This window comes from Meles meles, chromosome 12 (assembly GCF_922984935.1).
Source record: "Meles meles chromosome 12, mMelMel3.1 paternal haplotype, whole genome shotgun sequence".
Classification (NCBI taxonomy): domain Eukaryota; kingdom Metazoa; phylum Chordata; class Mammalia; order Carnivora; family Mustelidae; genus Meles; species Meles meles.
Genome location: NC_060077.1, coordinates 50,831,907 through 50,976,085, shown reverse-complemented (window position 1 = coordinate 50,976,085; position 144,179 = coordinate 50,831,907). Strand labels below are relative to the sequence as shown.

The following is a 144,179-nucleotide window of genomic DNA, read 5'->3' as shown; positions in this document are numbered from 1 at the left end:
ATGGGACTGAAGAAATAGTGCAAAGTTAAAAAAAAGAAAAAGAAAAAAGAAAAAATGGCATATGAAACAGCTGTCCACATCTGGCAAGAACACGTACAACAAAGAAGAAGGGGGCTTGTGGAGGATGGGGTGTAAGGGGCGGCAAGTGGGTAAAAGTAATCAATCTATTTTTTAAAGATTTATTTATTTTAGAGAGAGAAAATGCAAGTGTGGAGGAGCAGAGGGAGAGGGAGAGAGAGAATCTCGAGCAAACTACCTGCTCAGAGCGGAGCCCGACTAGGAGCTCCATCTCCTGACCCTGAGATCATGACCTGAGCTGAAACCGAGACTCAGCCCCTCAACCACCTGAACCACTCAGGCAACCCCTCAATCAATCTATTAATCCCTCAATCGAGAGAGGACCACGCACAGATCCAGGATGAAGAGCCATGAACTGAGGACCTTAGCGCCAGCGGTCCAACTAGGAAAAGAGGGGGAAGAAAAGAAAAAAAAAGAATTAAGAAAATATTGTTTTCCAAGAAAATTAAAAGCACTGAGGATCTCAGTTCCCACTTTAATGAGCTGGTTCTGTAATATTTTCCCTAGAGTCCAGGTCATATCTTTGGGATTTCCTTTTGTTTCCATCCAACAAAAACACCTCCATTTTGAAATAAGTGTCCGTGTTCCAACCACAGTGAGGTAGGTTACTGTATCACTAACTTTCTAGGTGACCAGGTACGCGACTGGAGGAGGCCGCCCAAAGCGGACATCCTCCAGACATCTCCTGTCGTAGCTTTAAAACCCAAGTTGATCTTTGCATTCTACTCACAGTAGATCCTTGTTTGAACATTAAAATGCTCCAGACTTATGTCTTCAATTATTTTACTCTTCTCTCTCCTCTTCCACCAACAGCCCTCTTCCCAAAACTCCCGAGTAAAACTGCCAGACTAGCAAAGTGTCCACATCATTGCTGTGCTTTCTAGTAGCCCTGACGTAACCCACCTTGACCACATTGCTGAGAGGGGTTGGAAGGAGTTCTGACCTAACTCAGGTCTGACCCCTTGACCCAGCCATTCCATTGGGCCGGGGCTCAGTTTTCTCACCTGTAAAGTGGTGGGATTGGTTTGACCTGGATGGTGTGGGTTAGGAAATTGTTTACAAAGCTTTAATAGTCTGTAAGATTTCCCAGCAGTCCCTAGTATTTCCTGCCCAGGTGGGGAGAATGTAATGATTTATGTCCTATTTCACTGTTCTGTCCTTCTTAAATTGATCCCACGGAATTTATTTGTCATATGGGATCAGATCCAGAGGTTTCCTTGTAGAAAATGCTGGGTTTGTTTTTATACAGGAGCATAAATGAAGATCCCATATAAGGTAAGTTTATCATTAAGAAAAAACAAAAGTAAATGAATCAGTGAGCAAATTGTTAGTGAAAGCTCTTAATTACCTTACAGTGGTGCCATACTTTAATGGTGTAGAACTGCTAAGAGAAAAGGTGTCGGTCCCTATATTTAGGGTAACAAGAGAAGTGTAGTCACCACATTAATGAGTTCAATGGTGTGCTAATAGACATCCTGGTTTCCCTGGGTAGGAGCTGGACTAGCTAAAGACGGTTGTAAAATACTACATTCTAAAAGCTATACTGGCTTTCCAGGATCAGATCCCAGAACCTCCATTCTCACCTCTTCTCCCACATCCTCACAAACCCAGCCATACAGGTGTCCTCCTAGGTCCAAAACAGGCTTGCCTCTCCGAGGGCTCCAAGCAGGGCTCACTCTGAGCCTTCAGACTCAATTCCCCAGCCCTCCCCTCTGTGCCCATCAGACTTCTGTGGTAAGGGTCATCTCGAAGTCCACGCTGCCTCTCTGCACTCCTCCTTCCTTTAGGCGCTCAAAATACATGGTTTCATCCATTCGTTTGCTTTGTAGCATAGCCCTGGATTCTTGTGCCTGTCCCCCCTCCAGAAGAAGAGCTCCTTGAAAGGAGGGATTGGGGTGATTTATATCATAGTCCCTCTGGTGCTTTTGCACCAAGTAGAAAATCAGTAAATATTTGCTCATTCATTCAACAAATATTTATTGAATGCATACCATGTGCTGGATACCAGTCTGGGTGCCGAGAATATAGTAAAAAAAAGTTTCTCTTCTTACGGCATATATAATCTAGCCAGGGGATAGACAATGAGTAAATTCATATGTGTTGAATAAGTACGTATCTGAGTACGTATATGTATGTGTTTTTTGACTGTCAGGTGGTAAGTGGTAAATGACATGAATAAAGCAGGGTAAGTGAAAAGAATGTCACATGGAGTGGGAGTAGGGGGCTGCAGTGCTCTTTCAGATAGGGTCTCAAGGAAAGTCTGTCTCTGAAGGTGACCTTTGAGCATAGGCTTGAATGAAGTGACAGAGTGAGCCTCATAGATAGATACCTGAGAGAATAACAGGCCAGCAGGAACCGTGTGTGCAAAGGCCCTGAGGTGGGGAGGTGCTAAATCATTGTTGAATGAAAGTATAAAATTATGTTATTAATACATTTCATCAGCAGTCTGGTCCTATGAAAATGCCTTTTTTTTTCTGAGAGAGAGAGAGAGAGAGAAAAAGAAAGCAGAAGGCGCGGGGGCGGGGGTGGGGAGGCGGTGGTGGCAGAGGGAATAAGAGAATCTTAAGTTGTCTCCATGCCCAGCAGAGAACCCACATGCAGCTTGATCTCACAACCCTGAGATCATGACCTGAGCTGAAACCAAGAGCCGGACGCTTAACCAACTGAGCCACCCAGGCACCATCGAAAGTGCTTTTTTATTGTTGTTGTTGTTCAGAGCAGGACAAAAATTCCTGCCTGCCTTGTAAATGATACAGTAAAGCCAAAAATCTATAGCCACACAACTCAAAGAGTTTATACCCAAAAAAATCCTAGACCAGAGTTCCTGCTGTATCCTTTATGTCTCAGTGGACACTTCCCATTAGCAGTACAAGAAAAAACTGGGTAAATTTCAATCTCCAGAATGAAACCAAAAAATGTGATTCTGTTATTCCTTTCATGCCCCTCTCAGGGAAAGCCCGGGTCGCACACAGTGTTAAATCCCTCTCTGAGAAGTGCTGAGAGACAAGCAGAAATGACAGGGAGGAAATTCAGATGAGCAGTGACAGGCTGTTCATTTTATTTCACAGTCTGAGTGGTTCGGGCCGAAGAGTTTCTTCCGCAGCTCGGTGCTGTAACGTCTGTGGCTGTTAATTTCAAAAGGAAGTAGTAGAGTGTCACTTCTTGGAAAACAAGATAGGAACAAAAATATTTTAGTTTCAGGCTATTTTTCACACACTAAAAATATCAAGTTGAATAAGAAATTTCACATCCATTGATTTTTCATCATGAGTCAATCCTCAGTGTGCTGAGTCCGAGGAACCAAAAATATGCTGGTTTGCTGGTACGTGTCGCCCTCCGATTGTGTGCAGAGTACTGGCCCAGGCTTTGTGGTTAGCCCAAGACATATTAGACGTGGCCTCTGATCTCGAGATTTATACTCCCATTGGCAGGCCAACACACGACCGTAAAATATTAAACCATGATAGTGGACACCGCGCAATTAAAAATCAAATGGATGAGGACTTCTCCTTCCAGCCAAGAAGGAGGAACAGGGGCCGGATTCCCCCTTCCACCTGAAACAACCACAAAAATCAATGACACTGGTTTTTAAGACACTGGTTCTCGGACGACAGAGAACAATGATCCCAGAGAGATGAGAAACTAACTCCCAGTGAGCCCTGTGATTGTTCCAGCCTGCTGCCTGGAGAGAATCTCTAGACTATATAGCACCATGATAGTGATCTTGAAGACAGCAACAGAATCTACCCAAAATGACACACACAGAAAAAGAATAACTGATTTAAAAGATGCAGAGAGCATCGTGAGATGTATGTGACAACTTCCAGCAGCCTAATCTACCCATAATTAAGGTATCCAAAGAAGAGACAGGCCAGAGGATACAAAAATATTTGGAGAAATAATGCCCCAAAACTTTCCAAACTCGATGAATGCCATGAATCCATAGATCCAATTAGATCAATGAACCCCATACAGAAGAAACATGAACAAAACTAAATCAAGATATATCCTAATCAAGTTGCTCAGAATCAGTTATAAAATCTTAAAAACAGAGGAAAAAAAAGAAATGTTAATTACAGAAGAACAAAGATAAAGATGACATAGATTTCTTGTCAGAGGGTCCAGAAATCGACCCAAATATGTATGTACACTTATAGCTGACAAAAATACAAAGGCAATTCAGTAGGAAAAAGTCTTTTCAACAAATAGGCCTACAAAATTGTATATTCATGGAAGGGAAAAAAAAGAACTGTGACCATACCTCACACTGTATACAAAAAGTAACGTGAAATGGACTATCCACCTCAACTGGAAACCCAAAACTATAAAACTTCTAGAAGACAACAGGAGAAAATCATAGTGACCTTGGATCAGACATAGATTTCTTCAGTACAACACCAAAACCAAGTTCATATAAGAACAAACTGATAAACTGAACTTGAAAAAAATTTTAAAGTCCCAATCTTCAAAATAATAGTTGAGATTTCTAAAACTACCCATAGACTGTAAGATCATATTTGTGAAGCATATATCTACTAAAGGACCTATAGTCAGAAAGTATAAAGAGCTTTCAAAACTCAATATTAGGGGGGAAAACCCATAAAGTGGGAAAAGATCTGAACAAATACTTCACCAAAAAAGATACTTAGATGACCAAATAAGCACATGAAAAGATAATGTCATTCATCATTAGGGAAATGCAAATTAAAACCATAATCAGATACTACTACACACCTACTACAATGATTAAAATTTAAAAGATTGATCACACCACACCCAGTGTTGGCAAGGATGTGGAGGAACTGAAACTCATACAGTGTTGGTAGAAATGTAAAATGGTACAGCCACTTTGGAAAATGGTTTGGCAATTTCTTTTTATTTATTTATTTATTTATTTATTTATTTATTTATTTGACAGAGATCACAAGTAGGCAGAGAGGCAGGCAGAGAGAGAGAGAGGGGAGGAAGCAGGCTCCTTGCTGAGCAGAGAGCCTGATGCAGGGCTCTATCCCAGGACCCCGAGATTAAGACCTGAGCCAAACGCAGAGGCTTTAACCCACCGAGCCACCCAGGCGCCCCTGGTTTGGCAATCTCTTAGAAAGAAAGTTAAGCAAACTTACCAGTAATCTAGCCATTCCATCCCTAGAGAACTACCAAAGAGAAAATAAAGCATACATCCATACAAAGACTTGCACATGAATGTTCATAGCAGCTTTATTGATTAAAACCCCAAACTGAAAATAACCCAATGGCCATCAATATGTGAATGGATGAAAAAATTTTGGTATTTCTATACAATGGAATACTACTGAAAAAAAAATAAATAAACAACTGATAAAACAAATGGATGAATTTCAAAATAATTAAGCTGAGTGAAAGAAGCCAGGCCCAAAAAGGTACATACTGTATGATTCCATTTATATAAATATCTAGAAAATACAAATCAATGTACAGGACAGAAAACAGATCAGTGATTGCCTGGGGTAGGGGTTGGGAGATGAGTATGAAGAGAGAACAGAGGGTGGGAGGAAACTTTCTGAGGTGATGGATATACATTCATTATCTTGAGTGTGGTGATGGTTTCACAAGCATATACATATGGAAAAACTTATTGAATTGTACACTCTAAATATGTACCATTATTGTATATCAATCATACCTCAATAAAGATTTAAAGAAAAAAATCAAGTGAATGGTCCAGATAATGGCTTTTAGAAAGGGTCAGAAAGGGAGAGAATACCGAGGACCAGAGTGAATGGGGAAGGTCTTCTTTGGAGACAAACGCTTACAGTGTAGGTGAGATTTGTATGGTCAGGAAGAGTGAAGGAGTTCCGATGGGGAGCACAGCGCAAGCAAAGATGGCGGAATGGAATTAAAGAGTATTTTTCATTGTCTCTTTAAGGGACTCCAGTGAGGATGTAATATATATCGCCACAGAGAAGATGAAGCCTGACTCTACATTTTGTGGTGATTTATACCCCATATAAATACGATTGTTCTTTCTTCTGTTTTGATTATCTATTGCTGTGTAACAAACCACCCCAAAACCACATCTGTTGGTTATTGCTCATGATTCTGTGTGTTGAGTGGGTGATTTCTTCTGCCCTGTGTTCTGAGCTTTGGGAAGGCTGGAGGGTCCTATGGGCTGGAACATCCAAGATGGTTCCTTCACCTGGCGGGGAGTTCAGCTAGGGCTGGCTACTGCAGCACCTTCATATGGCTTAGGCTTTCCACAGCAAGGCAGCTGAGTTCCAAGGGAGCGTCTCAAAAACAGGAGAGTCAAGAAGGGCAGGTAGAAACAGCAAGGCTTTTTACGATGTAGTTTCAAAAGTCCTGTAGTTCTTTTGGTCAAAGCTAGTCTCAGGCCCAGGCCAGACTCAAGGAGAAGGTAAATAGATCCCTTCTGTCATGGGAAGATTGCTAAGGCACTTGTCACCTCACTCCTACTACACTGTCCCTTTCGTGACACAATTTGCATTTATATTTACTTATACGTAGGGTTACAAAGTAAATGTGGAAAGGTACCCCATATGTCTTACGTTATACCTCCCTCTCTTGGCTTCCCCCCCAAAATTTTTAAATCAAACTTTTTTTAAAATTTAAAGTCAAATTAGGTAACATACAGCATAGTCTTCATTTCAGGAGTAGAATTTAGTGATTCATCACTTACATGTAACAACCAGAGCTCATCCCAACAAGTGCCCTCCTTAATGGCCATCACCCTAAATGAAACACTTTTGAATGAGTTGTTCAATGCTCAGTAGATAAATACTCACCATGTGAGTGTAGTGCAAATATCCCCATTTTGCAGATCACAGACCAAAATCAGCAAGTTGACATACTTTATATATTTTAGGTAGGAAATCTAGCTCACTTTTGGCAATTTCATTTTAGAAGTTTATCATTGGAGACTTTGGAATTAAAAGAACTATCCCAAATGAAATATAGTTGGTTTTATGTTTGTAGAAGTCACATGGTGAAGGCTTCTTCTAGAATTTGAAGGCTGGAGAGGGGGTGGAGAGATGGGGAAACTGGAGGATGGACATTAAGGAGGGCACATGATATAATGAACACTGGGTATTATATAAGACTGATGAATCACTGACTTCTACCTCTGAAACCAATAACACATTATATGATAATTGAGTTTAAATAAAAATTGAGAAAAAAAAAAGAATTTGAAAGCTAGGGGCGCCTGGGTGGCTCAGTGGATTAAGCCGCTGCCTTCAGCTCAGGTCATGATCTCAGGGTCCTGGGATCGAGCCCCGCATCGGGCTCTCTGCTCCGCAGGGAGCCTGCTTCCTCCTCTCTCTCTGCCTGCCTCTCTGCCTGCTTGCGATCTCTCTCTCTGTCAAATAAATAAATAAAATATTAAAAAAAAAAAAGAATTTGAAAGCTATAGTTTCAGCCACTGAAAGAACAGAAAATCCCATTGATTATTAGATTGACAGACACAATGGAGTTGATCCAACAACCCCAGGAGAAAGGCTTCCATACCATTCTGAGAAACAGTCTTAATGGGGGGGGTGGGGAAATCAGTTAATACTTTTTAAAAGTAAATTGTACCCAGAATTTTAAAGAGCAAAGTATTTTACAGCAAGACATCCCTGTTCTATCAACTGTTAGCGAGATACCACTGGTAGGGACAGTGGTTCATCACGCGATAGTATGGCCCCATTAACCTCCTGAGGGCTGAACTTGGTGCTGAAGCAAGAAGGCTTTTGCCTCAACACAGCTGGCTTCATTTGCCCAGCATGGCAGTGTACTGTACCGTAGAGGCGAGAGCTGAATTCATTTTAAAATCTCAGCCCATTAGAGAGAATTAGGCCATGATGCGTTAGTATGAGACACTTGAGATGTTTACTCTTTTCATTAAATTTTTTCTTCTTAAATATTTAATGCTTAGGGATTTTTACTTAAATGTCTCATACAAAAACTCAATGGCTGAAGGGGCAGGACTTCTTCATCACATTATATGAAGTCTTGGTAGTACTTTAAAAATTTATCTTGTGAATCCAGAGAGGTCTCGTGGTCAGGGCACAAGAATTATAACCCCAATTTTGACACCATCTTCTGCAGCCTTGGGCAAGTCACTTATCTCTTGTCTGTATTTCAATATCTATAAAACAAGCATCATAATTTACTGAGCCCCACCAGAATTCAACAAAATATAACTAATTAGTATTTACAATCCAGGTTGATGAAAGGCATTAAATGTTATTGTTGTTGTGTTGCTATGTAAATGGTTGTTAACTTTGACATCAGAAGCATTTGGTTTGTGACAGCAAAGCTTTCTGATGAAATCCGATCTCACAAGAGGGACACAACACACTTCTTACTAATAAAATTTATTCTCCAAAATCATTAAATATACTGTGCTCAGTAGAAGGCCGATGAGCATTACTGTGCACAATAAGATGTAGGACATGATTAATTATATGTTCCGATGTTTGGGGACTGACACATAAAATACAATAAAGGGTAATGAAGGGGCAGTGGGCCAGGGGGCAGCACAGAGGATTGGTAACTGCACCCAAAACCCTTCCGGCGTGTAGGTAGACTGGTTTCATTGCCCAGGCTCCTTCCAGAAGTGCCATGGCGATCAGAAGGGTCACTGGTGCCTCTCTCCAGAACCATTCTGTGACAACTTTATCATTTTGCACTAAGGAGTGGCCGTGAGCCGTGCCCAACTGGCCTATGACAAATGCAGCTCCGAATGAATGGGGCATTATTGAAAGAAGGATTTCATGACCTAACCACAGGTCACAAAATCCTACCTAGTTGCCACTAAGCCCATGGTTAGAATGATTTACTCGGCAATCTCTACTCTCACTTAGAAATGGAAAATTAGTGAGGTGAATAAGGTGAGAAATCAAACAGACAGGATGACTCTTAATCAATCACCTTAAAGAGAGCTGATGGTAAGACATTAAAAGCAAATGAATAGATTTTTTGGCTGTGTACAAGGGTAGTGATGAATGGAATTGAAAATTAAATTGAACAGGGGCACCTGGGTGGCTCAGTGGGTTAAAGCCTCTGCCTTTGGCTCAGGTCATGATCCTAGGGTCCTGGGATCGAGCCCTACATCGGGCTCTCTGCTCAGTGGGGAGCCTGCCTCTCTCTCTGCCTGCTTGTCTGCCTACTTGTGATCTCTGTCTGTCAAATAAATAAATAAAATATTTTTTAAAAAATTAAATTGAACAACTGGGCAACTTTGAGAAATTGAAAATTTCAAAGTGTACTTGCAACTAACATGACTGTCCACTATGGGAGATTACCAATCAAGGAAAATATGGTACTTCCTAGCCTTAAAAGAAAAGAGGCATAAACACAATGGCCTGTATGTGCGAAATGACTGAAATCTGGGGGCAGCCCTACAGAAGGGAGGACGTAGGCATAAGTGAACGTATATTTACAGTTTGGAAGAGACAGAAAAGAGAAAGGATGATATATTGTAAACAAGCCAGGGTTTCTTTACTCATTCCTACAACAGATTTTGCTGGTGTACTTCATATAATGCATTATCCCTGCTTCAACTAGCTAGGCCTTAGGGACAAATGGAGTGGGAGGAAAAAACTCCATAGTGCATGCTATAACAGAGGTGTGAAGCTCATTAAAGAAAGTGGCTAGGTCTGCCCAGATAAGGACAAGAAGCTTTCTCAGTTAATATTATATTTGATCTGGGTTTTGAGAGATAAATTTAGAAAGTCACTAGATTTAAAAAAATAAAAAATAGGCATTTCAAGGAAAAGGAATAGCACACGTAAAAGCACTGTATCTTTGAGCTATTACCACAATGAACATTGCAAACAAGCCTCCCCAAAACATAGTGATTAAAAACAGAACCATTTATTATGTTTTCCTGAGTCTACAAATCAGTGAAGCCATTCTGCTGATATGTGTGTGGTTTGGCTGATCTTGGCTGGGCTGGCTCACAGTTCTGAGGTCAGCTAACACGTGAGCTGAGGGCTGGATGGCACAGTTGGCTTTGGCTGGGATGACTCAGCACCGCTCAGCTTGGTCTCTCATTATACACCAGGCTAGGTCAGACTTGTTCTAATGGCAGAGACAGAGATCCAGGAGGCAGCTATAATACACAAGGAAGCTTTGTAGGCCGAGGCTCAGAACTCTCACATACGTATTTCAGATATATCCCACTGGCCCATACAAGTCACGAGGCTTCCCAGAGTCAAGTACTAGAGGAATAGATTCCATCTCTTGATGGGAAGAACTACAAAGGCACATTGTAGACAAAGAGGGGTAAAACCTTGTTGTCATCAGTCTGGAACAGTTATACTAAGATGTAAAAGAATGTAGTATATCTAGGAAAAAGCCAAGATTTAGGTATGGCTTGAACAGACAGTTCAAGGAGAGCACAAGATGAACAGAAGATAAAGCTGTCAGCTGGAGTTGGATCATGATGGAACTTCATTGAGAAGTAACCCGCATTTAGAAGTTTGGATTTTTTTTTAAGTCAATTAGAAAGTTATTATGCAATCAGTGCAGTTAATTCTAGTATGTTAGAAAAAAATATAATGTACAATAACCTGGAAGAGAGAAAGGAGGTAGAAAAACCAGTTAAGAAGCTAGTATGGTATATAGTTGAGAATTGACTAGATTTTGTACAAGGGAAGGAGGAATGGAGAAAGAAAGTGGGTGTCAAATTTGGAAAACAATTGGAACAGAATTGACAGACTGAATGTGTGGAAGTAACTACTTATTATCACTCCTCATTTCCCATGATAATAAACCCCCTAATTTTTGTAAGCATATGTTGACTCTAAGAATAAAGACCATACTCCCCCGCTTCCCTTGCAGCTAAAGAAGACCACATGAGTACCTCCTGGCCAGGAGATGGAAACAGGTACATCCTGTAGCAGTCTCCCAGAACCTTTGCTAAAAGCCAGCTGAGGCATGCCCTTGGCCTACCAATTGCCTGGAATGCACATATCCATGTTAGGGCCTGGAGGATAAGCACTGTACCCTGGGGATGGCAGAAGAGAGCTGAAAGGAACTTGGACTCCTGAAGCATTCATAGAATGAAGCCACCATATCCACTCTGGCAGCCTGACAACATCCTGTTTTTTTAAATGAAGGAGAAATAAACTACTATCACATTTAGGCCTCTATTATTAAGGGTCTGTGTTACTCACAGCTGAACCTAATCTGAACTGATACAAATGTGGAAAGGAGAATTTAAGATTTGTTTGGATCATGAAGCCAGGAGGAAGAGCAAGTCTCCTAGGAAAGTTCAGGAGCTGATACATTTGTAATGCCTAGGGGAAATAACAGATAAAGATTTTTACCTCTGGGGGAGGACGGGTAGGGGGAAGGTAGGATGAGAGCCTCAGGGAGAATACCAGAAGACTTATACTAAAACATTTTGGTGTCTTTCAAATGTATTTTGTACCATTCGCTTGTTTTACCTAAGCATAAAAAATACCAATATTTCACAAACACTTCACAGAAATAAAAGAGGAGAGAATCCTTCTAATGCATTCAATGAGGCCAGTATTATTCTGATACCAAAACAAGGCAAAGGAATCATAAGAAAAGAAAACTATACCAATATTTCTAATAAATGTAAATGCAAAAATCCTCACCAAAATGCTAGCAAGCCAAATTCAACAACATATAAAAGTAGGATTAAGTGGGATTTATTCCCATGAAATATGCTGGATTTAACATAAGAAAATCAATTGTGTAATATACCATATTAATAGAATAAAAGACAAAATTTGCATGACCACCTCAATCAGCACAGAAAAATCATTTGACAAAATTCAACACTGTTCCATGATGACAACACTAAAAAAAACTTCTTCAACCTGATAAAAAGCATCCATGAAAACCCACAGTTAGCATCATATTTAATGGTGAAACACTGGATGCTTTCTCACTAAAATCACTAACAAAACAAGAAGTGTGGGTCCTCACCACTTTGATTTAATATTATACTGGAAGTTCTAGCAAGGGCAATTAGACAAGAAAAAAAATAATAAAAGCATCCAGACTGGAAAGAAGGAAAACTCTATTCTCGGATGACTTGATTTTTTACATAGAAAATACTAAGTAACCCACCGAAAATTATAAAAGTAAATAAGTTCTGCAAAGTTGCAAGACAATTACAAAAATCAATTGCATGCACTAACAATGAATGATCTGAAAATGAAATTAAGAAAATTTCCATTTACAATAGCCTCAGAAAGAATAAAATACTTAGAGGGCACCCAGCTGCCTCAGTCAGTAGAGCATGCAACTCTTATCATGAGTTTGAGCCCCATGTTGGGGGTAGAGTTTATTAAAAAAAAAAAAAAAAAGATGAAGAAAAGAATAAAATATTTAGGAATAAACTTAACAAAGGAAGTGTAAGACTTGTACATTGAAACACTTCTGCACAAGAAAATAGGAAATTTTTTCCCATTGTTATAACACCTCATGTTTATAGATTGAAAAACATAATTCTGTTAAGATTGAGATTTTTTCCCCTAGTTGATCTGCAGACGCAGTGCAATCTCTACCAAAATCACAGCCGTGTGTGTTGCAGAAATTCACAAGTTCATCCTGAAATTCATGTGAAACTGCAAAGAACCCAGAATAGCGAAAACAGTTTTGGGGAGTGGGAATAAAGTTGGAAGACACACTTCTCCATTTCAAAACTTAATACAAGTCTCCAGTAATCAAGACAGTGTGGTACTGGCATAAGGATAAGGTAAAGATCAATGGAATAGACTTGAGGGTTCATAAATAAACCTTTACGTTTATGGTCAACTGAATTTCAGTGAGTCAAGACAATTCAACAGGAAAGGAATAGTCTTTTCCACAAATGATCCTGGGACAACTAGATATCCACATGCGAAGAATGTGACAAAATTAAATAAAAGGGGCACTTTTGGGTGGCTCAGTAGGCTAAGCAGTTAAATGTCTGCCTTTAGCTCAGGTCATGATCCCAGGGTCCTGGGATCAAGCCTCGCATTTGGCTCCCTGCTCAGCAGGGAGCCTGCTTCTCCCTCTCTGTCATCCCTGTCTTCTATCTCTCTAAAATAAATAAAAAATCTTAAAAAATAAAAAAATAAAAGGTATCCTACCTCATACCATACACAAAATTATACACATACCATGTACAAAAGATCCATATATACTATTTAACCCTGACACCAAAATATAAAAACGAAAACAGTTAAACTCTAAGAAGAAAACATAAAAGTAAATCTTTGTGTTCTTTAATTTGGCAGTGGTTTTTTGATATGACACCAAAAGCACAAGAAACAAAAGAAAAGAGATACATCAGGCTTGATCAAAATGGAAAACTTTTTTGCTTCAAAGTACATCATCAAGAAAGTTAAAAAACAACACACAAAATAGGAAAAAAATATTTATAAATCATGAACTGATAAGGGACTTGTATTCGGAATATATAAAGAACTCTCACAACTCAACGATAAAAAGACAAACCAATCAAAAAATGGGCAAAGAATTTTAATAGACATTTCTTCAAAGAAGATATATAAGTGGCCAATAAGCATGTGGAAAGATGTGCAACGCCATTGGTCATTAGGGAAATGCAAGTGAGAAATACAAAGAGATATGATTTCACACCTAAAAAAACCCCACGGACAATAGCAAGTGTTGACAAGGATGTGAAGAAATTGGAAGCCTCAGACACTGCTGGTAGGAATGTTAAATAATGTAGCTGCTTTGGAAGCAGTTTGACAGTTCCTCAAAACGTTAAACATAGAATTAACGTACAACCTTGTAATTCCACTCCTAGGTGTTTATCCCCCCAAACTGAAAACAAATACACAAAGACTTGTACACAAATGTTCATACCAATATCATTCATATTGCCTAAACACAGTGTAAACAATGCAAATGCCCATCAGCTAGTGCATAGATAAACAAAATGTGGTATATCCATGCAATGGAATATTACTCCACCATAAGAGTAAGTGAAATTCTGATACATGCTGTAATATGGATGAACCTTGTAAACATTACGTTACATGAGAGAAACCAACACAAAAGGCCATATATAGGGTGATTTCCTTATACATATTTTCAGGATAGGCAAATCCACAGAGACAGAAAGCAGATTCTTGGGTGCCTGGAGCTGGGGGATGGAGTAGAGAATTAGGAGTGATGACTAATTGTGTCTTGGAATCAACCTTTTGTCCAGTGAGTCCTAGTTTCTTGCATTTGAGGAGTATGTAGAAGCCAAGATTTCAGTGCTTGGTGTGCTCACTGCTACTGAGATGGTGTCACTCCCAGACCTTCTCAGTAGAAAGAGAATGGGGAGCTTATACATTATATACATATGTTTGCATCTGTATTTATTTTAGTATCTAACTATATTGAAAAATTTGAGGTCATACCAATACCTCCATTCCAATCCCCCCATTAGAGGGTACTTCTCTCCCTTACCATATTCATTAACTCCCTTTTTTGACAGTAAGAATCAGCTCCTATTGTCCTCAGTATATTTACTTATTTGATCAATCCCCTGCTTGTAATCAATGTCCTATCACCACTACCATCTATCCCTGCATGGATGCCCTTCTCTTGGTTTCTAGCACCACAAGGCAGTCCACCCTTGCTTCCACTCTGACAGCCTAAACTGGTCACTGCTTTGCAGGGCTGCCCTCCTGCCCTCACCCCAGGCTCTGGCTTTGATCTCGGGCTTCCTCTCTCTAGTGCCCTCCTAACCTTGCCTAGGTTCCAACAGCCAGCACCAGTCTACCTACCTCACTCAGCCAGGGTGCTACTTCCTCTGCTAGGCAACCCTCCCAGGCATATATCCTCCCTCGGATATATATATATATATCCTCACTGGGACTCCAGTGCGGTGCTCCGGGCCACCATAGCTGTCTCCAGGTGGGCTTATGCCCACTGTACTCTACCCTAATGGCTTTACAACCACATTTTTCAGGAAGGAGGATCACCGCGAAAGAGGAAAGCAAAGAGCCACTTGTGATTTTAAGAGGTATTTCATCAGTAATCCCACCAATATCTCTGTTCTCTGTGAACTAGTTCGTGAGTTTCCTTCTGAGAGTAAGGATGATAGGGATGGAGCTGGAGGCTGGAAGCAAGAAGACTGTTTAAAATAACTATCATGGGGGTACGTGGGTGGCTCGGTTAAGTGTCGGACTCTTGGTTTTGGTTCAGGTCATGATCTCACGGTCCTGAGATAGAGCCCTGTGTCAGGTGTCAGGTGTCAGGCTTGGTACTCAGCACAGAGTCTGCTTGAGAGTCTCTCTCTCCCTCTGTCCCTCCCCCTGCTCATGCTCTCTAAATAAATAAATAGATAGATAGATAGATAGATAAAATAAAATCCTTAAAAAAACATTATGGGGGAAACAGGAATAGTAAAAACAATAGTGATGGCCACTGTCATTCATTAAACCATTATTGTGTGCTGGGCACTTTGATTTAATTTAATCCTCACAACAACCTTGTGAATTAGATATTACTTATTACCTCCATCTTGCAGAAGAAGAACCTGATGTTTAGGACAGTAAAACAACTCTGTCAAGGTCACTCAACTCTTACGGGCAAAGTGGAATCCAAATTTAGATCTGATTTCAAAGCACAAGCTGTTTAATTGACAGACCATGAACCCTCCCAAGATCAGGAGGACACACTCGCAGGATTGAAATACTGCCCCCATACCACTTGCACCGCCGTCCATCCACATCACATTGTGCTTTTTGTTTCCGTTTGTCTCTCATACAAATAGCACTATCATAACACACTGTTTCTAACATTAAAAGCCTAGGATGTTAAAAATAAATTTCAAGATTTTTAAAAAATTTTAAATTTTTTTCCAGGATTTTTTTAAAAAGATTTTATTTATTTATTTGAGACAGAATGAGAGAGAGCAGAGGGAGGAGCAGAGGGAGAGCGAGAAGCAGGCTTTCTGCTGAGCACGGAGTCCAACATGTGGCTGGACACAGGGTTCCATCCTAGGACCCTGAGATCATGGCCTGAGCTGAAATCAAGAGTCAGATGCTTAACCAACTGAGCCACCCAGGCGCCCCTAAGCTTTAGGATTTTTAAGGGAACTTAGTAAGAATCCCTTCTCTTCCCTTGACTTCTAAACGTTGAGTAAGAAATAAGAGTCAGCATATGGATGCTAAAATTTTCTCTTTACTACTAAATAAGCTTCTGTTGGGGAGTGCGGTGTGTAGCCACAGGTAAATGAGCTTCCTGAAGTTGATTTAGGCAAACTGACCCCACCCTGTCACTGGCAGCACTGGACCCCAGCCTTCGCAGCCTGAGGGGAAGGAAGCTACCCCTTGGAAACTAGGGTGTAGACAAGCACAGGGAGCACAGATGCCTGACTTGCAGAACGGGAGCTGTCAATGCCCACTTTCTGCTCAGGATCCACCAAGCTGATAAATGGCCACTTGTTATGCTAATGGATTTTCATGGCCAGGGACTGAGTATTTCCATTATATAAATATAAAGTATTCCATAACTATAAATATTTAAATAGTCCACAGTTTGGGGTTGTTGTTGGGTTTTTTTGTTTTGTTTTGTTTTTTGATATTTTGTCTCCTCCTCCTCTCCTTCCCCTTCTCCCGCCACCTCTTTCCCCCTCCCTTCCTCCCTCGCCTTTAATAAATACATGGGAAACTTCAAAAATAAAAATGCCCAGGGCCTCCTGGCCAAGCTGAAGGCCTTCAGCAGTTTGGGAGACAGGGTGAGCCACAGAACTGTCCTGCTGGTCCAGGGTTGAGTGGGAACCGGGACTCTGGGTGGGACATCAGAAATGGGACATCTGCTGTAGGGGTGAATCAATGCATGACCTTGAAGCCAGAGGGCATGAGACACTGGGAGGTTCCAAAACCAGAATTTGCTGTGAGACCTCAGAAGGAAGTTCGTGGGAGTGGGAACCAGGAAGAGCCAACAGAAGGGGAGAAACTAGCTTTGCTGAGTATCAGCTAGGTGGGGTGTTTCGTGCTCTCAGTCCCAGGTGTGTACCCCACATCGAAATCCTGAAACATAGGTGATGTTATCCCTCTTTCACAGATAAGGCATATGACACTCAGAAATATAGTCATTTGCCTGAGATTATTCAACTAGCCAAGTGGCAGAACCCCTGTTTAAACCCTCAGGTTCCAAAACCTGTGTTTTATTTGCCCATGAGATCAGCTCCAGCCAGGGACATGAGAACACTGGAAAATGGGAAGTTGCAGAGAAAGGCGGATTGTGTGGAAGCCTGCCAAGCTGGAACAGTTTCCAGTCAAGGGTGTAGCCACAGGGTTGGCATGCTGAAACGGTGTGCAGGTGAAGATCTTTGGAGCAGAGAAAGTCGAGAGACTATGATGCTCATGTTGAATGGACCGTCAGTGTAGATAGACACTGAGTTTATCCGAAAGGCTTGTCTGAGTCGAGGCAGAGTAAGCAGGTTAGGTAGAAACCCTGAGTGGAGGTTGGGGACAAAAAGTACTGCAAATGCACAATCCCAAGATAACTGCAGAATTCTGTTTTTATCCTTTTCATGTTTCTCTTTTTTTGGTGGTGGTGGGCTGGGTGGCGACTGCCTACGGGGGTAAAGTTCTTGTTTGAATGTCTAAAGAGAGGAACCCATCTGAAATCTCAACTGTGTCTAAGCATGCCTGTCTGTGGCTGCTCCTGGGGACCGCGGCGGGGGTGGGGAGGGGGTGTCTGAGGCAATCAGAGACAGGCAATGTATCAAGAAGTGCCTTCACAAGAAGGCAAAAAAGGGGCGAGTAATAATCACTGTTCTTTAAGAGCGCATGGTGGTGTGAGAGCAAGTGCCTGTTGGTCTTGTTCCGTGGGGACCAGATTTGGGGAACCTGGGGGAGCATCCAGACTCCCTCTTAATGGCTATGCAAGTTCGCTCAAGTTACTACTGACAAGTCACTGTGTTCATCTCTGCAGAGGAAACGGTACAGTTTAACAGGAGCACAGAGCATCTTCCTATACTTCAGGGCAGAAGAATAAAACCATTTCGAAGGATTATTTCAATTTTTTTCCAGCAAAGGCAAAAAAAAAAGTTTCTAAGTTTTTGTAATATAAGGGACTTTTTAAAAGATGGGTTTTAAGAATGAAGACAATTCTACTTTTCACAGATGGAAACTGAGAGCTTAATCCTATATTGATAGAGTAACAAGGTAACCAGTAGTTATGGTTACTACTATATGTTAGTGGGTGACTTTAGGCACCAGTATTAAAATAATTCATTATCCGGAGATTTTTATTTCATTGCTTTCCATAGGGTTTAAGAGTTACTGGAGAATGTGTACAGCTAGCTGATGACCAGGCATGGAGATTAGGAAGGTGTTTTGCTAGTATCCCTCCTTCTGTGCACCTTCTGATCAGTTTCCTACTTGTTACAGTTTCTGCAGGTGAAGCAAAAGGGACATTCTGTATCTTGGACGGAGTTTCGGATGCTTCTGGGTTCTGCAGTCAGGAGGACCTGGGATTCAATCCTAGTCCAGGGTCTCCTTTTTACTAGCTGGGTGACTTTGGCCAATACGCCTTCTCTTTCATCGTCGGTTACCTTCTCTGAAAGAGGCTAAAATAACCCTTAAAAGATGGGTAAAAGAGGCTGAAAATAATTTAGTTTTTCCAGATATTTTCATTTACATTCTCTGTGAACCACTGATCTTTATATTACCTTCAGGGTGGGTCATCAACAATTAGTTCCCCTGCTCTGTCAAATAAACAGCACTGATTTGATTTTTGTTGTTGTTGTTGTTTATTTATTTGACAGACAGAGATCACAAGTAGGCAGAGAGGCAGGCAGAGAGATAGAGGAAGGGAAGCAGGCTCTCCACTGAGCAGAGAGCCCGATGCGGGGCTCGATCCCAGGATGCTGGGATCATGACCTGAGCCGAAGGCAGGGGCTTTAACCCACTGAGCCACCCAGGTGCCCCAACAGCACTGATTTGGACGGTACCTTCGGGACTGTTGGGCATGGGAATTTTAAAAAATCGTTATTTACACAGCTTTTTAAAAAAATTAGTTCCTGTAAGAGGGACGAAATGATACCTAGCCAAAACTGACTGTACACATGATAAAATGCTATCCTTGGGTGTAACAGATCCAGATTTCTGGTATCAGGAATACCAAAAATGCGTATAGGCAATTTCTACCCATTACGGACTATAAACCATAACCTGAATAAATGAATATCTGCACCTGCATCATGAGACCTTTTAACATCTGCTCTGCAAATAGTTGTGTATTCTTCAGCAGGTACAGTGGTGCTAGGCAAGCAGAAAAGAAGGACTGATTGAGTTTATAGTTTGTAAGTGAAGCCTTGTTAAAACAAAACAACTAGTACATTTGAAGGTATTGCTTGATTGGCTACTTTCCTAAGCCGAGTAATATAAGTCACAATGTCATTTAGGATGCTTGGGCTAAAATAATGAGACTGAAAAATAGTCTAATATATTTCTAATAAATAAGAAAAATGTGCTGTCACTTAAGAAGTACAGCGACTGGGTTGTTCCAGGGCTTGCTAATTCAGCAGGTCAACAGCAAAAGCTTTGCTTCCCTTCATTTCTGCCTTCTCAGACTGGTGTCCCTCATGCTCGTAAGATGGCCACAGATCCACGTATCCCATGTAGAATGACGACATGAAGGGACTGTTTTCTTCACAGGCAAATCTTTATCAGCAGGAGCACATAATGATTTCCCAGTGAACTTCTTATCTCTCACTGGATGGAATGGCCTTGTGTGCCCATCTCTAACCCTAGCTAGGGGAGGGAATCATTCTGTTGAGCTTAAACCAATCAAGATTGATGTTCTAGGGCCTGGGAGGAGCTCAACCCCTTTTCATATACATGGCCACAGATATTTGAATAAAATTGGGACTCTGTTAGCAAGCAAGAAAGAGACTGGCCAGTAGGTAGGCCGTTAGTAATAACTGGCTGCTGGCCCAGGGTCCAAGACTCAAACTCCCCACCTCCAAGTCCCATCTCCTCTGTTGCCATCCTGTCTTCCCCCAGCTCTAATCCCACAGTGACAGGTCTAGTCTGAGCTTTTAATTCTGCTGTAGCCATGCACCCCTTCCCAGGCTGCCCGTCCCCATCTCCCCACACATGGGCCCAGGACTGGGAACCTTGGACCACACACTGCTCTGCCGATTGTGGACTGCTAGAGTGTGTTTCCCTCCCACTTTTCCTGGAAGTCTCGGGGTAGGAGGCCATGTCTCAGGGTTGACTGGGTCTGGGTGGGGGCCGGAGGAGGAATAAGTAATCCAGGCCACATGGATGCCTTCCCTGCTTCAACCAGACTGTTCTGTACTCTGTGTTTTAGAATCTCATGTTAGATTCTCCTGAAAAAAGGAGTTCCACTCCTTGTAGGAAGTCCAAAAACCAACGCGCTGGATGGATGATCTCTCCAGTGGGCTATCAGGAACCTTACAGAACCTCTCTACAGTCCAGTTAAGAAAATGGAACAGCCCCCAGACCCCTGACTTCAGCTCTTTGATGATGGGTTTTGTAAACCTCTGCTATTGTGCTTCTAATGTCAGCTGCCCCCTGGGCCATTTCATCCCTCAGTGCCGCACCCCGCTTGTCTGCAGCTGTCCCCAGGACCAATGTCTCAGCCACTCTTTATTACTTATCCCACACTTATTGATAAGCTTCATCTATGTTCAGAAGTTTTCCACAAGGTACAAATTCTTTTGAGTTCATCTCTATGCCAGAAGTTCTCAAAATGTGGTCAAGGGATTCCAGGTGTTCCTCAAAAAAAATATCCAAGGGGCCTGTGAGTCAAACTGTGTTCACAATCATACTAGACACCATTTGCCTCTTATTCTCCCACACTAGTTGAGAGTGGGGTTCCAGAGACCACCTGACATGGGATATGGCAACAGACCGAACACAGAAGCAGGGCTGAGAACACAGCTGTCTTCTACGAAGCCAGACATGAAAGAGTTTTGCAAAAATGTAAAGTAATACCACATTTCTCACAAAATTTTTGTTTTGAAAAATATAGCTATTATCAAAAAATTACTGTGTATGATAACATGTAACCATTTCGTTGTTTCCTTAAATGAGTTTATAATAAATGTTTAAATGTTTTCTCCATTTACATTTCTTAGATGATCAGCATTGAAGATATAACTCACACAGACAAAAGTTTTGCGGGGTCTTCAATGACTTTTGAGAACATAAAAGCATCCTGATCCCAAAAAGCTTCAGGACTACTATTCTGCACTATGTTGTGTTATTTCCCAGCACAGTGCACTCTGTTCCACAGTGGAATCTGCAGTGTTCCACATAAGAGGTCCACGGTGGCTGCTGACCATTGAGTTGGGCTGCAAAAACCTCCACAGCTTCTGTAAACTCTTTTGGGTCAAAACTGTGCTAGTTTTCTTAACTTAATGTTTTTAAAACATTTTTATTGGATTATAACATTTTTTAAGTTTTAACCACAGTTAAACAAATTTGGTAGATTTAAAAATTATCAGGAATCACATGTCCAACAAGTTTCATTGCTCTTGTTTTGCCAATTTTGTCTTTAAAAAAAAAAGCAATAATCAGATACCTCCCCTAGCATCATTCAATCAAATGTGACACTTTAAATCATAGTTGTAAAATATGCCATTAGTTCTCGGACTCTAATTAAGCTGAATGAAATCCCACTTTTGTCTTCTTGTCACGATCCCTGGATTTTTTCCTAGTTAGAGAATTCTTTGTGGGTGTGCATACCATTTACCAGGCTCCATGAAAGTTAGAACAGAAAAGAAAAAAGAGATGATCGAGTCGAAATTCCTCGTTAGGCAATGAACAGTGGCCCTAGCCTATTGACCGACTCGTTGAAGGTCACTCAATAAATAGCAGAGCACAACTTCTGGCCCTGGTGTGTACTGCAGGGCCCTGGTCAAACATTTCATTCTTTGTACAGGTAAAGAATTCCATTTGGACGGTAAACTTGCCCTTTAAAAAGTTGTCAGTATGAATAGCGATCTTACCCTCACTGAAAATGTGTTTGCTAAAAAGTACCGCTTCCTACAAGCAGGCCGGAAACCAGCATGAGCACGGGGCGAATCTTCCACCGGGGGATGCGCACAGGCACAGTTCACCTTGCTACTCTTCTCCCCAAAGGCCATCCTCCAGCCTGGTATGGGGGGTAGAGTCAGACCAGGGGAAGGAGGGGGGTCACCAAAAGTCAGAAGAGAAGACACTTGGAGAGGTCCTGGTCCTCTGAAACTGCCTGTGTCTTCCACAGCCCCTTTCCCCCACCCCCACACCCCAGCCGAGCCCCTGATGCTCCTCCAAGAAGTCACCTTTCTCTGCGGCCGCCCATGCCTGCAACATCTTCACCCGTGCTTCTCTTTTGCCCCGTCTGGCTAACCCCTGCCACTTCCTCAGCATTCGATGCATATTTTGTCTACCCTGGGAACCCTCCCTCCCCCAGGCTTCCCCCACACGCCCCGCGCCCGTGGCACTCCCAAACCCCCGGTGAGTAAGGGCCTGGCACTTCTTGCCTGCATTCTTACCTTCTCTGTTCTGACACTAAAACTCCTTGAAGCAGGGAGCTGTGCCCTATTTCTCATGGTGTCCCCTGGGCCCAGCACCACGCCCAGCGCATGGTCATCTCTTTGGGAATAATTGCTGAATGGCCAAGTGCGTGAGTCATGAACGCTCTAACCCTGTGCGATACGATAGAATAGAACGCAAGCCGCCTACGCAGGTGTTTATCTTCTAGCGGACCCATGGGGGGGGGGGGGGATTTTTAAGAGAAAAGAAACCGATGAAACTAATGATAATAATACATTTTGTGTAACCCAGTATACCCAAAATATTATTTTTCAGCATGTACTCAATGTAAAACATTATTAATGAGATGTTTCACTTTTTTGGTATGGCTTCAATCCTCAAAATTCAATGTGTGTTTTATACACAGAACACATCTCAGTCTGTGCTAGCTACGTTACAAAGCTAGTGCTACTGTCCTGGGCAACATACACAGATCCACTCTAGGAACTTTCTGTCCGAGGGGTTGTCCAAGCCACCCACGGTGCGCCAGAGGCTCTTGCCAATCCCAGTGCTGCTGAGTGAGAATCTTGGTCTTCCAGGCCAGGAATGACGTCAAGTTTGATGAAACGTTTCTGGGTTGGCACCAAACCTGAGTAGCATGGGCAAACACAGAGAGGCCCCTGTGTGGGAAATTGTCCCTTGACCTTTGGACTGATGTTAATTGAGGATTTAAAACAACAAGCCAAACTCAAAATTGGGGTAAGCTTGGCATTCATTTGGAGGAAAAACTGGGCGCTGTCCTATGCAGCGAGAAACTAGATGCCATTACTGAGCTCTCTTATGCTTCCCCCAGAGTCCTGAGGAGCTGATCTTGCATTTTGATAGACTGAGAAGTCTTTTCTTAAACAACTTCTTTTAAACTGAAGTATAGGAGACATACAATATTATATTAGTTTCAGGTGTAGAGCATACTGATCTGACAATTTTTTTTTAAAGATTTTATTTATTTATTTGACAGAGAGAGAGAGATCACAAGTAGGCAGAGAGGCAGGCAGAGAGAGGAGGAAGCAGGCTCCCCGCGGAGCAGAGAGCCCGATGCGGGGCTTGATCCGAGGACCCTGAGATCATGACCTGAGCCGAAGGCAGCGGCTTAATCCACTGAGCCACCCAGGCGCCCCTGATCTGACAATTTTTTATATTATGCTGTGCTCACGATAAGATGGGTAGTTACCACCTGTCACCATACAAAGCTATTACAATGTTATTTACAATGTTATTGACTATATTCCCTGTGCTATACTTTTCGTCCCCACGACTTATTTATTTTATAACTGCACATTTCTACCACCTAATCCCCTTCACCTGTTTCACTCATTCTCCGCCCCCTCTTCCTTCTGGCAGTCGTTGGTTAGCTCTTTAGGAGTCTGTTTTGGTTTTTTAAGTTTATTTTATTTTGTTTTTTTTAGATATCACATGTAAGTGAAATCGTATGGTATTTGTCTTTCTCTGATTTATTTCATTTAGCATACATAATATGCTCTAGGTCCATCTTGTTATCACAAATGGCAAATTTTCATTTTTTACAGCTAAGTAATATTCCTGTGTGTGTGTGTGTGTGTGTGTGTGTGTGACATCTTCTTTATTCATTCATCTGTTGATAGACACAGGTTGTTTCTGTAACTTGGCTTTTGTAAATAATGCTATGATGAATATAGGGGTGCATATGTATTTTTGTTTTCTTTGGATAAATACCCAGTAGTGGATCATCTGAGATTTCTCTTTTAAATTTTTTGAGGAACCTCCATACTGTTTTCCATCCTGGCTGCACCAACGTACGTTCCCACCAACTATGTATAAGTGTTCCCCTTTCCCCAAATCCTCACGGGTATTTGTTATTTCTTGTTGAAATAGCTTTCTTAAACAGAAAAGGTATTTTTTAATTTCCTAAAACAACTTTTAAGAAAATATCATGTAATCAAAATGATAGTGACCTTGCTGTATCTTTGTTGTGCTAATGACACATACGATGACTGGATCAAGAGGAAAGAGTCTTAGGGTGCCTAGTGGCTCAGTTGGTTAAGCATCTGCTTTCAGCTCTGGTCGTGATCCTGGGGTCCTGGGATCAAGCCCTGTGGCAGGATCCCTGCTCAGCAGGGAGAGTCTGCTTCTCCCTCTCCTTCTGTCCCTCCATGCTCGCTTGCTCTCTCTCTCAAATAAATAAATAAAAGCTTTAAAAAAAAAAAAGTAACCATAGGGAAGGGCCATTTGCATTCCTTTCCTGGGAACTGCCTTTTGATATACTTTGCCCTCTTCTATTTCATTGCTGTTGTTGGTCTTGATTTGCCTGAGCTTATTAAGGAATAGGCCCTTGATTTTTTTTTTTTTTTTTTTTGAGGTTTATCATTAGCCTGTTGACTTTGCTCATGGTGATTTTCAGCAGGCCAAAAAAACATGTTTTTTTTTATTTTTAAAGTTTTTATGTAACCAGATTTATAAATCTTTTCGTTTGTTGTTCCCTAGATGTTGTGTGATAGTCATTCACTTATTTATTCCACAAATATTTACTAAGAGTGTCTCATGGGTTGCAAAGCTCTAGGTGTAACAGTGAAGAACACAGACCAAGGGCTGCACTAATGGAATTTACATCCTTGTGGAATATTTGGAGAAGCTCAATCTATTGCACTCAAATTGCTTTTGTTTGTTTTACTTAACACATTGCAAACATCTTCCTGTCGCAATTACAGAGATTTATCTAATTCTTTTTCATGGCTGTAGTATTCTTTTTTTAGCACATATCATCAATGTTGTAGGGCGCCTGGGTGGCTAAGTTGGTTAAGCAGCCCACTCTTGATTTGGGCTGAGGTCATGATCTCAGGGTCCATGGATGGAGCCCTGTGGCGGATTCACGCTTGGTGGGGAGTTTGCTTATGGACTCGCTTTCTCCCTCTCCCTCTGCCCCTCTCCTCTCTCTCTCTCAAATGGATAGATAAATAAATATCTACCAAATAGATAGATAGATAGATAAATATTTTTAAAGTACTTTATTTAAAAAATAATAGCAATAAAAAGTATATATTGTAGCCAGTTCCTTGCAGAGCCCATACTCCTAATCAACGGTCCGCTGACTCTTTAGGGCCAAATCATAAGTATTTTAGGCTTCGTGAACCATACTGTTGTAACACAAAAGCAGTCATCAATAATACCTAAAAAAGTGAGCACAGCTGTCTTCCAGCAAAACTTTATTTACGGGCACTAAAATTTGGATCTCACATTATTTGCATGTGTCACACGAAATATTGTATTTACTTTTCTTTTTTTAACCAGTCACTTAAAAATGTAAAAAAAAAAAAAAAAGAGGAAAAGAAAAGAAAAAGAAAAAGAAAAAGTAACAGAAGAAACACACAGCCTTATAAAACAGACATAAAAACAGAAACTGGGCTGGATTGGGCATGTGGACCACAGCTTACTGACCTCTGCTCTAAACCATTCTGTTGCATGGCCTCCCAAATGTCCTCTGAGCTATGAATTTCAACGGCCTCTTTTAGAATCAGATTATGAAACAATGGAGAACTCCACCGCCAAGCCTAACAGCGGTAATAACAATAGTCACAGTAATAACAATAATAATAAATCACATCCTCAATTGCAGTAAAGAAAGGCCTGATCCCAGTCTCTGCTTGTCCAGCATTGGGCTTGATGGTGTGTCCTGTCCTTACCATGGCAGAGCTCTGGTTGAATGACTAAGGTGCCAGGTTTATGCCAGAATCACAAAACACTGGTCCCTGAGCCCTGGCACCACTGGGTGTCCCAGATGCCTTTCACTCATCCATCTGTCCACCAGTCCTGTTTCCTTTCTCCACAATCCACTCAGGACACTTGATGTTACATTATATATTCACATGTTTCTTGTCCCTCTCCCCCACCAGAATGAGGGCAGGAACGTTGTCTGCCCTACTCATTGTTTAATTCCCAGAGCCTAGAACGGACTTGGCATAGGGTGAGTGTTCAATACCCCTAAGCATCAATGATGAACTAGTCCAGAAATGGCCAAACCAAAGCCTGAGAACAATAGGTAGGCACCTAAGTGCCTTGCTTTTGACTCTTAAACAAAGAAGCAATTTCTCTGCTTGGGTGCCTGAAGCAAAAGTTTTTTACTTTGACCCAAAGTCAAAAACAAAGCACTTAGGTGCCTACTTATTGTTCTCAGGGTCTGGTTTGGCTATTTCCGGATGTTTCTACATGCTAATGAGGAATGAGAATATGACATTTTCATGGTGGGAAATAACTTCCGGCTTTTGCATGTAATTTACGGAAAACCAACTTTTCCCCCCGACGATATCTCTATGTAATATTTATATTTTAAATAGGACACAACTAAAATTTAAGAAGAAAATTAAGCCTCCTCAAGGAAGCAGTGCAGAAAACCCCAAGTCAACTTTATCTGTATCAGGTGGGAACTCCAGATGGTGGTTATTGAAACCACTACAGTTTTGTTTTCTCTATAGTCATCTGCAAAATAGTCGTCTAATTTGATTAGTTCCTAAGGTCACACACAAAATAAAACAATACCGTTCTCCAGATATGTTGTGATGGCCAAGTGTGTAAGACCGCAGTTTTGGACACTAACTGGGGGGTAAATACGGGTTCAGGGCACCCACAAGAGGAATGTCTGACAAAGTGTTTCCTCGCAGAGCGATTCCAGTCAAGTAGAGATTGTAGGAATCTAGGAAAAAGGCTTTTTGTTCTTACTGTCACACTGTCACACAGAGTGTCATTTACACCCATTGTGAAATTGGGCGGGGAGGGGGGGGAACCGGTGGAGGAGATCATTTTTATTTTTTATTTTTTTTTAAGATTATATTTATTTATTTGACAGACAGAGATCACAAGGAGGCAGAGAGGCAGGCAGAGAGAGAGAGAGGAGGAAGCAGGCTGTCCGCAGAGCAGAGAGCCCGATGCGGGGCTCCATCCCAGAACCCTGAGATCATGACCTGAGCTGAAAGCAGAGGCTTTAACCCACTGAGCCACCCAGGCGCCCCGGTGGAGGAGATTATTAATCACTCAAGTAATTTCTGGGTCTAACACATTTTCTAAATTTAAATAGCACCCTAGCACCTTCAGGCCTTTCAAAGTCTGTTTTGTGATGGCAAGAAAAAGCCCCTCGTTGTAAAAAATAAACTTCCGTTCTACTACAGGTATTGAAAAGACCCATTGAGTGTGTTTAGAGCACCTGCTGTGCTCACTGCTGGGTCCTGAAGATACAGTGCAGTAGGACAAATAAGGAATTTGTCTTCTAGTACATTTACCATGTCTTACGTCTTTGTCTTCCATATGTATTCAGTATCCGGTGGAGTAAAAAAAACAGGTAAGAACAGATCCTGCGGGAGCGATATGGGACATATAAAATAAGCCTGGCTTTGTTGAAAGCACTCTTATTTTCTATGCAATTGGCATGTGGTAATTATATTTGCTTTCTAATTCCTAATGAGCACTTCTTTAGTAATTGGCACCCTGTTCGTGCTCCCTAGTACTGAGAATTACGCTGGATAACCTCCACGGAAGTGGTGTGTGTGTGTGTGTGTAATTTGATGCACTGGGAGAGGAAGGCATCCACTGTAATTGAAATCAGTTTCCCTGTTGCATTTAATATTGGTATCCTAAGAAGGGGAAAAGAAGCCATGTATAATTATGATTAAAAGGGAGTTTCTCAGGCATTTCAAGGGCTCCTTCCTACAATGACCTAGGGACGAACGGGGTAGAGTCATGCTATTCCCATGGCGTGGAGCCCAGAAGTCTGCAATGGAGAACCAACCGTGGAGGTCAGTTCACTTAAATTCACCGAACCTAATCAAATGCCAGCTATAGGACATGCACTTGGCGAGGCACGAATTTTTAAAAGAAGAAAAAAAAATACAGCCTCAGAAACTCTTGGTGATTTTTTCCAAAGAGTTTACTATTTACTTGGGAAGGTAGGACACAAGAACAAATGGTGACAGCCGTCGATGGATACAAGCAATTTCAGTTCCTCGATAATTATGGGAGAGCAAAAATATATCACTATTTGTAGAAGAACTTTGCTATTACTGCGTATGAGGAAGCAAGCAGAGGTGGTGAATAGGAAAAACTGCAGTGAGTTACAGTGAAGGCATGGAAATAACAATCTTGATTGACATGTTCCCAAATCCTTAAAATCCTTCAAACACAATCCAAATCACAGTCACAATTGTACTTCTGGGCTCTCAGAATTAAGAAATGCTAATGCATTTGTTTGAAAGAAATAACCAGTTTCAAAAGAAGCAGGAGAGCCCCAGCCCCAATTCAAGATGACAGGCTAAGTGTGTATCTCTACTACCGCCCCAAACCCCACTGAGATAATAAAAAAGATATCCTAAAAAGAATTGGTTTATAACAACTATAATAACAAGATAGGGGTTACTGACCAACAAGACATCTCATCTGATTTCTGGACACCAAATGCAGAAGCTTTGCAGGGGAGAAGTGGAAACTGCTAAGGCCCAGATGTCAATATCATAAACCCAGAGAGTGACGGTGTAACCGAGACAAGGTTGGGGTACGGGGGGAGGTAAGATGCTAGAGGATCTGCAAAGTGCACAGCAGGCCAAGGTTTTCCGAGAGCGAGACAGAGTTGTAAGGACTTTATACAAGGTTATCAGTGCAACCACTAAAACAACTAAACATAAAGACAGAAAGAAAATCAGGAGCTGAGGGGAGGTGGAAAAAGCACTGAAGTCTTCACCTTTCTTATAGAGTTGACAGATACAATCTCATGTTAAGAAATTAACAAGTAATTTGGAATTGTTGGGATAACCACCCAAAGTAGTAAAACTAGGTGTGATTACAGCTGTTTACCTCTGAGATATGGACTGCCCAAGAGGAGCATCAAACATTTTTATAATGAGTAAATAAGAAGAGGAATGCCAGAACAAATAAACATTCTGGACTTATAAACAAGAATGAGATACTTTATGTATTAGGTGGGGAAAAAAAGAAGACCAGAACAATAAAATATAAGCCTGTTGTGTTTTTCAAAACATTTTTGTTGATGTATTAAGTATATGTTTGTACATGCAAAGAAAAGGCTTTAACAGTGGTTCCGTCTGGAGGAGTGGAGCGGGATTGATGAGGATGAGTTAAAGAAGATTCATGTTTTTCCTCTTTCTGTACTTCTGAATTATATGAAATGGCCACCAGCAGTCTCTATGACTCAAAAGCTTAAAAACAATTTATGAAAACCAATAAATTAAAGAAATCAAGAGGATGGGGAAAATACAGTAAAATGCTAAAACTGTTCTACACACATAGGTATCCATTAACAAACATATTCCTGAATTCCTATGGTGTGGCATGGTATTAATCATAAGGCAATAAACACTAAGGTCTGCCTTCAAGGAATTCACAGGCAAATGGCTCAATGGCCAATTAACACACAGTTCTACTACATGGCGATCAGTGCTCTGATAGATGTGGGCTTGGAGTGCTGGAGAAGGGTAACAAAAAGACTCCTACCCCAAATGAGGCTTGTGGGGGCAGTGTTGGTAAGGCTTCCAGGAAGCAGTGGTGTGCAAGGGAAGGACAGTTAGATGGGTGTATGCGTCTGCAAGCATTCGTAGGTGTATTTGTAGGAAGCAAAAACAAGCAAGCCCCAGTAATAACAAAACGACACCGAACCTTGCTGACAAGCGAGCCTCCATCCTTGGCCCTGTTTCAGGAGCTCCAATAAGGGAAAAATAGGTGTATTAATGAGGCTTTCCGGAGGGTACGGGGAGTAAAGGAAGGCAACGCTCTCCCACTCCGGAGATCCCAGCTGTCTGAGAATTTTGGGACCCACAGGAAGGTGAGAAGGGCATAGCCTAAAAGAGATCCTAATATGTTAATAATGGGTGCACATCTCAGCTTTGAAGATCCTGAAGCCCTTTTGCAAATAAAGACTCTCCTTCTTACAGACGGTGAGCCTGGGGCTAAGACAGCCACTTCCCCAAGTCCTACAGTCAGGGACTTGCAGAAACAAAGCAGACGCACCATTGCTGGCTTTGCCCCTTTGTCCTGATGGGAGGGGCTGGGGTGGAGTAGGGGAGGGTTGGGGGGAGGGGGGCTCCTCGGGGTGGGGTGGAGTGGGAGAGGGTTGGGGGGAGGGGAACTCCTTCCCCACTGAGGCTAAGCCAACGCTAGAGAGGAAATTTACCAAGGGTTCTGTTCAGGGGGTGCGGGGATTCGGGGTTCACAAACTTTGTTCCCGGGCCGGTGCACACACACGCACACACACCCGCCGTGTGCTTCGCGAGTCATCGCATGTGGTTTCCCAGGAAGGCAGGCTTTGGCCCCCCGCCCCTGCTCCGCGTTTTCGAGTCTGCACGTGTCTCCTAGTTTTGCCACGACTTGGCAATGCTTCGCGGGCAGGTTAGTTGTGTCCTGCAGTACTTTCGGTTGGTTTTTATGGTCTTTAAAGCCACCGTGAAAGTCAATGGGCCCGGCCTTCCAACTTCTGAAATTACTGTGACCCTGTTGCTGATATTTTGGTACTCAGGCCTGTTGCTGTTTGCAACAGGAGGCCTCAGCGTTTAAGACAAGATAAAGGTGATAAGACAATGGCAGAGGAAATTGTGGGTTTATGTCTCCAGGTGGGCTAATTTCCAAATCACACTAGAGAAAATTGCTTAGGATAATTTCACAGGTTTCCTCCGTGGTTCACCGAGCAGGATTGTTGCACCTGCAAAATTTAATTACACGTTTATTTTATTTTCTTTCTTTTTTTTTTTTCCACAGCAAAGTTATTATAATTGGGGGTTGCTTGCCTTAGCCAAACTTGTTTCTTGCAGGGCCCAGGAGAAACAGTTTTATCCTGGGAATGAATAAATGATGACGTGAGGCTATCTGACATAATTACCGGGCAGATTTCAGGTTATTTCATTTTATCTGCAATGAAATCACTGGAAGAATAAGCTACATGGAGAGTTTTGATCTTCACTATGACTGACTCACGTGTGTCTCCACGGGTTGTGAGATGACGACAGAGTTGAAGATGAAATACTGTACATTAAAATTCGTGTATCTGGAGGGATTGAAGCTGGGGGGGCTTGATTTATTTGGTATGGGTAGTTACTAGAAATATCTTACACGGACACATTCAGTTCATTTTGACAGATATTTGAGGTCCTGCTGTGCTCAAGACTACAGAGGTGTGTGAGAAACGGAAAACCGAAAGGCCTGCCTTCAAAGCTCTTGCTTTCTTGAGAATTACGAATTTTTTAGTGAAAAGAGCACAGTAAAAGTACATATTAACCTGGGCCCATTTGGAACGGGAGTTAATCTTCCTTAATGATTGCAAGCAACTCAGGACACTGTACTCGCCTCAAGGGACGTGGTGAGGAGTCCCACGGCAGTACCCACCAAGCATCAATTTTTAGAACCAACACTGGACATAAGCCACTTTGTCAGCTTCTCTAAACGTAGAGAGAAAAACGTGTTCAAGATTCTTGGTTATCCCAGGACCCTGAGATCATGACCCGAGCCGAAGGCAGCGGCCCAACCCACTGAGCCACCCAGGCGCCCTCTTAAAAGCCATTTTTTGACTTACTAATTATGATCGATAAAAGACCATTGAACCATGAGCTCCAGAAAGAAGGGAACCATAGTGAAGTGACCTGCGTGACACAGGCCCACGAACAAGGGGCTGGATCTATGGCACCTCAAGTGTGGGCAGCCTTCATCACTGGATCTCAAGAAGGGGACTTCTGGTGCTCAAAAGGACTGTATGGGGGTACTGCTGGTATTTGGTGGGCAGGGCCCAGGGATGGGAGGTGACTCCCAGAGCTAGGAACGGTTGCCAGCAGCAAAGACCTGACCTGGGTTCTTCATGACATTCCAGTACAACCCAATATATAGATGAAAAACTTGCTCCTGTTTATCTAAGAATCCAGCTTACCTTACATAGAAGCACACTGTATCTTTTGCCCAATTTTAAATATGCTGTATTTTCCCACCACGCACCTACCATAGACATTAAGAGAGAACTGTGCCTTGTTTTGTGCAGAACTTCCCAAGCAAGGGTCATTTGCCATTTGGTAGACGTCCTCCCCAGCAACACTGCTCTCAAAACACACATATCAGGCCACATATGATTCGCTCCCATTCATGATGATTCCACAGATAGGTGGCTTCTAACCAGTTCCTTAGGTCTTCTTGCATAATTGCGCCCAGGCATTAACGATTTGTTTAAAAATAAATGACTTTCCCTTTATTTCTCGTATCACATGTAAGCCAATACAGTGATTTTTTTAAAAATCGTGGTAAGATACATGTAACATTTACCATCTTAACCAATTTTAAGTGTGCAGTTTAGTATTTTTTAAAAGATTTTGCTATTTATTTGATGAGAGAGAGCACAAGCAGGGGGAGCAGCAGAAGGAGAAGGAGAAGCAGGCTCCCCGCCAAGCAGGGAGCCCAATGCGGGACTCAAGCCCCGGGTCCTGGGCTCATGACCTGGGCCAAGGGCAGATGCTTAACCCACTGAGCCACCCAGGCGCCCCTGTACAGTTCGGCATTAAGTACACTCCCGTTGTGCAATCATCACCATTGTCTATCCATAGAAATCTTTTCATCTTGCACAACTGAAACTCTGTCCCCATTAAATAGTAACTCCCCATTCCCTCTTCCCCCAGCCTTTGGCAACCACTTTTCTCCGTTGTGTCTATCTGATTATGACTAGTTTATTTTTTTTAAAGATTTTATTTATTTATTTGACAGAGATCACAAGCAGGCAGAGAGGCAGAGAGAAAGAGAGAAGGGGAAGCAGGCTCCCTGCGGAGCAGAGAGCCCGATGCGGTGCTCTATCCCAGGACACTGAGATCATGACCTGAGCCTAAGGCAGAGGCTTTAACCCACTGAGCCACCCAGGTGCCCCTGGTTATGACTAGTTTAGTATTCACAATGTAATGATTCTTGAGAATCTGTGTGGATAGGCTATATTATCTGTAAATTGCATTGCAGGATAGCAAGGAGGAATTTCCTACTTTTACAAAAAGGACTGAGTCCAACAGGGCTACTGGTATCTATGAATTGGCTAAGAGTACGTTTGCATGGTCTGTATCATAGAAAATCAGCCTTTAATTTAGTAACATATTTAAGATAAAATAAACTCATATCCTCCAAACCTAAGCTGTTCTGAGGAGAGCCTTTGTTGACTTGAGTTTCTCTGGTATTATTTCGACTCCTTCACAAGTTTGACCTGATCTAAGGAACATGACAGCCATCTTGAAATTGAATTGACTCTAGTCAACAAAAATGGAAGCTCCTCGCCTAGACTGGGATACACCTTATCCACTGTGACAGGGTTCTCCACCACGCTTGGCAATTCCTGAATAAATAACGGCTGGTCGGTTGTTTGAAAGACATTTTAAAGAGAAGAAAACTGGAGTGTTTGGCAGCCCTACCCCAGGGGGCTTGTCAGGATCCTTCCGTGTGTCCCACTTTACAGTTCCTGCTTCTGGAAGCAGCTGAGCACTTCACCTGGTGTCATGACCCCACATACTGACCAGTTTTAATAGGAGCTCTGTATTGTCACAGTTATCCTGAGTTGACATCCATTAGCCCTTCTCATAACTGTAGCCCCAGTAAAATGCCATCCAAAACCAATAAAAAAAGAACTTGCTATAATCTGACACATGTACTTGTTTGTGACTGTGACTTCACTTTCCTTGAATTACCTGAGGTAATTTTTTCACACCAAGAGAGATCTCATTAGTCATTCGTTAATGGTGCTACAACTAGCAGGAGGTTTCAGCATTTTTAAACGGATACAGAATTAAGTACCATCTACCATTTGGCATTCAGAGTCAACTCACTCAGTGAGTTAATTTGTTCTTCTTGGCTGCCACACCAAACACTTCCTGCCCTCATTTAAAGAGGCGTTATGAAACAGTATATAGGAGGTACATTTTAGCAAACTTTACATTTGCTACCCTGTGATTATTTTTAAGGAAGGTCTGTTTGAAACGGGTCTCACCAGGACTGCCAATTAATATGCACAATCACCATACATGATTCCAGAATACCTATGTATAGCTAATCATGCAGATGTGGGTGTTTTTTAAAAAACTACGATAGGAAGTATTCTTGACTATTTCTCCTTTTTCTGGTTGAGATTATGGCAGTTTCCCCACAGTTTGAAGGCCTGGAACTCTGTCATTCTTGTATTTATTCATTCATTCATTCATTTGTGCAACGTGTATCATATTCACTGGCCAGATGTACGCAAGGAACAACACTGGTTCCTGTTATGCAAAGACGAATGAGACTCAGCCCCTGCCCTCTAACTAGTGAAAGGATTGTGTATATATATATTTTTCATACTCAGTGATTACTTAGAAATTTACTCTTGAGCCCTTATATTCTGTAAAAGAAAGCCGAGGAATTTTAGATGCAATGGCTATTTACCAGTAGAAGTATTTTATGGTTAGTAGCAATGGAAGTAAAGAATTTCAGAATTTCATCTGGCAAAAATATCCTTAGAACCATGAACATGCCTGGAGCACATTCAGGGAGGAGCGATGGAGTTACACCTGGAATGGGAATAGGCGTCTTCACAGGGTGATGGAGTTCTACTCAGGAAGTGGTTGAGATGTCCTCCCAGAGTAGTGGAGCTATCTTCAGACTGGGGTAGCCTCAGAACGGAGTTACACAGTCCCCTGACGAGAAGCCTTTATCTGAATTTCCTCATTTCAGTCAGCTGAAGCACCATTTTCCCCTCTCCCCGGGGACTGATCACTGGACGCAGAATCCTTTCATGTTAGAGAAAGAAGGCAACTCCACCATTTTCAGAAGAAGGAACTAAAGTCCAGAAAGGCTTGGTGATTGGACTCAAGTCGGAGGTCTCGTAATAAATTAGGAAAAGCACTCAAGCTGGAGTCCGGTTCCCAGTGAGGATGTCCTCACTGGATTCCTTCCAATTAATTGTCCATTCTGGAAACTGTTCCTTGCAAAGTTTGTCAGATTTTACTCTTCCTCTTTTCTGGTTCTTCTAAGCATCTTTTTCCTCCAAATTCCTCTACACATCCTTGCAAAATTAATATACTCTGAACACAGCTTTTTCAGTGTCACTCCCCAGTTGGAGATCAGACACTTCCCAAAGGGTAACACAAAGGCTCCCTTCCTCCATGGAGCCCTCCCATGTTGTTCCAAAGTGCATTTAGCTTGCTTCATTTGGAACTTAGTTGTTTCACTACCTAGCATGTGAGGACAGCCTGAGTATATAGCCTGATTAGTATTGTTGGGCAATGATTTTACCAGTATGTCTTCTCTCAATATTGTAGTCAAGGATCTTTGGTTGCCAAGAAGTTAAGTTCTTGCTGCACATGGGGTGTCTGTCCTTATTCATGGGCCCCTGGCTACCCCATAACTTTGGCTTGCACTTGACTTTTTTTGGCCTTGGTGCCAAATCTACATGATCTTTTCGTTAATTCAGTGCTGATATCTAATTAATTCTGTTCCTCGGACAATATATTACTTTTAATTATCTGGAAGTGTATAACTTTATGAGCTATGTGTCTCTCTGCCTAAAACTTAGTTCCAGTCGGTGATTTGAGGTCTGAGCCAGGAGAAGGTTAAGATCAAGTTAGAGAAAGTATTTCATAACTAGAGGTGAGATGGGAATTATCTGTTCTCTGTGAATAATCTGTGCCCCGACTTCCCCCTCAACAATTAATGTAACAGTTTGGTTGTCATTGCCATGAGAATCAAGGCAAGGGGCCGCCCCCCTTCCCTGATTTGAGTCCCAAATGCCTTGCAAGAAAAATCTGACAGCCTGAATAGAAGAGAAGAGTGTTGTCGGGGGCGGGAGAAAGGCGAGAGAGGTAGGAAGTGTTTCTTTTCCGTGACATTTGAGCTGTGAGTTGTCAGGAAAGGAGAGATCTGAGTGGGTTTTTATCAGTTACAGAGTGAAGCTCTGCTCAGAGCGCCAAGCTTATTTCTCAGAGCCCCCTTGGGGTTCTACAACTTTCAGGTGGTAGCTCAGTGTAGTGAAGGAATACAGGCTTTGGGGATCCAAGTACTGGGTTCAGTTCTCGACCCTGCATCTGAAGTCCCAGGTGAGATAATTTGGGAGCAAATTGTTTAAATGCTTGCTGTCTCAATTTTCTTATCTGCCAAGTGGGGAATAATCCTAGCACTTGATCATAGCCATGAAGTTTAGATGAGATGAGACAGACAACCTGCTTTGTAAGCTTTAACTCACCACCCAAAGGTCAAGTGCATAGCATGAAAGATGCCTCAACTTCAGTCCTTGACTGTGCAATGCGGATGGGGTTAATGAGCTAATTGTCTTTCTTTTTCTTTTTTTTTTTTTTAATATTTTATTTATTTGACAGAGAGAAATCACAACTAGGCAGAGAGGCAGGCAGAGAGAGAGGAGGAAGCAGGCTCCCCGCGGAGCAGAGAGCCCAATGTGGGGCTCGATCCCAGGGTCCTGGGATCGAGCCCCACATTGGGTCCACTCAGGCGCCCCGCTAATTGTCTTTCTAAAGTGGGTTAAAGCCTCTGCCTTTGGTTCAGGTCCTGATCCCAGCGTCCAGGGATCCAGCCGGCTTCCTGCTCAGTGGGGCTCTCTGCTCAGTGGGGCTCTCTGCTCAGTGGGGAGCCTGCTTCCCCCACCCCCTCTCTCTCTGCCTGCCTCTCTGCCTACTTATGATCTCTGTCTGTCAAATAAATAAAATCTAAAAAAATTAAATTAAAATAAAGTGTTAAATAGTAAATCCTCTTCCTTCCCCCAACCCAAACCAAATTTTTTACCTTAAAAGAAAAAGTGGGGGGAGGGAGAAGAAGGACGGACATTTCATTTTCCCAAAGAAGATACATTTGGAATGCAACTTTGGGTTTTTCAACAGTACCAACATGAAGGTCAGCTTAGCACCAGAAGGTATCAGGGCTCTGTGCTGAAGTTTCCAGGATCCACCTCCATTCTGTAGCGTTCAGTCTCAAAGTGTATCAACGGCAGCAAATTAGTTACAAATTAAGAGGCAGCAAACAGTGTTGGCCTTGATTAAGCTCTCAATGGATCATGCTAATTACTCTTTTTTTACTTCTATTATTCTATGGTGTAACGGTTTTAGATGCAATGATTATATAAATGACTGCCTTTACACCTTACCTACCTCCTTGTTTTTGTTTCATGTTGAAGAAACGAAATCATTAAAAATGCATGAGCTGCTCCATTTATATTGAACTCCTCCGCTCACTCATTCCCCCTTGATAATTCCACTTACATTACTTTTGCTGTATTTGGGGTTTCACTTAACATCACCTTGTGGACTCTGTTAATCATGTCTTATTTTAAATCAAGAGGAAGCAGGGAATGAATTTTCAAGTGATCACAGAAGAAAATAATCTAAAAAAGTCCTAACTTAAAATCCTACAGATGTTTAAGAAAGTAAGGCTTTGATTGTCTTGGCTTTGATTTCATAAACAGTATTTTTCTGAAAATACATCATTTCTTTGTTGGTTTTCTTCTAATGGGATCACATTCAGAGACAACGGCTTTTTTGACATGGATTAGAGGAAATCACAATCATCATCTTCAAAGTGTGTATTCCATTCCATTCTGCTACGGTGGGTGTTTTAAAAGGAAAAGTACTGGACCGAGTGTCCAGAACAACAGCAGTTCCCTCTCATTCCCACGTCAACCCTGAGATGGGTCTTCCTTTGGAGCAGTAACAATTTACTCTCGAGAAAGCACATCGGGGTTGCAAATAAATTCCAGGATAGTTTCATATAATTTTGATGCAAATAATTTTCTAATATCCACATCTTAGAATTAGTAACATATTTCTGGAAACATTGACAAATGCCTGGAGATTACTTATCCTAACATAGAGATGAGCAGAGGCTCTCCAGTGCCCTGTCGTGGGAGATGTACCAAAAGATAGAGACGTCAGTGTTGTGCAGATATATCTTCTTAAAAAAGTAATTTGTGTTGGGGCGCCTGGGTGGCTCAGTGGGTTGGGTCTCTGCTGCCTTCAGCTCAGGTCGTGGTCTCAGGGTCCTGGGATTGAGCCTCGCATCGGCCCCTCTGCTTTGCAGGGAGCCTGCTTCCTCCTCTCTCTCTCTCTGTCTGCCTCTTTGCCTACTTGTGATCTCTCTCTCTCTGTGTCAAATATATAAGTAAAATCTTTAAAAAAAAAAAAAAAGTAATTTGTGGAATAACAGGCAACTAGAATCACAGGAAGCCGGATGAGGATTTGAGCTCCCCTGGGAGAGAGAGGGCTGCAGGGGACTCTCAGAGTCCTTTCCCTTCTTCCCTAGCTCCCAGAGAGCTTTCTGCAGCAGGGAAGGAAAACTTCCCTTGTTCTCCTGTCTCAGGAAGCAGCCTTTTGTGGCACCAACCTCAAAGCTGAGGCCCGAAGCGGCCCGAGGACATAGGGGCAGAGATTCCTGGGTGCAAAGAAACAGATGGCTTCATGACTGCCCTTCCCTCTCCCCTTCAAGATCTGGCCTTCGAAACAGAGCTTGGGGATTCTTGTCTGAAGTTCTCCAAGCCACCAGGGGAAATGCCAGTTGTGTGGGCTGTGACTTTGGGATGAGACCACAGAGCCTGCAGAGTCAAGCTGAACCGTCAAGTGCCAGCCTCGTGAATTCAGCACGCAGGCTGCTCCAGCAGAATGTTCACGCAGACGGTCCCTGAACAAGCTCGCTCCCCAAACTGCAAATTCAGACTTCCCAAACAGATTCATCAAGTTGGAAATCTCTATATATACCCGCCCTCCCCCTCCGTAGGCAGCAGCAATTTCAGAGCTGTCTTCTCAGTGAATTGTTAAGCACCTCAGAGCCTGGCGGTGCCCCACGCCGGGAGTGGCAAGTTTTTGTTGGTTTGTTTTAGGAGAGCCAGAAGGAGCTCGGTGGAACTGGTCTGGTGCCTCTGCAGTGCAGGTGTGGACCTGGTGGGGTAGGAAGCGCAGCCAGGGAAAACATAGGGCAGGAGGAACCCCGGCGGACTCGGCTGTCCTTCTGGAATCCGGCTTTCTGCTGCCCTGCTCAGACCACAGACACACTGCTCGGATCCTGGGACAGACGCCGAAGCCTGGAAAACCGGATCCTTGAGAAGAAGAGTGGTTAAAATTGCCAAAAAGCCTGCATTGACTTTATTGAAGAAGACACAGTATTTAATTATAGCTCTTTGATCCCATTTCAAAATGGCAAGCCATCAGATTCAATTCCGTTCAACCGGTGGTGGTTGGTCCCTACTATGACCTTGGGTTTGTGTTAGGCATGAGGGAACAGATGGACGGTATCCCATAGGCTTCAGACTCTACAAAGCTAAAAAACTACTTTCAGTGAGAAATCTAAGGAATGCCTATGAAAGAACCATATTTTTCCTAAATAAAACTGAAGATATCATAAATTCAGAGAGAAAATTATTCAGTAAAAAAATACTCTTTGAATGGCAGATTCCCACAATAATAACAAAAACAGCGATGATATGTATACTTAGTACAGATTTATTTTTGCCTTTCCTCTAATGATTTCAAAGAGTTTTAGCAAGCACTGCTGAGTTAATGCTTAGTACCAAACCTGACTCTTCCATCTCCTTTTGGGGAAAAAAGAAATTGGCACTAACACTTCAACATCCCACAGGGAAGAAGTTCTGGAAGCAAGTATGCTCACCCCCACAGAAGCATCAAGCAGCAAATTAGAGACAGTTTAATTTATTCAAAAAAGTGAGTTGGGACTCACAAGAATCGAAACGATGCCCACAAAACGAAAGTCCTCGGATAAAGAAATGTGTGTTTATTTCTTGCAGGTGGGCAGGGCAAACTCTTGTATGCACCTTCTGGTGTTCTTGTTGGGCTTTCTCTCTCAGAGACCTAAGGTGCAGAGTCCATTCTGGGAAGGCTCCCTTCGTTTTCAAAGAGAGAATGGCTTCCTCCCGTTTGGAAAACAGAAAGGAAGATAAAGATTTCATTTCCACCACCTCCTATATAAAGACAACCTGATTCAAATGATGATCTCCAAGCCCTTTGATGTGTCCCCTAAGAGCCATAATCAAATGAAGGGAAAGGTTATGAATGAAAGAATTCAGTTGTTTGCAAAAATAAAGTGAGGCTGTGCCAGAGATGGAGATGATCTGGAACAGACCAGATCCCTAATTACACAGAAATCTGATACTTAATACTCTTGCCTGGCCATCTTCATCTTCAAAGGACCTTACCGGTATTAATGAATTCTTCGCCTCTTTTCCTCTCATTGACTCCCAGAATAGCTACTCTTTAAAGAAAAGTTGGTCTGACTTTTTTGAAGACTGGACCCCAATTATCATATCAATCTAGAATATAGCCATAAGTATTTTTTTCCTTCGAATGTTTCGTGATGTTTCCTCTGGCTTGTTTTATATAGATACTGTATGTTCTACAACCCTGAAAACTGATCTTTATGTGATACGCACACATACAGGTATATCAGAGCCTCTCAGTGGAGATACTATTATAATAAAAGAATACAGAAGTATTAGCATAGGACAAAGAGCGGGGATGGCTTCATGAAAGCCTGGAAGACACGTGAGCTGGGTCCTACCAGTTAAGCAGGAATGGGTCAAATGCATAAGAGGGAAAGACACCTGAGGCAGAGGGAAACTGCATAGACAAAGGCCTGGGGCGTGAATGGTCACTGATGGTTCAGACATAAGGCACGATGCAGTGAACTAGAGTCCATGCTGGGCTAAGGGTCAAGTTCATCAGAATGAGGCTGGAAACGTGGCTGGCTCATGATTGCATAGGTAGGAAGTGGCACAGCCTTGATTTAAAGCAGGATGTCTGGCTCTGAGCCCATGCTCAGTCTAACTTACCACCACTGCCTCTCCCTATACAAAGAATAAGATGGATGCAAGGACGTGGCTGACTAATTGATGATACAGACAAGTAAATTTGAAGTTGTAGCACATGCAACAGACATCTGCTGAGTATCTTCTGTGTACCAGTAACTATGCTGGGCAAAGTGAGTACTAATACTAGTATTAATACTAATACTAATAATCATCATCATCTCCTGTCTTTTAATGAAGTCCAAGGAGTCTGGTTAAGGAGAGACCAGCAATTATAATACATGCAACTGCTAAAACAGGGGTCTGCCCAGAATGGCAGGAAGCATAGGGAAGATTGGCCAGAGACAATCAGTTCTAGAAGGTGCCTCAGAGGACTTGAGTTGAGACGGAAAGTCTCACCATCCAGTGGTGGGTGCGACACGTATTGCACAGGATCATGATGACTGCTAGCATTTATTAAGCACCTACAGTGTGCCAGGCACTGTTCTAAGCTTTTCCTCTGTATTAACTCATTTAATCCTCACAGCAGCCGCCAATGCTATCAACAAAGACACAAACATAAAGAGGCAAAGAATTTTGCCTAAAAATAAAGAACACGTAAGCGGCAGAACCAGAATCTGAATCCAGGTTGCCTGTCACCACTACGATAGACTCTCTTATTACAGAGAAAGAGCCCCGTGAGTCCGCTGAAGGCGGGGAAGGCTTCCAAATGGAGGTAACATATGGAATCATTCCAAGAAGTTCTCTGGGAGTTCAACCATTTAAGTAAGGGGATGAAGAGAATGTCAGGCTGAGGGTGTATGAGCCAAGGTATACAGGAGGAGAGAAAAGTGTTTTTAAGGAAGAGCGATTACTTTTGTTAGCTAGATGGTAAGGTGGGTGTTGGGGGGTGGTGGGCGCCACTACAGGAGTTGGCAGGGAGCACGTTTTCGTCTGTGTTTGTTGATTTCCAAGAAAGAGGAACCTACACAAAATAGGCCAAGTTAAGGGACCTGAAGGCATTACGTGGACCTCCAAGGACAGGAAACTAATCACAACCAGGATACCTGTGGAGGCTGTTCACTCGTCCGTGGGTGGCACTGCCTCAACCTTGGCTTCTCCTCTGTTCCCTGAGTCACAGAACAGCAGGGTTGGTGTGGATTGGGACTGGAGAGCCCTGGCTGAATGGGACAGTTGGGACCTGAACCTGAGGGAACAGTCACGGTGACTCCTGGGCTCCTCGGTTGAGTACACTGCAGAGACGGGAAATAAGGAAGGATGAGCAGGTTTGAAGGGAATTATGGACTGAACTGTGTGCCCCCAAAATTCATATGTTGAAGCCCCAACTCCCAGGGTAGCTGTGTTTGAAGATGGGGACTTTAAGGAGGTAATCAGTTGAGCTGAAAGGGTGGGGTCCTGATCCTGTAGGACTGGTGTCCTTATAAGAAGAGAGAGGGAGAGACACCAGAGATCTGTATCTGTCTCTCTCCACACATGCACAGAGAAGGAGCCGTGCGAGGACACAGGGAAAATGCAGCTCTCGACGAGCCAGGAAGAGAGGTCTCACCAGAACCCTGACAGCACCATGGTCTTGGACTTCCAGCTTCCAGAACTGTGAGAAAACACATTTCTGTTGTTTAATCCACCCAGTTTGTGATACTTTGCTACCACAGCCCAAGGTGACTAATACAGAGGGAAAGATAATTAATCCACATTTGGATGAAGACAATAGATGGATTCAAAGGCATCGTGAGGGGTTTCTGGGTGGCTCAGTTGGTTAAACGTCCAACATCCAACTCTTTATCTCAGCTCAGGTCTTGATCTCATGGTTGTGAGTTCAAGCCCAGGGTTGAACTCACTTAAAAGTAAGTAAGTAAGTTGAACTTACTTAAAAGTAAGTAAGTTAAATAAATAAATAAATAAATGCAAGCAAGTCGTGAGAATTGGCAGGGCTTTGGGCTTTAGGAGAAATGGAGCATGAGAGAGATCATGACAGAGGAGGGAGAAGAAGGGATGTTGTCCAAGTTTCAGTCTTGGATAGAGGGTGAATTTTGGTGATTGTCACTAAGTCTGAGATTTGGGAGATGGACCCAAGCTAAGAGTGAAGGCACAGTTAGGATTTTCTGGTTATAAGCAAGGGGTTAAGTGTAGGGCTAGAGGGGGACTATAATGGAAGTGGAACCTCACGGGAAACCAAGGTCAGGATTCTAGGAGAGTAGGACCCCCTGGGAGCCAGAATGGAAGGGAAGTCTGGATACAGGGCAGCTCCCTGCCCCTCACTCCCAGGGCTCTCAGCAGGAACAAGCCCTCAGAGCAGGTCTGGGCTGACTCAATGGCTCTGCTGCCTTTTCTTCTCACTCTTGTCTTATTTCCGAGAGAGAGAGAAAGAGAGACTGTTTGGCTCAAGAGTTTTAATCCAGGGTACTAGTTAGCCTAGGGATTGCTTGTCCCAAGAACCTATCCTTGATCCAATCCGTCAGGGCTGGTGGTCATATGTTAGAATACTTGACTTGGCAAATCTGCCCCTTCATCAGTGGCGTGAGCAAGGCAGCATCCCTTAGAAAGATATGGGGTGTGCCAGGCAGTGTGATGGAAACATCTAGAATGGAGTGTGGAGAGGGTAGGATCATTGTTGTGGTTTTAGACTTGCTAGACTCATTTGTAAAATGTGCACATATGATTTTAGTTCCGTTTTTTTCAACAAATGAACTCATACTTGGCATTTTTTTGCCAAAAGTCTACTGATTACAATATTTTGAATTACGTCGTACTTTAACATTTAACCAGTGATACTGAGTTCATGGAAATATACCCAAGGAGAAAGAGTGTGTTTCTTCTGGGCACCGGAAGTAGTACTTCCAGTCTGGTGGATTGTTAAGAAAGTGTAGGTGCTTTGGAGTGACCCTCATTAGCTATGTGATGTTAGGTGGGTTATTTAAGTCCTCTGGGTATCTACTCATCTGGAAAATAGGAACAGCCTTCGCATGTATTCATGAGAACAACCCGAGAGAGTGCTAACACAAAAAACCAGACCCGCAGCAAGCATTTACCAAATGTTAAAGAAGAAATATGGCACATACATATTTTTCCAGAGTTCTGTACTTTCTGAATCTTCTCCAGTGAAGACTCACTGCTTTTATAATCTGAAAAGAATCATAGACCCAGCTTTGCCTAATTGTTTTTTTTTTTTTTAAGAGAATGAGCCATAAAGAGAGAAAAGACGGTAAAACAGATGCGATCATGGACAGAGGAGTCTGCTTTTATTTGGAATAATGACAACATGTGGCCCTTGGGAGTATCCTAATCAAAGCAGAGACTTGTAGGAAGAGTAAACATGAAGAATTACAAGTTCTGGACTGGTATCAGCTGTGTCCGGGCCCTACAAACTTAGATTCCCAAAATAGAGCGGTTTCCTGCTTTCTCACCCCTCTCCAAGGCTGTTCTCTTCCATCAGGTGCAAAGCCTGGATCTCCAGCATCAAATTAAAGAAATAGAACAACCCCCCCCCCCCCATCCCAGGGCCTCTTTAAAAATTCAGATAAACCCATGTGCCCCTATCACTTAAATTAAGCTTTCCTAAGAAAAACTAAGTCAATTAGTTCAAAATGTGGGTTAGTGCTTCTGGGTATTTAAAAGGGGATTTTTTTTTTTTCTTTTTTAGTTCATTTAGAAACATAGCCAGGGGGCAAGTATATACCCACTCCACACGTCCTGTGAATTGCCAGGATATGTCTAGATACTAATTTCTGGTATCTAGAGCTTCAAAATCCAGTCCTTAAACTTCTCAAAGTTGTGAAGGTATTGAAATGTGAGCTTTAGATTTTATTTTGCTTTATCTTATCTTATATCCTTTACCGTCACCATCATCATCCATATTCATCCAAGGGTGCTTGACATTGCTATAGAACGTTGAGAGGACATGATTTTTACCCTAATTGAACTTTTTCCTTCCTTCATTCAACAAATAATTACTCTCTAAACTTTGTAAACCAAAGCAGCCTCCAGGACATTAGGAAATGTTGTTCTAGAGCAAACTTTGTGACAGGTACCGCAAAACTCATTTGTCCAATTGGGCTAGATGCAAGAAAGCAGACTTCACCAAAATACAAAGAAAATGAGGTATTTCTGAAGAAGACAATTTCCAGAAGCAATTTCTGGGTCATAGAACATGACCATTTTTATGGCTTTGGAGACATTGCCTCATTGCTTTCTTAAAAGGCCATCTTTCTTGATATTAACAATTTAAAGATATGAGAATAGCATTTTCATACCAACATTTCGGTGTAAAGTGGGTTTTTACATTTTTGTTGTTGGTTTTGCTTTGCATTTACTGAATAGGCTACTATTTCGAGTGGTAGCGAGTAGTTTCAGAAATATTTTATGTTCCAAGACAACTGTAAATAGCTCCTCCACTATCTAATATATATGTTTTTGTGACATGACGCTAACACATATCTTTACTTCTTTTTCTACCTGCACTAGTATTGCAATGCATAGAAATACATTTTATTAACAAGAGGACCAATATCCACTTCAATCCCACTTATCCTTTAAAGAGATGTGAGAAGAGAAAGAAACAAATATCACTGATTTTATGTGTAACTTTGACAGCCTTTACATTTGATTTTTTATTAACCAAGTGGTTTCATTATCCCATTATTATAACAAAGAGCACACTTTTAAGCTCCACAAAAAAATACAACTTACTTATGGAAAACTACATTCCCCTCATACATTGCTTGTTTTAAAAACAGCCCAGGGACTGGTAGGTGATTATTAGGTAGAAAGATCAAGAATTATAGTTACCAGGTGGCAATTAGAAACTAAAAATTCTACTCCTGTCACTCACTATGTTAAGTTCACACTGACCTGTTTTGTGACAAAGCACCCACGATAAAAATAGGTAGTACCCTCCTTGTTCCCAGGAGATTTATGCAGAGCAGCCCAGGATTTCAATAGAAAACACCTCATTCTAGTCTGGTTGGGTTTATGGGCATTCCTTTGGCCTCAAACATTCTTGACTGTCATTTCTTCTAAGACACAGATGACTCCTTATTTCTAACAGCCCAGGAAAATAGTACTAGTGTTTTAGGTACCGAGTGACAAAGACGACAGTTTCCTATGGCACCTCTGCTCTGCTCACAGTCCAGGCTTAGGACTCAGCTTAGTACTATGTTGGCTTTGCAAAAATTGATTCCCAAATCAAATGGACACACAGAAGTATTTTAACGGTGGGTAACTGCTCCCTTGAAGACTTCTCTTCTTTCATTCTTTGGTTCCCAGAGAGCTGTATGTGGTCAGGTGGCTCAGGGGTGGCCTATGACGCCAAACTTCCCTGCCCTACCAAGGTCTGGGAGACCTTGGGCCAGTGGGTTAATCTTTGTGAACCCTCCTGGCCTTGCTTTTCTTTTTTATAAGCAAGCCTGGAAAATAGAGCCTTAATAAATAAAGAGCTAACAATTGAATGTTTACTAATGTTCCAGATGCTGTATTATATAATGCTTTACTCTTATTAACTCATTCAATTCTTGAAGTAATCCTGTGAGGTAGGAGCTATTAACTACAGATAATAAAATAACGAGAGAACCAACACATTTTAAAAAGGCAACTAGATGGGGCACCTGGCTGGCACAGTGGGTAGAAGACGTAACTCTTCGTCTTGGGGTTGTAAGTTTGAGCCCCCGTTACATGTAGAGATTACGTCAACAGATAAGATCTTAAAAAATAAATAACAATTAAAAAGGCAACTGGTAAAGCCAAATTAGGATTCAAACCCATGCAGTTCTGTTTTAATGATGACGTTTTAACCAATCTGCTACACACCTTTTTATTGAGGTTAGCTCTCTCCCCATATACAAATATTTTGTGTTTACTGAGTGCCTACTACGTGCCAACCACTCTGCTAAAATATGCTAAGGAATTGTGTTGAAAATGAACCAGAGATGCGGTAATATATAAGACACAGGTTCCGCTCTTCTGGAATTATTTTTCTTTGCTTCCACTTTACATGGGTTCTGTTTTTCATCAGAGTTCCAAACATACTACTCAAGATGATCTTCAAGTGAATTCAACAGACTTTCATAGTGAAACTTTGAAACAAATATATATCAGAATAGCTTTAAATTTGAAATATGATTTAACCTCCATTGTACATTATGACTCTTTTAGTCATAATGTAAAAAGAAATAATGTAAAATTATTTCTAAATTTCTAAAAAACATTTCATAATGTAAAAAAGAAAGCATGACTTGAACGTGATGAGCCCAATGCTTTTTCTGGTCTCTGCCCCCAAGAGCCCACAAGATTTCTTGAATTTATCAATTTAAATCCTCCCCAAACCATCTCTTTTAATATACTGATGTGTCCATTTCTCTGTCCCTCAATCTACTTGTGCCGTAACTTCCTAGAGTATGTTCTACCAGAGAGACGATTATGGTAGGGAAATAGTAAACCAGTCTTTACAGTTATTTTAAGTTGCAAATAATAATGTCTTGTAGTTGCTTTTTGTCCTGATTTTTTAATGTAGAAATCCAGACCCATGATATTTTAAGATTTCTTTTTTTTTTACCAAGAAGTTTCTTGCTAACTATAGATCTAACTAAACACAGATCTGTTCATTCATTCATTTAATGTAAATGACTGGAGTGCTCACCATGACCTAGGCTCTAACCTATACTACAGAGGTATATTGATGTGAAATGGGCAGATAAAAAGCAACTACACCAATGATCTAACAGATGTTGCTCTGTAGATTGGAAGCAAAGAGGGAAAAGAGCTGAGTATGTGTCTGTGTGGTGTAACCTCTCATAACATGTGAACGTGAAACCGGAGTAGGTGGGTTATAAAATGAGGGGGAAACATTTGGAGTTTTTCCTCCCAAAATAACCATGTCCCTACTTTCAAGTAATCTAAGAAATGGAGCAGCACAAATACACCGATGGTACTTTTTAATGATTAGGAAAGAGCTAAAAACAAAACAAAACAAAAAACCATGGAGCATCTTGTTGAAGATACAAACATCTTGGCACAGCTTTTATAATAATGAGTTGTGACAGTGAAATAATTATTATAAATGTTTCCTACAGGACTGGAATCAGTTTATGTAAAGAAGCTATGCATTCTGCACAAGAAATAAAGAAATCATCCTTACAAAGGAGCCATCAGTCATAAGTGGTGGGGGACTTCATGATAGGGCAGAGTCAGAGTGGATGATCCCAGCGGGGCTGATAGAAGACAACCACTACAGCCTCCTTACCAAATAAGAAGAAAGCCTTTCTGATGTTCTCAGTTTGGTACCAAGTATATGGTACCACAGGATGTTTTTAAGGAATCATTTCCTAAAGCTGGGATTGAACTCCTTTATGAATTCAACTGTAATTTTGCATCACCCGGTTTTAAAAATTAAGCAACTTATGTATTTATTTGTCTTTGGTGGTGGGCTTTTCTGGGTGTTCTTCCTGATAGCTACTGTAGGTTCTAACCTGAAGAGGTCTTTTACCATATTTGATGAAGAATCATTAATGGGCAAAGACTTTTGGTAGCTGTTCAGGAGCTGCTGCCACGAAGGGGATTCATAGCTGCCAGAAAATCAGGCAAAGGCAGACTTTCCAAGGTGCGTTTTTCCTGATGCCTGCGAGGGTCCTGCCCATTGTTTGCCAACTGTCCAGGCAGCATCTGAAGCTGTTGTTTTGCTACATCCGTTAAAAATTTATTTGCACTTGGGGTTTTTTGTTTCTGCCATTGCCCATCACCCCCCACCCCCCTTTGGCTTTTGCCGGTAGAGACCTGCCCTGGGGGGTATTTTGTCCTGGGAGCACAAAACTATTTTCTTTTCTGGAAATAAGTTGACGTCAACTGGGAGCTGTTTTTGGTTGCTTTGTTTCCCGGAGCGTCCAACCCAGCACACCGCCTCCGGCAAATTGCAAGCAATTCAAAGCAGCTCGCCCAGCAGGGAGGGGAGCTGGGCTGGGGGCGGGAAGGGGGCTCGCCCTTATAAGCTGGGAGACCTGGGGAGCCGCTCCGCTCCGCGGCAGGAGCGTGGGCTGGTGTCCCTCGGCCACTCCGGGAGCGCAACCCCTCGGTGCACTGCGCTGTCCGTGAGGGCCGCGGGAGAGCAGCCCCCGGTAGGTAACTTTCTGGGCGCCCACCTGAGGGTTCAACACTGCTGCAATTCCCTTCCCGGGTACTCGGGCGTCCAGAAAACCTGGGAGCATCCTGGACAAAGGGCCAGCCCTCCGGAAGTAGCCCAGTGCGACTGGTGTGGTGTAAGCGGGTTCGCGTGTGCAACTAACTTAGCTATTGCCCTGAACTCCGGGAAACAAACAAACGCCTTCCTACATATTTCTGGGTGCACAGTGCATTTTGGACAAAGCCCGCAGCACCTCGGGGATGTTTCCGGAAGAGTGCAACCTACCTAATTTCTCACCTCCCCGGACTGTTCTCTGCGGACTGCAGGGCGGATGAAAGCGCGTGTCGTGTGTGTACGGTGTGTGTCTATGTGTGTGCGTGCGCGCCCGAGGAGCAGGAGGGGGCCCAGGAGGCACCGACTTGCTCCAACTTGTTCACACCTGGCGCGGTTTCCCCAACGCTCTGCTGCGTCCAGGGCCGAGGAAACACGCGTAGGGCGAGCACTGATTGCTGAAGACACCGTCAACTCCCGCTTAAGACACCCACACGGCCCAGAGCCCTAGTCTATCCGCCCCCTTTTTTTTCTTTTGTTTTTAAACTACAAATTGACGGATGGGTTTCTATTGATACATAAAATTATAAACTGCCCTGAAAGCAAGACGAGGGATCCGGAAGGGAGCGGGGGACAGGCAATTGACAAGACTTCTACAACCGAAGTGCCTAGAATTAGGACTCGGTGGCAAATCCGAGGACGCCCTGGAGAAGCTGGCGAGGCTGTTTTCACTGCAGGGTCGGCACGCCCCGGGGTCGCGCTGCTAGGACTTGGCTAAGTTGGTTCCCCTAGCCCCTGGGATTCGAGGCTGGCGGGAGCGCCAGGGGACACTCGGGCTGCCCGAGGAGGAGAAAATTAGGATGCAGCGCGAGCTCCGGAGGTGGCCAGTGTTGTGCCGCCAAAGAAAACAGCCGAGGTCTCCGGCGGCTCTGGGGGCGCTGCCCCTGGGTCGGGAGAGCGCGGGAGGCGGCGACGGAGGACGCGCCCAGAGTCTGGGCGCGCCGGGGGCGGGCGTTGGGCTGGAAGTGGGACAGTGTCTCCTATGGGAAAGCGGGACCCGGCGAGCTCTTTGGCCGCCTTTCCAGTTTCGGAGGTATCCGCCCCCGTGCGCCGGAGGCAGCGCAGCCCGGAGGGCGAAAGAATGGCGGTTGGCAAACTTGGAACGAGTGCGCCCGGGATCCGAATTGCCAGAATTGTGGCGGTGGCGGGGGCGGCCGAGACCCAAGTTCACTTTTTCCGCCCGCCTGCCCGCCGACGGGCCTTAGGAACGGGCATTGCTCTAGCTCCAACCAGGTGGAGCGCCTCGCCAGAGGGAGTTGTGTCAGTGTGCTCCGAGGCACCGAGGGCGGCGGCCAGCGCGGGTGGGGAGGGGTCCCTCGGGTCCGGAGCGCCTCTCCCGGTGTCTCCCCTCCCACCCGCCCCTCCCAGTCTTTCTTTCCTGCTTCTTCCCCAGGCTGGCGGGACCGGCGCGGACTTGCCCTAGACCTACGGGGAGCGCCCCAGGTCTTTAATGACAGCTTAAAAGAGGCTGTTGGAAAAGTCGAAAGGGATGAGGCTGACGTGGGGCGTGTTTCGCTCCTTTGCAAGAGTCGGAAAGGGAGCTGGGAGCCGTGCGGCTGGCCCCAGGCCCCCGCGCCTCGCCGCCAGCAAGTAGGTGGGGGAGCAGCCGCCGCCAGCCCCATCCCGCTCCCAAGCCTCGCCCGCTGCGCCCTGGCCGCGGGCGCAGAGAGGGTGCGGGGCCTCGCGGTGCCTCCTCCACCCTGCTCATTAACCTGCCTGCTCCGCTCCGCTCCGGGCGGCCCCAGACACGGGCTTCTCCGAGCAGCACCCGCGGCCGGCCCGGCGCTGCCGCCTCCCGGAACCCCCGGCTCCGGGGGGCAATGAGGGGGCGGTGGAAGGGGCACTGCTCCTCGGGCATTACTTAAAGAAGCGAGACCGCCCCGCCCTCCCGCCTGCCCTCCCGCCTGCCCTCCCTCTCCCGCCCGGGCCCGCGCGCCACTCCGCCAGAGGGTAAGTTGGGAGTGTTTCACCCCCACCGACAGCTCTCCCTCCCCTTTCTCCCTCCCCCCTTCAAAGTTTTCTTAGGAGTGAGGAGAGGGGTTGGGGAGGAAGAGGGTCCAGCCAGCCCCCGTCCTTACCCTCTCCCTGTCTAACTTACTCCCGCCTCCCTTCCCCTCCATCCCCTGCGCGCCGCTGCCCCTCCGGAGCTGCGCTCCAAACTGACAATTGGAGCGCGGCTCCTTTAAGAGCCCGGCTTTGCCTCCCGGTAGCTGAAGGTCATTAAACACAAAAGCTCTGAGCGCTGCGGTCCAATATAGCGCATGCGCCCTGCCCGAGGACTGGCAGAGAGACGGCAATATGGCGAGAATGCCTGGCAGCGGGGACTGTAACACCAGCGCGGGCGGCAGCGCCAGCGCCGCCGCCGCCGCCGCCGCCGAGAACAATGGGGAGCGGGGCGAGGGCGAGCGCGGTGCGGGGGGCCGCGGCCGCCGCCACGGCCGCCCGCACTACTGCAGCGCGGGCGAGGAGGAGGAGGAAGAGGAGGAGGACGACGAGATCCAGGAGGTGCAGATAACGGGGGACGAGGAGGAGGAGGAGGAGGACGGAGGTGGGGGGCTGGAGGAGGACGAGGAGGAGGAAGAGGAGGAGGAGGAGATGGGGCTGGACTGGGATGAGCCCCTGGAACCCGAGGACTCGGCCGGGGAGGAGCTGGAACCCGAGCCGGTCCATATGATCAATATGGACCAGAGCGCCGCGCTGGAGCCCGAGGCGCCGCCGCGACTGCTGGCGCCCCGGGCCCGCGGCGGGCCGCCCGGGGACAACGCCGAGCTGGACCCCGACGTGCTGCAGCGCCCCGAGCGGGCCCGGCTGAGCGAGAACACCCGGCTGGCCACCCGCTACGCCGTGCGCATCTTCCGGGAGTACCTGAGCGAGAAGGCGCAGAGCCCGGACTTCGAGACCATGGACAAGGGGGCGCTGTGCCGCGTGCTGCGCTCTTTCTACGCCGAGGCCCGCTCCAAGAGCGGCCAGCTCTACAGCAAGTCGTCGCTCATCAGCATCCGCAGCTCCCTCAACCGCTACCTCAACGAGCCCCCGTACTGCCGCACGCTCGACCTCACCAAGGACCCCGAGCTGCGCAGCGCCAACCTGACGCTGGCCGCGGTCATCCGCAAGCTCGAGGAGCAGGGCGCCGGGCCGGTGGTGCAGAAGCAAGCCATCACGCGTGCCGACCTGCGCAAGCTCTACACCTCCAGCGTCTTCAGCACCAACACGCCCTTCGGGCTGCTCAACAAGGTCTGGTTCGAGACGTGCATGTACTTCTGCACACGCGGCCGCGAGAACCAGCGCGAGCTGGAGGAGGACTCCTTTGGGCTGGCTATGGACGAGGACGGCCGCAAGTTCGTCTACTTTAAGTCCCTCGGGCCCTACCACAAGTCGCGCTCGTCGTCGTGGAGCAAGAAGCGTGCAGAGAGCAGCGACGAGGAGAACTTGCCCCGCATGTACGAGACGGGCACCGAGTTCTGCCCCTACGCCAGCTTCGTGAAGTACCTGTCGAAGCGCAACCCACTCTGCAAGGCGTTCTTCCAGCGGCCCCGGGACCACTGCAGCGAGGGCGATGTGACCTGGTACGAGAACAAAGCCATCGGCAAGAACTTGCTGGGCACCAGGATGCAGATGCTCTCGAAGGCGGCCAAGCTCTCCAAGACCTACACCAACCACTGCATCGGCGCGGTCTCCATCGCCACGCTCAACAGCATCGCTGGCATCGGCACCAAACTGGGCTCGCCCGCCCCTCAGGGCTGCTACGCGGAGGCTCTGAACGGGGCGGCTCGGCACCACTCCCACCACCCCCCCACCCATCCCTCCCACCACCACCGCCCCCAGCCGCCCTCGCTGGGAAACACCTATATCCTCCCCAAAGACAGCCAGGTCGCGCCCGACGTGAAATCCGAGGCTGCGCCCAAGCGCGCTCTGTACGAGTCCGTGTTCGGGTCGGGGGATATCTGCGGCCCCTCTTCCCCCAAAAGACTTTGTATCCGCCCCTCGGAGCCTGTGGATGCGGTGGTGGTGGTTTCCGTGAAACACGACCCCCTGCCTCTTCTTCCAGAAGCCAATGGGCACAGAAGCACCAATTCTCCCACAGTAGTTTCACCTGCTATTGTTTCCCCCACCCAGGTAACCAAACCAAACTCTATGCATGAAATGTTTCTGTGGTACCATTTGGGACTAACTTGTGCTAATGCAGGTCTGGGTTGGGGGCGGGGAGGAGTTTTAAAAAGTACTAAATATACTGAATCAGATTGGAGATCACTCTTAGAAGCTTAACTCTTGGTGCTTTTCAGGAAAGTTTACATCCAACCTTAAAAGATGTGAGAAGGCACGCTCTCTAAATCCCTGCTGCGCAGAAAGGCTAAAACTTCAAAGTTTGCAGAACAAAAGGGTTGGAGGCAGCCGCCTCTCCATTGAACGCAGGAGTTTTCTAAGGCAGGGTGCAGGAATACCATGCATATAGAGGAAGCAGTTACTTAAAATATATTTGAATAAAGCAACCATTAAAATACTCTTTTGCATATTACCCATAACTTACGAAGATTGAAAAAACAAAAAAAAAAAAAAAAAAACGGTTCCATACTGAAAAGGAAAACATGCCAAGCCCACTTCCTGTATGTGGGTGGAGAGTGGAGAGATTGGCAGTCCAGTGCCAGTTTATGCTGTAACAGGTAGCTGAATGTAAAGTGATGTTTGGGGTGTAGTTTCCAGAAGCTGAAGTCACTTGTTAATAGAACAGATATCTGCACTACCAGCCAGACTCTGTGCCCTGTGGTGCCCAGCACCGCGGTCACCAAACCTTGCTGCCTGTCTCTTGCCCCATGAGGCTCACCATCTAGAGGGCAGATAAGACTCAAGAATGGAGATATTTAATTAAGACCCAGCAGCACAGTAGGGTGGCAAGAACACCCATAGTGAAGAGCTGCACGTAGCCCAGAAGCTGAGCCATCTTGGGCAAATTAGTTCACCTCTCTGGGCTTCAGAGTCCTCATCAAGGATTAGGGGACTGTTTTAATATTAAAATTATTTAATTCTAAGCAGTACCAAATTTTAGGTGGAGATTGAGGGCTTCCCTGGATGCTTCTGGTCTTATTATTTAGAGGAATAGGTTCATATTCTTAAAATTGTGTTCCTCTTTTGGAGACTTCTCTAGGAGCCAGAAACCAAAGGTCTTTGGGGACTGTGCTCTATTCTGTAGGCAGGCCTAGCCCCTGGAGGTTTTACAACTTTGACCTCCCTGCCATCAAGCAGAAGTAGGAATTTCCCCCGTAAGTCTGGAGGTTGTAGTGCAGGCCTTCAAGGAACAGATGTCAGGTACCTCTGTGCTTTTTCTGAAGTGGAAATTCCAGTTCTGGACAAACTGACCCTTTCAGAGGTTTACCAGCTAATCAGCAAGCCCCAAGGCCAGCAGAGAAAGGGGCTGTGAATGGTAATATAAACACCAAAGTTCTCTAAAGTACACAAGACCTGCAGGCTATGTCTTTCTCTACTTCCAGTGTGCGTGGTACATTTCCGATAGATCAGGGGGTGGCTTTCTGCAGTTGTGAGAGCCTCGAGAGGAGAATTCTTCTTTGGAGAATTTGGATTTGCTTTTTCTCTGAAAGCAAAAATAAATGTTCACATTCTTCTGATCAAGTAAGACCCTTAAAACTTCCTGGTTTAGGGTAGCGCCTGATTGATTAAGAGTTAAACGCCTGAGAAGGTTTATTAAAATCTGTGTCTGGTTGGAATAATAATGAAGCGGTTTGTCTGCTGGCATCTGTCTGGCATATAGTGTCCTATAGATTCCTGACTTAAGTTCACAGAAGATGGAGGAGGGAGTTGCTTAGTGGGTTTTGTTTTGGTCTGAGGAATGCAGTTTCCCCGTCATAGTCTTGTTTCCACTGAGTGAGATAAATCAGTCTCTAAACCTGACTACGGATTCTTTTCTTTTTCTGAGTTAGAGTCAGATAAATATAGATTAAACTTAAATATAGATTTGAGTGTCCATATGTTGGCTAGATTGTTATTATGCAAACATTTTTGCATAAGTTTCTTGTAGTTAAAACACTACAAAAAGTTGTTCTTTTTGCACATATTTAAGTCAGCTTTTTATTTATGTTTAAATTTTTTTAATCAGCATTAAGGAGTTTTAAGGAAACTCTTTTGTTAACCCCTGTAGAGCTCGCTTTCTAAAGTCTGAGTATTCAAGGAGTGAACCGAATGTTTAGTTTATGTAGAAAGCCGATATTAAACTTTTTCCTCTTGTATTTGTTAAAATCACAGAACCACTTGAGGTCCAGGGCATTTCCTGGGTATTGTAGACCGGCTGGGGTTAGTGGCCCAAGGCACTGCTTCAGGAGGCCAGCTCCTCTTGCCGGTCATTAATCTTCAGGAAATGCTGTGTGTACCTTGAGCTTCAGTCATTATTACTTAATTATAAACATAGGCCATCTAACCTTAGTATCAGCTAGACCCAACCAGTGGCATTGCACGGAATTCCACTGTTGGCCATTTTATTCTCGACTTCCTGACAATACTCACCCCCTGATGCTCCGATCTCTTCTAATAGTGCAAGTTTCTCAAAAAATGAAGAGCCTATTCCTTTAAGTGCATTTACTCTCTACGTTTTGAGACTTGACTTTTTGAAGAGTGTTACTAAGTGTGTCCTTTGTGCGACTGGTTGAAAAATGAATGCATTCAAGGATTAACGATTATGGAATTTGTGATTTTTATTCCTGTGAATTTACTGGCTTTTGTTGGTTTTGGGGAGAGGGTGGCGAGGAGTCGTGGTGAGAGTTGTGATGGTTGCTTTAAGGAGTCCACTCTTTAATTCTCTGGAATGGCTGTTAAAAGCAAAGGGCAATTCTTGTCTCCCCTCCTCCTGCATAGCTGTTGTGACCTAAGATGATCCAGTTACGGTGCAGCTTCCTAGCAGTCTTGGGAGATCACATGGTACATTTAAAAAGGTTTAGCACAGCCCATCCTACATTTTTCAGAGCTGTTCTCCTTGCACGAAAATACAGCATTTTTCCTGCCTCAGAGAACAATACTTCAGCTTAGATATCCTGGCATAGAGATTTCTAACTTTAGTCTTTAGCATCGACACGCAAGAATATAGTGAGGATTTAAATTCTCTAAATATCAGAGCTTTGTTGCTAAAGCTTTTATAGACCGTGCCTCTCTCCAGCACCAAACAAAAATGTGAAAATCAGCTCCCTAAAATAGACTTAGACACGTTCGTAAGCATGTGCCAAAGGTGTCTTCAGTTCTTACTTGACTTTAACCCAGATTATTTCCAGAAATACTTCTAAGGAATTCTGCAGGTGGGAGTGAGTAGTGGGGAGATTCTGGGGTTGGTGGAGCACAGGGTCTGTGTCTGTTTCATTGGCTTCACTAGGGGCCAGAGTCAGTCCGTACAGTTTCCCAAATGAAAATTGGAGCAGCCTCTCTGTGGGGCACTCACAGTCTTTAGTGACTTTGCCTTTGAGAAGTCGGATGTTGATTGCGCTGGGGAAGCAGTCTTCCTTCAGGTGCTTAGTGTGGGAAGGGAGAAGGAATAATCTATCTCTCTGCTTAATAGGAAAAAAGCCCGAACAAAACAGACATATATTTTATGTATTACTGAAATAGTCACCAAAGTCTTGTTTTTAATTTGGGAGGGCTACTCTCTTTCTTAAAGAGGGAATCAGACTTCTATAAACATGAAGGGAGTGTAGTGGGTTTAACAGCCAAAGCAATTGTAACAGAACTTTCTTATGAGTTATTTGGAGCTGTTAGGATTAGCTACCTTGTTTAAAAAGGGCATTTTCCTGATTTTTAATGTTAGTTTATGGCTACCTTCCTTTTCCTGCTACAGGAGTATTTGCTCTCCCATTCAAATTGGTGGAGAAACTAAGTGTCAGTTACGTAACTACGTAACTTTTTTTCACTCATGCAGGAAACAGTTATTGAGCATCTCCTACTATGGCTTTTGTACCAGGAATCTTTGTAAATTAATCCATTTTCCCCTTAGCAAGTAGTAGCATTGGCAGGATTTTGGCCTCATTAACTATTAAAACCAGATCAGAATAAAGAAAGTTAAAAGGTGAAGCACTGACTGTTTTGCAGCAGTTGTTTTAGGAAAGAAATCTGTATTTTTAACTCATATAATATTGCAGTCATGATATAAGTGAATTATTCTAAATTGCTATGAACCCGTCTGTATGTCAGCTCACTATTAAAGCTGATCCAGGAAACAGAGAAGTATTTGCTGCGGAATGAGAAAGTGGCATTCATTTAACACTTAAATCTTGGTGTCACCTGGATTTTAAAACCTGGCTCCCCCAAACAAATGTTACCTGGAAGGCAGTCCTCTTGTCACTGCTCATGAGAGCACCGTCTGCAGGTAGGACGGCTCCTTGCACATGGGACTGTGGAAGCAAGTTCGGCCTTGGCCTAGGCCAGTTAAATCCCCACTTCAGTTATTTAATAAAAAGTTCAGTTTCAAGTTCACCTTTGGTATCCTAGATGCCATATGCAAAGCAGAATTGATGTAGAAATTGCAGTGCAGTTGCCCGTGTTGATAATCTTGGAAACAAACATGTAACGTGAATCTGTCATTTGCTAGACCTTTATTTCTAGGACCTGTTCTTACTTCTCTTGATTGACCCTTCACTGCATAATACCAGTTAGTCAGGAGCCTTTTTAAAGACTTCTCTAGACAATTTAGAAAGAGGAGAAGGTAGGGGAAATTAGTTGGTCAAGAGGGGGCTGTCGATTGACCTTGATGAACCAAAATGAAAGAAAACGTAGCTTGCAGATTTGAAACCTTGCAGGGATACCCTTTTTTTACTGAGTTCTAGTGGTGGCGTAAGGACACTGAATTCAAGTCAACTGTTGGTTGATCGAGCTTCTGTCCACTTGCTAAGTGCTGTCTAAAGGGGCAGGATTTGGCTCTTGTCCTCAGCGGGGGATCGCAGAGGATGAACAAGTTAGTGGGCTTCAAGCTGGAGGGATTGTCTACTTGATATGCACACATCACCATGGAAACAGATGAACTTTTAAAATTTTAGGGTCTGTAGAATTTGGGGCCTGTTGGGTTTTCAGATTTGTAAAACTGTCTCTTCGTCTGCTGTACCCCGAGAGAGGATGGGCTCGGAAGGGTGTCAAGTCTTTATAATGGGGAATGAGTTTCTGCATAGTCTGGAAATAAATGAGTGTTTAAGCCGGCCGAGATACCTCACCATCGCCAGAGCTGTGTTTCCTAACGTGCGTGGCTTTAAACTAGACAGCCGACCACAGTATATCCTCTCTACTCCAGGAGGCCAAGCCTCATTAGACGTGGTTCAGGTTTTCACTAATTCTCCCCATCCTCCTCTTCAGCTTTCTTTACAGCCAGACTTTGTTTCAGCTTATACTTTAACAATGAACAGAGCCTGTTCTTTCTCCCTGAAAAAGATACATTTATATATGACCATCAACTTTTATTCATCACTCATTTTTTAAATTCATATCCTATCCTAAACTTGGCCCATGCAGGGGATTTTTCAGAAAGAAAAAAGCAGGCGATCTCTTACAGGACTGTAAACAGTCGGGAGTGTCTGACCTTTTGATCACAGCTGTTCGGTCACAGAGCTTTGCCCCGGGGCTGCTTTGGGGACCCCAGTGGGTCTTCCTTCTGGAAACCCACTGCATTCTGAGAGCTGGGATTCCTGTTGAGTGACTGTGAACACTTGAGCCCCTTCTGGCTGTCCAGGCAATGAGTTTGGGTGTGTTGACTGTGCAGCAGGAAGTCACAAGCTGCTCCTCATACTGGAAGAGAGGTGTGAGGATGACGAAGGGCTCCTGTGTTGAATCAGTCCGTGTATGCAACCCTGGGATGCTGACGGACTCAGGGCAACCTTGAAGGGGGAGGATTGGGAGCCTGCCAGAGCAGCTCCGTTTTTTCACCTGTCACCAGCCCATTCTGTGCCTCCCACCCTTTCAGGTAGGCATTTGAAAATCACCTTTCTCATGCAAACCTTTCTAGCGGCATTCACACCTTGAACTACTGCTTTCCCCTGATCACCTGGCAGCGAGCCCTTGGAAGATGGGCGTGTTGATCCCGTCCTGGAGGAAGGAGGTAAAAATGTGCTACCTGAAAGGGCTGACAGATTTAAGAGAGCATTAGGTTATGGGCTTCTAGGAAAAAAGGAGAGGAATGCTGAAGGATGGCAGAGATAAATGGTGCTTCCTTTGTGAGTAATATGGTCACCAAATTAGAACATCAGGACTAGTTTGGAAGCTTTTAATCATCATGTTCCAGTTTTACTCTGCATCTCCATTGCTGGTTAACCCGGTTCAGTCAGGTGTGTCACCATTCAGCCCCTACCCTTCCTCTCAACCCAAGAAGAAGGGAACTGTTGTTCATAGCAACTGTCCCATGTGGGTGCTTTCTGCCACATGCTAGGGACCCAGGCTAGTTAGAGACACTATATATGTACAGATACATTTTTTGGTATTTGTAATTTTTCCACCCCCCCCCCCTTTAGACAACATGGTCATGGATAATAACACTCATACGGATAGAGATGCACACATACGTGTTATATAAACTTGATACATGAGAAAATCCTCCATTTTGTTATTGTGGTGTGAGAAGGCAAGTGTCTTGAGCTTACGGATAGGTTAGGAGACTTGAACTTGCTATATTGGTTTTTGTGTTTTTGTTTTTTTGGGGTTTTTTGCCAGGTAGTTTGAAGGAATATAACTTAGACATGAGAGCCGTTTCAGCATTCCCAGCTTCCTAGCTGTTCAAGGTGAGCCATTGGCCCCAGTCCAGGCAGGAGGGAAAGAGAAGTGTGCTCTGGCCGCAGAGATCTCACCCTGTTGGGCTGCAGTCTTCGGGGACGAACAAGACCCCGCCTTGCAGAGTTGTGATGTCAGTTGTCACAACTTCTGACCGATTCTATAGTTAGGAAGCGGAGTGTAATCATTAATAATGACCAAGACATTCCAGGGTGCTTTTTTGTTTTTTTTACCGTAGTCTTCTGACTGGCCGCCTCTGCATCACTGGGGAACTTGTCAGAAATGCAGATCTCTCCATGCCACGCCCCTGAATAGGCTCCTGAGCATAAGGTCTAACAACTGATCAGTAGCTGTCCCTAGATTCAGATCCAGACCTGGTTGATTCCGAGCATCTGCTTTTAAATCGTAGTCTGTTTTTTCCAAAATTCTTACCAACCATTCAGATAGAAAAATCCAATAAAGAGAAGGTGGTATAACATTGGATTCATATTACTACCCGGGGTGCTTTCCTGGAGCAACCTAAGAAGAGAGAACTTGTTACCGTCAAGCAAAAATAAGTAAATAAATAAATAGCAGGAACCCAAAAGAGTATTTGCCATGAGTCCATGCTTCTGTGTTGCTGTGTGTGGTCCCCCAGCCCATGGTGGCTCTGGGGACCCAGCAACCTCTTGAGAAGCCCTGTCCCACAGCAGTTAAGAAGATGCTGGTGCCAGCCCCCTTCCCCACCCCCATGCCCGTAGTTCAGTTTCCTCCCTGGTCAATGGGGAAGACAGTCACACCCACCTGGCAGGGTCACCCGTGTGCATGAACTACTGTTTGAGAAGCCCTGAAAGCCTGAGCACTCTGGGAACATTTTCTGTCATTTGATATCTTAGAACAGAATGTCTAACATTTGAAAAACTACTGATCTTGGTGGTAAACCCAGTCTTGGTCTTCAGTTTTCTCTTGTAAATGGCTTGTCGGGAGGCTGTGCGGATCCTCTGCTGTTTCTTCTTCAGGAGTCTGCCCAGTCTTGGGCCCGTAGCCATTCCTCTTGTCTCCTAGCAGCTAGGAAGCCTCCAGGCGTCCCCTGCGCTCTGGCTCTCCAGGACCTGCCTGTCTCTCACTTACCTCAGAAAGCTTTTGGGACGTCTGGCTGGCTCAGTTAGAAGAGAGTATGACTCTTGATCTTAGGGTCATGAGTTTTAGCCCCATATGGGGTGTAGAGATTACTTAAATAAATAAAACTTTAAAAAAGAAAAGAACAGAAAAAGCAAGCCATCTCCTCCCCATGGATGCTTTACCCAAAAGCCTGTTTTTTTCCCTCCTGTGCTTTTAAGATTTGCACCTGCCGTTGCCCCAGGCAAGGTTGATCTCTACACCTTGTAGGTTTATTCTGCAAACTGCTCCCCTTTCTCTTTCGAAAACCTTGGAAGTTTTCAAGTGCTAAAGGGGTAGGGAGAGTCACTGATGGCCATATGCCCGGACTCCATCAGATTTGCAAAAGTCGGCTTAGAAGGAGATCAACAGCTTTTTATAATATATGGAATTTTATTTGGAACGATTTGGGATTCTGGGAGTGATCATAACACTGGAGTTTGACAGCATTAAGAAGGTCATTATGGTAATAACTTTCAGTATTCTAGAAGTAGGGCCTAGAGTTGGCTAGATCCTGTGTTGTGGAATTTGCATTTCCTTAATGCATAATTGGACGATAATTTTCTAAAACTCGACTTCCGTCTTGGGGGGTATATAAATCAATAGACATTCTGCTTAAAGTTGAGGTATAATAATAAATATATATTTTTAATTTTTATTTATTTTTATTTTTTAAAGGTTTTATCTATTTATTTGACAGACAGAGATCACAAGTAGGCAGAGAGGCAGGTGCGGGTGGGGGGAGAGAAGCAGGCTCCCTGCTGAGCAGAGAGCCCAATGTGAGGCTCCCTCCCAGGACCCCGGGATCATGACTTGAGGGGAAGACAGAGACTTTAACCCATCGAGCCACCAGGGTGCCCCAAATACATATTTTTTAAAGATTTTATTTATTTACTTGACAGAGATAGAGCAGGAGAGGGAACACAAGCAGAGGGGGCAGGGGCGGGAGTGGGAGAGGGAGAAGCAGGCCTCCCGCTGAGCAGGGAGCCTGATGTAGGGCTGGATCCCAGAACTCTGGTATCCTGACCGGAGCTGAAGGCAGAGGCCTAACGACTGAGCCACCCAGTTGCCCCTCATAGTACATGTTTGTTTGTTTGTTTGTTTTTAAAGATTTATTTTTTTGACAGATAGAGATTACAAGTAGGCAGAGAGGCAGGCAGAGAGAGAGAGAGGAGTAAGCAGGCTCCCAGCCAAGCAGAGAGCCCGATGCAGGGCTCGATCCCAGGACCCTGGGATCATGACCTGAGCCGAAGGCAGAGGCTTTAACCCGCTGAGCCACCCAGGCGCCCCCATAGTACATGTTTTGAACAGCCTGCGGAATCAGGGTAATTTTGGTGGTGGTCTGATGCAGTATTGCTGGCCAGTTAATGACCTCTTGTGATTTAAGTTTGACAAAGTGCTCTTATAAAATAGAGATGATTGACACAACGACGCCGGGATCCATTACCCCTAATTTAGTTTGCCCTTCAGTTATTCACAGCAGTCAGCCACATGGTCCTTTTAAAAGGATAACTTTGTGCACTTTTAGAATTGCATTAATTCTGTTAGTTAATAAATACAATTATATATCTGTTAATTTTATTAAGCCAGCTCATTTGGAGTGTTGGCTTCTATTTTATGATAATTCTTTCTGACAAAACTATATCTAAATTGATTTTAGATATTTTTCTTCCTTTGTGAACAAATACCTCCTTTTTTTAACTCCAGGAAAAAAAAAAAAAGACTTGCAGGATGTTTATTTTTCACTGGATTGAGGTAGGAGTTTAAAATCATGTTGCTGTAGAGACACATGGTTTCTTGTTATAAAAGTATAACAAGAATATTGGAAAGCTGGTGGAGCTAGTTTCATTTTCTTTGCCTTACAACTCCGTGTTCGTTCATGTGCTGATTTTTTTTTTTTTAATAATAGGATATTCATAGTGCTGGTGATTTTGCTGTTTTCTGGATCATTTCATAAGAGGAAGGAGTGATGAGGTTCTAAGTGTGTCTCTTGAGTTGTTTTTATTTTAACTTACAGAGAGGATCATGCGGCTCCTAGATCCTATCCCTGAATTTAACTACCATCTCAAGTGATATGTTTTAGAACCACTTCTTGGGAGATGAATGATGATCTCAGAAGAGAAAAGTCAAAGTGAAGAATGCTATATAGGAAAACTCTCAGAATAGGGTTTATTTATAAAACGCATTTATTGAGCACCTGCTGTGTACTAGGTGGGAATTTGGAGGTAAGGAATAACTTAGAAATAGTAAAGAGAAGACGACACTGGAAAACAGAATGGCAATACCTAGATAAAGTCAAAAGGAGTAGGTGGGAGAGGAAGCAGAGGGTCCTGCCTCACTTAATGACTATTCACAAGTAAACCTTGGAGAGTAATTGGTATGTGTTACTGTCTAAGAAATGGGACTGAAGGTGGCCTAACGGAACTGAAAGACTAAACACTGAAATCTTAAAAGTGTATAAGGAGAATGTGAAAACTTGGAAAAAATAAAATCTTGTCTTTGTCACAATTTAAGCCTTTTCTTTGCTATCACATTGACAACACAGCTATTTCCAATGTCCTAGCACAAAGCGAGGTGCCACGTTTCACTACCTGTCAGCCCCTCCAAATGTTCACCCAGTTGTCGAAGCATGTATTTAAGGTGGAATATTCGTGTGGCAACCCAAAAATTCGAAGTGATCCTCTGTCGCAGTTTACATTATAATTACCACTTCTGCAATCACGAAAAGCCCTGCTCCTTTCCGTGGGACCGTACTGTGAATCCTTGGTTGTACTCAGGTACTTGTAAACAGTGCTTTGTGGATTGTGAAAAGGGCTCTCTTATGTGTGACTTCATTATAAGGAAGCCACATAGGGCACTTTCTAGTGTCGGGTACTGGGTTAGATAGACAGTGGGGACACAGATCAAGTCCTTGTCCCTGGAGGAGGCAGACAAGGAACATGAAAATAAACCCTGCCATGGGATGTGTCCTGTGACAGTCTCTACACACAAGCGAAAGAGGGGCGGGGCGGAGAGGAACTGTCATACCCATGCTGTAAGTAAGGAAAACAGACCCTCCGAGAGGTTAACTTCACCTCACTAGGGACGATCAAAGTTAGAAAGTTCCAGTTCCAACCCCAGGTCTGGGCCTCTTATCCACTGGTACTTTTTTGGCCGTGATTTATAACTAAAGTTTAAAAAGTAGTACAGTTACAGGGCGCCTGGGTGGCTCCGTGGATTAAAGCCTCTGCCTTCAGCTCAGGTCATGATCCCAGGGTCCTGGGATCAAGCCCAGCATCAGGCTATCTGCTCAGCAGGGGGCCTGCTTTCTCCTCTCTCTGCCTGCCTCTCTGCCTACTTGTGATCTCTGTGAATGAAATAAATAAAATCTAAAAAAAAAGAAATTAGTGCTATATAGCTATATAGAAAAAGGACACTGAACCACAAGTGTCCACATGGATGTGTCTTTTTTTTTTTTTTAAAGACTGTATCATAATTTGCCAGAGAGAGCATGGGCAGGGGAAGGAGAGAAAGAAGGGGCGGGGCTCAATCCTAGGATCATGACCTGTGCCCCAAAGCCAGACACTTAACCCACGGAGCCACCCAGGCATTCCTGGATGTGTCTTTTTTTTTCCCCCCAAAGATTTCACTCATTCATTTGACAAAGAGAGATAGAGTGAGAGAGGGAACACAAGCAGGGGGAGCCAGAGAGGGAGAAGCAGGTTTCCTGTGGAGCAGGGAGCCTGATGTGGGGCTCACCTGAACGGAAGGAAGGCAGATGCTTAGCGACTCACCCAGCCACCCCTCCCCCATGGATCTTTTAAAAACTAAAACGATCTCAATGTGATTCCTGTGCTTTTGGAGTTGCAGGAAAACAAAAGGGAACGTTCTGGCTTAGGGTGAAATAGAATGGCCCAATCTTCCAAATGCCAGCACGCAGTCAAGACGACAGGGGCTGAAAGCTCAGTTGGGTTGATTTAGGGACCTTCCGTGGGGGCCTCCGTGCCGAGGTTGAGGGCTGGTGGCTCCCCAAGGGGTCCTGCGCTGGGGCGGGTCGCAGGGATGGGGGTGGGGGGGTCCCCACCGGTCTCTGCCGGCCTCACTGTTGGCTGCGGCAGAGGCTGAAGACGTGCTCCCCAAGGCCTCCCCGCTTTCCCACTTCACTCAGAGCACTTAATTAAAAGAAAAAGCCCTGTTCTGATGCAGAGTTATGACTAGTAAAAAGAACCAATAAAAATGACTATAAAGTGCCTGACAAATAGAAACTGTTTAATAATACCGAGGCGCTTTATGGGGCTAGGGTTTACCTCTTGGCGCAGGATGACAGACGTTCCTGCAGAGGGGCCATTCCCTTGCTGCTGCTCCTGGCAAGGCAGTTCCTGCTCAGCCAGAACCAGCCGGTGAGACAGACACCACTGCCCGCCTCGGGTCACCTGACTTCTTCCTGAAAGGCGATCGGAGGGAAGGGACAGCCACTGACATGTGGCCCTTTTGTGGGTGACAGCAGATAACAGGAGGGTAAAGGACACTTGGGTGACCCAAGAGCAAAAGGGGAAACTAGCAAGAGATGCAGGAAGGAAAGGGAGGAAAGGCTTACAGAAAGTTTGGAGCCAAACAACACTCTCCACCAGTTCTAATTAGACCTGTTGAAGGATAGACCAAGTTAGGGTTAGGAGAATTATTACCGTGAATGGCCTTAGGCAGCTTAGTTAGTTTCTCATCTGTTAGAGGAGGATAGTGGGAATACTGTTGTGAGTAGTAAAAGCCCAGAAGACAGATTCAGTAGCAGTAACTTTGTTAAATATTCTCTTGGTTAGAGATTATTGACAAGCCAGAGGAAAAGTAGATGAGTGGTTATCATTTACAGCTGATCCTCCGTAAGCTCTTTCATTGTTTAAGATTTTTTTTTTTTTTAAGTAGGTGCCACACCCAGCATGGAGTCCAGCATGGGACTTGAACTCACAACTCTAAGATTGAGACTTGAGCTGAAATCAAGAGCAGAACATTTAACTGAGCCACCCAGTGCCCCAAGATTTAATTTTTTTACATAATCTCCACACCCGTTTGGGGGCTGGAACTTATAGCCCTGAGATAAGAGCCCCTGGTCTACCAACTAAGCCTTGCAAGTATACTTTATATCATATGTTTAAAGGATTAATTTTGGACTAACTTTATTTTTTTTAAGATTTTATTTATTTGGTTGACAGACAGAAATCACAAGCAGGCAGAGAGAGAGGGGGGAGGAAGCAGGTTCCCCGCTGAGCAGAGAGCCCAACGTGGGGCTCGATCCCAGAACCCCGAGATCATGACCCGAGCCGAAGGCAGAGGCTTTAACCCTCTGAGCCACCCAGGTGCCCCAATTTTGGACTAACTTTCAAGTAGGTTTTAAACAGCAGAGTTGAAATGATTTATAAATATTGGCAACATAAGTAAGTCTTAAGTGTTCAGCGAAATTATCCATCTCACTGAAAAATACACCATTTGATTTTTCCTGATCATAAGCCTTGAATTTCTATAACTGATCTTTTTATTTATAGTTTTCATCAAGCATACTGATACCAGTAAAGCATATTGTAAATTTGTTTGAATAAACAAGTATCTTAATCCTATAGAATATATAACTAGGATCTTCTAAACCTCTATCATTAAAAGCAGTACATACGACAAGATGCTAAATTGCAGCATCTTTTTTCTTTTACTAATTTAAAAAAAAAAATTCTCATGGCTGCTTTACAACCCCAAAGGATCTCATCCAGATGCAATAAAGAATATGAAACTTTCTGGCAGTGTATTGCATAGAACAGTGGCACTCTGTGTTAAAGTGCTAATTTGAGAGAGATTATGTCACTCTCTTAACTCTCTTTTCCTGCCTGACAAATAAAATACTTGCTTAGCTGTCATAAATCATGAAATAATTCACATTTTACTCTTAATTTAGCTTATACCAACTTGTTTAGCAATGAAATCAGTAAACATTGTCTACATCCTGAACTATGTATTAATCATAAGTGTTGGGTGCATTGTTTGGTGGTAGGCTACACCGCTCATTCCTGCAGAATTCATCCCCATGGTTGATTGAATTGCTAACATACATGAATAACATGTTCCTGGAAATACTGAGTGCACATTATTCTATCTAATCCCCATGACAGTCTTCGAGTCTAGAAAGATAAATAGCCTGCCCCAAGAAGGGCAAGCAGTACGTGGCAAACTCAGGACTGGATTCCGGGTCTCTTACTTGATACATATTTATTGAGCACCTAGTATGTGCTTCATTGACAACAAGTAAAAAGCAAGATAGAAGGTCTCATTTCTCAGGGACTTGACATTCAAGTAGGAGTGACATTAAAACTAATGAAACTATCTTTAACAGATTAAATTGACTGGGTGGCCACTCCCTCCTTCTGATGTGCACTGCTCCCCGCCCCCCTCCTCCATCACTTGGGTCCCCCTTCCTACAGAAGCAGGCCACACACACTGGCCACTCGTGCATCCTAATCGCAGGTGGGCTTGCAGGAACCCAGGGCAGAGGGAGCTAGCTGTTACTGGCTATGTCCACTCTTGTAGATAAAGATGCTTGCTCTTGGGTGAGCCACAGTGAACATCAGGTTTCCCTAACAAGATAGTAGGGGAAGGACAGTAAACGATAGCATGGGGGTTAGTGTGGATTTTTTTTTTTTTAAGATTTTATTTATTTGACAGACAGAGATCACAAGTAGGCAGAGAGAGAGCAGGGGAAGCAGGCGCCCTGCCGAGCAAAGAACCGGATGCGATGCGGGATTCAATCCCAGGACTCCAGGATCATGACCTAAGCCGAAGGCAGAGGCTTTAACCCACTGAGCCACCCAGGCGCCCCTAGTATGGCTTTCTTAAAAACTCAAGTGCGTAACACCTCTGACCATCTCAATTTGTTAGATGGGAAGAGGAAATGGAGACTCAGGGAGCTTGAATTGCAGAATCTGGTCTAGAGTTAGGAATTAGTCCTGATCTGTAGGCTCAGAATCTCTTTCTTGGGTGACAAAGCCCCCCTCTCCTCACCTGCTAGCTTACCCATAACCTTTACGATATGATTGTTTCAGCCTTGACTCAGTTAATACTTGTGCTGGGCACAGTTCTCCCCTGCTGCCCCCGTGCAGCATGAGCCGCTGAGGGACTAAGGTCTGTCTTCTCTGGGGTGCCCACTCACCCCAGAGAGGACTGCCTCTCTGAATAGGTCTGTCGGAAATTCTGCTTTTCTCCCCATCCCGTGAAAGGAAGCAGCTAAGGTGTTACTGATGGACTCAAAAGAAAGTATTAACACAGGCGGGCCCTTGTTGGGGAAACCATTCCCCCAACCGTTTGTGATGCTGAGGAGTCCCGGGATTAGCACCCGAGAATGAGAGAGGAGCTGGCACAGAGACTGGTTAAACTCAACCGAATCCTAAGCTCACCTAAACCAATTTACGAGAAGCCCTTCTCGGTAAGACGGCTATGACAGGAATACCTGGTCAGGAGACCTTTCCGGCTTCCTTCTCCTTAATCCCTTCCTGTGATCCTATCCTGGCAAGAAGGTCTGCAAACCCAATTTTTCAAATCAAATGTTTGCAAATTAGATCACAGTTGAAATGCACTGAACAAAATTCTGTTTTAGAGCCTTCGCTGCTCCTTGATGTAAATTCCAGTGTCACCTGGGTCTGTTGGACCACATGCTGGCGTGCTGATAGTCTGCTGCCATTTCTCTTTGGGGCATTCATGTGTTTTAAGGATGCGTATACCTATATATTTTTTTTAAATCAACCTAATGTGCTATATAAAGTCATATGTCTATTTATGTCAACCTATGGTTGAAATTCTCTAACTGATTTAGGGTCATTTTATTTCTTATTTGCCATAGGCAGAGGACCCCTTCAGAAAATAATGGCTGGATATTTTTAAGAGTGAGAGTTAATATTTTCATGATTTTTATTTGTTTTATTCTTTAAATAACATCCATGCCTGGGACATCGCCTCTTTTGCTTGCTCCTTTATGCCCCATGCCTGGTACAGCGGTTGGCACATTGGAGGTGCTCAGAAATATTCATAGACATGAATAAAACTATTTTATGTTAACATTCTAAGGTAAATTGATAATCTTTGCCCTCTTAGCTTTGAGCAGAGAGGAGTTAGCTGTTTCACCTTCGTTTGAAAGAATGGAAACTAATTCTTTAGCTGTGAAGATTAGAAACAAAAAGTTCCTCCAGTCCCACTAAAAAAAAAAAAACCAACTTTCCTCAAACTTTTGTTGCACACCTATGTGTGTCTCACTGCTCTGAGCATCAGACGGTTAAGACTATGCCGGAGATGAAGTCAAGTTTTGTTGCATATGTTCCACATTTAATTTGCTCTCTTCTGTTGATTCCTCCTCCTCCTCCTCCTCCTCTTGTTACTATTATTTTATTTATTTATTTATTATTTATTTATTATTTATTATTATTATTAATTTATTTATTGTTAAAGAGAGCACACAAGCAGGGGGAGCGGCAGGCAGAGGGAGAAGCGAGCTCCTCACTGAGGAGAGAGCCCAGTGTGGGCTCCATCCCAGAACCCTGGGATCATGACCTGAGCTGAAGGCAGACGCTTAACTGACTGAGCCACCCAGGCATCCCTCTTCTCTTAATTTCTTAGCACACATGGGAAGCACTTAACCCAAATGAATCACCACCTGGTGATAACTGGTGATGGGAGCAGTGCTGTCCTCATAGATGTGTGAGTCTGGTTGGCAAGGTTGTGCACTCGGGGGATGAGGGAGGGATAAGACTGAGATGGACTTTGCCAGGGTCACCAAACCTGGACTTCAGTCTCTTCCTCTGTGTTGTAGGTGGGGACCAGTGTTCACCTCTCTACCGCAGGCCCAATCAGACTGTCTTCTCCTTTTTTCCTTTCCCCATCTCCCTCATTTCCCCTTCTGTCTCTCCCACTCTCAACCGCCAACCTCGTAACAGCTAAGAAAAACCCTTTTATGAAGGCACACATTTAATGTCACAGAACCATGCGGTCTACAGTATTTGCTCACATTATAGAGTTGAGAGTATAAAAATGAGAATTTCTCAGGGAACTTCAACTTTAGGGGTCAGTGTTACAGTTTGGATTCAGGGAGAAGAGTTCCATTCACTTTCAGTCTGTGTCTGTCTGGCTTGCTACCTTGGGTTTTGTGGTTGTTTAGTCTCTTTTTGCTTTCCTAGTGTTAATTCTATTAATATTAAGAGATGTCATACATACACTGTGTTAGGAAATATCAATGACTGTTGTCGCTAACACCATTTTACTTTTATGAGATATGTTCATGGACTCCAGATGCCTTTCATTGTCCACAGCTACAGAAAATAAAATCAGTCCTCTCAAGGTTCTTTAATATCATTTGGGAATTTATGTCTGTTCTGGTTTTAGGCACAACCTCCTTGGGTTATAGTTTCTTTTAAATTTAAAGGATGGTCTAAGAGGATCAAGTACAGTTCATAAAAGGATACAAACCTATTTTTCCTTTTCCTTGGTACTTTTTTTTCCACATGTCTGTTACTCTTCGTTTTTCTTTGGGCTTTACTCTTTGTTTTCACTTCAAGGGGAAGCAGAGAGAACAGAGAAGGGAAGAAGGATTTTGATCTGAGAGACATGGTAGACAGAGGGAAGTGAATGCACAAAGGCCTGAGGCAGGAAAGAGCATGGAACATTCTAGAATATCCTAGGACTGAAAGGAAATCTGAGCTTTGAGCATAGAGAGTGATGCGGGGATGGTGAGAGAGAAAGCTACATCATTCTCAGCAAGGACCGTATCCTGTCTAGGCCATGTTAAAGGTGTCAGACCTCATCCTATGGCCTGGGAAATTATGGAAGGGTTTTAAGCAAAAAAGAACAGGGTCCAGCTCTTTTTTTTTTTTTTTAAACAAATTCTCTTCAATTACGATGTGGACCGTGAATTGCAGAGAAAGCAAAACAAGGGTAGACAGAGGTGATGGTACCTGAGGGATGTAAGATGGCTGTAGAGGGGGAGAAGAGAAGCAGTGGATGGTTTTGTGATATCTGAAAGGTAGAATCCCCAGGGTGTGGAGACTAATCCTGGGGAGCTAGGGGTGCGCAGAAGTGGTTCAAGGCAGACAGTGGTGCTGCGTATTAGAACAGGGTCTGCTGGAGGGAGAGCCCTGGGGAATAGGGGAAGTTCTGCTTTGGAGATGTTGAAGTTGAGAGGCTCATGGGACAGCCCAAGTGGAAATGTTGGATAAGCAGGTCTGGCAAAAGTCTGGGCTGGAGCGTAAAGCTAGGGAGTTCATCAGCTTATTGATGATAATTGAAGCCCCTCAGGGTGGAGTATTTTCCGTAGAAAGAAATGGTAGTGAGAGAAGAGGGCCCCAAGACACTTAAATATTCCTAGGCAGAGCAGAGAAGGGGTAGCCGGCATGGAGCCACAAGGAACTTACAGGGTACGGTGTATCAGGAGCCAAGGGACTGGTTGTTTTGTTAATACAGCTAGGATTTCATGTAAGATGGGACCTCAGTCTTTGTCTCTGGCTTGTCTACAGGGGGGCTGTTAGTGGTCTTCGCAGTATTTTTGTAAATGGTGAGCAGAAGACACGCTGGAGTGATTTGGGGGTGGGGGTGGTGAGAGGCGGAGAGAGGAACTGGCTGCTGCTTCCAGGTTTGGCCGCAGGAGAGGGACTAAGCAGGAGAGTCAGGGCTAGAGACGAGGGAGAGGATTTTGTAGGTTTTTAAGATAGAAGAGCCCCAGACATGTTTACATGTTGCTGGAAAAGAGTCCATGGAGAGCAAGAGGGATGGTGGGGTAGCAGGATCCAGAGGATGGGTGGAGTGACTGGCGTTGGGTTGTTTTATTAATACTTTCATATACTTTTCTAAAATTCCTGACTGACCCAGGTTAGACTACTAGGACGCTGTAGCCTCACCTCCCTCCCACAGCGCTCAGAACCACCTTGCCTGCCAGCCTCCCAGGGTGCCCCCGTGAGTTCCTGGTCAGTGAAGGATTCCAGATCCCCACTTGAAGGACAGTCCTCAGTCACAGGGTCCTCCCCGTTTAGGAGGAGAACATGCACATCCTTTATCCTTTGTATTCGAGTGGAGTAATGGACAAAGCAGAGGATAGAGTTCAAGATAGAGCCCCAATGTATTGAAAGAAAAATTTGATTAAATAGGAGCACTGTAGGGGTGCCTGGGTGGCTCAGTCGGTTAAGCCTCTGCCTTCAGCTCTGGTCATGATCCCAGGGTCCTGGGACCAAGCCCCATGTTGGGCTCCCTGCTCGACAGGGAGTCTGCTTCCTCCCCTCCCTCTGGCGCTCCCCCTTCTTGGGCTCTCTGTCTCTCAGATAAATAAATTTTAAAAATTAAAAAAAAAGGAGCATTTTATGAAAATGGCTCTCAGACCAGGGAGGCAATGGACGAGTTTCATTCTCTACAGCCAGCTTGCTGGGTCTTGAGTTTCCTGGAATTCAGCTAGCTCTCGCTGGCACCACTTTACCGGATTGTAAGTATATTGCAGGTACGCAGAGAGAGACAAGTTTTAGACTCCAGTCTGAATGAAGCCTGAATAAAGTAGATGCTCCACAAAACGGTTTCTATTTACTAGCTTTTTCTGGGGGAAAAGATTACTGTTATTTGCAGGAAGTACACATTTTTAAACATATATTTTTTCTAAATAACCTTTATTTTTTTAGAGCAGTTTTGGCTTCCCAGCCGAATTAAGTGGAAAATCCAGAAAGTGGCCACTACAGTCTGTCCCCAAGTAGTGTACCCTTCCCCCGCTGTCAACCTCCTGTGGCCCAGTGATACATTGTTACAGTTGATGACCCCCATCTGACACCTCCTTAGCACCCAGCTCCCTCCCTATGTTACCTTTGTGTTCCTGCTTGGGGCTGCACTTTCTGTGGGTTTGGACGAGTGCTTGCAGTATCCCACAGAGGTGTTTCACAGCCCTGAAAATCCTCTGTGCCCCACCTGTTCATCTCTCCCTCTGCTGTTTCTGTACTTGGTTGCTTGCAGTAATTCTCTAACATGGAAACATACAAATTTGTTTTTCAGATGTCTCCTTTCTGACGATCTTGATAGAACCCTAATCATAGCTTTGTTTTGGTTTGAGTACTTTTGTACATAACAGAAGAATTCAGCCATTGACCTGGAATCATAACTTTAAAGTAATAAGGCATCTAATTCCAGCTTTTTTCTTCTCTAAGTATTCCTACTCCCCCCACCCCACTCTTGGTAGTTAACATTTCAACGGAAGTTTTTTTTCTTTCCTTTGGGGGAGGGATGGAGGAGAAGGCAGACCTGCTCTTGACCGTTGCCTCCCAAATCCCAAAGGGCAGTCAGCTGAGCTGGTGTGCTTTGTATTTGTATCTGGCCCCCTCCTGTGTGTTGCAGAGTAGATTTCTGTTCCTAAAGAGCCTAGAAGGAGAGGCTGTGGTTCTTAAAGTTACTAACCACAGTGTTCTCATCGGGGACTTTATTTATTTATTTATTTATTTATTTATTTATTTATTTTGAAAGATTTTTTATTTATTTATTTGACAGAGAGAGATCATAAGTAGGCAGAGAGGCAGACAGAGAGAGTGAGAGGGAAGCAGGCTCCCTGCTGAGCAGAGAGCCCGATGTGGGACTCGATCCCAGGACTCTGAGATCATGACCCGAGCCGAAGGCAGCAGCTTAAACCACTGAGCCACCCAGGCGCCCCTCATCGGGGACTTTAAAAGAAAGAGGGGGAAAGGTAGTTTGGGGATTAAGGGGTTAAAGCATTAGCATTCTGGGCTCTGCTGTTTACTCACTGCTCCTTTATGCAGAAAATATGTTGCTTTGAAGCCTGGGGAAACTGCGGTTGTAAATTCTGCTGTGTGAAAGTCTTTGGGAAAGACCCCCCCAAAGGTGCGGGATGGTTTGGACTAAAAAGACCAGTTCTTCAGGGCAGCTCTCCACATCAGCTTTACCGATCACAGTGTTCCCTATTACCAAGCCTTTATCCAGTGTCTCCTCCTTTCCTTTATCCTTCTGGATGCCTCGGAGGAGACAGGAGTAAAGCAGGCATCCCTTTTCAGATTCTGCCCTGCACCATTGTCCTGACCCCTCTTTTCACCAGTATTCATATTTGCCTGGTATTTTTCTGTTGACTGTTTTACACTCGTCCCAGGTGATAGTAGGCGTGAACTCACAGGTTTGATGCGCTAGCTGTATTTTCTAATACTTAGTAAAACACACTTCTGAATATTTAGGAACAAGAAAGTAGTCACCCAGGTTCCGCGTGGACTAACCCGGCATCTCCACAGTGATGCTGTCTGTCCCACTGTTTGGAACACAGCTTCACACAGCTGGAGGGACACCCCACATTTCCTGAAGCTCATGGATTGAGGTCTAGAGAGGTTTGTTGCACATTTGAGACACCATCCCCTTCCTTCCTGGGTACCGGGAACCATCGATGCAGAGCTGCTTTATTGCTGGTCTCTTCTCAGGAGTGTGCATTTTGGGGTCCACCCCACCCCCGCCCCAGGGCAAAATGCTGGTAAAGACTGGTCTCCTGCCTGCAGGATTGTGTAAACTGAGGGCAGAGCTCTGGGCGTGCAGACTTAGAGATCCTTAAATAATTTGCATATCTGTCCATTACTCTTCCTTAAACACTCACCCCAGGTGCTGTGTGTACCCTGGAAATTGCTGCTGTCTCCCAGACTGACCCGGGTCTGGCCCTTCTGGAGTTTACATTCCAGGGAGAATGAATGAGAGGGACGAAACAGAGAAATAATGTCAACAAGGAAATACTGTATAGTGGTCAGTGTTCTACAGGAGATGGAAACACAGGGACATGGCACATGGTTTGGGGAGAGTGGGGCTGCTGATGAGATGTGGCCTTCTGGAAAGAAGTCTTAGGGCATAAAGGGTCCTACCCTCTGGGAAGAGCAGTCCAGCCGGAGGGACAAGCTCAGGCAAAAGTTTTGGGAAATCTTTGGGGAAGACCAAGCCAGTTCAGTTTAACTCTGGGAGGCAAAGAAGGGAATGAGGTGGACCAGCTGGTCGGACCTCACCGAGGGCAATGGGGAGTTAGGACATTGGCTTACGCCAGGGAATCATACCCCAGAATTCAGACACAAAGCACATTACAGAGCAAACCAGACCAAGGGTGTCGTTAGACTTTGTCTGAGGCCTGAAGCAGGTTAAGGACATTTCATCAGGGAGACAGCAGTACTGGCTGTCCTGTCTCACAGAGGGACAGGTGCACCACACTTGGCACGGACGTGCTAAAGCACCCAGGGCAGGTGCCTTCCTCTTTGCCCCTTGGGCCTTCTGGGAAGTCCTTACTGCTAGAAAAAGGGTTCCATTACCAGAAATAAGCCAAGAGTTTTTTTTTAAGTTTGATTTCATTCATTCATTCATTCATTCATTTCAGAGAGAGCATGCGAGACAGAGTGTGCACATGCACATAGAGGAGTAGAAAAAGGGGGAGGAGTAGACTTCACACTAAGTGTGAGCCCGTATGGGGCTGGATCTCAGGACCTTGAGATCAAGGCCTGAGCTAAGATCAAGTGTCAGACGCTTAACCAATGGAGCCACCCAGACGCCCCCAGAAATAAGCCAAGATTTTAAAAGTTGGTGTTTGGGTAATTCTGACCTTTGCTTACCAGGCAGTGAGATCAGGATCTGGAGTACCTGAGTGGCTTATTCTGTTGAGCCACTGGTTGGTTTTGGCTTGGGTCATGTTCTCAGAGTCATGGGATCGAGGCCCCCGTTGGGGTCCCAGCTGAGCATGGAGCCTGCCGCTTAAGATTCTCCTCCTCCTTCTCCCTTCCCCATCTCCCCCCAGCTCCTGCCTGTGAGCTCTCTAGGGGAATCTTCTGGAAATTTAGGAAAAATTGAAAGGCACAAAACCACATATGCTCTTCCAGGGTTATTTGTCATAACCACCATTTCTACTCCTCTTCTGATGCAATGTCTTGATCTTTTCTTCTTTTTGAGAAAGAAAGTTGTTAAGAATGAGTACTTCATCTCCAGGTAGGTTCCTCGGTGCTCCTCCTGAATGGGCAGGGGCTGGATGCCTAAGCAGGTGGTCCCAGGACATTTGCATTAGAAGCGGTAGGTCACAGCTGAGAAGTTCCTTGGTTACCACCTCCCAATCCCACCCCAGAGCCACTCCTGCATTCAGGGTGTTCCTAAACAGCAGAGTGCGGTCTGTTCTCTGCTGGAACCACTGGTGCTGGCTGGATGAATATTTTAGGATGAAAACATATCTACCCATATTTTAGGATGAAACAGTTGAATCTTGTAATAGGCAAATCCATGGCAAATTCAAACAGAAGGTAAGTTGTTATGCATAATTGACTTGCCCCAAAGTGGGAGGAAACACAAGTCCCACAGTAATATGTGTCTAAAAACATAGGGTGGGGCGCCTGGGTGGCTCAGTCAGTTAAGGTTCCAACTCTTGACTTTGGCCCAGGGCATGATCTCAGGGTCATGAGATCCAGCCTCACTTTGGGCTCTGTGCTGGGCATGGAGCCTGCTTAAGATTCTCTCTCCCTCTCCCTTTGTCCCTCCCCGCTCTTAAAAAAATAAATAAAAATAAAAACATTGGGGCAACTGGGTGGCTCAGTCGGTTAAGCATCCAAGTCTTCATTTTGGCTCAGGTCATGATCTCAGAGTCCTGGGATCAGGCCCCATGTTGGGCTCAGTGCTCAGTGGAGAATCCGCTTCAGATTCTCTCTCTCCCTCAGCAGCTCCCCCTGCTCTCACTCATGCTCTCTCTCTCTAAAATAAATAAATCTTTTAAAAGATAAAACGATAAAATATAAAAACTTAAGGTTCCCGATGAGGTACGTTTAGGGTACAGTCCCATCAACTTGGAAGCCCGAATAAAGAAACCTGTTTATTGGTGTTTCTCAAATTTATTTGCTCATTAACTTGCCATCTTCTCCCACCTGGTAATGTCTCTCACTGCCATTTCTCACAATACTTTAGAAAACACAAGGCTCCAACATGACTAGGAAAAAAATGTAATTTTTGAGGGGTTTTTAAAGAAATACATATCCGTAAGTTTATTTGTACTCTTTTTAGCTCTAATACAGAGACTGCAAAACTGAGCCACATGGCCATCAGCCACTAATGCTATTTTCAGATTCATGGAGCTGCGTGCGTGGCACTGGGAGATGCCTGAAGTCTACTTTAGGTTAGCTCTTGGCAACTTGCCAGCGTTCTGACGTGGCCAAATTAGTTAACCTCTATAAACCTCAGTTTCTCTCTCTGAAGATGATGTTATATTAATTCTTTACAGTCATGGCAGAGGTTAAATGAGTTGACTCACGTAAAGCACTTAGCACAGTGTCTGGCATGTTCAGAAAATACAGTCCATGGTTAGTCCACAAGCTTGACGCAGGTTTGCTGTTCCGCAGAGTTTGGTGGACTCTGTCTTGGGGATAGAGGTCCTTAGGTATTGATTAACGAGAAAGTTGAGAAAATTAGAGTGGGCTAAAGTGTCCGATCCTAATGTCACTGAAGAAAAAAGATGGAACCCTATTGTATTAGGTTCCTAGGGCTGCCCGTAACAAAGTACCACAGACTGTGTGGCATGAATGACAGAAATATATTGGGTCACAACCCCAGAGGCCAGAAGTCCAGGGGAACTGATTTGGCTCCCTCTGAGAGCTGTGGGAGGGTATCTGTTCTGTGCCTGTCCTTGCTCCTGCTGGTTTACTGGCCATCTCCGGCATTCCTTGGCTTGTGATGCGTCACCCTGATCTCTGCCTTGGTGTTCACAGCGCATTCTCCTGTGTGCACGTTTCTCCTTTTTATAAGGACACCAGTCATCTCTGGTTAAGGCCCACCCTGCTCCATTATAACCTCATCTTGGCAAATTACGTATGCAATGATCCTTTCTCCAAATAAGGTCACATTCTGAGGTACCAGAGGTTAGGACTTCAGCAAATGAGTTTTTGGGGGACACAGTTCAACCCATGATAGTGATACAGAAAGTCAGTCCCAGTGAGAACATGCAAGAGAAAAGAGATTTGTAAACATCCAGTTGTAAAATTTTTTCTTGCTTTTTTCCCCTTGGAACTATCTTTTTTTTAAATCACTTTTATTGAGATTATGTACATACAACAAAATGAATCAATTTTAAGTGTACAATTCAGTGAATTTTGACAAGTGTATATACCTGTGTATCCACCCCCTCAGTCAAGATACAGATTATCTCCTGGGGGCCTGGGTGGTACCATCAGTTAAGAGAGGGACTGTTAGTTTCAGCTCAGGTCATGATCTCAGGGTCATGAGACCCAGCCCTGCTTCAGGGTCCTGGGATCCTGGGCTTCCGGATTCCCGGGCTCCCACACTCAGCAGGGAATCTGCTTGAGTTTCTCTGGTCCTCTCCCTTTGCTCTTCCCCCCAGTCCCTGCAGTGTGCTCCCTCTCTGTAAATAAACGTACATAAAGAAAAAGATACTGGGGCACCTGGGTGGCTCAGTGGGTTAAAGCCTCTGCCTTCGGCTCAGGTCATGATCCCGGGGTCCTGGGATCGAGCCTCACATCGGGCTCTCTGCTCAGCGGGGAGCCTGCTTCCTCCTCTCTCTCTCTGCCTGCCTCTCTGCCTTCTTGTGATCTCTCTCTGTCAAATAAATAAATAAAATCTTTAAAAAAGATACAGATTATTTCCATCATTTTCGAAAGTTTCCTCCTATCTTTCTCCCATTCACCACCCTTGTCTTCACCTCCAGCCCACTGGCTGGTACTGGTCTGTTTCCTATACCTGTAGATCAGTTGTAATGTGCCTTTGCTAGCATTTCATAGAAATGACATTATACAGTACATGTGGTCTTCTGTGCTTGTTTTTTTGGCTTGTGTCTGCTTTTAAAGTGAACCATTAATCCACAGGAATCTAGTAAAGAAGTGTTTAATATTACAGAATTAATAATATTATCCATATAATTATAATAATTAATATTATCCAGCCTTTAAAATTCTGTAGCTAGATGGAGCACAATCATGATGGATTAAAAAATTATTTCTTTGCTATGCCCATGGCCCTGTTTATTAGATAACCTATATTAGAGGAAGTTCTTTCGGGTGGTTTTTTTTTTTTTAAGTCATTGATTACTGCTACCTGGAAAATGGGTTTAGTTGAGGGAAGGTGAGCTTTTGCCAAGATCAGAGCTTCAGAATATTGGAGTGTGCCTGTAATGGTATTTTTGGTGAAGTGTTTGCAGGTCATTGTAAAGATTAAATGAGATGGTGCATTTCAAGAGTTGAATGTGACTGGGGCCCAGCCCCCAAAATGTTACCTGTCATTGCTGTTACTAGTGGACTCAGAGGCTAGAGCCCCAGGGTGATGATCCAGGTCCGAGCTTGTTACCCTTCAGCGTCCTGGGTGGCCCCACCGTCCTCTCGGGGGAAGTGGGCCTGTCCCCTTCCTTCACCCCCTCCCCAGCACACTGCCATGAAAGTGCTAAGCTTTCCTCTGAAAAGAAAAAGGTCCCCTGTGAACGGCTGTGGGCACTTCTCATTGTTCATCTCCTCATTTTAAGGCGGAAGAAGGTTTTTAGCAACTTGGGGCAGCCGGCCTATGCAGGAACGCTCTAGTGCGCTGCCCACACTTCCAGCCTTGGGGAAATTAAAACAAGGGAGATGCCAGCCGGACACTGAGATGTTGTAATGTCATGCCAGTTCAAAGTGGGGACTGTTGTCACCCATCTCAATATTTAGTGCCAGCAGGGTGGAGTAGATGCTTATGGGCATAAATGGAAAGTTAATCATCTTACAGTTTCTTGTTAGGGACATACTAAACATTTTAGAGCTAAAATAGGGAAGTGGCTGACACCATCTTTCCGGCAGTTACTTTTTAGTTTTTGGTTGTTTGGGTTCTAATTTGTCATATTTTTTCATCCCTTATCCTTCATATCATTTTTGAAATATGTGTGAATTAAGGCCAATTAGCATCTGTGTCGACAACCCACCCCAAACGGAATCTCCAAGTTATCTTCAGATAAATCCTGAAGAGGTAGTAATTTCAACCTAAGTGGCAATTAAAAAGCAAGATTATACTTAATAACCTCCACGGGAGTACCTGAGGTCTTCTGTTTGGGAATCTTCACAAATGCTGTTCGTCATCAATAATTTAGGTGGGATATCGTCTGACTTCCATTTAGTTTTACAAGGTGACGCAGGACTCCAGGTGTCTTTCGGGAGACGACAGGGAGAAAATAGCTGGGCACATACGTCCACTGAAGCCATGCTTTCCAGATGTTTCTCGGCTGTGAGCCCCTCATCCTGAGCCTCAGTTTCCCTTTTGGGGGAAACAACCACAGTCCAGCTCTTTTCCAGCTCTGGGTTCATTTGCTGTTTGTTATCGAAATATTAATATGCAAGGTCTGTCTTAGAGCTGCTAACTCAAATATCCTGTGTTACGGGATTAACATTAATTTAGTTAAGTGTATTGTCAGATTTGACATGGAGGACATACTCATGCTAATCAGAACAGGTACAGTGAATAGACTGCTGCTAGAGCTGTCTCATTAAGACTGAATTGAATTGATTTTGATGCCTTTTTACAGATTTTTAAATTAAGAGGACTAAATGACAGCAGTTGGCTCCGATTCTATAGACTTTTGCCTAGAACCACTGTAGTCCCTTTCCACGATTATTTTTTTACACTTCAAGTATGCTAATTTCTTGCCACCTACTATCTCCTTCTTTATTATCATCCACCTAAATTACATTAGTGCAATGGAATATAGCTTAATACAGCTTTGGAGTCAATGCTTAATTTGTTTAACATTTTAATTTCCATATACCAACTGTATAAACAGGATATCAAGTACATTATTAGCAGATAAAATAATTCCAGTGATAGGATTTATTTTGAGTCTTTGTGTATATAAATGGTTGAGTAAATATTAATACCTAAGTCATCTCCTCCAACTGGGAATAGTCAGGCCATGAAGCTAAGGGTAGTTTTTGTTGACTTCAGTTGATTTACCTTCTAGTGTAGGCTTTCCAGGAGAAAGCCAGCACATTTCAAATGTAAAGATTTAGAATTCTTTCTACTTGTTTCCTCAAAAAACACTGGACTGCACTAGAAATTAGGAATTAGTAATATGTTAACATCACTCACATACCATAGTCTCATCTGGCTTATTTTTCATGCATCAGAGCTACGGGAAGGAGTTGTTTTCTATGTCTCCAAGGGTACTTACACTCAAATAGGGCAGTCTTTATGCAGTTGCTCTCCAAGGCCATGGTCAGAGTCAGGAGTTTCTGGAGACGGGGTGGGGGTGGGGGGGTGGGGGGGGGTGTACTCCTTAGATTCAATATCATTGTCAGGCAAATTTTTTTAAAAAAATATTTTATTTATTTGACAGAGAGAAATCACAAGCAGGCAGAGAGAGAGGAGGAAGCAGGCTCCCTGCGGAGCAGAGAGCCCGATGTGGGGCTCGATCCCAGGACCCTGAGATCATGACCTGAGCCGAAGGCAGAGGCTTTAACCCACTGAGCCACCCAGGCGCCCCTGTCAGGCAAATTTTTATTCATCAAGTGTCTTCATCAAGATAGACCTTTTACTTTAGGAGATTTGAGAAGTAAAAGGAATAACTGCTTATTCTTGGTGCTTGGTAATATCAGAAGTTCCTTGATATACATTATGTATATCAGGTCATGTGTATTATCTTTGCTGAGTTTCCAACTCTGGGTGTTTGTGCAGCACTGCCTAATGCCTCGTGTAAAGTCAGCTGCGATTTCACAGTGAGTTCAGAACCAGTGGGAAATAGAGAGCAAATAAGAAGGGTTAAATGAGCAGCATATTTTGTAAGTACACCTGTATTTTGTAAGTATCCCTTAAACATGATCAATTTAAAAAGAACAGTTATCACTTGTAACATTTTTAAAACTATCTTAAAAACAATAGCTTTCATATTATTTTTGGTTATATTCCAGGAACTAGACAAGTGCGTTTCATTAACATTTCTACTTTTTATGTGAATTGTGGATTTTTCACAGTAATGATGATGTTAATACCATCTGAAAGATGGAGAAACTGAGGCACAGAGGCCTGAATCACACAGTAGGCGTGTGCTGTCTCCAGAATAGAAGCCCAGCCCTCAGGCACGGAACTTATGACTCTGTTCTGCCTCCAAATCCCACTGGTAAAGTGTTAGTGATGTTTTTCTATGTAGAATTTAGAAGGAGTAGCTGTCAGTTCTTTTTTTTTTTTTTTTAAGATTTTATTTATTTATTTGATAGAGCAAGAAATCACAAGTAGGCAGAGAGGCAGGCGGGGGCGGGTGGGGGAGCAAGTTCCCCACTATTCAGAGAGCCCGATGTGGGGCTCTATCCCAGGACCCTGAGATCATGACCTGAGCCTAAGGCAGACGCTTAACCCACTGAGCTACCCAGGTGCCCCTAGCTGTCAGTTCTTGAGATTATACCATAAAATAGTTTACTTCACTTAAAAACACGATTGCTTCTATTACAGAATAAATGTCCACCTAGGTTAGGCTTCATGCCTAGTAGTCTCGGTGTCGAAATGATGTGTGGTTCCATTGCTATGCTCTGTTACTTCAAGCGTTCCACCTGCTCCAACGCCAAGTTCATTTTCTGTTTCCCCTTCTGCTCCTGTTCTCTCTCTGAAAGTGTTTTCCAACACTTGACATGGTTATAGAAGAGCAGAGAAAAAAGTCTGTGTGAAGGAAGGTGAAGGATGGGGGGCGGCTGTGGTGTCCCCACCTTTTGCATTTCCTCCTTGGAATTCGGTATTCCATTCTTCAGCAGATGTTTATTTAGTGCCTGCTGAATGCCCTGCTCTGTGCTCGAGACCGACATAAAGTACATACAAGCCAGTTCTTGTCCCCTCAGCCTGCAATCTGGTGGATTCCCAAGGGGGATTCCGAGCACATTTCATTTGCAGGAAGTGCTTGATGGGACTTGCTGGGCTTTGGCTCTGGGGTCCTGGTCTGCCCCACCCCACCTGCCCCAGTCTGTCCCTCAGAGCTGATCCAGAGTCAGCCAGCCCCACAGAACTGGACGGCCACCTTCTTGTCATTTTCCAAACCTCGGCAAACACCGCCAACCCCGAGCTGCCTCTGTTCTTCACTGAGGGGTGGTGGTGGTGGTGTGTGAGGGGGTTCCTGTACGGTGTGACAGCATCAGGCTTCTGTATTGAGAAGTAATGTGCATTTATTTGCACAAAATTCCTATCACCTCATTAGTGCTCCATGTTGCCTTAATGAAAATGTGTGCCTACCGAAGCCATGAGATTGTGGGTTTTGTTTATTTTTTCTGGGAGGGATGGGAGGGATGAGAGGGGTAGGTAACAAATCAGAAAGGTCGTTTACTGGAAGATCAGAGCACTCCATTATAACTTGCTCTGTCATCGTCAGGACTGTTGATTCCTTTTCTACTATGTGCAAAAAAAAAAAAAAAGTATTCCATTTAGTACTGTGAGGAGTTGATAGGAAAAATAACCGGGTAGTGCTTACCCCGTTTCATTCTGATGAGATCTGTAGCCTTTCAGCCGATGCCTGTGATCCTCCAGAGGGTGTATGGGCCAGAACCATTTATCCATGAGCCCATATATCCGCACTTCCTCTCCAGGGGAAGGATCTACATGGTTCTCTAAAACTTGGGCTTCAGCCCCACAGTCTTCGCAAGGAAGCTATACAGAGAGGGATGCTTCAGGTGTATTCTAGAGAAGTCTAGAGAAGAGCAAAGCAAATTGCAAAGCCTGGAGAACCCTTTAAACCCTTCTTCCCAAACCTCCCTCACAACTATCTACATAGAGGGACCCGTTAAGATCCTAGTTGGAAGAAATAAGAGAATAACCAAGATGGGCAAGCATCAGAGACTGACCTCCTGAGTGGATAAGTAGACATGTGGTTGGGAAATGAGGGGAATCCAGTCTGGTCCCGTCCAGTCCAATCCCCCGAAGACGCAGGCTTTTCTTCTTGCTCCCTCTTCTTGCACTGTCCTTTCCATCACTTCCTTTCCCATCTCCCTCCCGCATCCCTGTGTCCCTTTCGCACTCTCTGCCCCCTTTTCTGTCCTTCCTACTCTCTCATATCTTCTCGGTCTGTCCTCTGTCCCTGTCCTGCTTCTCTACCCCTGACTGCTTTTCTTGCTAGACGCAACTCCATTCACCCACCTCGCTCTGCCACCTCTGTGGTTGTCCGGGCATTCCGTACTCTGTCTTGTGGTTAAATAAGCATCTAATAAAATTAAGTTGGGGCTCTTCAGAATACCAAAGGCATTCTGCTACGTGGTTTCCTTCCCACTGGCGGAAATGCTTGGTGGAGTGCCGTCTGCTGCCACAGGCAAATGAAGGGCCCGTTTTCAGAGTTTGATCCAAGTCCTGGTGGGTCAGACACTACCAGATTGCCCCAGACGGGGAGACAGCACATTCGAGATGAGGGAATGCAGGCTTAGCTCCCAGAACATTTTGCTTCTAACTTTAAATCAGCTGCCTTTTTTTTTTTTTAACCTTGGGCAATTCATCAGCATATTCCTGCCTCAGTTCTCCTCCTTTGCAGAAGATAGTGTAGGCCTTACCCTCCTCTGTCTCTGGACCTCTTGAAAGGCTGTGAGTTACGGTTGTCCCTAAGGCCTTTGGAGTTCTGGGATCTAGTAGGTAATTACTGTGTATACATAGGGCAGCATGTAAATTCCAGGTATGATTTTTTTTTTCTCATGCATTTCTATTTTTGTACCAAACTTTTCTTGCCAGTCAGGTCAATCGTTTAAAAGTTGGGTGGTTGTTGTTGCCTTTTTTTTTTTTTTTACTCTTGTTGGTATTTATTTTAAGATACTTCTCCAGGAACACAGATGTCGCCTTCACGGCATGAAAATTGTAAAGAATAGCTCATTGCAGTGAAGTAGCGAGGAGGATGACTGTTTGGCTGCTGTCTTTACTGCTCATTCGCCTTCTTGCTCATCTGTGTTTTCAGTGCTGTCTTCTCTCCCATCTGCTCCTGAGCAGGAAGTTTCATCAGCCGAGGTACCCTCAGAAATAACCCGAGACGCGAGTGCGCTGTGCTCATACCAGGCCTGGTGTCAGCAGTGGGAGCTGTCGGGCCTCTCGGCCCCCCGCCCCGCCCCGCCCGGCCCCGGGTGGGCTGCCAGCAGACCCAGCATCAGCCGGGTCCCCAAGGAGCAGAGCTGGGGTACCCTGCTGAGTCACCCCGGCTTCCACTGGCCGCTCAGAGTCGTGTGACGAGCACCCGGATGACCCAGGCACCCTCAGGAGAGTCTGTGCATCTTCTCACCGTGGAGATGGCAGCCAGCCCCAGATCTCGCCCGGAAGCAGCCTTTTCGGCAAAGGGCAGGTCTCTGGCACGCCTGTCGGCGCCACACCCCACCTGTTGGTTCTGGCCTGGGAACACCAAGACTGTTTCCCTGCATCGCCCCTACTCGGTTTTTTTTAATCACCCGATACGGCTTTTGGAAAAGCTGACGCTGATCAGCCTGTACGAGGCTGTTACTTTATTAAGAAGCATCCATTTTGTATCGCTGACACAACTTTTTTTCTATTCTGCAGGGGGATGTCAAGCTGCTTTGTGACAGCTCTCGTAATTTAGAACAATGCAAGATATAAATAAATAAACAGCATTCCCGTTACACGGTGCCAAGTGAACAAGGTCTGAAGTCGGCATTCTGTTCATTAAGCACCCTGTTTTATTATTTCCTCCTGTCGGTGAGGCCAATGAAAAACTATAGCGATTAAAATTTAATCTTCGGGGGCACCTGGGTGGCTCAGTCGGTTAAGTGTCTGGCTTCAGCTCAGGTCATGATCTCAGGGTCCTGGGATCAAGTCCCACATCGGGCTCTCTGCTGGGCATTCTCTCTCTCTGCCTGCTTGTGAGTTCTGTTTGTCAAATAAATAAAATCTTTTAAAAAAGTAAATTTAAAAAATAAAATAAACTTTCATCTTCCTCATCAGCTAGAGAAAATGCTGTGACTGGGGAGGAACCTCTCTGCACTGGCTTCTTCTTCTTCTTCTTTTTTTTTTTTTTTCTCTTTTGCATTCATGCCTTTGGAATCCCTTTCGTTTCACGGCCAGTTCTTGATTTCAGAAAAGATTGGAATTCCAATTCCGACCTCCTAAAATGCCAGTAGCTTCCATAAGAGATATGAATCTCTGTAGTTGATATATATATTTTTTAATTACAGAATAGTCAAAAAATCAAGAGTGGAAAAAGCATTACAGACTACTTGGTCCAACGGTGTATATTGTCAGTGGGAGGGCTGAGGTGACATGATGCGACTTGCCAATGCCCCAAAACTCAGCAGTGACGGGCTCCGGCTGCAGCTGGAGCTGCTCCTTTGTGCCCTCGTCTGAAGAACGCTGCATTTAGAAACTGCAGTCCGTGTCAGTACTGCCAGACGTCCTACAGGGGTTCCCGCCTTTAAAAAATAAATGGGTCAAAAGTTGCTGTGATCCTTATCACGTGGCACAGCTAAGCATATGTATGTGTTATTTAGCAGTAATGTATTCTGGGTTCATATCATCAAGAGAAGTGCAGTCCTTGCTGTCCCAAAGCATCACTTGCCCTCAAAAGGGTTTGCTTAAGAGTGTCAGTAAGTAGTTCTTAGAGGATTTATTATTTTTTAAATATTTTATTTATTGATTTGAAAGAGCGAGAGCGGTGCCTGGGGGGTTCAGTCAGTTAAGCGTCTGCCTTCGGCTCAGGTATTGATTCCGGGGTCCTGGAATCAAGCCCTGTGTTGGGCTCCCTGCTCCGTGGAGAGTCTGCTTCTCCCTCTGCCTGTGCCTGCTTGTGCTTTTTTTTTTTTTAGATTTTATTTATTTATTTATGTATTTGACACAGAAAGAGGGAGGGAGGGAGAGAGATTAAGAGCAAGTGCAAGCAGGGGGAATGGCAAGGGAAGGAGCAGGCTCCCCACCGAGCAGGGAGCCTGATGTGGGGCTCCATCCCAGGACCCTGGGATCACGACCTGAGCCAAAGGCAGACGCTTAACCGACTGAGCCACCCAGGCACTCTGCTTGTGCTCTCTTGCTCACTTGTTCTCGCTCTACCTCAAATAAATAAAAATAAAATCTTTTAAAAAAATTTTATTTCTTTATTTGACAGAGATCACAAATAGGCAGAGAGAGAGAGGAAGGGAAGCAGGCTCCCTGCTGAGCAGAGAACCTGATGTGGGCCTCAATCCCAGGACCCTGGGATCATGACCTGAGCCGAAGGCAGAGGCTTTAACCCACTGAGCCACCCAGGCGCCCCAAGAAATAAAATCTTTTAAAATAATAAAATAAAATAAATATTGAAACATAGAGTGAAGACAGAGAGTGAGCACAAACAAGAGGAGCAGCAGAGGGAGAGGGAGAAACAGACTCTCCACTGAACATGGAGCCTCACATGGGGTTTGATCCCAGGACCCCAAGATTGTGACCTGAGCCGAAGGCAGATGCTCAACTGACCAAGCCACCTGGGCGCCCCTGTTTTTGAAAGATAATCCGTTTACTGGAGAGAGAGAGAGAGCACGAGTGTAGGCGAATGAGGGGAGGGACAAAGGCCAAGAATCTGAAGAGACTTCCCACTGAGCGTAGAGACAGCCCTACACCAGGCTTGATCTAACAACCCGTGAGATCATTACCTGAGCCAAAACCCAGAGTTGGATGTTTAACTGACCGAGCTACCCAGGTGGCCCCCTTCCGCCAACTGACCCCTCCCACCCCCCCCCCCACCCAGTTCTCAGAGCATTTAAAGCATGATTTGATTTAAAATTTTTTATTCACATGCAGATCTCTTGTCTTCAGGAACTCCTGTGCAGGTGGCTAGTTCCCAAGGAAGACTGTCATCTCCCTGGGAAATTCAGTCCCACCTTTCCCTAGCCACACTCCAAACAGAACAGCCCCCCAACATTTTCTGTATGAATGAGCGTGTGAGCAAATGAACCTTTTTGAAACATCTGCTATGTACGTTAGAGAGTTAGAGTAGGCTAGTATATTTTGAAAGCTGTGTATTTTAATTTTTTATTTTTTCACGCACAGAGGTCAAGCAGATAGCCATCTAAGAATCTTAAGAGGAGGTTCCCAGGGATGCAGTTAAGGTTCGAAGGAACACATTCAGCTTGTGACACTGCCAGACAAGGAATTTTTATGACCGCATCCAAGAAGTCACTAAGTGAAGTTTACTGTCTGTTTAGAGGCAGATGTGTCCCATAGTTAAGATCTAGGACTATCAGTTAGAGGAGTAAATAAAATGCCGGTTCCCTGTGGTGGGGAGATACAGCGTCTGTGGGGCTGGGGGCAAGGAGTCCACACGCCGGGCCAGCTGGCTCCTGCCTTCTGCATGACCACTGACGGTCCTCCTAACCCTCCAGCCAGTTGTGTTCATTTCAGAACAGACCAAGTGGAAGGACGTGGATGGAGCAGGGTAAATCTGTCCCTTCTCTCGCGAACGCCAGACTGCGGAGAGCCTAGTAACAGAGCGTGGGAACCTTATCCTGCTACACAGTGGCTAGTGTGTAAAATACCACCGTAAATTCATTACTAGATAATTATAGGCTAAACCACTTGACCCCACAGTCAACTTCCTTCTTTGTGAAATGGTGATAATACTTAACATTGTGCAGAGGTTTCTGATTTCGGACCAGGAGGCCGTCCATGAGCCTTAGATACAGTGTTGTTGCCAACCTCTGCTGCGGTTTGTGTTCTCCTTCCAAGAGAGCGCGTGCAGGACACCAATCTGGAAACATGGGAGGTGTGCCTGGACAGCTTTTATCATCTTGCCTTTGCTGTGTTTTAGATCTGGGAATGGAGGGGACCGGGGAAGGGTACAGATGACCAGATAGTTCCCGAGAGTGTGGAAACCATACGCTCTTGCCCCGTTCTTTCAGGATCCAGCTAAATAGACTTCTGTGTCAGCTAAATATGAGCTTACCATGACCTGAGGCCCATTTAATTTTCTGTTCCGCACATTTCCTCCCTGGCAAGAAAATAAAGGGAAAGGAAGCATTATCCCAAACTTCAGTTCCATTTCTGTATTTCTTCATTCAGTCGTTTTTCAAAAATGTCAAAAAAAAAAAAAAGAATCCTGATTATGAAGGTAAAATATAGCAGTATGCCAAGAGTATGTACTAATTGATTTAATTTGACAATTTTTTCTTTTTAAAAATAGCTTTTTTAAAAATGCCCAGAGTAATAAATGTTCAATGCCACAGAGCACAAGAGGATAAAAACAAAAATAAAATTTGCCCGTAACATCATCAGTCAGTCCTGACCCCTACTAATATTTTGATGTGTTTAATTCCAGAGTTTTTTATTACATACACAAATATCTTTGAAAAAAAACTTTCCCTGTAGAACTGTTCCATAACCTGCTTTTCACTTTAATGCTATATATATTTTTTAAGTTAGTAACGTCCATAGTTGAGCTGTAGTGTGTCTTCTGAAATAACTCTGATGTCTTAAGTACATTTAAAAATATCTAAGAGATCCTCTCTGCCTGCCTCTCTGCCTACTTGTGATTTCTCTCTCTCTGTCAAATAAATGAATAAAATATTTAAAAAAGGGGGGGGGAGGGGTTGGCGCCTGGATGGCTCAGTGGGTTAAGCCTCTGTCTTCAGCTCAGGTCATGATATCAGGGTCCTGGGATCGAGTGCCGCATAGGACTCTGCTCAGCGGGGAGCCTCCTTCCCTCTCTCTCTGCCTGCCTCTCTGCCTTCTTGTGATCTCTCTCTCTCAAATAAATAAATAAAATATTTTTAAAAATCCAAGAGATCTAATTTAAAAAGTAATCCGACTCTTTTTGCACGGCAAAATTCTATCAAAATGGTCTCTTTTTTCGAGTCACTTTCCTTTGGGGGGAAAAGGAAGTGGGGAAATTTTGGCAAATAGTTTTCTTTTCGTGGTCCCAGTTCGGCAATCTAATAAGGGAGCTTCTCAGATACCTATCCCATTTGAAAAAGAAAAAACAAGGCACGTTGAGGGCACACACTGCATCTTGGGCAGGCAGGGTGCACTGAAATACATAAACATTAGTAGTGCCTCCTCTTGGCCAGCAGCAAGGAGAGTAACATTTTGCTCTTTCAGATTAGGAAGCAACTGCAGATTAGTTTAACACAGTTGCTAGTCATTTTGAAACAACTTGGAAGCCTCCTATGTTTGCTTTCTAAGTTTTGTTCGTTTGTTTTTGTTTTTTTATATTTTATTTAAATCACAAGTAGGCAGAGAGAGAAGGGGGGAAGCAGGTTCCCCGCTGAAGAGAGAGCCCCATGCGGGGCTCAATCCCAGGACCCTGAAACCATGACCTGAGCCAAAGGCAGAGGCTTAACCCACTGAGGCACCCAGGGACCGCTGTTTTTGTTTTTTAATCTGTGAAATTAAGATTTTAATCTGAAAAGGAAAATCCATACAATTCAAGTGCCATTTCATTTTATGGACATATTATAATGATTTCGTTCTCTACTTCCTTTCACACACCTGTCCAAAGCACATAGCTGGCATTTCTGTTACGTTCTTCTCTATTTTCCTTTTTACTTGTCTGTACCTCACCAGGAAATCCTATCAATGCAAAATGCTGTCTTTTTCACCCATGGATCTTACCTCTTCGGCTATTTTTAAAGTTCTCCATAGTTCTCAGTAGGTCCATAGCTGTCTCCTCTGTACATCTGGTTTACTGCTCTGTGAGATTTCATTTTTCATGTGCAGAAGGAAAGAAATGTCTATCCTTCTCTGTGCCAAGCACTGTATTGTACACCTTCACAAACAAACCTCATGGGCTGCAGGCTTGATCTCTCTGTAGGGTGGGAAGATTCAACCCTGTCTTAGAGATGAGGAAACTGGTGTCTGATAGGTTTGGAAACTTCTCCAAGATCACACAAAGGGTAAGGGTGAGCTGGAAGCACAGATTCCACAACCAGGGCTCTTTCTCCTGTACCCACAGGGTGTCCTGTGGTAGGAAACTTTTCCAGCTATACAAAGTTTTGAAAGTTGTCTTACCTTAAGAACATGTTTTCCTTTACTACTTTTGGGAAGAAATCTTTCTTCAGCATATTATACATACTTTACACTCTAAGCTAGTTTGGCATTTGATTTGGGGGGTGATAGGATTTTGGATGACTTTTATAAGTACATATTGTCCCATGGGCTAGAAAACCAGTGACTATACACCTGTTTTAAACGCATGGATTAATGGGGCACCTGGGTGGCTCAGTGGTTTAAGCTGCTACCTTCAGCTCAGGTCATGATCTCAGGGTCCTGGGACTGAGTCCCGCATTGGGCTCTCTGCTCGGCAGGGAGCCTGCTTCCCTCTCACTCTTTCTGCCTGCCTCTCTGCCTACTTATGATCTCTCTAAATAAATAAATAAATAAATAAATAAATAAATAAATAAATGGATTAAGACTTAAGTAGGTACTATGAGTGTGAAGGGGGCTCCTACGATAAAGAGAATGGAAGATTTGATGTCAAATTTGGATGCTCAGAAGGCTTTGGTGCCTAATTCTCAGGTGTCTTCAGAGACTGACAGAAGCTGTCCCCTACATAAAGTATATGTACAATACTCATTGATTTAAAGCACTGCTGGGCTTTTAAAATTTTATTTATTTATTTAAACTCACATGAAATTGTAAGATTTTTTTCCCTCTCTTCAGTGTTATTCTGCTATTTAGTTAAAGTCTGTAGAAACCACAGAGCTTGATACGTGGTAGGAGCCCAGTTAAGTATTACCTGGATGAATGAAGAAACAATGAGATCTCTCACAAAAAATATGTTGACATTACAGTTAGGAGTCTCGTTATGCAATTAAGTACCTGTGGTCATTATAGTGATGTTTTCCCACAGGAACCCTTACTGTGAGTCCGATGGGACTGTGTCAGTTCTAAAGTAACACTCCCAAGGCAGCCATAGATTTCCATCCAAGGAACTAGCAGGGTCCATGCCTCAGATACTGCAGTCACAGTTCACATACCCTAAGCAGTTGGCCCACTGTCAGAAAATAGAATTAGTGGGAACACTCCAGTCTCTGGGAATTCCATATAGTATAGATGCTCCTTGAGTCTGTGTGTGTATGTGATATAAATACATATATTTTAAACCCAGGTCGAAATTTGTGGAAAAGCTATGATTTATATTATATTCCTTTATCCCTCTATTAAATGCTATGAATTACAACATCAAATAATAAAATAAGTATTTTACTATTGACATGCTTTTCTAGAAACATCCCCCAAGAAACCTGTTTCTTTCCCCAGTGAAAGAGGCAATGTAGTCCAACTTGGTAGTGAAACGTGACCTAAAACAGGAGCATACATTTTTAACAAATAAAGTCATTCAAAGTTTCAGTTTAAACTTCAGCTCATTTGTTCTAGGCAGTGCCCCTGGGGCTCCTGTTTGAACAGCGCTCAGCTAGGTTAGATTTAGAAGGCAAATTTTTCATTAGCTTCTTTTGAGAGATGCCTGAAGTCAAATCCCTTGAAGGACTCTCCTACCGAAAAATCATTGCTGCTCTGCTGGGTAGGTGAGGTGGATGATTAAGCTGAGGAATTCTCAGACTGAAAGCAGCTGGGAAATGGAAATTTTAAAGGTAAACTGATCAATGTACCTGGAAAATCCATATGGGATAGAAATGGGGGAAAGAGGAATTTGAAAGAAAATTTCAGATGGCTCTTTCATGTGCGAGTACTGGAGTTAGACGGATGCATCCTGTGAGAGGAAATAATGAACATCTTTTTAGCTTTTAAAAAAAAAGGCGATATTGGGCACTGGGTGACTCAGTTGGTTAAGCGACTGCCTTCGGCTCAGGTCATGATCCCAGAGTCCCGGTATCAAGTCCCACATCAGGCTCCCTGCTCAGCAGGAAGTCTGCTTCTCCCTCTGACCCTCTCCTCTCTCCTGCTCTCTCTCTCTCTGAAATAAAAAAATAAAATGAAAAAGGCAGCATTTCACAGAAATTTAGATGAGCATTTGAACAGTAAGGTGTTTTGATTGAAGTTTTTCCAGGATTATTTTTGGTTTCTTTCTGAATGAAACTGAGAATAAAGTGAATAAATCCTAAGTGTCCGCATGTGTATAACTGTGGGACCTCCCAGATCAAGATTTAGAACTTGTCTAGCAGTCCAGAAGGCTCGTTCTAACCCCTCTCAATCAGTAAATCTCCCCCCACCCCATGCCAGCACACCCAGGTGGCCAGTGTTCTGAGCTGTGTCTTCACAGATTGATTTTGTGGTCTGTAGCTTCATGTGAGTGGATTCAGACAGAGCGTGCCCTGGTGCCTTTTCTCTATGCACTCTCTGTGAGAGCCGCAAATGTTCCGTTTTCCTCACTGCATGGCCGTTAATTTCATTTATTTTCATAAAACAGTCAAAAGAGAGAAATAGTGCTGTGAGGTCCTAAGCCGTACCATATTCCCTTCTGCAGTAACTGCCTCTCCATGTAAACATGGCAGGGGCTGGGGGGGGGGGGGTGCCAAGCTGGCCCAGTCTGTGGGGCCTGCGACTCCATCTTAGGGTTGTAAGTTTGAGCCCCATGTTGGGTGTAGAGATTACTTAAAAATATAATCTTTAAAGACATACTTTATTAAGTAAATAAACATAGTTGATAAGTTCAAGTCTGTTGTGATTTGGGCTTCCACATATAAGAAAAATTCAAGCAAGATTTACTGTGCTGTCCGGTGGGATGTGGCTATGTGGCTATGTCCATTACAATTTAAATTAATACAATTTGAAATTCAGTTCTTCAGTTCTGTTAGCCACACTCAAATGCTCAAAATAGTCACATGTCGCTAGTGGCCACATTACTGAATGGAGCAGATCTAGAATCTTTCCATTGTGGAGAAAGCCCTGTTAGATGGTGCTGTTGAGAAAGCTGGCTGTTAGCTGCCTTCCTCTGCCCTTTTCCCCTTTGAAGACATAAGGATGTTGTAGTGACTTTAATTTTTCTCACTTTAGTTAACATTTAATTCTGTGGTTCTCAGACCATTATCTTAAAAGCTTCTGTTTCCTACATTGTCCCTGCAGACCTTGGGGGAAAAAATAAATGGGAGAATTGTTAAACATGCTGCACTTTTAATTTCTAGAAGGTTCCATGTGCTCTCCAACATTGGGACCTTGGCAGTATTACTTGAAAACCTCCTCCTAGCATCCCGTTGTGGGTTGATTTCTCATATATCAGATCTTAAGCTTAGACTGGCTTTGGCTTCAGGGGACCTTCCCCATCTGTCCTCCCAGCCCCCATGCCTGGGTTACATGTCCCCTCGATTCAGCTTTCATACTGACCTGTCCGTGCCCCACCTCCCCCCTTCTGGTAGCAGCTGCTTGGTTCTTGGCTTCCATCCCCACTGAACAAGCCCGGTGAGGTCAGGCACCATCCTGGCACGTTCACTATTGCATATCTGTTTCTGGTAGAGTGCCTGGCTTTTCGGAGAGGGTAGCAAATACTATGGAAGGAGAGCACAATGGGCTGCACACTGAAGGGCCTGTAACCAGGGAGCTTCATGGTAGCCTTCCTCTCTCCCAGGGAGAGAGAAGGGTCTGTTCCATATGGGAGTTTGCTCTGAGACAGCTTTCTGTCTGGGCCTCTTACAGAATACACATCAGTACCCACATTTGCGCCCTTCCTGGTTGAAGTGTTTGGTTTGCCTTTCATCGGAAATCACAGTAAAAAGACATCCAGACTGAGAGGATGCTGGGTGAGCAATCAGAGGGAAAGGCAGATGGGGAAATGGAGCTGCAAAATGGTCATAATACGGTAGAAAATTCTGCATCTGTCAGCAGGCAGCTGTTCTTGGCATCACAGGCCACGTCTCTCCAAGCCAGATGATCTCACGGGGAGGCAGCGGTGTAGAGAAAGGAAGGGTATCCTGTCAGGATAGGTGACAGAAAACTCTAACTTGAAATATGAGGAACTCGGTTTTCACATGTAACGAGACATCTAGAGAGAGGTTCAGGGTTGGTCGAGTGGGTGTGTCAACAACATCCCCGAGAACCCGGGTCCTTTCCAGCTCAGCTTGGGCGCCGCTTCCTCCCGAGGCTGGTAGGAAGATGGCACCCCTTCTGGAAGCTCGGAGTCCAAAGAAAGAAGAGAAAGCCATAGGCGAGGAAGGGGGTTGTCAGAATGTGTACGATGAAGCATCGGAGTAGAGGCTGAGTATCTGCTGTAAAGGCCAAGACCGCGGAGCCCCAGATATCCTCCCCCCGTCCCAGCCTATGGATTTTCCAAGTTCTTTCAGTCTTTCCCTTAGACTGAAAAGTGCCTTAGAAGCCATCTAACTAAGGGGGCACACACAGACCAGAGAAGGCTCCCAGAGTAAGAAAGAGGACGAAGGGGAGGACGAAGCGTCTGACAGTCCTGCCAGAGTCTGGCCTGAGCCCCCTTCCTGGCCCTTCGGGGTTCATTCCCCCCCCAACCCCCACTGCCCCGCCGCTGAAGAAAACACCGGCTTAATTTTAAATTTAGCAATATCCCTACATTCATGATTTACAATGTAAATGCTATATATTCTGGGAAATCTGGAATCCTTCAACTGATCAGTTATGCTTTCATTTTTTTTCTCCTTCTGTATAGACCTGGCAGTATTGGAGCTGTGCTGAATGAGGTCACAGTCTAACTACAGTATTAACCCTGCAAATCTGTTCATTTTCGCCTGAGCACCCTCAGGCGGGATACAGAATGTGTCCAATTGAAAAACTATTACAGACACTGCAGTGCCGTGATGGGATGAATTGTAACGGGGCGGGGGACATGGAGTGGGGGAGGGGGTGTTTTCAGCCAGGTAGGAAGAAGCTCTTAGAAGTAGAGGCTATGGGATTGCATGTTTAAAGGAAGAATGTTGCTCTTTGTCATTTGAATTCTAAAGTGCTAACTTTTAGTATTTTCAAACCCGAACTGTTTGATATTTTCTACCAACCGTGTCTTTGTTTCTTAGTTTTTTCCCCCATCCAGTGCCTCTTCACATTCTCTTCTCGGTGTGCTACAAACATCCGTTTATGTGTTTTTGAATATCCCTTTGCAGTATTAAAAATACATAGGAATGTATAAAGAATAGTATAGTCAACACCCATGAATCGAACACCCAGTTTAAGAAATAAAATGTAAACTCGTGTCCTACGATTGTTTCTGGACCCTGTTTAGTCCAGCGTGGAGCAGAGCACAACACAGATGGTCAGCGTTTTGTGTGAAGGCCCCATCCCGCCCCATTCACCGTAGCTCTGAGTTTCAGGAAGCTTGTGCATTCAGTCTTGCCTGAACATGTGGTTAATGCTAAGTAGTCTAACAGTTGTGCCCCAGGTAACTCCTAGAGCTGTTTCAGGTCATAAAATCTCTGATGTTTTGCAAATTTATATTTTATCGTGCTGGGTTTCATGCACAAAAACTAGATGGCTTCCCTTTTATAGTCTCCATCAAAGGCATTTTTCAAAATCCCTTTATTATGCCTTCTCACTGACTTTGCCATGCATTGTTTGCATGTTTGAAAACAGTTTTGGGCCAAATGATAAATCTGAGAGTATTGTTGTGGCACTCGTCTTTGCAGAACTCGGACACAAATGCTATTTTAGCTTATTCCTCAATTGTGGGCTATAATTATTTGACCCCTTCCTGGAGTGCCAGGGACCTGACTTGACTTGTCTGTGGTTTGGTCTCTTATTTAAAAGCAACTGACCGTGTTTGGATAGTGTTTGAAATACTTATATTGTACCCATGGAAAGGATGTGATATTTTATTTCCTCAAGAGGATGCTTCCTTCGGCATGCCCTCGCGCCCACCCCGGGATGTCCTCTGTGCACTCTTCTCCTCACCCCGCACCCCTGCCCGTGGGACTGCTCCATCGGCACCTGCCCCGGGAGCTTGATCTCTTCAAGAAGTCGGGCGTAGAGAAGAGCACCTTGCTTCTGGCTCCCAAGCACGTATTTAACCACTGAAGGGTACAGTCTCAGTGTCCCCAGACCCACAGTCTTACACACAGAGAGAAGCAGAGAACAAATGGGTTAGGGTATGTGTGGATTTTTTTTTTTTTCAATCTCTTGACTGATGAACTCGTGGTGCCTGTTCACAAGGTTGCTTTCAGAATGTGTACTGATAGCCAAGCTAGTCCTAGCCTCTTCTTCCTGGTTGGAAAAATAGAAATCAAGGAAAACGTTTTGCAGAACACAAGTGCTGAAAGGTCTGTATTTATCCCAACTGCCTAGCAGTCAGTTTCCAGAGAGAAAGATAAAACATCTGTATTTTATTTAGGCGTGGGTTGTTTCAGGCGTTGATTGTCTTTTCATTTGGAGTGAGTCGTAGCTCTCCACGTGCCATTTACCCGTTGTTAAATGCGAGAATTCATTAGTGAGATAAGCCATCATGGAGCTCAGGATGATTGGAAATGAACATTAGTTCCCCTCCTTGACTCTGAGCGTGGGAAGTTTTCCTTTTCTTCGTTACAGATTTTGTTTTCCTGATATTCATTACAACAAGAGCAAGAGCCCGCTGGTTTGGGGAGATGTTACTGCGGAATGAGTGTCAGTGCTAGTCGCTGGCTTGTTCTTGATGATGCATGTGTTTCCTTTCTCTCCACTGAAAAGATGAAAATGTGTCTAAACTTGCTTATCTCTCTGTAGGACAGTCGACCCAATATGTCAAGACCTCTGATCACTAGATCTCCTGCATCTCCACTGAACAACCAAGGCATTCCTACTCCAGCGCAACTCACAAAATCCAATGCGCCTGTCCACATTGATGTGGGCGGTCACATGTACACCAGCAGCCTGGCCACCCTCACCAAATACCCCGAATCAAGGTAATCCAAAGAAAAAGGAAAAGTCACGCTCGGAAGTGCATGTGTTTGATGATCTGTTTTTCCTTTGATCCCCACAGCAGCATCATGACCTCCCTGGGCAGGGGCGGGTCCAAACGTGAGCGCCCAGCTCCTGCGGCTGCTCTGGGATGTGGCAGGCAGTCTTGGCCCAGTGGGGGCCTGATCCAGAGCTTAGTGGCTTACGCGTAGACCTGTCACACGGGAATAGAGTTTTGGGGTATTTCGTCCTGCTGAGATCTTTGCGTTTCTCCATGTAGTACAAAAAGAAGGATGATTTCTACCTACCATGGACTTTTCTTCTGTCCTCTTCTTCTAAAACACATATTCTTATCAGTTCTTAGAATTTTCTAGGAGATCATGTGGCCCATCAACTTGTGAACTAGAGGAAAAGGAAAAAAAAAAAAGAGAGATAGATTCTCTTATCAGTGAGTGCGGCAGTATATTTAGAACAGTATGCAAAAGTCCAGGAAGCCAAGATAGTTTTGCCTTTAAAAAAAAAAAAAAAAACAGTGGGATTTCTGAGCATGCAAGGCAGATAAGTAAATATAGAAAGTGTCTGAAGAGGGGAGAGTGTTTTACAAATAGGCATTATACACTTGATGCTTATGAGACACCCTGTCCCCTCTCCCCTCCCAACCACATCTAGAGGAGCTCCAAGGAAACAGTTTGCTTTGTTACTGTTGCTGGGACACCCCTCCTGGCTCTGCCTGGATTTGGGGGCTATGCCCAGATCCTCTAAGGGAGTTGATCTTCCGCAGCTGTGCTGGTGGGTAGGGGAGGAGGCAAGAGCCTGTGTGGGCTCAAGTCAGGAAAAAGGGAGTTTTTCTGCTTGGTGTTGATCATCTGAACTGGAAACACACTGTTTGGGCTTTGGGAAGGAACCAGTTGCTTTTTCAAGAACTTCTGACAGTGACAGATAGCGGGTAGCTTTACGGCGCTACCAGGCAGGGCTGACGTAGAAATCACTGGCATTTTGATCACTGCATAAAGACCCATCTTTTTGTTTGTGTTTTTTTTAGTCTCACTCTGCTGCCTATTATTTTATGAAAGAAGGGGAAAGTTGAGAAGAAAGGAAATATTTTCTCTCTCGATTTCCAGATTCAGTTTCTGCAAAGTGAAATGATTTTTTAAAACACAAATGACTGTTAATTCAATTATCAAAAAAACCTATGTCTTTTTACATGAAATGGTGCTATCAGTCCATTATTCCCATTACTGAGTCCCCACTTTGCCTAAGCGCATCATAATAGGTGCTCCAAAGTCATGCTAGGTGATAGCTATATTTCCCAAGAATATCATGAGATAAGTAAGTAATGTTTCTTTTAAAAAATACTTACTTCCAGGGCGCCTGGGTGGCTCAGTGGGTTAAACCCTCTGCCTTCAGCTCAGGTCACGATCCCAGGGTCCTGGGATCGAGCCCCACATCGGGCTCTCTGCTCCGCGGGGAGCCTGCTTCCTCCTCTCTCTCTGCCTAGTTGTGATTTCTCTCTGTCAAATAAATAAAATATTAAGGAAAAAAAACCCTTCCATTCCCTCTAAGCTAATACCAGCATCAACAAAAGAAAATCACTGTGCCTCTTTCAGATGAGCACTGAGTTCTGGGGGGCAAGCCACAAAATCTACAGGAGTCAAAAACCAAATCCTTAGCCGTAGCAAAAGTCACCGATCTGATCTGATGGCCTTTGGCTTCAGTCCAATTTTTAAATGCTAATCCAGGAGGGAAGTCAGTAATTACCCCTTGTGCATTTGACATTAACTAGGAGGTTTTCTTTGAATGCTCATTGCACCTGGGTGGGTTCTCTTACAGACCAAAGCCCCGGGGCCGCACCCCTCCACCCCCCTCCCCCCTCCCCGCCTTGGGGGTTTCGGCTTCTCCGAAGCTCCTGTCTCACTTAGCGTGTTGTAATGGTAGGATGTAGAAATTCATTGGAGGCTCTGTTTATTCAGTTCCTCTCTCAAATAGTTTGACACTTTTCAAGGCCTCGAACAGTATCTCATTGGGAGAGTCTCCCTCTGGCCACCTGTGCATGGGCATTTCTGAGAGTCTACTTCCGGTTCCTCATTATCCACACCCTGAGGCATGCATCGCGTTAAGTGGTCTCTATACTCTGGATATCTGCACTGTCTTGAATGGCAGCCACTTGCCCCGTGCAGCCATTGAGCACTGGAAACATAGCGGGTCCAAATCAAAATGTCCTAGATTGTAAAGAATTAGGACCCCACCCCCCCAAAAGTAAAGTATCTCAATGGTTTTTTTATTATTGATTTCATGTTGGAACGAGAATATACTGAATTAAATAAAATGTGTCATTAAATTTAATTTCACCTTTTTCTTTTTACTCTTTTAATGTGGCTCCCAGAAAACCCCAAATTACATGTGTCTTGCTTTTTTTTTTTTTCTATTGGACAGCACCGATCTATGCACAGATTTTTTTAAAAAATCTCATCCAACCTGCTTGTCCTCCATCCTGATACTTCCAGGCATTATAACTTGAATTTCTCTTTCACCAACTTAATTAGAGAAGATGAAATTGCTCATCTGCCTTTCCCCATCTTTCCCTACACTTCCTTGTCACCACCGGGCCTCAGTATCATGGGAGCAACATCAGAAGTAATTCATGGTTTGTTAGTCCCACGTTTGAATGCTGACTCTGCCATTTAGTGGTTGTTTGGCCAAGGACAGGTCCAGTTTCTAAGCCCTGAGTTCTCTCTTGTAAAATAGACACAGATATGTCTTCTCGCAAGGTTATTGAGAGGATTAAATGTGATTACAAAAAGCACGCCATGGCCCGGTGCCCAACACATACTCTTGCCTTTATGCTTAATCTTCTGCCAAACCCAGCAATTGTTTCTTTTCGGACTGCCTTCCAAATACCAAATATATCCCATTCCTTCATTTCCTAGACCGTGGAAACAGGCTCACTTTTGGATTCTTGCCTGAATTACTTGCAGGCTCGAGGGACTCCTAGCTGGCACCTTCTGGTCCTTAATCTTGATGTCCCTACCTACCCTACCTGTCCCAGAACCACTCAGCTGTTCCAAGATCATCTTTATTGTCAGGGAGATATTTTTAAGCCTTTGTTAGACTCTGAAACAAGCCTTACAAAGTGACTTCTCTTTCTGTTGCTTTCACCTAAAGCAGACAACAGTGGTTTAGATGTTGAATTGACCATTCTGCTCCCTCTTGGATTGTGTGTGTGTGTGTATGTGTGTGTGTGTGTGTGTTTGTCGGGGGGGTTGGGTGTGTGTGTGTGGCGGGGGGTGTTTTGTAACTCACCCGATGTTCATTTCAGGGCAACAGTTCAGTGGGACCCATACCTAAATCTTCATAGTCAATGATACAGGGAAGAAAGTTTCATGCTTTTCTTACATATGTCAGCGGCTCCTTCCAACTTCTGAGAAAATCTCTCTGGGGATAAATCCTGGGAGATTAGGTTACCCATAACCATGGAATTACAAATAGCTCTAGCTCCAGTTCACTGTGAACCCTTCCCATCCTGTGGGACCATTCCCTGCCCCCTCCCCTCCTCAGTGTACCCAGTTCTTCTCTCACTTGCCTTTCCCTTGGTGTAGCCCAGAGGGGAGGAGGGCTCTTTCCTTGGTTTCGTTTTCTAGGATTTCAAGGGGAAACTGGTAGTGTAAAAGTCCTAATTTGTTTGTAGTTAGGGATCATAAAAGATGTCATGTTTTTCTACAGTTTCAAAGGTCCTACAAAGAGCCTTTATTCCATTTTGAAATATTTCAGGTGACTTTTTATTCTGTCTCTGTATATCACCTTCTTGGCTAAAGACTACCCTTAGAACCCCAGAAAGTGGTACAATGGACCACACAGAGAAACATGAGAAGCACCTGGGAAGCATTAAAAGGCCACGCACAGTCCTGCCCCAGACCAATAAAATAGGATTGTCTTCGATTTGTCCAAGAGATCCTGATTTTCACCATCTGGCTTTGAACAACATTGAGACGTATGGTCCCTCCCAGTGAACATAAGCTTCTTCCTCAATGAACGGTTCATGCTGTATCATAATGGCCATCCCGCCAAGAGAAAATACCTTTTGATCTTTATTTCCTTGATGACCAAAGTCACCTGGTTCCATTGTGTGTGGGTACCCTCATGCTTTTATTTGCGGGGGGAGGGGTTCGTAAGCCCTGAGTAGGGATTCAGGAAGCAAGCTGACTTCTGCCTTTTACAGCAGGATTCACCACTCACATTATTCACGTCCACCATCAAGTGCTTTCTAGCTGAAGGGACTGCAGGTTTCAGATTAACGCCATAGCTTCTACACCAGTGATGTGCTCCGTGTTACTGATATTTTGTGTAAGACGCAGAACAGCTCTTGGTGGGTATTTCTGAGGCCACGGTTGATCGACACCACCTCAGGGATCAAGGAGATTCCTGACCAGTCCCTGATTCCAGTTGCCATTTGGAATTGGAATCACCCAGAAAAACAGCCAGTTCAGGTCTGCAGTAACTTTCCATCAAATAAGTAAAACAAAACAAAAGTCAGAAAAATATATCACCATTATGAAAAGATTTGTAATGGCTTTACCAAGAAGATAGAACATTTTTTACTTGACGGTTTGCCAGCTTGATTGATAAGTTGTAAGGATCTGGACATGGGAGGTGAGCCTCACTAAGCTCTTGCCCGGGGCCCTGCATGTTTTAACGACAGGCCTGGTTATATCGATTTAAAAATATAAGGCCCCATTATTAACATCATTGATAACAACAAAATCTAAATAGCTAAGTCATTTGTCATAAGTAATTAAGATTGGTACCAAATGGCATGGCCTCTTTAAAGTCTCCCACTGTTGCCCCTGAAATACCTCTCTGGACACCTGTGTGTGTGTGTGTGTGATGCAAAAGCAGCATCCTGTTCAGGGCATCTGGGAGGCTCAGTCGGTTAAGCGTCCGACGCTGGGCACAGAGCCTACTTGAGACAAAACCAAAACATTCTGTGCTTTAAAAGAAGACACATGAGGGGCACCTGGGTGGCTCAGTGGGCTAGGCCGCTGCCTTCGGCTCAGGTCATGATCTCAGGGTCCTGGGATCGAGTCCCGCATCGGGCTCTCTGCTCAGCGGGGAGCCTGCTTCCCTCTCTCTCTCTCTCTCTGCCTGCCTCTCTGCTTGCTTGTGGTCTCTCTCTGTCAAATAAATAAATAAAATCTTAAAAAAAAAAAAAAAAGAAGAAGACACATGTCTGAGTTCAAAGTTAGGTCCATTTCATCCTTTACCACCAGCTTGAACAAAGCCAACACTACTAGCGGCTGTACCGACGGTTATTCACACGTGGGATTTTTAAAACCGGCTGTCATGGGCTGTTAGGGTCATGAGTGAAGCCTCTGGGGTGGTCATAAGGCAGGGGTCTTGACTGAAAGAGCCAGTCAGCCCACAACCTAGAGGTGAAAGACAAGGTCTCGTGTTACAGTCCCCTGAGCCATCCGATCTGACTGCTTGACAGCACTTTTGTGCATTTTAAACACAGTACATGAGTTAACTCCCACATAAGTAGATTATGCTGGATTGATCGCTCCTAAACAGCAGCGAGTGGTGAAGGAGGCTGGCCTACATAGGTAATTGCAAAACTCAAGATGCTGGGCTTTCAGCCTCGTAGTCAACAACCATGGCCACCCAAGGGCTGTGTGTATTTGGAGCTTTAGGACAGACATGCCAGACGTGTGCGCCTTTGCCAGCAGAGATATGACTCCTGGCGTGACTTTACTCTCTGCTGCATTAGCCATTAAGGCATGGTACATGGGGAGCTGCCCTGGGAGGGAGGTTGGATGAGCGCACACTCAAGGGATTGGTGCACATACTCGCCGGACGACTGCATGCGCTTGTCTGGAGTGCTAGGCCAGACCGGGAGGTGTTCTGTAATCCTGAGTCAGGGCTGGGGATTCTGTGCCATGATTCTGTGACTTCACGGTTCCAGTTTCATATGACAGGCCCTAGACACGGGTCCAGTCCTGTTGTCATGCAAGCCCGCATTTTAGGATCCCAACAAAAATGCCCCAAAACATAAATGCATCCTTCTTGCCACACGGTTCACTGAGTTGTCTTGCAGAATTATTGCAGGTCACTGAACAGGGGTCTTTTGATTATAACCTACTCTTTAGATCGGCATGAGTTACAATGCAGCATCTGTGGGGGTGATCGGTGTCTGGACTCTTGGTTTCAGCTCAGGGTGTGAGCTGGTGAGATCGAGCCCTCCCACTCCGTGTGGAATCTGGTTAAAACTGTCTCTCCCTCTCCCTCCCTGCTGTGCTGCTCTCTCTCTCTCTCAAATAAATAAATCTGACAATGCGATGTCTATCTCAAAAATATATATATATATATCACATTACAGATTATTGGGGAAGTAGAAGTCATCCTGAGATGTGAACTCTCAGCACAGACGGAAGGAAGGCACATATCCTTGCTGCTTTGAAAACGCCCATGGAAATGCATAAAATGAGGACAAGCTAACCTAATGGTGAACGGTTCTGATTGCTAGGATCGGTTGATCTTTTAAAAAAGAAAATTAGTTTATGGGAAGGGGAGGGGAGTTGAAAAGGAGGTAAAGCACCTGGCAAATGAAAAATGGAAAGTTTCTCCAGGGTAATCGGGGCAATTTTCCTCTTCTCTGTCTCTTCTTGTCATCTTACAATATTGCTTTTCCAAAATTGCTCCTCAGTTATATAGGCAAAGAGTAAATGAAACCAGCTTCAAAAGGCTTTTTTTTTTTTTTTTTTTAAATGATGAAACTGGACTTTTCTCTTCTGTACTGAAAAGCCAGGAACTCACACTATGCTACTGGTGTATTCAGCGAACTTCCCTTTGCCCCTTGGGAAAAAGCAGACCTCACTTTTAGAGTAATTTAACTCACCAAGTCTTGTCTTAGGGCTTCAGAGAAAAATGTACCCATGCTGTAGTCTGTAGTACTGGATTTCTTCTGTGCTCCGCAACGGCCAGGGCGGATACTGGCCAACCAAAGTCCTTGCTCTCCTGTGGTTTACGCGGGGAGCAGGGAGGACAGACGATGAGTAAACAGTCAGTTAATGGTATTTGAGTTAGGACCAAGTGAAGTAGTAAGAATAACACAGAGAATAAATACACCCACTTTGGGATAGTTTGCCCCTGTATTAAGCCAAAAGATCATTTTATTCCTACATACTTGCTCATCTAAATTTTCCAAGACAAAATCTGGTTGACGTGCTACTGCAGATTTAGAAGCAGACTTTTGTCACTTGGGTGTAACACCTCAGGTCTCCTTGCTGGGGTACTGACCCTAATACCGTTCCTGATCCGTTTTCTTTAATTTTTGCATTCGTTGGTCACAGAAGTGATCCTTGGTTTTGACCAAGAGTTAAAAAGTAAATAAATGTGGGCGGAAGCCCGTTGGTGGCAGATAACGACGCTGGCTGATCCCGTGGCCAGCTCCCAACTCGGGCTGGGAAGAAGGTGAAGGCCATGCGCCGGCCTGGACCTCTTGATGGCAGAGCCGTGAGGGTGGAGAGGAGCACTGCGTGTCCGGCGTGAAGCAGCTCAGGGCTGGACTGTGGGTTGTTTTCTCGATCTTTCTGAACTTCTCCCTCGCCAGGAACTCTGCCTCATTTTCAGTAGAAACGCTGCCCCGGGAAAGCTCTTTCTTCCTCAGCCTCTGTCCTGTATTTTTCGTGCTTAGCGTTGGGCCTGCCACCGAATGGACATTCAGAAGTTGGCTTGATACATGAATTAGTTCTTGGGTGAAATATTGTGCATGGAGGCCAGGTCCTCAAAACAGCGGAAGGCAAGTAATGAGTAACAGTGTTCCAAGGCCAGGCTGGACTCATTACCTGTATTTCTCATCTAATGTGCCACAGTGATCTTAGAGGTAGGGACTGTCATTTACCCTCATGCACAGCTAAAAACACTGCCACTCTGAGGTGGGGCAGGAGTCCCACTTCCACTGCACTCCAGGCCCTCTGTGGTTCCATCTTCTCTAGCTACGCTTCTCAACCCTGAGGGCAGGTGAGAATCTGTAGGAGCTGAAAGCAGGCCACCAACCTGGCCCTCCCCGCCAAGATTCTGGTTTCATTGGTCTGGAGCAGGGCATGGAGTATTCTCATGTCTCTCATGGCCAGCCACATAGTCCTCCTTACCGCCTTCTGGAACTATGTTCTGAAGGTGGTCGTGAGCCAAGAAGGCTGGTCATCCACAGTACGTTCAGGCCACTTGTTTCTTAAGGTGGCCTTCACCTAGTTCTTTAGGTACGAGGTAAACGTTGAGGACCTAATGGTAGGCCTCGTCTGATCGGAGCGGCAAAGAAGTACCTGCTTTTTTCTTTGAGGCAGAGCCCAGAAAGGGATTTCCTAGTCTAGTTACCCAAAGGGAAGGAGTCAAGACAAGGGAATAAACCAGGCAAGAACCCAGATACCAGTGAACCGGATGAATGGAAGAGGGACACCTGTCTTCTGAAAAGTGTCAGAAGTGTCCTCCACTGGAGTCAAAATACAGATTCCTGGGCCCCATCCACCATTGGTGTGACCAGCAGGTCAGGATCTGAGACGAGTCTGTGGTCTCCATTAGCATCAGGCCATCCACCTGACGCTCAGAGTTTGGGCAAAGGTCTGCTGAGGAGGGCATGGGAGAGAAACGTGCCGACATCCCCAGCAGGGTGGGCGCATGGTGGTGTGACAAGAGACAGGCTGTTAAAGTGAGACTTTTCTGATTCTGGCTTGATTCCTGTCACTTGGGACAATAGTACTGATAGGACTCCTTTGGATGTATCATAGTGAAGAGTGTCATTGAGCAATGCCAAGCTCATTTTGCTGTGTTTTTTATTGTATTTTCATGTTGCCCCTCATCATACAAGAAAGTACTTTATAATAATAAACTCTATGTTCTGTTTACTTGTTTTAAAAGTTAACTAGTAGGTAATTCATAGAAGATTCTGGTAATCTTTCACAACGTTAATATGTGAGGAATATACTTCCCTTTACTGTGTCTTAAGGACAATTCCATTAAAAGGACTTAGAATTGACAGTGTTATTTCAGACAACCCAACTTGTGGATCTTATGTGACTTTGGCTTCTCAAATCGTGTAGTTTCTTCAAAACAAAACCAAGTGTAGCTTCTGTCAGCCGCATAACTGATTTTGGCGGAGTGATTCCTTGGAGACCTAGTTTATCGCAAACGAGGACCAACACTGAAACATTTTAGGCAAATTTCCAAAAGATTGAACTGCATTTTGGTCATGGAGAGAGTTGTGTGGGCAGCAATATTACAGCCCACAGTGTTACTCTTCTCTCTGCCATGTAATTGTGGCTAGCCTTTTCCCAGGGCACCATGATCCCCTCTAAAGAGAGATGTGAAATCTCTTTGTATCAGAAGGGAAGACACCATGAGGTGTCCATGCTGTGTGTGTTCGTGGCTGCAGTAAAACAATGCAGATTATTCTCAAGTTGGGGGAGTCTTCTGTATTAAGCCAATGCAGAAAATAAACGTTCCCCCCCACCTTAAATTCCAAACAGAACCATTTGTCATTCAAAACCCAAACACATGACATTGTAATTGGCATTTGAATTTTGAGAATTTAAAAAATAATAGTAAAGCAAAAAAAGGGGGGGGGGCACCTGGGTGGCTCAGTCATTAAACGTCTGCCTTTGGCTTAGTAAGTTATGATCACAGGGTCCTGGGATGGAGCCCCGGGTCAGGCTCCCTGCTCGGTGGGGAGCCTGCTTCTCCCTCTTTTACTCCCCCTGCTTGTGTTCCCTCTCTTGCTGTGGCTCTCTCTGTCAAATAAATAAATAAAATATTTTTTAAAAAAAATAAATAACCCCCCCAAATAAATAAATAAATAAAAGTAAACCTCAGAAAGTCACACTGAGGGAATCCCTGATGGGCCCATTGAGCACACAGATACCCTCTGCTGAAAGCCGAGGTATGTTCGTAGAAACATCCGGTCCACTATATCTGCCAGACCATTTGCTCTATTATCATTATGGAAGTAACCCATTAAAATGCCATTTCTTTTCAGTAAAAATGCAGGATTTATGTCTTCAACTAGATGGATTATTCATATTCTTCCTCTGAAAGATTATTCTCAGGATGCCTAGAGAGAGAAAGTAGAACAGTTGGGGGCACACGGGTGACTCAGTCAGTTAAGTATCTGACTTTGGCTGAGGTCATGATCTTGGGGTCCTGGGATCAAGCCCTGTGTTGGGCTCTGTGCTCAGTGGGGAATCTGCTTGTCTTTCTCAAATAAATCAAATCTTTAAAAAAAAAAAAAAAAGCAACAATTGGTTCCTAAAAACAGTTGGTCCTGGAGAAAGAAGGAACGAGGTGGGAGAGGCAGAGAGGTTGAGAAATGAGTTGTACTCTTAACAACTGTATGCGTGTCATGTATTCATATTCCAAAGGCCGGCACCCAGAAGCTCCAATCTGGTGGCAATCCCATTTGCAAAGAAAAAAATTTTTTTAAGATTTTATTTATTTGACAGAGGGAACACAGGCAAGGAGAGTGGGAGAGGGAGAAGCAGGCTTCCTGCAGTGCGGGGAGCCTGATGCGGGGCTCGATCCCAGGACCCTGGGATCATGACCTGAGCCGAAGGCAGACGCTTAAAGACTGAGCCACCCAGGCGCCCCACAGAAGAAATTGTTAAAGAAAAAAAAATCGGTGTCTCCATCCCTCAGTGATATCAGCTATTTGCTGGGCCATCTGAATCTAATCAAGATCCACTGTTGGTGGAAATGACGCTGTCACTGGGTAATGGCTTCCTGCTGCTACATAAATGCCATGTGTCAGTTTGCTTAGTAATGACATTGCCGCTTATCTTTTTCGGTGGTAACGATTATTTCTACTTCTGCGCTGCTTTTCTTACTGTGTTCCCATATTCAGAAGATAAATTACGACTGTGCATTCCAGTAAGCACCACTTTCAGACAGCGGCGAACCTTGCCAAGCCAAGGGCTTCGTCACTGGGAGGTGGATCTGAACGCGCCCAGACTTGCTTTCGTGCTCTGAGCCCGATGTGTTCCAGAACTCCTGCCCAGCTTCATTAGACTTGTCAAGGCCGCTGCCATCCCTCCGAAAATTGATTTTTTTAAGAAACAGTTTAGGAGGCCCTGAGGGCTTGAGAGCTTACCTAAAAAAATGAAAGACTCCTCCAGTCTCAAAGCAGTGAGAACAGTCAATAGCAAAGCAGAGAAGAAGGATCTTTTAAGTGTATCCCGCTGATCCGTAATCTGAGGGACCCTAAGGAAGGTTTTTAATCAGCATGTCACCCTTTTGACAAGACATTGCAGAAGGAACAAGAAGGCACGGAGGGTGGGATTCGAGAACGTTGTAGCACACATTAAAACAGACTGAAATAAAGGTTGGAACAACCAAGTGAACCTAGAGAACCGTGTTGAATATGGATGAAGCTCTGGTCTTCACCATGGCTATGTGTCTGGGCTGGTTACAAACACCAAACAGTGACAGTACAGTTTATATTCCAAGTGCACCTTCTGTGGGGCTCTTAAAGAACCCATTTGTCATCCTTTATGTAGATTTCAGAACTTCGCAAAAGCACTTCCTAGTCAAATGAGCTCTGGCTTCAGTGTGCTTTGCCCGAAGGACTTTGAAATGGAGCAGCAAGTATGAGAAGCAGTGGCGTCCAATGACGACTGTAACTTGTCACCTTCTGTTTAATGATCATCTGAAAAGGAAGAGAAAAAAGAAGAAATTCTTGTTATTAGCCAGAACATTCCCTTCTTTAAAGTTTTGCAGGTTAGGGCTTGGTTCTGACTTTTGTTGGAAGGGGCAGGGAGAAATTCAGACGGCTAACACCTACTGCTGAGGTGTGTATGGACCGGCTTGGGGCCCAGGGGTAAATTCTTGCACTGTGATAAACCCTAGCAGGGCGGAGATGGTTACACAAGATGCACACCTACAACAGCGCATTGTTGACCGTGGCATAGCCAAAGGCAGGATGCTGTCAGCTCTGTGTTCCCTGTTTCCCAACCACACACACCCAAGAATGTTGTCTTTGAATCATGAGCTGATAGAAACTTAGTATTTTTCATATGTCATTTTGACGGTGATTATTTAAATACTTTTGTGACATAATTTCAGAATCTTAATCTTCTCGGAATTAAAGGTCCACCAGACACATTGTCCATCATGTTTGAAGAAGCAGTTGGAATTAAAAAAAAAAAATGACAGTATGGACATCTTACATGTTCTTTACAATATTGATCTACTTTTGAAGCTGTGTACTTGGGACCCTTGCCCAATTTGCAACTTGCTTTCCTTCTATAGAGGGGTAGCTCGCGGTCCTGGGGCTAGATCTCCTCCCTTTGGCTTTGTCTATGAAAGCCTAGTTTCTGAACATGTTTCAAACCTCCTAGTCACTCCGAAGTGAGGCAGGGATGGAGAAATTCAGTAATTTTCATTCATCCAACCACCTCCTTACTCTTGAGCACTTGAACTGTTCTCTGTTGCTGCTCTAAGACCTTCGAACGATGTCAGCACTGGGTATGTATGTGTGTGTGTGTGTGTATGTGTAGAAGCAGGGTAGGGGGGTTACAAAGGACTCTAGGTAGGTTCACTCATTTTCTTTTGTACATCTTCTTTTCAGTTTTGAAAAAGCCATTTACCTCATTTTTAGGTAAATTGTATTTTTTTCTCGTTCTTTCTGTTTCTATTAAGCACCACATTAAGTCTCTGGTTTTTCACTTACGGGTACTCAGCAAAATATTGAAATACTTCATTGTACACTGCCGTTTTGCTGGCCCCCATGACAAGCAGGCAAAAATTGTCAAGTTGAAAATAGAAACAGCTGGCTTCACCATAGTCCTCTCCTAGTGGCATATAATGAATACAGCGCTTTTATTTGAAGTGACTATGATGATGTGTAGTGAGCCAGCTCCCAGAGTCTGGGACAGTAAAACAGCAGAGGAGATGGGAACAGGTTCCTTTCCACAGGCTGTTGTTGCTGACAATCTCAAAGTGCCCAAGTGCCCCAGAGAGAGTAGCTGCCAAACCGCCCCCCCCCACCCTTCACCCAGACCACAATCCCAGGAGGCAGGGCTGAGTCCACTCTGTTCCTTAGGAGCCTGGTAACCAGACAGACGAATCAGGACCCGTGTCCTCGTGTAGGAAAGCCCTCGGTTTGTCATGAAGTCTGCTAATATTCAGAAGCCCAGGAGCACAGTCACTCAAAAAAGGGATTAAACTCAGTGGGAACACACTGGGAAGAGTTTGCTTGTGTAACAAGAAACTAGAAACAGGAATGGTACTGCAAGGTGCATGAAGGCTGGCGGGAGGGGCCAGAGTGGGGTGGGGGAAGGGGGGCAGGATGTTCTGGGACAGACGGCCACAGAGGGGCCGGGGACAGGACGGAGCATATGGGCTGGCCCTCACTCCGCAGGGAAAAGAGCCTGCAGAGCTCAGCGCCCCTTGGCGAGTTATCTGTGATGGCTCTGGCCCCCGTTTCTCCATCAGTTGAATCAAAATACTACTTTATGGAGTTGTGAGGTGTGACTCCCAATCTATAAAGTTGTTGTTGTTTTAAAGACTTGATTTATTTATTTATTTGACACAGAGAGAAATCACAAGTAGGCAGAAAGGCAGTTAGAGAGAGAGGGTGAAGCAGGCTCCCTGGTGAGCAGAGAGCCCGATGCGGGGCTCGATTCCAGGGCCCTGAGATCATGACCTGAGCAGAAGGCAGAGGCTTAACCCACTGAGCCACCCAGGCGCCCCAGTTTTCAACATTGTGTCTAACAGCCTCAAAAAATGTTAGCTATTAGAACTTTTTTCTCTGAAGAGTAATTACTATTGTAGAATGGAAAACGTATTCTAGAGTTTCAAATCAAGAGAAAAAAGGAGTGCCAAAAATCCCTCCCAATATAGAACAGACTGTTGGGAGGAGGGCGGGGTGGGCGATGGGGCAGGCTCGTGTGCACCTGTGCACGCGTGCATGCCTGCCCAAATAAAAAACACAGCGAACCTAAACAGGAACTGCTTGAGCCAAAAATACCCAAGTGGGCTCCCAGGGGAGGATACGATGATCTGATCCTGGACTGATCTTAGAAAAATAGCTCTAGAAATCATTTTTAAAGCAGGCATTTGCTCAAACCAGAGAAAAGGACCAGGTGACTGTGAAGGTTTTCTTTCAATTCCAGATGCACAACAGGATTTCACATACAGTCAGAATTTCATCTTGGCATAGCCCACCATCGCCGAAGGACAAAAATCTGTCAGCATCTCCTGAGCCCGTGCCAGGCAGGCTCAGTGCTCTGCCAAGGAGCAGAGTGAGCGCCGGGCAGTCAGGGAGCGGCTCCGAGCTGGGGTCCGCGGTCCAGCTGCCGGAGTGTCAGTTCGGGCCTCAGGGCTGAGAAGCTGGCCACGGCAACCCCACAAAACGGGGCTGATAGTGTCCCCCTCACAGGCGTGTTGTGAGCACTCAGTACTATGACCTGCACAGAGTGAACTCTCAGGAAATGTAGTTCTTATTGGACATCCATTTATTCACCTAAGAGTTCTTCGGGCTAAGTAGTATCCCGTTTCTCAGATGAAGAAATCAAAATTCATTGATTTGGTCTGAAAGATTATATAGAGTCAGGATTCAAACCCAGGTCTGTGAGTTTTCGGGCTGAATGTGCTGGGGACTCCTAAGACACTGCAGAAAGCACCATGTTCAAGCTCTTGGGAATAGCGGTGCCCTTACATGCTCCCCAAGCTCCGCACTTTGAGAGAGCTGCGCTTCGCTTGCTATGTTCCCACCGTCGTGTTCCTTCTTGCCTGAAATCCCTTTTCCAAGCCCCTGTACCCATCTCCTTATACTTCGTGATCCCTACAACCCTGCACAGAGATTGCCTCCTGCGGGAAGCCTTCCCTGCCTGCCCTGGGCCAGCTAGGTCCCCTTCTGTCTGTCCTTGAGTCCCAATGGGACTGCATCGTGCTCATTTGAAAAGGCCTGGCAGAGCACCAGGAACACAATGAACACTCAGTAAACACAGAGAGAAAAAGCCTATTTAACATAAATTCTAGTGGTTTAAAAAAAATCATATTAATTGTAATAATACATTTTCATCGTTAACAGTTAGTGTAACTCTCTGAATTTAAAAAAAAAAAAAATGGTTCTAGTCAGAGTCCTAGCTGGGGGCACTCATGAGATTCCTAGGGGATTAGCAGGCCCCTGAGTGGCCCCAAACTCCCCCTCAACTGTCAGTAGTCCCAGCAGTGATCAGTTCTCCAAAATGCCGAGTCCCAGAGTTGTTTTGCTCTCATAGTTCTTCTCATATTTTAGACTTGTCTTTCCTTTTCCCCCTGGTTTTTCAGTTCTATGTATCATTTAAGAAAATGATGCTGCCTCAGGGAACAGTACTGGAAACATTACTTCCCCATAAGTAGACACAATTTGTTTTGTTTGTTCTTACCAAGAAGGTATTTTCCCCCTTCTCTTAAATTACTTCTGTCCATTTCTATAACAAGCTCTGAATTAATTTGTATCTGTGTTCATGAAATAGAGAGGGAATTTCCCACGTGTGGGAACTATGAAGAACTCTTCCTAGAATTGTTGTTACAACACTTGAAGCATATTAAACACTGTTTATGATAATTCGGGCTTCTAAAACAGTAAGTGGACTGGTGATTTCTTTCTTTTTAAACATTATAATCGTACCCAGCATCACCCCTTCCCCCCCCTTTTTAAAAAAAAAAAACAACATTTTTATTATGGAGAGACTATAATATTAAACTTCCAAGGGTCTAAATTTCAGGTATCGATTTAGCATGTTTCCTTCCACCATTTCCCTCCTTTCCCATCACAGCAGAAAAGGGGAAAAAGCTGGTTGCAGGGCTGCCTCCTCTCTCCATGTCTGCTGTCCTGAGTCCACACCGTCAAGATTATGCGGGCACAAACACACGCACCTTCACCCAGCTCTGTATCCCATTTGCTGTCTTCCTCACGTCTCAAATATTAGGACAGAAACTTGGTTGGGAATGTAACTTGGACCAGTAGACATCACTTACTAACATAACAGACCAACTTGGAACAGTAGACATAAAGTATGAAGGTCCAAGTGCTTCTGAAAACAAAATTATTCAAAGAAAAACACTCTTCAGATGGGATTTTTAAAAAAGTAATGTCCTAATAGGGGGACTCATGGCAGATTGTTTTTCTGTTCTGCTGCTTCTGTGTCCTCTACTCTACACTTTTCCAATTTTCAACATTGAGTGGGTCTCACTTTTATAATTTAAAAATATCCCCCAGATGCTAAAAGGGGTAATTTGTCAGTTGCCTCTGAATCTCTTCCCCAGCAAAATAAATCTGGACCAAAAACTAAATGAGATCTTTTCCTTGAGTCCAAACCATATTTTCCATGGCTTGGAAGCCCAGGAGTAGAGAAAAGGCATTTCTTGGCAAAGGGAAGCTAAGTGGGTAACACGGCCCAACCACCTATCTCCTGCCCTTTGCTCACCAGTTTTACCCCTTGGTCTGTCTGTGGCACTTGGTTCTCAGCCCTGGGCCACTGCAGATTTCTCCTACTGCCTCCCTCACTGTATGATCACCATGTGCGTTCTGGCTCTGGAGAACAGAAAGGATTAACCCGCTTACCTCTGGTAAAACAGAGCCCAGTGTCATATTACATGCCATGGGGCTTGATGTCACGTGGGTGTTCACCAGGCGGCAGGAGGCGGATGGGGTGTATGGAGGCTTGGAAGCATTGGAAACCTCTCCTTAGCTGTAAAGTGACAAATCCCACAGGGGTGTGTCAGAATTAAAAGTAGGGTTATAGCACATAAGGGAACACAAGAGCAGCAAGGTAAATGGAATTGGAACCTCATGTATCATTCCTCTCCCCAGAAATTTTCATGGTCCTAAGAATGCTCACTTCTCCTTCCCATTTTATGCCCCTTCACCTTGTACCAACAGTTTGGAAGTAACCTCTGAAGTCTCGGAGTGTTTTGATTGGGTTCCATTGAGTTTAGGGGATCTACTCAGTACACCTGCAATCAGCCCCTGAGTCTCAACTTTTTGTTTCACAGCTATTGAAATAGTTTGTCTATAAAGTTGATAATCATCAAATTTTCGTGGGATAACACTCAACATTAGCCAACTCCAGTGAACTATGAAAATTATGTATTCCTCAAGGAAAGTCGTTAAGTTGTCGTTTTCTTTGTTGGAAATTGCTCATGAAAAGGCATTGTAAATTACTGGTGAAGGGCAGCGGCTTTCGAATCAGACCCAGGCTGTAACTTAAGCCAAGTGACAACCATTCTGGGCTTCAGATTCCTCATCTGTGAAATGAGAATAATATGGCCACCTCATAGGATCATTGTAAAACCAAATGAGATCAAGCCCATAAAACAGCCAGCTCACTCTTTGGTGCATAATACAATTCAATACATAGTAACTAGCGTTAGAGCAGTTGGCCTCCATGGGCTTGAATGTGACCTCTGCCCATTAGCCTGGGGACAGTATGGTGGGTTCGGAGCCAGCTCTGTGTCTAGCCAGCTGTGCATCCTTGAGCATTACGTGTTTGGGACTCCATTTCTCCATTTGTAAAATGGTATGTTGATCTAGGTCATCCTGGAGATCTTTGACTTCTACAAGTGTGGTTGGCAGTTTCAGAAGAGGTGCTGTGACAGTTCAAAGTGACTGAATAACTGAAAACCTCTCAAGTTCATGATGTTGACTCATTCTTCTTTAGTCTATGCTCATCCTCCTTCGCACTGGTTCTCAGCTCAGCTGTTCATCAGACTTACTTGGGGAGATGCCTGGGCCCCAACCTTAAGCGGTAATTACATCAGACTATCTGGCCGTATTTTTTAAAAGCCCCTTGGTGATTCCGTGTGCCACCAGGGTTAATAACCATTGCTGTATGCAGATAACACAGTCAAAAGCAAGGCAGAGGAGAAAGGATGTGGATAAGCCACAAAACTGCATCTTTGAGATGTGATTTCAGATTGGTGTTTCATTCAGTCTCACTTCTAAATTGCTCTTTTCCTTAACATGACTGGAGAGCATAGCCTGACATCAGCCCCCATCAGCCTTGAAACCGAATCCAGACTTCTTGGTGTAGCTTATGCAGCTTTTCATGACCTGACTCTGCTGCTCAAGCCTCCTTTTTTAGGTGCCCGACGGTGCCCCAGTGGAGAGTAATCACATGCCAGGTTTCTTCTAGCTTCAAGACTTTCTATCTTTCCTGTCCCTCTCCTTTCTTACCTGACCTTACCTGCTGCCCTGGCACCTGCCAACTTCTGCTTGTCCTTCAGGTCTCCACTGAACTTTCTCCTTCTCCCATGCCTCCCCAAAGTTGAGTTGGGTGCACCCCCTATGTACTCCCATAACCCACTCTATGTACCCAGTGACACACTGTGCTTGATCTGTGTTCCCAGCCCCACAGACTGGAAAATTCCACGAAAGCAAGGAATGTGTGGTTTATTCACCACTGCGTTCCCTGTATTTCACATGATCAAGCTCAGTGAATATGGGTAGAATAAATGATTGAATGACTGCACAATAAAGGGAAATTCTTAAAGAACTGAGTCACAGTAAATTAAAGAAACCAGATCCTATGAATGAATGCACAAGAAAAAATAAATTCTTAATGACAGGGTCACACTAAAGTATATCGGGCCCTATCCCTATCCTCTTTTTCATTTAAGACCATTCTTTAATACCAGAGAGAGGGGGAGCCATAGTGGGGAAACAGACTTAACTTTCCACAAGAAGGAGCTTAATTTCTGCATTATTTGTTCCATAAACAATAATCAACAGTGTTAATATTAAAAAGCCAGAGAAATATATTTCAGTATCTTTTAATGCACAGTTTTAGTGAAACTTTATAATCTTATTAGTTAATGAAATATTCACAGATAAAATGACCAGGATGTTTGGGTTTTACTATAAAATTTCCACTAGGAGAGAGGGAGCGATAGAAGTATCCGTGAAACAAGCTTGGCCAAGAGTTGATAGCTTTTGAAGCTAGATGGACAACTGGGGGTTTATTATATCATTTTCTCTGCTTTGGCCTAACTTTGAAATTGTCCAAAACGTTAAAAAATAAATGTAAAAAATTATAACCGTGGAAGGACGTTTTTCTCAGCATTGCTATTTGGTTCAGTGAGTGTCAAAAACAAAACAACACACCAAAAACCAAGGCGGCCATACATCATCCGGAGCCAGCTTGGTCTTGGTCAGTTGGAAAACAGGAATGTTCTCCAAGGTTAGTAAACTGTAATCAGTTCCACATAGTTTTCAGGCACCGGAGTTTACAAATCACTGCAGTGTGATGTGTAACTCCATTCATATGTCCACAAGAAATACAGCCCATGCCGATGTTCCCCCCTTGTTTGCTTAGCCAAACAATACTTTGCCACGGCACATTCAGAACAGACCCCAGGACGCCATTTTACGATCCCTGGCACCGCCTTGTCCTTCCGCATTGTTTTCACAGCTCAGAACGTGCTTCCTTTTAAAAGGTAGAAAAAATCAGCAGCTTAACATTGCCCTTTACTACTCCTGACATTTGGTGTCTCAAATATGGGGCCGCCACCTCTTCGGAGAGGCCCTACTCCTCTGACGGGAATGTGCCTTGGCGAGGCCCCGGGGGCTCTCCCTTCTCAAGCCTTGCCCTTCTCTCCACAGCGTTTTCCCTCTCAGCTCTCGCTGGGACTACTCGGCTTGGGCCCGGATGGAGGGAAGTGCTGCCATCTTGGGGCTTCTTCCTTTGCTCTTCCTGGTCCTCTAGGCATAGTCTCCCGGGCCCGGCAAGAGCTGGCGGCGAAGGTTCCGGGAGCGAGGAAGGTTCTGGGCCCTCAGCCCCGCGCCTGGTTGTGCACCTCACTGGGGCTCCTCTCCTTAGCTTCCGCCCTCTTTCAGCCTGAGTGATTCTGACTGGAGACCGAGCTTTCCCTCAGTGCCTCGCCCAAAGATGGCAGCCACCTCACAGGCCTTCGCTGGGCCTCCTCTCAGACTTCCCTCCAGCTCCTCCCTTGTGCCTCCCATTTCGGCCACGTGCGCTGCGAAGGTGCTTCTCATTGCAATGAGGCCCGGTTTCCCGAATCTGCCAGAGGTGGGGTTTGCTGGGGGCTTTTTCACCCTAAAAGCCTTTTATTTTAAGATTTAATTTATTTGATAGAGATCTTAAGTAGGGGGAGAGGCAGGCGGCGGGGGTGGGGGGGCAAGCGGGCCCCCCGCTGAGTAGAGAGCCCCATGCCGGGCTCGATCCAAGGACCCTGAGATCATGACCTGGGCCGAGGGCATAGGCTTTAACCCACTGAACCACCCAGGCGCTCCCTAAAAGCCTTTTAAATGGCACGTCTGTCCTACCTCACTGAGGTCTCTGACAAGACACTAAGGCCCAGATTGTTCTAGTGCCTGCTGTCTTCTGAGATGTGCTTCCACAGAAATGGTTGTTCGCAAGCTTGGGACACCTTCTCTTGTTGCCCTGTTTGTGAGCCCATCATGACCCCGTTTGCTTTTTCTCATCAACCCCGAGGAAAAGGGCAATTTTATAAAAGAAACGTAATTTTAAAAAAATATTTTACTTACTTATTTGTGAGAGAGAGATCATGGGGGGGTGCTGAAGCGGGCTTGACGTTGAGCAGGGAGCCCAACGTGGGGTTCCATCCCAGGAAGCAGGGGTCATGACTTGAGCAGAAGGCAGGGACTTAACAGAGTGAGCCACCCAGGTGCCCAGAAAGACATCATTTTATAAGAGAAACGGAGATACAGAGAAGTCCATTCCCCCAGATCACAGCTAGGAAAGGGCCCAGCCAAATTCCCCTCACCACTTAGTCACTCCCTTACTTGTTGACTCCGTAGAGATTCACCAGTCACTCATGCTGTACCAGAGCACATCCAGGGCTAGATTTTGAAATTGAGCTTCTAAGAAAATAAGCATAGGACTTATTTAAGAATAAAATACTTGGGGCTCCTGGGTGGCTCAGTGGGTTAAAGCCTCTGCCTTCGGCTCAGGTCGTGATCCCAGAGTCCTGGGATCGAGCCCCGCATCAGGCTCTCTGCTCTGCAGGGAGCCTGCTTCCTCCTCTCTCTCTGCCTGCCTCTCTGCCTAGTTGTGATTTCTCTCTGTCAAATAAATAAAAAATATTTAAAAAAAAAAAAAAAGAATAAAATACTTGCTTTTCATCTCGTGACTAAAGTGACTTGCAGTCACTGGTACTAATTTAATATATTACAGGCCACATAAGTAATCGATATACACGCTTGGATTTCACTGCAAAGCTCTTGCTAAACAAACAGAAGATAGAAAGTAAAAACTCTAGATCAGAAGCTTTCCTTCGATAGTGGCAATTCTTTTCATTCCATCCGTTGTAGGGAGGCCCCTTTAAGATCAAACAGACTGTGCACAAATCCTCCAATGCTACTTAACTAGTTGGGCAAGTTACTCGTCCTTTTGAGCCTGTTTCTTCATCTTTAAAAGGAAGATAATGGATCCTTTACATCTGTGAAGTGCTGAGGAAAGGGCATGATATCTGGACAGCACTTAGTAAACAGAACTCCCTTTTCTTCCCCTGTCCATCATAAGTTTATCATGTTAACAATGAAGAGTAAAATGTCTTAGTAATAAGCAAACAAGTCTCGTTCTTTCCCATCCCACACCAAACTCTGCTGGAAACACTATAAATAAGTGACTGAGTGTGTTTTAGTTTCACTGCTTCTTCCTGTAGCCTGTTTGATTGATGTGTTAATGGGAAATGAATGACAAGGTTGCTTGCGGTGAAGGAGTCCTAGGATGGTTGGGAGCCACACCCTGGATAAAACTGTGGAAGGAAGGAATTGTGAATCACCCTCCATTCATGGAAAGTTGGACAAAAACATCAGCTGAAAAAAATACTGAGTTTTAGAAATATGACCTGACTGTCATGATCTCGGGGACCTGGGATTGAGCCCCGCATCGGGCTCTCTGCTCATCGGGGAGCCTGCTTCCCCTTCTCTCTCTGCCTGCCTCTCTGCCTACTTGTGATCTCTTTCTCTCTCTCTCTCTCTCTGTCAAAAAAAATAGGACCTGAGTGTAATTGGTTGCTCTCTTCTTTGTACTTACTACCTTCAGGTAGGACATGAGTTTTCTAATTATCTTTGAAAAATTTTTATTGAAACAAATTCCCAAGCTTTTCTTTTGGGGGAAGGAGGGGAAACACCTTCTCTATTTGTCAGTTTGTTTGTTGTATTTTAGGAGGGGTAAAAAGTATTGATTTACCATTTCCTCTGTCACATTTCAACATGTGATTTCAAAATTGTCTTCAAAGCAATAAAACGATGTTCCAAATCAGAGATAGACTGTATGAGTTCCAAAAAAGCTTTTCATGAAAAAATAGAGCCATTTGCCTCCCTACACTGTTAGTGAAAAGTGCAATGCACCTTTTGATCAAGGAAGTGATTTTTAGTGTGTCAGTTCTATTTTCTGATATACGATATTTGTCATGAGCCAGCTGTCCACTTGTTTATGGTACGATGTGACCACTTTGTATTAACTGAATATATACTGAAATATGTAGGTTCAACTGTACTTAAAGGGATAAATGATAATGAATGAATGCAGAATGCTTTAACTGTAGTACATTGTTCAACTGTTAACTCTATAAATGGGAAAAACATATTGTGGATTCCTGTTTTTAAAAATGACCCGTAGCCACTCGTGTTCCAGTACTAGAACATATTTTGGGGGTGGTCAAGTATTTATTTTTTTATAATGATGCCTGGCTGTGACAGATGGTTTTTGCTGAGACCTAAGAAACTAGACTGTATATTGTTAATGGAAAAACATATTCTCTTAGACGAGTGATATTTTCAATGATTCCTTTCTATAATTAAATATAGATGTTAGCATATAGGCATTGCTTTATTTTTGGAAAGTTTGTGATTCATGGGTGGGGAAAGCTCAGAAAACAGATTTCTTAAAAACTAAATTGCTTTCTCCATAGAATCTGTTAAAAAGACACTTTGGAGCAATAACATTTTTTTTTTTAAAGTAGCAGAGAAGTTGGTTTTAAGTAACCCAGGGAAAGGGTTGTCCATCACAGTGACAGCATTTAGCTGTAATCACCATGTCAGGGACATTTTCTTTACAGGTTCCAGACAGTGAATGAAAGGATTTACTTGAAAAAGCCTGAGACTATTTTGAATTGTCTGGTCCTGAAATATTTATCAAGCAAGTACCAGTACTTCTCCAAGAAGCGTTAACTATGTACCAGGTGATGTTTCCTGACCGCCACCTTTGAAACTCCTGCCTTTGACAGTGACACAGAGCCATAGCGCTTAGTTTTAGTGGCCAGTCATTTCTAATTGTTTTCACTGTTCCCTCTTTTCTATCACAGAATCGGAAGACTTTTTGATGGTACAGAGCCCATTGTTTTGGACAGTCTCAAACAGCATTATTTCATTGACAGAGATGGACAGATGTTCAGATATATCTTGAATTTTCTACGAACATCAAAACTCCTCATTCCTGATGATTTCAAGGTGAGGGATTCACGTTAAATTACCAATAGCATTAAATATGTGATTTGTTTTGATGCGCTCAAAGACATTTCAAGACATTTTAAGCTCTACATTTTTAACATATTACCAACTCTCATGGCATCAGAGGTCGCTGACATGGTTATACTGTCTTCCTGAAATAGAGGATATGGTACTTAATGTTTTAAGTGACCAGATGAGGACTGATTTTATTTAAAAACTGAATTATAATTTATTTGAGCACATTGAAAATAAGTTGATGAACTTCAGAGCTTACTCCTGCTAAGTCTTCGTAAGGTAGGAAATACAAGGAGACCTCCTTAGCTTAATAGACTTCTTCTTCCAGCTATTTAAAGCAAGTATTACACTTGACAGTAAAATTTTAGATTGTTCCCTTTGAAGTTAGTAACAAAGGTTAGACAAGAACAAATAGAAAGTGTTAATATTAGAAGGAAATATACACAAATGTCATTTTTGCAGTTGTTAATATTCTTTAAGTAGATCCTAAAGAATCAACGAAATACTGTTAGAACTAATGAAGAACTCATTAAGGCATCTACATTCAGGATCAATATATCACAATCAATAGCTTTCCTACAGAATAGCAAGAGCCAATCACAAGATATAATAGAAAGATATATCACTCATAGTAACAGCAAAGTTTATAATACCTAGGAACAAACCTAACAAGAAATGGGCAAAGTCTGATTAAGAAAAGTGCAGATCTCTACATAAAATGCAAAAGAGAAGTTGTATACTAAAGGGAAATTCTGTGTTCTGGGATGGGAAGCCTCCATATTGTTAAGATGTCACCTGTCCCCAGATGATAAATTCAGAACAAACCCATTTAAGTCACAGGTTTTTTTAATGAAATTTGATCCATTTATAAAGTGTATGTAGAAGAAACAGAGCTTAAGAATAGCTAAATAAATAATTATGGATGATAATAGTGGTGGTCGTGGCAGGCTGTGGCAGATGTACCCTACTAGACATCAGAACATACTGGAGAGCTAGAGTAATTAAAAAATGTCAGGGTCTGGAGACAGATGTGTGTATAAGGGAATTTGGTATATTGAAAAGGTGGTAATTCAATCAATGGGAAAACAAAGGAATAATGAGTAATTGGCACTGAGATAGTTGGCACAGAGACATTTGGAAAAAGTCTAAGCCAAAGCCATACCTCATGTCAAATTTACACATACTCCAGAAATAAACAAAAATGAAAACTGTAAAAAATATCAGAAAAAAATAAAATAAAATAAAAATAAAATATTTCTGAAAGCATAATTTTGAGGCAGAGCGGGCCTACCCAAGGAAGACTTAATACCCAGAACATAGCCTTTAAAAAAAAAAGTTGAATTAAAGACACCACATATGAAAAAAATTAAAAAATAAATAAACCACATACAAATAAAAGACATGTGTTAGATTACAGGAAATATTTACAATAAAAGATTAATATCATTAATAAGAGAGGTTCCTAAAATCTGTAAGAAACCTACAGACAATCCAATGGAAAACATTTTTAAATAGAAACAGAAATCTCCCAAAGAAAAAAATAGAAATTGCCTACAAACATTTGAAAAGATAATTCAATCTCTGTAGACTCAAAGAAACAAAAATTGAGATACCCTTTTTTATTTATAGGATTGGCAAAAATGTAAAAAATTGTTAATATATAGTGTCGGGGATATACATTGTGGTTGGGAATAAACATTTTTGGAGGGCAGTTCAACAGTTCTTAAGTTTTCAACCATACATACTCTTTGATCGAGGAGTTTGGAGTCTGTTAATTTATTTTCTAGAAATAGTTGCGTAAATATGCAAAGATATATGTATATGGGATGTTTAATTTGGTCATATTATTTGTAATAGCAAAAACTTGATACAACTAAAAAAGATGTTCAGCAATGGCACATACTCACCAATAGCTCTATTATCTGATGTAGGGGGTGGGGGAATCACCAAGATTTTTGTCATTCAGCGAAATCACTAAGTTTCAAAAGATGCATAGCCATATTCGTATTTATGTAAAAAATACGTATGCGTAAATACACAAAAAATATCTAGAAGATTAGATCCCAAAGAGTAGGGCCTCGGGAAGGCCTCCGTCCATCCTCTCCTTCAGGATTTTGAGCTGTGGGGCACCTGCCAAGTATACGTTTGGTGAGGAAATGGGAGAGAAAGAGTCAGAACTGCAGCTAGCGAGCGTGGGCACTTCCGGCAGCCGTGAAATCAGCCTGAGGCAGCACGTGACCCCATGGCTCCCCCACCAGTGGCGGCGCCCAGGGACCTTCCAGAGTGCACCTGTGACGGTGCTGAGCGCCATTCCGGCTTTAAAGACAGACGAAGTTGGTTTGTGCAACACGGCTCCTTACGAAAGTAAGCTACTTTATTAGTGCTGCTCTCTTCCACTTCCGGAAGGAAAACCTATTGGGAGTCTGTTTCTCAGATGGCACCTTCCTGGAGGGTTTTCAGGGGTAATTTTGAATGTGTCTTTTTTTTTTTTTTTCCCTTTCTGTGTCAACTTTTGAACCTCTTCCCTGCCTTCCCTTCATGCCACTTCACTCACTGGCAAGCATCTCACGCAGAGGCCAAAGGGAGGTCTCCCACCTGCAGCCCTCAGTGTAACCTTGGGGACACACCTGCTCAGACACGAGCAGAAAAGAGCTGGCCCGGGGTAGGTGCTAGCCTCGCACCAGATGCAGGCGGAGCAGAGAGCTAGGAAGAAAGTCAGGACTGCTTCTAGAAAGCAGGCTCTGGCCCCACGTGGAGACAGGAAGTAGGGCTGAGTTCTGCACTGGACACAGGGCGTGAGGGGAGGAAGGAGAAGGAGGGGGCCTGCTGTACAGGGGCACGGACTTCAGCAGTGGCCCCTGCCAGTAATCAGACCTGGCGCCTCGAATGCCAGGTGTTTGCCAATCAGGTCTAGGCTTCTTGTGTCGGAGAGCAAGGAAGCGAGTAGAAAAGGAAGGGCTGGAAGTGTGATACGGCAACAGTCGGGGGGGGGGGCAGTGTTTTCCTTATCACTCCTGTGTTCCTAGAAGGAATGCAGTGGAATTGGGGGAAGGGGTAAAGGAAGGACATTTCACTTTTAGTTCTATTTGAGAGTGATTGCATTTCCAAATGACCACTCAGAATCTCTATGTGGAGAGTTCATTGGCTCCTTAAGCTGCCCTGTCAAAAGCTGACCATGTCCGCCCCCCCCCCCAACCCCTGTGAGACCTGCTCCCTTGCTTTGTGTCCCATCTCTGTAAAATATGTCAGAATCCACCTGCCTGCTCTAGGCAGGAACCTGGAAGTCATTCTGCACTTTGTCTCTGTCTTCACCCCCCAAACACGATCCGTCAGCGAGCCAGTCTGTACTACTTTCCAGGTACTTCCCAAATCAGTTCCTGCTTCTCATCCCACCTCCCTATCCAAAGCTCAGCTCTCTGGATAACTTGGAGTAGTTTCCTAATCGATTTCCTCTCCCACCGTTTCCCCCTCCCATCTTCTCTCCACGTTGAAACCGGGAGACATTTCCTCATTAGACTTTTTATTTCAAGATCATTGTAGACTCTCATGTAGTTTTAAGAAAAAATAGTAGATCCTATGTTATGCAGTTCCCACCAGTAGTAACAACTTGCAAAATGATAGTACAACGGCACAACTAGGATGTTGACCTTGATACAGTCAAGCACAGAACATTCCCATCATGGCAGGGATCCCTCCTATTGCCCTTTTATAGCCACACCCTTCCCCCTCCCCCACTCCTCTGCCCTCTCCCACCCCATCCCTCACCAAGGGACACTTTCTGAAAAAAGTAGAGTTATGACTTGCTCCTGCTTATAACTCTACAGAGGCGTCCCATTCATTTTTCCTGGAGCAAAGCAGCATATCCTTGTCGGAACCCACAAGACCCAGAATACTCCAACCCGTGTTCTCTACCCGCACCCCCCCACCCAGCTCTTACTTACATATATACCCTACAGGACTTTCCTTAGTTCCACAAGGATGCCATGTCCTTGCCCACTTCAAAGAGACCATTCTGTCTGACGAATGCTCTTTTCCTGGCCTTTGATCTGTTTTCCGGGCTCGTTGTATTCATCACTAAGCCATCCCTGCCTCATCCAGCTTAGGTTTGCCTGTACCCTGCGATTCTCCCCGTGGTCACACATGTACATTTGTAATTATTTGTCTTCGCCGTCTAGCTCTGTGTACCCAACTATAAGTTATACATGCTTTTGGCTACAGGTGTTGGAATAGCCAATCAGCAGTGCCTTAAACTAACAGAGATTTGTTTTTTCTCACATAAGAAATCAGAGGTCCGTGGTTTTGACAATGGTGTCTGCTCAGTGGTGTCATCAGGGATGAGGACTCTGTCTTTTTGTTTTACTATCTTCAGTGTTGACATTTTGGCCTCACACTTGTCACCTCAAGGTCATAAGGTGCCTGCCGCAGCTCCAGGCATCACATCCTCATTCCAGGCAGGAAAATGGGCCAAAAGCCTTTTTAACTCACAAAATTTTTGTCCTTGTCAGAAGATTCCCCAGTAGACTTTCCCTTTATTGGTCAGTGGCTAGAACTGAGCCTCCCTGACAGGCAGAGGAGGCTGAGAAAGGGATGTTTTTATTTTTTAGCTTCTGTAGTCAGAGAAATGAGCAAGGGCTAGGGGCTGGGAACAGTTGTTGGGGAAGCTGGCCAGCAGTAACTGTCCCACTAGCTCAGCCCTGGCACACGGATGGATACATAAACAAATGACATGAGCCCCACATTCAAACCAGATCTGGTTCCTACCCCATACCTGCTCATATACTTTCTTACATCCAAACTTGGAGATCTTAAATATATATCCGGACTCTCTTCCTTGTAAGGGTCTCCCAGGCATGGACTTTTTATATTTTCTAAAGGACATTGTGCGCTGGGCACATAATAATTACTTAGTATTAATTAACTTAAATACAGCAGGAGTCACAGGAGACCAGAAGCAATACATTAATTTATAGGACTAATTTATTGGACAAAAGGGCAGATTAAAAACGTGTGTATAATACCATCATCCTAAGCAACTTACATGGGTAAAATATTAATTTATAATCCCATGACTAAGAAAGATGCAGACTCCAGGAAATACAAAGCAGCCAATGGGGAATTATAGTTAGAACGTGACAACAGCCATTTGTTGTGAGTTGCAGTGTGTCCCAGAAATGGAGCTAGGTATTGTGAACCCATTCAGGATGTTATTTTGTTCTTGGAGAGCACTGAAGTTAGATGTGGAGAGACAGACTTCTTCATGGGAGTTAGGCTGCGGCTGATCCCTGACCACAGCCCCTTGAAGGTTCACCCAGTGGGCTAGGATGGGCAAGGTGACCTCTCTGCACCTTTTGAGTTCCCTGAGGTTTCCAGAACCCTGCTGTTCATCAATTCTAAGTGCAAAACATAGCCATTAATTGCCCAAGGATTTAGCTGTAGCATACGCTTGGGGAAAAAGACAAAAAGCTTGTCAAATGGAAGTCACGTCTCCCAGGGCCCTGAAATGTTTCCCATGAAAGCTCCAGGCGACAGGCTATAAATTATGGGGATTCTGAAACCTGGAGGTGCAGCAGGAGGAGAGTGGAAGCTGAGGTGGCCATTCAGCTCCTTGGCTGATGGTGGAATTGAAGCAGCTTGGGCCGACCACAAATGCAGACACGCACACAAATGAGCTCTCAGTCTTCGCGTCCCTCAACAGCACAACAGGTGCTTGCTTCCTCGTCAGAGTCTGTTTCCTGACCTGGGAGAAGGGACACAGCATGAGGAGAGAATCTGTCTTAACTAGGTTTGGTAGGGAAAGCATTCCTTGATTTCTGGCTCCCCTCTCCAGCTCTTTAATGGTGGATTGAGTGAACGTGTGCCATGCTGACATCACGGCATCCTACCTCCCCCCTAAAATGCCCTTGTGCACCTACACTAGAGCCCCACTACCGATTTAGGTCATCGTTGAAGTGGCAGCTGCTCATGCCCTGCTTCTGCTGGAAGCCACTGGAATCTGTTCTCTAGTAAGTGATTGTAGAACATCTCTGCACTGTTTTATTATGGAGGTGACTGTCCTTCGTTTCCCCTCCTCCCAATGATAAGGACTTGTTCATCGTTGCTTCGTTTTCTGCTTACGTACATGTGTGTTGTCTAGGCAGACACACACACATTTGTAATTCCCAGTACACCAGGAGTCCAGTACACCAGCTCTGGTTCCCTTTTCGATGGGGAATCACAGAAAATTACCTCTTTCTAGCCTTGTGTTCTGAACATCCTTGGTAAGTGTCCCCCACATTGCTCGCATCTTTTATGGTCACAGTTAAATGTCCACAGATAAGGTAAAGAAAAATTTGCTAATACACAGTCCACAACTTACCTATCCCTGGCTTAAGTTTAAAAAAATGTATCTGTTATTTCTGATAAGCTGTTAGTATCATAGAAAAGGATATGCACATTGTAGAAAATTAGAAAAACGTCTAAGCCTCATATTCCCATCTCTCGGAGATTGCCAGTATGCATGACCTTCTGGTTCTTCTCCTGTCCTTACTTCAGACAGTAATCCCTATCTTCCTGTTTCAATAAAATCAGACTTTCTCTAATACTGGAACCATATTCAGATTTCCCAGCTTGATCCCAGACTGTCTTTGCGGGCGGTTTCTCCAAGATGTGTCTGATGTGAGACCACATATCGAATCCAGTTGTGTTCCTTCCTTTTATTACCTAGCATAGTCTGTCACTTTTTATATGATGCCAACACACTGAAGAAACCGGGTCAGGTGCCCCACAGAGAGTCCCCCTTCTGGATTTGTCTGGCCACCTTGTCATAGATAGTTTGGTTCATTACTGTAACTTCTGATTCCCTGTAAATTGCAAATTATATCTGAAGGCCTGATGGGTTTCAGGTAGACATTTTGGTGAGAATACATCTCTGGTGATATTTTGGACCTCATATTACATGGCATTAGTAACCATCCGTGTTTGAAGGCTAGCACATTTGTTAACGATCTCGGTCAAGCTCTGAGTTTCTCCTCTTGCGCTATTAGCGTTTTGAGCCAGATGGTTCTCCGTGGCGGGACTGTCCTGTGTTACAGGATGTTGAGCAGGATCCCTGGGTTCCACCCACCACGTGCCAGCAGCACACAGCCAGCTAGGACAACCCAGAACATCTCCAGACTTGGCTAAATGTCCTCTAGGGTCAAAATCAGCCCCAGTTGAGAACCAGGAAGAAAGAGAGGAAGGAAGTTCTTATGGGAAGCTTATCGCATAGAATTAGTGGGGGAGCATTCTCTCTCAGGGTGACTCTGAGGCCCTCAGACTTGGGAGGCCACCAACTCCTTCTAGAAGGGTGTCCATGGCTCTGCCCCAACAGTGCCGGGGGTTTCTTTCCCCGTCCTTGGTTCTGCAGAGACCATCTGACTGGCCCTAGGGGCCAGTGCATAGGCTGTGGCCGGTCTGCTGTGGCAAGCACATGTGGCTTCTAGGCGCTCACTCTTGAGGGTCGGACTTTCTTGGAGAAGGCAGAGTGGTCAGGTGGGTAGACCTCCAAGAATTCTCTTCTCCAGTATCTAAGAGAGTGCCCCCTTAGGATGGCTGCCCCAGCCTGTAGTCTCAGCTGCTGTCCCCTAGTACTTGTGTCCCTGGTGCAGAGACTATGACTCGTAGGACCCCTCCCCAGGATCACTTCTCTCCCTCTCCCAAGCACACTCCCTCAGAAGCAAGACCAGCCACAGCACCCAAAGAGGAGGGTTGGGAGGCAGGCAAAACAGCCAGCCAGCAGCCCTGGCACCATCTCAGATGGCATCTCTATCCCCTGCCCTCACCCCGCCCTACACACCAGGTCTCGCCCCTGCGGTTAGCATCCCGGTGAATTGCAAAACCGGGGTGTGGCTTGAGAATGCAGATGGATCTGCTCTCAGCTCCGCCACAAACACCCCATCATTATCCCCTGTGTCTACCCTACCTTTCTCTAGGAGATTGACAGGTGCTGGGGGAGGGAGACAGTGGTCAGGTGGAGAGGGGACACCTTGCCACTGCTTCTGTTTCCTTTACTAGCTGAAATCCATTCAGGCTGAATGTCAGGCTGGATATCCTGCCTCCCCCCCCCCACCCCGCCCCCGGAAAATCAAGAGTAGTCAGGAGAAGCTGGAAGTTGGCGCTGCTGGATGGGAAGGAGGCCTCCTGGCCAGAAGTCTCACATTGGTAGCGGGGGAAAAGGATCAAGTGGGCCAGGCTTCCTGGGCTTTGAAGAAAGGAAAGGGGGTTGGGGGGCGGTGGGAGGGATGAACAGGCAGAGCACAGAGGGGTTAGGGCAGTGCAACTACTCTGTATGGTGCCATTCATGGTGGGTACGTGTCATTATATGTGCGTCCAAGCCCATAGACTGAACGGTGGCAAAAGTGAATCCTAGTATGAACTGTGGACTTCAGGTGATCATGTAGGCTCATTGGTTGCAACAAATGCACCACTCTGGTGGAAGATGGGTGTATGGGAAATCTCTGTACTTGCCCTTCAGTTTTATGTATGTATGTGTGTATGTATTTATAGATTTTATTTTAAAGAGGGAGAGAGCAGGGGGAGGGGTAGAGGCACCAGGAAAAGGGAAGCAGACTCCGTGCTGAGCATGGAACCCCAAGCAGGGCTCGATCTCACGACCCTGAGATCAGGACCTGAGCAGAAAGCACGGAGTCAGACTCTTAACAGACTGAGCCAACCAGGCGCCTATTGCCCCTCAGTTTTAACTGTGAACCTAAAACTGCTGTAAAAATATAAAGTCCTTTTAAAGAAAAAAGAAAGAAGAAAAGAAAAGAGAGAGGGGGAGGGAGGGCAGGAAGGAAGGAAGGAAAAAAGATCGCCGAACCAGGGAAATTAAGAATTTTAGACACCCCAAACCTGAAATACTGGAAAATCTATGGTGGCCCACCTCCCACCAAAAAACAAAAACAAACAAACAAAAACAAACAAACAAAACAATAACCAAAAAAATTAAAATTAAAGGAAGTTAAGTCCCACAGAGATTTTTTTTTTCCCAATGACTACTACCTGGATTCTATTTTTGAAATGTAAAATATAAAATTCTTAATTTCCCTCATTTTCTTGGTGCTCCTGCTTTGCAGGCACCCTGATATGTACACGTCTGCCCTCTGGGAAGCCAAGCATTGTCTGGGAGGCTCGGGATGGACTGGACATGTTTCCCAGAGGAAGACCCTTTTCATACGCCCAGCATCTAGCATGGCATCTGGCACACGAACAGATTTTAAAATGAACAAGTGGCTGAGTTGCCTTTTGATGGAAGGATGTGCCAACTACTGTGTAAAACTTCCAAGGCCATTAGGAGTTAAATAAACCTCTGTGGGGTGGAACCAGTAAATGTGTGCGGCAAGCTGAGTAATGACCCCCAAGGGGGTCCACATTCTAATCCCCAGAATGGATGACCTTAAGTGTCCAAAAGGACTTTGCAGCTGTGATTAAGAGTCTTGAAATGGGGAGATTATCCTGGATAATCCAGGTGGACCCGGTGGAATCACAAAGGTCCTTAGAAGGGAGAGAGGGAGGGAGGAGGGTCAGAGTCAGAGAAGAGGTGATGAAGGAAGTAATGTGATTGTTGGCCAGGAGCCAAGGAATGCAGGCAGCCCCTGGAAGCTGGAAAGGGCCGGAAAACCATTGTCCCCTAGAGCCTTCTGAAGGAAGGCAGTCCTGCCTACGGGCAGCTTGACTAAGTAGCCCTAAGCCCCATCTCGGACTTCGGACCCCCTGGACTATACAAGAGTGAATCTGTGTTGTTTTAAGCCACCAAATTTGTGGCCATTTCTTACAGCAGCAGTTGGAAACGAATGCACGATATATATCCCTTTCCTCCCTCTAGGGAGAATGTTTTCTGAATTCCAAATACTTAATCAAGAAATCAGCTTTCAAAACTTGGTCCATTTGCATTTTGAAGTCCACCCGTATTTGCCTTCTTGTTCCGTGTACCTCTCTCCAGGGTCTTGGCAAAGCTCAATTTGTTTGTCTGTAAAATGGGATCTTGATCTTTCTTTCTTTCTTCCCTTTTTTTTTAAAGATTTTATTTATTTATTTGACAGAGAGAAATCACAACTAGGCAGAGAGGCAGGCAGAGAGAGAGAGAGAGGGAAGCAGGTTCCCTGCTGAGCAGAGAGCCGGATGCGGGACTCGATCCCAGGACCCCGAGATCATGACCTGAGCCGAAGGCAGCGGCTTAACCCACTGAGCCACCCAGGCACCCCATGATTTTATTTATTTGACAGAGATCACAAGTAGGCAGAGAAGCAGGCAGAGAGAGGAGGAAGCAGGCTCCCTGCCGAGCAGAGAGCCAGGTGCAGGGCTCGAGCCCAGGACCCTGGGATCATGACCTGAGCCAAAGGCAGAGGCTTTAACCCACTGAGCCACCCAGGTGCCCCGGGATCTTGATCTTTCTGTGCCTCAAAAAACTACTGTAAACCTCAAAAAGATTTGTTTTAAAAACATGTATTCTAGGATTTTAAAGTTACTTAAACATGATAATGGGTTTTCCTTTATCTGGATATGAGACTAAGCAAGAAATTTGAATGATGCTTCCTAAATGAAAGAAAATAAAATTGGCACACAAGCAGGGCAGAGGAATGATGGCATCTAGTACGTTCTGGAGTTGCTTTTCTGAAAGCAGATATGGATGCTTTGGATTCATTTCCCTCAAAAGAAAATCTGGGCTCAGGGGCACTTGGGTGGCTCAGCTGGTTGAGCGTCCGACTCTTGGTCTTGGCCCAGGTCATGAGATGGAGCCTTCCATGGGGCTCTGTACTCAACTTAAAGTCCGCTTGAAATTCTCTCTCCCTTTCCCTCCCCCCGCCCCGCCCTCCTCCCCCTGCTCATGCTCTCTCTCTCTAAGGTAAATAAACAAAATCTTAAAAAAAAAAAAAAGGAAAAGAAAAGAAAGGAAATCTGGGGCCAAACTTGCCGCTGCTCTATAAAACCCTGCTCAATCCCACCTCGTACTTTGAGGATGAAAGACTGAGTTGTCTAGAGGTTGTAAAAGCCAAAGAAGGGAATGGAGGGTGTTGCCAGATAGGGACCAAGGTGTAAGGAAAGAAGATTTCAAAAGATTCAGAGAGCAGAAGGAAATGAGCATGAGGTCAGAGAGTCTAAAGGGAAACTTGATAAAACAATAAAATATATGGGACGTGAACAATACAATTAACTGATCCTGGTTGAGGAAGGGAAGGAGGGAAGGAGGGGAGGAGAGAAGGGAAGGTTCCTAAGGAAAGCTGCGGTGGACACTGAGCCTGCTCTGCAGGGAGTTCTCCCATGAGTTGAGGCTGGAAGCATGTGTTAGGAAGCAAAGAAAGACGAATCAAAAGGAGCCTGCCAAGAAAACAAATGGCCAGTGTGAGCTTAACTGTGCAGAAAATGGTAACGACAAGAAGGACCTTTTTAATTCTTGAGCTGGGAGACACTTGGAGGCAAGTGAACGTTGTGGGGCTGATGGTCAGACAGAGCCCGCATGCTCAGCTGCTTTCTAGCACCTACTGGCCCAGTGCAGACAGCATCTGCCCCAGAGACCCAAAGGAACAACGTGGTAAAGGGAGGATGGAGCCAGGTGGCCAAGTAGAAATGGTCAGGAACAATTGGTGGCCTCAGATGGTTCAAGGCCAGGCCCATGAGTTACATTCCAGGGTACAAGATGACCTTCAGGGGACCTCTTTAAGCTACACTTTAGAAACTACTGGCAGAATCCTTGAGAAATCACTGAGTGGGGCCAAAAGTCTACTAAGGGCCAGTGTTTCCCTGATTTTCCAGGAGCAGAGAACGATGAACATGGGCAACATGGTATAGGGAGCACTCTGTCAGTCCACGGCCAGACCTCGGAGCGGATTACCCATGTGGCTTCTGAATTCAAAGGGAAAAAGAAAGGGGTGAGGATTCAGAGTGAGCATAGAGGATTTGTCACCCCAGGTCCTGCCAGCCTTATTACCTTTGGGTTATGGTGGACAGACCGGTGGATCAGGACATTGTCATGGATATAGACTCAGTGTATCAGGCCTGACAGCAACTTCGCTATGATTTATTCCTCTCATTTCATAGATAAGGAGAATCTCTGGGTGGTTTGGAGACTAGGGCCCCTCCCACGTGTCCAGCCTTCTCCTGGGAGGCCCATCCAAACACAGTGTTTCAGCCAGACACCTAGCAAATGCCACAACTGGGGGCTGGCTGATCTCAGAATTAGAGATTTTATAACTGTTCAAATAGCCAGAGTCTAGAGTCTTAATTTATTACCTGAGCATCAGCCTGAACCAAGGCCTGCAAGTAGCTCACTCCTGTCATTGCTTTTAAGAAATGATTCACATACAGAAACAGAACACTCGGTTCAGAATGACCAAAATAACGAGAGCAGGAGCAGAACATTGGATGAAAGAATGGACATTTCTCAGTATGTTGGGACAAATTCCAGAACCTACAGTAGGCAGTCTGAAGAGGGTAACTAATGGAGGATTTAAAATTTTTCACAAATGCTGTAAGAGGACCTTGCTCAGTAGCAGCTCTTATAGAAAGTTCTGGAGACTTCACTGTAAGCAAAACGTAAACCGATAGGGTAATAGACACCAAGAAGATCAATACAACCTTATGCGGTGTGGTATGCAGAATGATGGCCCCCCAAAGACGTCCGCGTCATAATTCCAGGAAGCCAGGAATATGTCATCTTCCATGGCAGAAGGGACTTTCCAGGTGTGATTAAGTGAAGGGTCTTGAGATGGGGAGATGATCGTGGATCATGCAGATGGACCCAGCGTGCTCACAAGGGTCCTTCTAGTGAAAGGGGGAAGCAGGTGGGTCAGAGTTGGAGAAGATGTGACAATAGTAGAGGCGGGAGTGATGCGGGACCCCAGGCCAAGGAGTGTGGGCTGTCTGTGCAACTGAAAAAGGCAAGGATGTGGATTCCCCTCTAGAGTTTCCGGAAGAAACACCGCCTTAATGACCCATTGTAGGCTTCCAGCTCCCAGGACCGTAAGAGAATAAATGTGTGTGGTTTGTTTGTTTTTTTAAAGATTTTATTTATTTGACAGAGAGAGATCACAAGTAGGCAGAGAGGCAGGCAGAGAGAGAGAGAGGGAAGCAGGCTCCCTGCTGAGCAGAGAGCCCGATGCGGGACTCGAACCCAGGACCCTGAGATCATGACCTGAGCCGAAGGCAGCGGCTTAACCCACTGAGCCACCCAGGCGCCCTAAATGTGTGTGGTTTTAAGCCACTCAGTGTGTGCTAATTGTTGCAGCAGCCGTAGGAGATGATGCAGGCTGCTTTAAGACCGGTTAGAATGTCCAGCCAAAATATAATAATAATAATAACAACAACAATAATCAAGAATGCCCAACCAAGCAAAGGTTCTACAGTTCTAACAAAAGTTCTACAGTTCTACAGGTCCCGCATCACTCCCACACTCATTAGATCACATCTGAAATGTCAGGTTCAGTTCCAGTTTGGGTTTTCAGAAGTATGTTGACAAAGTCAGGCACATTCCAGATGTCGGAGGACCTCTAAGTCATAACAAATAAGAAAGAGCTGAAAAGATTGGTTATTTTCATCCTGCATGATATTAAGACATAACTGTTGTCTTCAAATGTGTGAAGGGTTCACATGTCAAAGTTTAGGATCACAGTAACCCCTGATGAATTTGAATAAGTTGGAATTACAGGGGAATTCAGGTCATTCTAACCAAGAAATTTCCAGAAGTGTAATCAGAGCGGCCAGCAAAGTAAATGCTATGCCCTGTTAGATAGTAAGCTTCCTATCACTGGAAGCATTTAATCAGAGGCTAATGGCCACTATTCAGCAGTCTTTGAAAGGATTCCTCCGTAAGGTCAAGGTTGGTTGATAAGACTGCTCTAAGCAGTCTCAGATTGAAGACTTGATGACATATTTTCACTTGAGTCCAGGTTCTTCCTTGTGCTGTAATTTTTCTAATTCTCATAGGGAAATAAAAAGCAGTAACAGAAATTCTCACTTCTGTTGCTTGTGTGATTGTCAATGCGGTTTTTAAGTCTCCTTGAGAGCTGTCATCTTGGTAAGTAAAGATCGAGGTCACTGTCTCACAGTCAGAATACGTCCTAGTCGGCAAGCCCGCCCCAGGGGTCCCAGATACCCTGGAGGAACGGCCTCAAGCCGGTGGGGGCGGACTCTCAGTTCTGTCCTATGTTTTTGTTTTTTGTTTTTTTAACTTTTTTTTTAAAGATTTTATTTATTTATTTGACAGACAGAGATCTCAAGTAGGCTGAGAGGCAGGTAGAGAGAGAGGAGGAAGCAGGCTCCCTGCTGAGCAGAGAGCCAGATGCAGGGCTCGTTCCTAGGACCCTGAGATCATGACCTGAGCGGAAGGCAGAGGCTTAAACCACTGAGCCACCCAGGCGCCCCAGTTCTGTCCTATGTTAAGAGTGGCCACACCTCAGCTTAGTTCTCACCCCTCAAAGTACCTCCTGTGGGTCCAGAGGCAAAGCAGGTGCCAGAGTGTGAAAGGAAGATGATCTCCAGCAGGGAACCAAGACTCCCCTAAGAATGGGGTTGCCAGGAGAAGGCAGAATACAGGAGCGGTCCATTCTGTTGAGAAGGGTCTGGGACAGACAGCATCCTCCTGGGCCCAAATGTCTCAACACAGAAGTGGAAGGTCCCCTGGAGACCCACTGGCACTTTCTCACCTCTCCACATTTTTCTCTGGAAGCCCCAAATAACTTCTGGCTGCTGCTTTTCCTGCTTAATTTGCAAGAAAAAGAACAAAGTGCCACATTAAACCCGCTCTCCTGTGGTCATTGCCTCCATGCTCCATCCCATCCAGATGGCAGAGGCCGGGCCAACTCCCAGGCCCCGGGCTCTCAGTGTCGGCTCTGCTGCACGCTCCATGCACCGCCTGCCAGTTCCGGCCCGGGGAAGGACCGCAGACACGCCTGTGCCTGGATAGGTGTCCATTTGCCTCACACCCACTGGTGATTGCGGTCATAGCTACATGTAGGCATAAAACTGACCCGCGTGATAACATCATTCCTATGCCGCTGCCTCCCCCTCAGCCTCCCTCATCCTCCCATTCAGTGACTTGTGTGTTTTCATCCCTGCTTGCCAGATTGCTGGTTTAATTCTGTAGATCTGTTTTTAAGGAAGAGAAAAAGAAACCGTGCTCAGAGAATGGTGATTAATTGTTGTGCTTTCAGAAAGGGACCGGTTTCCTTTCTGGCCCCTCCGTCCTGCAGGGATCACGAGCTGGTTGGCCTCCCTCACTGTAGGATGGCAGCGCGGAGAGCTGGCCAGGTGCGTCAGCCTCTCCCAGATTGTGGGAGATGGGGACCCAGGCTTAGGTGGAAGCAGCGTGCCCATCCATCAGGCGCCCACCCGACACCACCTGCAGCCCCGCCCCCAGCTGGCGCCGCCCCCTGCCTCCCACCGGGAGTTCTGAGCTGTCAAGGAAAGGGACAGGGGGTGTGGGCTCCCAGTGGATAGTGCGCCTGTGCCTCCCGCACCCGCACCCGCAGCCTGTGCCTGGCTCCATCAGGAGGGCTTAGAATGGGTTCTCACCGCACCAATTTTAAATACCCAGAGGCTCTCTTCTGCTGAAAGAGAAAAGTCTTGGGTTCTGCCTTTCTCGTCTTGTTTGCACAATGGGAATAATAATGGCTGCAAAATCACGGGGCATTTGTGGAGGTTACAGGACTTAATTTATGGGTCGCATTTAGAAGAGGGCCTGCCTGGCGCTTAATACCCTTACGCTCCTTTTATCATCACCGAATGAACATGCGCAAATGCGTGGTGAGGAAAGAACCTACACGCAGTTTTGATTACTGGAAAAACAGAGGTGGAAGAAAATCACCTCTTATCTGTGGACATTTTCAGTGCTTCCTGTTTGTATTTTGCACTGTGAAATAACTCCCCCCCCCCTTTTTTTCCAGGACTATACTTTGTTATATGAAGAAGCAAAATATTTTCAGCTTCAGCCCATGTTGTTGGAGATGGAAAGGTGGAAGCAGGACAGAGAAAGTGGTCGCTTTTCAAGGCCCTGTGAGTGCTTAGTGGTGCGTGTCGCCCCAGACCTTGGAGAAAGGATCACGCTCAGCGGTGACAAATCCTTGATAGAAGAAGTATTTCCAGAGATCGGCGACGTGATGTGTAACTCCGTCAACGCAGGCTGGAATCACGACTCAACGCATGTCATTAGGTTTCCACTGAATGGCTACTGTCACCTCAACTCGGTCCAGGTATGGTCTTGTCATACACTGTGTGGCATTCAGTGTCACTCTTAATGCTGTTACTTAACCTTGTCTTCACCCAGTGCCTTCCCTCCAGGGAGCTGGGAAACTCTCAGGTGGCATCACTTCTGTTGGGTATGTAAGTGTAGGCACCCCCTACCCACTCATTCAGTCATTTCATGGGTATTTGTCGAACATCGACTATGTGCCTGGTGCTAGTATGAGCACTGGAGATCAGAAGAGGAAGAAAGAGACAATAGCTCTATTTTCCCAGAATTTATATCCTGAGAAGGACGGGGAGGGGCGGCAAACAGTAACCAACAGAAATGTTGAGACCCTTAAAAACAAAAGTTTAATGAGAAGAAAAAGAAAAAGGAAGAAAAGTGTTGGTTAGCTGATGAGAAGAGGACAGCTGGGATGAGATATCCCAAGCAGAGGAAATGGCAAGTTGTGACGACCCTGAGGTAGGAGTCTGCTTGGCATGTTGAGCAGTGTCAGGAGAGCCCATAGGGCTTGAAGGAAGTGTCAGGGATAGGCAGTGCTGAGACAGGAGGCTAGCAGGTAGCCAGGGACAGATCACAGATGACTGTCTCTTGGGCGGTGGTAAGCATTCTGGGATTTTTTTGTTTCGGTTTCTTTTGGTTTGGGACCATTTGCTTGTGTGAGTAAAATGGAAAGCCATTTGAAGATTTTGAACAAAGGTGTGGCATGATGTAGCTCAGATTTGAAAATGAATACTCCAGCAGCAGCCGGAAAATGATGGAAGCAAGGGAACCGGTTAGCAATGTTGGGGATGTGTCGGTTCTGAATATCTTGAGTGTCATAGAGCTAACAAGGTTCTCTGACAATGGCTTTGGGGTCTAAGAAGCCAAGGATGGCTAAGATTTTTGACAGGGGAACTGGATGAATGGAATTGCCATTTTCTGAGGCAGAGAAGTCTATGGGAGGAGGAGACTTGGGGTTGGAATTCCAAAGTTTGGTTCACATGTGGGGTGCCCTGTCCCTTAGACACTGGTAAGTGTGCTCTTCATCTTAACTAATGTGTGGCAGCTCTGGGCCAAGGGTGGTACATGCCTTGTCTTCTTAGAACAACCCTAACAGGTAAGCACTGTGAATCCCCCATCTTGCTGGGGAGAAAGTGGAGGCATACTTATGCCTCGGCTCCAGTGATTTGAGGTAAACAGAGTAAGGGCTTGGGGCTCCTCCCTTGCTCTTTCTAATTGGAATGGGCCCATGACTTTGTTCAGGATTGACCCAACAAAACCTCTCCACAGCTCAAAGACTAGAAACACCCACTCTTCCATTCCTCTTGAAGATTGTTCCACAACTATTTGTATTTTTAAAATTTGTGAACAATGTCTGCGAACAGAAGAGCAGGAGACACTGGCAGAGGCAATGTCCCAAGAGCACCTGCAAGAGACACATGCTGTCAGGCAACATGGCGGCCGCTGGGTTGATGGGGCCAGAGGTACACCCCAAACCACTTCGTGAGTGGTGCCTCTGCTATTTGTCATAGCCTCTAAAACTCTGAAAGCCTTTCACTTCCCACACACACAACCTGCCCCAACTTCCCTCCAGAGGGAGGCGGGGGCAGCACCCATCAGAGCCGTGATGGCATTGCTTCCCTAGGGCTCCATCCCTCAGACGAAAGCCCAGCCCCACCACTCAGGCCATGGAATAAATGCATATGCCTGGCAAGTATCCCAGTTATATATAAGTCTAATCAGATGAGGATATTTTCATCTGGATTAGCGTCGTCGGTGACACAGCCATGACATGACCATGACACAATTGATGACTCTAGCTTCCTGCTCCGCCGACCAAGAAAATAGGCACTGTGCTCTAGGCATCCAGAAGTTTTGGGCTAAGACACACAAGACCTGACACTCCAGCCCACCCCTGGAATGATTTAATATTGTCAAGTGATCACTAATTTTAAGGGATTTTGCTTTAACAGATTGATGTTTAAAAGAAATGGCCAGGGAGCATAGCTTGTTTGGATGACATTGAAATAAGCTTTGACCACATCCAGCATAACACTGGGCCTATGGAATGATGATCATATCAATTGGGGAGAAGCCGTCGGGATTTCCGTATTTAACAATTTAGCAACCTAAGAGCACTGCGGAACAAATAGTACGAGTTACATGCGCTGTTTTCACGGCTGCTTCTACCTTTGTAATTCCTCTCCCAGTCAAGGCAAAGAGTCCTTTCCAGTGCAGTGGTTTGGCCAAGCTTTGCTGACGGGGTACGTCCCTGCTTCTGCTAAGGACATCTTGGAGTGGGCTCTTGAGTCTTCACCTTTTTATTGACTTGCCACCAAAGCACTTCTTGATTTTGAACTTAGGAATTGTTTTCTTCGTCCTGTCCCTTTGTGGACTGGTGTGTGTCTGCATGGTAAATACAGGTACAGAAATGGAGCTGTCCTTAGGGTAGAATTTTCATTTTGTTCTCTTAAGGAATTTTTTTTTTTAATTTGCCAGCATGCAAAGTTCGGGTTTTTAGAAAGCACACTGTATTGTTTTCTAATCTCTAGTTAGCCATTTGGCAAACTCACAAATTATATTCCACCTAGAAGAAGAGGACCAAAAACTAATAATTTAAGAGAAGTAGAAAGGGTTCACCTTACATTGAGTAAATTTTGAAAGTTATTTAATAACATTTCACTTCATTCCCCATGTAAAGTTTTGAGCCAGACTTTTCTTTTAAAGCTGTGATGGAGTTGTCTTCCCTTTAGAGTGGTAGAGAAGGAATTTAATCATAACCAGAAGCCCAGGGAACATTTGCACGTCCAGTGTCTGTTGGATTTCTAGGGAAATGATGCTCTATATTAATTTTCTGTGTTTTCACCTGAGAATGTAGGAGTTGTTTCTGCATTTAAGGCCGTCAGACGTGTAGGTGACCAACCAAGGGATCTTTCTGGTATTCGGTATTTGATTTCAAAATTGAAGCGATTATGAGAAGTGATGATTATCTGAGAAGTGATTATATGAGAAGTTTAAAGAATATCTTTATTTTGGATATGTCTTCCAATATACAACTGTTGCATTGCCTCCCTGAATGCACACAGGGCAGTAAGTCTATTTCAGATGCCATAAACTTGAAAACCTGTAGATAAACCTCAACTGTCTTCAGCAGTCCATTTGTTCTGCTGTTGAAATGATATCCGTCTTCTAAGCTGAAATCTATTAAGCCCATACTGGCAGCCTTCAACAGTGGCAGAGCTGAGGGTGAATGAGTTGAGAGTGAATCGCTGGCTGAGTAAATTCAGATAAAATCAGCATCTGGCCATATCATCTATCATCTCCTGGACGGTATTTTAGTGATAAATGAAATTTGAAATGCGAGCCCTCTCTTTTTGCAGAGAAGGTAGTGTTGCATGTTGCAAGAAATGTGGCATCTGAGGCCGAACAGACCTGAGTTGGAAACCCAATCCCATCCCTTCCATGCTGGGAGCCTCAGTTTTCCCATGTATGAAATGGGCCGACCACCCATGCTGCTGGGTGGTTGTAACCATTAAATGAACTGATCCGTGTGCAGTGGACACAGAAGGGTACATCTGAGGTCTTAGAAGCGATGCTCCCTCCCTCCTGCCCTTCTGTCCAGGGTCTTCCACTGAAAGCAGCAACTCGAGAGACCAGGGGTTGGGTAAGAGTGACCCAGGCTGCACAGGGGCTTAAACTTGAGGACACTTCTTTGGGCTGTGTGTGTGGCCAGAGGGCCCATCTCCCCACTAACCGGTGCTTGTCTTGGCCCCATGCAGGTCCTCGAGAGGTTGCAGCAGAGAGGATTTGAAATCGTGGGCTCCTGTGGAGGAGGAGTGGACTCGTCTCAGTTCAGCGAGTACGTCCTGCGACGGGAGCTGAGGCGGACGCCCCGCGTGCCCTCTGTCATCCGGATAAAGCAGGAGCCTCTGGACTAAATGGACAGATTTCTTATACAAAGAGGAAAAAAAGAAAACCGTACACAACAAATAACTCAAACAAACAAACAAAAGGGACATTTATGTGCAGTTGGGACAGCAAACCAAGTCCTGGACCTAAAATTGAATAAAAAGACACATTTATATCCGATAGAGACCACACCTTCATTCATATGGGAACAATTGGAATAGTGATATCCTCAAGGTGTAAAAAAATATATAAATATATATATATGTCAAAAGGTAGGAAATGCAAAAAAAGGAAAAAAATGTTTTAAAAGGTGGTAGCTACAGTTGGTGCTGTGATGGCCGTGAGGTGTCCCAGGCCTCCCGAGGCCCCCCGACCAATATAGAAGCCATGAGCAGTGAGGACGCATCTCCTTACGGTTTCCATTGCCAACAGCCATCCGTTGTTTCCTTTTCCTCTGTCTGTCTTTTTCCTTTTTTTTTTTAAAAAAAAAAAACAAAACAAAAACAAAACACCTTGAATTGAGTTTATTTGCATATGGAGGTTTCATGTCCTCTCTTTTAGGCGGCACCAGGCAGGACTTCAGAAAAACTCTCATGAGCACACTGCATCCGAAAGACATTAGACATGAAATTTTAAATGTAGTTTGTACAGAAGTCACACTTTTTTGTCCGCCTTCACAGATGTGAACATTACTTTGTTTTTAAACTGATCAGTTTTGCAAAGGGGCCAGAATTATTACTTGTTAGAGTTGCTCCAGTTTGAGTCTGCTGCTTTCCTACAATTTTTCAAATTTTATAATGTATTAAATACAATAAACTCTGTTTAAAAAATAAGGTCTGTGTGAAACACCCGTGTAGGGATGAGGCTGTATTAAAATGAGATTTTGTTTTCTTTTTCTAAATCTTCGAAAGAGGCCCTCAAAGCTGACGCCAGTGTTGAGGTCAAACCCGCTGAAGGACAACGATGATCACGGTTCCATTCCTGCTCAGCATGTGTCCCGACATGTGCTTTGCTACTCTGTGCTGGTTAGCAAGATAACCTTACTCCTTGTGAACATTTTGTTTATAAATTGTAGTTATCTCTGGCTGCTTGACAAACCACACCAAAACTTAGCAGCTTCGGACGCCATTTTATTCTCTCCCGTGATTCTGTGGTATCTTCTGAGTGGCCTGGACTTTGCTGGCCTGCTTCTGTGGTGAGGTTGGGCTGGGATGTCCTACATGGCTTTCCCACGGGCTGCCAGTCCGTGAGAAAGCTGGTTTCGGGCCTCTCTGTGTGGCTCAGCCCTGTCCCAGCTCCGGAGCTGTGTTGTAAGGGAGAGTGTCCCTGTCACAAGTATTCTGAGAGGGAGGAAGCGGAAGCCGCCATGCTCTGAAGGGCCAGGCAGGGAACTGGTAGCGGACTTCTGGGGCAGTCTGTTGGTTCATAGATACAGAGCCAGCTCAGACTCAAAGGGAGGGGAAATAAAATCTCCCTCCTGCTGGGGAGAGTGACAAAGAATTTGTAGCCATCTGAATCTACCATAACACCTGTCCAAACAACCCCAAAAGTAGGGCATTATGGCTTTGGAAGAAGTAGAGAAAATCTAAGAGCCAGAATGGTCGCTTTCTAACTAGCCCCAGAGGTAAGAAACTTGAAGTCTCAGTACCACATTGGAATTAAGCCCTCAGCTTTTCTGAGGTATTAGTGATTCCAGCGGTTCCTCTCTGAACCCTGCCATCACTTCCCTTCCCTACTTCCTCTTTCTCATTCCAGACACTCCTAATAAACCCGGCATGATGGTAAGATTGACAGGTAAACTGTAATGTGTTTCTGCTGCAGAGACATTCCTGTAGTGATAGGTGATTTCCATCCCGAACTTACTTTCTTTTTTTAAATTAAAAAGTCTATGCCTGAGGACACTAGTAATGAAAATATCTCTGGCTACTGAAACTAAAAGTAAGCTGTTAATGGCTCCTATCACCCCCTGAAACACAGAGGCCCAAACACGGAACGACTCTAATGACTGCCAGCCAGTCTTCCCCATGGTGGTTTGATTTCCCCGTAGTTGAGCCTAATACAGCACAGTCTCAGACGAAACAGCCAGATCTGCTCCCACCGGCTTCCTGCTCATCCCTGCTGGACTGAGAGGACAATGAAATTGCACTCCGACCTTCCTAGTAATCCGTTCTCACAAGGCAAAAGTTCCTAGAAGCTTGAGATAAAGAAAGCAGCCTGCTTGGGGACTTAACGGGCAGTTGTCCTCCTAACATTTACCCAGCAGTCTCTGGGCAGTTGGCATTGTCCCCCCACACACTGCATTATCAGCATCCACTCTTTTTTTCAAGTTTCTATGCCCGTTTATACAACTACAACCTGTTGCCCATTCTTTGTACAAAACCTCCAATCCAATCAAATGCAGCAAACGTATTGCATGTAATTTTCACACGGTGAGGTCTTCTAGCATAGATTCCCAGAATCTTCAGGAAAGAGCTGGTCATTCAAGA

The 144,179-nt window shown here is 44.5% G+C and overlaps 1 protein-coding gene across 2 annotated transcripts; it reads left to right on the top strand.

The window, feature by feature from the left end:
* Positions 1 to 51,396: 51,396 nt before the first annotated feature.
* KCTD1 (potassium channel tetramerization domain containing 1) lies at positions 51,397 to 142,526 on the top strand. Of its 2 annotated transcripts, none has more exons than XM_046025520.1 (5): positions 51,397 to 51,529; positions 97,958 to 98,136; positions 121,448 to 121,592; positions 137,504 to 137,809; positions 141,564 to 142,526. In XM_046025520.1, the coding sequence occupies exons 2-5, from the start codon at positions 97,973 to 97,975 to the stop codon at positions 141,720 to 141,722; spliced, it is 774 nt and encodes a 257-aa protein (XP_045881476.1). In that variant the 5' UTR covers positions 51,397 to 51,529; positions 97,958 to 97,972; the 3' UTR covers positions 141,723 to 142,526. The 2 variants fall into 2 exon arrangements, with proteins under 2 accessions (XP_045881476.1, XP_045881475.1); XM_046025519.1 differs by lacking the exon at positions 51,397 to 51,529 and adding an exon at positions 51,790 to 53,695.
* Positions 142,527 to 144,179: the final 1,653 nt, after the last annotated feature.

Bases quoted from the DNA above. Each gene is read 5' to 3' on its own strand.
- KCTD1 (XM_046025519.1), top strand. From the start codon at position 51,878: ATGGCGAGAATGCCTGGCAGCGGGGACTGTAACACCAGCGCGGGCGGC. The intron at 53,696-97,957 runs GTAACCAAACCA...ATCTCTCTGTAG, and splicing joins CTATTGTTTCCCCCACCCAG to GACAGTCGACCCAATATGTC. The intron at 137,810-141,563 runs GTATGGTCTTGT...GGCCCCATGCAG, and splicing joins GTCACCTCAACTCGGTCCAG to GTCCTCGAGAGGTTGCAGCA.